Source organism: Rana temporaria, chromosome 10 (genome assembly GCF_905171775.1).
Source record: "Rana temporaria chromosome 10, aRanTem1.1, whole genome shotgun sequence".
Taxonomy (NCBI): domain Eukaryota; kingdom Metazoa; phylum Chordata; class Amphibia; order Anura; family Ranidae; genus Rana; species Rana temporaria.
The window spans coordinates 12,729,063-12,835,784 of NC_053498.1; the positions used below are offsets into that span (position 1 = coordinate 12,729,063).

At 42.9% G+C, this 106,722-nt stretch overlaps 3 protein-coding genes across 3 annotated transcripts; all 3 read right to left on the reverse strand.

Annotated features, from left to right (window-relative positions):
* Positions 1-2,507: 2,507 nt before the first annotated feature.
* LOC120916337 (B-cell receptor CD22-like) lies at positions 2,508-32,979 on the reverse strand. Its single transcript, XM_040327247.1, has 10 exons — positions 32,628-32,979; positions 27,243-27,533; positions 21,385-21,648; positions 17,750-18,013; positions 17,421-17,666; positions 12,646-12,769; positions 12,162-12,225; positions 7,392-7,486; positions 3,909-3,963; positions 2,508-2,657 (listed from the first exon to the last, which is right to left on the reverse strand). The coding sequence occupies exons 2-10, from the start codon at positions 27,493-27,495 to the stop codon at positions 2,532-2,534; spliced, it is 1,491 nt and encodes a 496-aa protein (XP_040183181.1). The 5' UTR covers positions 27,496-27,533; positions 32,628-32,979; the 3' UTR covers positions 2,508-2,531.
* A 19,686-nt stretch (positions 32,980-52,665) lies between these two features.
* LOC120916338 (B-cell receptor CD22-like) lies at positions 52,666-81,483 on the reverse strand. The gene is made up of 10 exons (XM_040327248.1): positions 81,376-81,483; positions 73,569-73,651; positions 69,919-70,275; positions 66,615-66,905; positions 64,670-64,933; positions 60,758-61,021; positions 59,129-59,243; positions 54,757-54,790; positions 54,560-54,634; positions 52,666-52,806 (listed from the first exon to the last, which is right to left on the reverse strand). Exons 2-10 carry the CDS (start codon positions 73,609-73,611, stop codon positions 52,726-52,728), a joined length of 1,524 nt encoding a protein of 507 aa, XP_040183182.1. The 5' UTR covers positions 73,612-73,651; positions 81,376-81,483; the 3' UTR covers positions 52,666-52,725.
* Positions 81,484-84,224: 2,741 nt separating this feature from the next.
* Positions 84,225-104,362, reverse strand: LOC120915994 (sialoadhesin-like). Its single transcript, XM_040326837.1, has 10 exons — positions 104,272-104,362; positions 103,819-104,172; positions 101,157-101,447; positions 98,744-99,007; positions 96,739-96,850; positions 94,742-94,775; positions 92,971-93,081; positions 91,021-91,095; positions 87,140-87,214; positions 84,225-84,378 (listed from the first exon to the last, which is right to left on the reverse strand). The coding sequence occupies exons 1-10, from the start codon at positions 104,312-104,314 to the stop codon at positions 84,331-84,333; spliced, it is 1,407 nt and encodes a 468-aa protein (XP_040182771.1). The 5' UTR covers positions 104,315-104,362; the 3' UTR covers positions 84,225-84,330.
* Positions 104,363-106,722: the final 2,360 nt, after the last annotated feature.

Consider the following 106,722-nt stretch of genomic DNA (forward strand, 5'->3'; position numbering starts at 1 on the left):
ACACAGAGGGGGACTGGGACAAGGGCACAGAGGGGGACCCAGAGAAGGACACAGAGGGGGACCGGAGGAGGACACGGAGGGGGACTGGAGAAGGACACAGAGGGGGACCCAGAGGAAGACACAGAGAGGGACCCGGAGGAGGACACAGAGGGGGGGCCTGGAGGAGGACACAGAGGGGAACTGGGAGGAGGACACAGAGGGGGACCCAGAGAAGGACACAGAGGGGGACCCGGAGGAGGACACGTAGGGGGACCGGAGGAGGACACGGAGGGTGACCCAGAGGAGGACATGTATGGGGACCAGAGGAAGACACAGAGGACCCAGGGAGCCAGAGGAGGATACAAGTACTCATGCAAATGCTCGGTATCGGTGAAACCCATAGGCAAAGCGGTGTCACAAAACAGCATTGGGGAAAGTGGGCACTGCCCTGTGAAACATGTATCAATGCAAAAAAATGCATACAGCAGTGATTTTTTTTAGCACTGACACTTACAGAGGAAAAAAGTTAAAAAATTACCACCAAATTACTTTGACAACTGTCATTGCCGGCTTTGTTTTTGTTTTTTGTTTTTTCTATAAAGCACTCAGGACCCCTAAGGGTCTGCTATGTATTTAGGGGGGCATTTAGATGGGGTCTGTGTGCTGTTTAAAAAGAAAGGGCAATAAATGTCATCTGCAAAAAAAAGCACCCCATAAAAATCTATAACAGACCCTTAATCTCTGAACTAGACATGTGCACTGCCGAAAAATGCGTTGGTTTCATTTGTTTTTTTTGTTTTTTTGGGGGGTTATTCGTTATGATCGAAATGTGTACATTTGTAAATTCGTCAATTCAAAAATGTGTAAATTCGTAAAGTTGCAAAATTCGTAAATTCGTAAATTTAAAAGTCCGAAAATAAGAAAGAAAATCCAAAAATTCGAAAGAATAACTAACTAATAATAACTAAATATTAAAATAGGTTTTGGAATTTCTTTTCAAATTTGGCTGTAATGAATACTAATTTATCCGTAGTTATGAATTATCCGAAATAATGAATGCCACATGTAAACGAAAGGAACGGAATTAATTAATATCAAATATAATAAATTGTTTTTATTATTAATATTGTTATTGATTATTATTCATTCGTTATGTTCCATTTGTTTTGATACAGCATTCGTTATTACAGATAATATGGAAATTTGGGGGTTGGGGGTTAGAATTAGGGTTAGGGGGTTTGGGTTCAAATTCGTAACATTCACTAACAGCCAAATTTGAAAGGAAATTCCAATAAATATAATTTAATAGTTAGTAATAACGGGCAGGCACCCACAAAGTAAGGGGCCATTCAGCCACTTTGTTTTTATACATTTTTTAATAAACAATAATGCACTATTAGCTCTCCTTTGTCTTTTGGTTGTTGGATTCCTGAGATACGATTGAGCCAATCACAGCAGTCTGAATAGATGGTGTCCAAGTGTGCAGGCACTTTAACCTGTTCAGCTCAGCAGACCATTCTTTTTAATTAAAGGGGTCCACACCCTCCGGTAAGAGCATTACTAGATCAGAACACATCGGGTGAAGCTGTAATAGATGGTGATGGCTGCATGAATATTCACCTCGTATAGTATGATCACTTACCCTATCGGGAAAACTACACTTAATGGACTGCAATAATTAGAGTGCTAAAGAGAGACACTTATTTTCTTTTCACAGCATTTTTTGTGCATGTTCACGGGATCGTGAAATATAAAAAAAAAATTCAGCTCAAAATTCACAGTATCTAGTTTATCATATTGTCTTTATATAGATATTTACATTATTGTGTTATTTTTGTTTCTTTTTTGTTAATTGTCACAGGAGTGTTTATTATATCTAATTCATTAGACCTACTGAGAGGTCCCTTCCGTGTGAGGGTACCCTTACCAGTGAGTCCTTATTCCCCTAGCGCCCTCTTTCACACCTTCAATAGTTAGTAATAGTTAAGTTATTAATAGTTAGTTATTATCTCAGATTTCGACATTTTCCGGTTTTCGGATATTCGAATTTTCGAATTTCCAAAATTACGAATTTTCGAATTCATGAATTTTCAAATATTTGAATTTACGAATATTCAGAAAAATTCATTAAGCGGGTTTTCGTTATCTCGGATATTTCCAAATTAACGAATTTGTCGAAATTTTGAGCTAAACAAATTGCACATATCTAATCTGAACATGCAGCCTGGATGGCCAGGAAAGTGAGAACATTCACAAAAAAATAGTTGTAACCATAAAAATAAAGACACCCAGTTTGACAAGTCCTTTATTAAAAAAAATAAAATAAATCTGCAGCAACTGTGTGATGTTATCATGTCACTATGGAGAAAAAAATTTGAGGAATGCTTCCAACACCTTGTTGAATCTATTCCACCAAGAACATAGCATAGAATGCAGTACTAGCAAGGTGGACCTAATAAAGTGGCTGGTGAGTTACGGTGAGTGTATATATATATATATATATATATATATATATATATATATATATATATATATATATATATATTTGTTTTTTAATGTTTTATAGTAGCGTAACTGACATTGTCTCCGTAGCCATCACCATCAATTAAATCTTGCCTTCTTCCGTGGTGAGTATGTGCGATGGTGGAATATTCAATATCTGTTTCTGAATGTAAAAACTGTAAGAAAAAAATAAATAAAAATTATCACTTTTGTAATTGACCAGTTATCTACTAAACCCCTCCTGAACCTCATATTGTGTCATTTTAGATCGATATCAAATCCTTATTAGACATGGTCACAGTGAAATATTTTGTTTATGAATCTTGTTTTCGTCTGAAAAATATATTTATTTAGTTACTCCTGAAATTCGTTTTCATTTATTTTGTTTCGTTAAAAAAATGCATTCGCCAGAAAAATCCGAATTTACTTATCAGTTTGGTTGCCCTTCTCTGCACTTTCTCCAGTTCACTGATATCCTTTTTGAGAACTGGTGCCCAAAACTGAACTGCATATTCCAGATGAGGTCTTACTAATGATTTGTACAGATGATATCTCTCTGTCTCTGGAGTCCATACCTCTCTTATACAAGAAAGGACTTTGCTCACTTTGGAAACCGCAGCTTGGCTCCCCCCATTATGTATGATGCATATTCTTAGCCCCCAAGTGTATAACTTTCCATTTATCAACATTAAACCTCATCTGCCACATAGTTGCCCAATCAGACAGAACATTGAGGTCGGCTTGTAAATTGGAGACATCCTGTAAGGACGTTATTCCACTGCATAGTTTGGTGTCATCTGAAAACACTGAAATGGTACTTTTAATCCAGGCAGTACACCTGTAAGGGCCCCGGAGGTCCACAGGGCCCCCGGATGTCAACCCCCCTTCTTTTTTTTTTATAAAAAAATAATTTTTCTTTTTTTTATATATATATTTTTTCTTCTTTTTTCTTTTTATTAAAGGGCCCAGAGGTCCCCATGGCCACCGGATGGCTACCCCCCCTTTTTTTAAAATGTTTTATTTTTATATATATATATATATATATATATATATATATATGTTTTTTTTTTGTAAGGGGCCCAGAGGTCCCCAGGGCAAGGCAACCCCCCCAATTTGTGGCACCCCCCGCTTCTCAATTCACAGCCCCCCCCCACTTCTCAATTCTCTCAATTAGCGGCGACATCCCCCCACTTCTCAATTCGCGGCAGCAGCCCCCCTGCTTTTCAATTTGAGGCGGCAGCACCCCCCCCCCCCAGTTCTCTGCTCCAGGGGGCCCATGCCTGAAGCTGTGTAAGGGGCCCCATAATTCCTGATGGCGGCCCTGCCCAGACCCAATATCATGTATAAAGATATTAAACAGTAAGGGTCCCGACACTGAACCTTGGGGTACACCACTTACAAGCCCACCTCAGAACACAAAGCCTTACCTCTTCATTGGTATAGATTGCATGGCTTTGTTCTCCCAACACATGAGATGAATACCTGAAATCAGAACAAGAGATAACAGTGAGCAGTTAGGGCATTAATATTATCATATGCGGAATAAATGAAGAGCATCTGAATTTTCTTTTTTTTTTATTTCCATTTAAAATATAACTAAAGGCAAACTTTTTATAGTTTCGGACAGAGTGGAGAGGGATTAGAAGACCTATCAGTTATTATTGATATATGCCCCCCCCCCCCCCGCAATATTAAGGAGATTCCCCCTTCTGTCTGTCCTGTTAACCATTATCATTGAAAGTGAAAGAAGTTCTGGTGATCTGGGGGTCCCCAAGGAATTCCCTTAATTTGCAGGGATTTCCTCTCACTTGCTTTTCGGCATGGGACAGAAAGTGAAGGAAAATCTACGCAATGGGACACAGATTGGCAGAAAAAAATCTGACAGGGGTTATAACTTGCCCATGCTCTATCCAAAATGAAAAAAAAAGGTTTGCCTATAGTTCTACTTTAAAGCCTACCTCCAAATAACATTATTTTTTTTTGTCTTGTATATAGCAGAGAAGGGTTAGAACCTCTTCTCAGGTTTCTATTTCTGTTTGTGCCTGTATTGTCTCCTTAAAGGGGTAGTAAAGGTTTGTTTTTATTTCCTAAATAGGTTCCTTTAAACTAGTGCATTGTTGGTTTACTTACATTTTCCTTAGATTTCCCTTCTTTTTTTATTTTATTTTTATTTAAACTTTATTTTATTTAAGGATATTTCCGCATACCATACAAAATACATATAGGGCCAGATCCACAAATGAATTACGGCAGAGTATCTATTGATACGCCGCGTAATTTCAAAGTTCCCCCGTCATATCTTTGTTTTGTATACACAAAACAAGATACGACTGAATGAGGGATCGATCCAACAGGCATACGTCTTAGTACGCCGTTGGATCTAAGGTGCATAATTACGCTGGCCGCTAGGTGGCGTTTTCTGTCGATTTCCGCGTTGAGTATGCAAATTAGCTAGATACGGCGATCCACGAATGTACGTCGGGCCGGCGCATTTTTTGACGTTGTTTGCGTAAGGCTTTTTTCGGCGTATAGTTACCCCTGCTATATGAGGCGTACTCAATGTTAAGTATGGCCGTCGTTCCCGCGTCGAATTTTGAAAATGTTACGTTGTTTGCGTAAGTCGTTCGCGAATAGGGCTTTGCATAGAATGACGTCACTGTCGTAAGCATTGGCTTGTTCCGGTTTAATTTCGAGCATGCACACTGGGATACCCCCATGGACGGCGAATGCGCCGTAAAAAAAAACGTCATTTACGTTGGGTCACGACGTATTAACATAAAACACGCCCCCATCACATCGATTTGAATTGGGCGCCCTTACGCCGCCTAAGTTACACTGCGCCGCCGTAAGAAATTCTTTCAGGATACCAAAAAAAACTGTAAGTTACGGCGGCGTAGCGTATCATAGATACGCTACGCCGGATGGAAGAATGCGCCGATCTACCTGGATCTGCCCCATACATTTTAAAACATTTCAAACATCCTATATTTATTTAACCATTTTTCCTGGATAGGAGCCCACTACTTACTCTAGTTTTTTTATTCTGCCAAATATATTTCAAAATGATTGTTTTTATAATTAAAAAAATAAAATATGAGGTATCTCTATCAGGAGCATTTGAAATTTATATAGAATTTCCCTTCTAAATGTTTTTTTTTCTTTGTCTGAATTTCTCACTTCCTGCTCCTCCTCTGTAAGCTTTCCACCATCATCCGAGCCGTTCTGGCTTGGGGTTAGTCAGCCAGAACAGCTTACTGAGGAGGAACAGGAAGTGAGAAATTCAGAAATTCAGACAAAGAAAACAAATAAAAAATAAAAAAAAAACATTCAGAAGGGAAATTGAAGGAAAAGCTAAGTGAAGCAACAATGCACTAGCTTAAAGGAACCCATTTAGAAAAAAAAAAAAAAAAAAAAACCTTTACAACCCCTTTAAAAATACTGTAGTTACAGAAAAATACCAGTTGATCCTGCCAGAAACCCAGTGAGCTCCCAACTTCCTGCACTGAGCTAACAACTCCGTACCACTAATTTACTAAATTCCCAAGCAGTGTTGTCAGCCCTGTCCAGTTCTCTTGCATGACTCCTTCCTCTTTCCTCATCTCTCTATATCATAAGTGAAAAGGTGTTCTGTAGTTCAGCAAAGGACATTTTTTGCAAGGCCTATAATACTGCTTGAAGTTTTAGTGCAGCAGAGGCAGCATTGTCCACTCATTTAGGAGCTAAGGCCTCATACACACGACCGAGGAACTCGTCGTAAATTAAACATCGTTTTCCTCGACGAGTTCCTTGCAAGGCTTGTCGAGAATCTTGACAAGCTTTCTTTGCGTACACACTGTCAAGACAAAATCTCGTTGTTCTCAAACGCGTTGAAGTACAACACGTACGACGGCACTATAAAGGGGAAGTTTGATTCCACTAGCGCCACCCTTGGGGCTGCTTTTGCTAATCTCATGTTACTGCGTGTTAAGTAAAAGTTTGGTGAGAAACGATTTGCGCTTTTCAGTCCGTTACAGCGTGACCAATGTGTTATCTCCATTACGAACGCTACTTTTACCGAAGGCACGCTCCTATATCATACTTTATTCTGAGCATGCACGGGTTTCTAAGCATACACACGGCCATTTTCCTCGGCAAAAAAGCTCTGCCACCAAGTTTCTTGATGGATTCTGTCGAGGAAAATGGTATCTAGCTGATTTACATATTTCTAAGCATAAATCAGCGTACACGCCCCTAGCGGCCAGCATAAATATGCAGTTAAGATCCGACGGCGTAAGAGACTTACGCCGGTCGGATCTAACACAAATCTATGCGTAACTGATTCTAAGAATCAGGCGCATAGATATGACGGCACAACACAGAGATACGACGGAGTATCTGGAGATACGCCGTCGTATCTCCTTTGTGAATCTGGGCCTTAGTGTTCTAATGAGAAAAGCTGCAGGGTCTGCATCCCTTTAGACATATTCAGCCCTTGGAAAGTATCTCCTGAAATTCCTATTGCAGCAGCTACCGCAAATCTGTGTAGACTTTTGGGAAAATCAGTAAACCAATCACACAAGCAGGAAATGACATTTTGGGGGCATTCTGTACACCATCTGTGTAGAGAACATCTCCAGGTCGCCATGTTGCATTCAATTTCACAGAAAAGTGCAGTGGCTGCAGATTGAATAGGAAAGGTAATTTTTAGTAACATGAAATTACAATATGGCTTGTTGAGCAATTGTGTATGCTAAAAAATTAGGCTAATAAAGAGGTCGTGGTGGGAAAATGAGCCATGGTTACATATTGCTTACTTGCTCAAATGTGCTTTTTTATAGCATTTTTTATATATCTATTGCAGGAGGCTGGGTTCCTGGTTGGGCTTCCTAAGAATCTCCGATAAAATGAAAAGTATGGTAAGAGAAACTCACAGTGATCGCTGGGACCTAGGATGGACCTTTGGATTAACTTGGATGTTTCCATACTGGTGTTCTTGCACTAATGCTTCATCTTGATCTCTTATGCTCTGAATTAATTAAAAAGTAAATAAAATAAACAAAGTTTTGGATAATGTGCACACAAATTATCATGTTACTCATTAGAACACTCGTTACACAAACATGGGTCGAATTTCGAAAGAATTTTCTTTTGAAAATCGTATCTTTGAATTTTCGTTCGTATTTCGCACCATTAGCCGATTTTCGTGTGGCCATTGAATTTTAATAATCGGACATGTTGGAATTTTTTAAAAAAAAATCAATGATGGGAGAATCAGGCAAGAAATGTAATCGAAAAAAAAAATGTGCAAGAAAAGAAAATTCCCAGAAAGAAAAGAAGATTCCCAGCTACGAAAATTATTTTCTGTAGCATCATGAGATGAAATTGAAGGCTTGGTTGGTCGAATTTTAAAATCAATGGTGGCACCATCGGATCACAAAACACACACATTTTCTGATTTTTAAATGAAAATTCTTTCGAAATTCGACCATGTATGGCCAGCCTAAGAGGTTGATTTACTAAAACTGAGAATCTCACTCAGAATTCGGTGCAGCTCTGCATGGTAGCCAATCAGCGTCTAACTTTAGCTTGTTCAATTAGGCTTTGACAATAAAACCTGGAAGCTGATTGGTTTCTATGCAGAGCTACACCAGACGTATCTGCTCCAGTTTTAGTATATCTCCCCTATATGCAGGGCCGCCATCAGGAATTGTGGGGCCCCTTACACAGCTTCAGGCATGGGCCCCCTGGAGCAGAGAACCAGGGGGGGGTGCTGCCGCTTGAAATTGAGAAGTGGGGGGGGGGGGGGGGCTGCCGCGAATTGAGGAGCAGGGGGGGCTCTTCACAAAAAAAAGAAGAAATAAAGAAAAATATATATAAAAAAAGGGGTGCAGCCATCTTGGGCCCTGGGGACCTCTGGGCCCTTTAATAAAAAGAAAAAAATAAATAATAAAGATATATAAAAAAAAAAATATATATTTTTTTTAAAAGGGGGGTTGCCATCTGGGGCCCTGGGGACCTCTGGGCCCTTTAATATTTTTTTTATTTTTATAAAAAGAAATTACAAAAAAAAGGGGGGTTGCCATCTGGGGGCCTCCGGACCCCTAAAAAAAAATTGTCCCTTTAATAAAAAATAAAATAAAAATATATTAAAAAAATATATATTTTTTTATTTAAAAATAAATAAAAAAAAGGGGGTTGCCATCTGGGGCCCTGGGGACCTGCATGTGTACTGCATGTACCCCCCTGATGGCGGCCCTGCCTATATGACCAAAGATTGTGTGGACATCTGTTCAACACACCTACCTATGTGGCAAAAATCAGGTTGGCATCCCACCAAATTAAGGAGCTCAAGTGTTTCAAGTGAAGGTTACTGTTAAAGCTACAAAATACAAAGACATTTTACACAATTGTTCTCCTCCATCCTTGTAACACGTTGGGGAAGGCTTTTTTTTTCTTTTCCAGCATGACTGTGCCCCAGTGTAGAAAGACAGCTCCATAAAGACACGGTTTGATGACTTTGGTGTTAAGGAACTTGAGTGTCCTGCACAGATCCCCGGCTTCACCCTACTGAACACCTTTGGTATTAATTAGAACACTGATGGAGAGCCAGGTCTTCTCATTCAACATCAGTACCTGACCTCGAAAAGGCTCTTTTCGCTGAATGGGTACAAATTCCCCCAGACACACTACAAAAGAGTGGAGAATGTTGTAGGAGGAGGAGGAGGAAGATAACTCCATATTAAAGCCTATGGTTTTGGAATAGGATGTCCAACAAGCTTGTCTGAAGTCTCGTACACACGACCGAGAAACTCGACGGGCGAAACACATCGTTTTCCTCGTCGAGTTCCTTGTTAGGCTGTCGAGGAACTCAACAAGCCAATTTTTTCCATTCCCATCAAGGAAATAGAGAACTTGCTCTCTTTTTGGCTCGTCGAGTTTCTCGACAGTTTCCTCGACGAAAAGGTACACACGACCGCTTTCCTCGGCAAAAAAATATCTCCCAGCAAGTTTCTTGCTGGTTTTTGCCGAGAAACTCGGTCGTGTGTACGAGGCCTAAGTCATAGTCACGGGTTCTCAAACTTCCAGCCATATTGAGTATCTACAATGCCAATGCTAATGGTGCCTATACAGATTATCTACAGGAGAAGGCTTGTCTCTTTTGACCTCTCACCTTAGGCTGTTTTGTTATCCTTTTTCTTTGTTTATTCCATTACCTCAACAAATCAAAGCACTTTACTGCATCTTGGATTTAAATAGGCACACGTTAAAAAAAAAAAAAAAATTGCAAATTAAAAAAGTTGGTGACTGTAGAAGTAGGAAGAGATAGCCCAACCACCACAAACCTTGCCTAGGTCGACTGGTTAGTAGTTAAAGAGGAAGTGAACCCTCTCATTAACCACTTCCATACAGGGCTTTTATGCCGGGTACACACGAGAGGATTTATCCGCGGATACGGTCCTCCGGACCGTTTTCCGCGGATAAATCCTCTGAGGATTTCGATCCGCTGGAGTGTACTCACCATCGGATCGAAATCCGCGCCGAATTCACACCGCGGTGACGTGTCGCGCCGTCGCCGCGATGATGACGCGGCGACGTGCGCGACGCTGTCATATAAGGATATCCACGCATGCGTCGAATCATTACAACGCATGCGAGGGATGGGTTCGGACGGATCGATCCGGTGAGTCTGTACAGACCATAGGATCGATCCGCTGGAGCCGATTCCAGCGGATAGATTTCTTAGCATGCTAAGAAATTTTTATCCGCTGGAAATCGGTCGGCCCGAAATATATCCACGGATAAATATCCGCTGGATCGTACACACCAGCGGATCTATCCGCTGAAACCGATCCGCGGATCAATTTCAGCGGATCGATCCTCTCGTGTGTACGGGGCCTTATACACACATCCATACCGGGCCTATTCTGGCACTTCTCTCCTACATGTACAAATCATCATTTTTTTGCTAGAAAATTACGCAGAACCCCCAAACATTATATATGTTTTTTAGCAGACACCCTAGGGAATAAAACGATGGTCATTGAAACATTTTTACTTGCACGGTTTTTGCGCAATAATTTTTCAAACGCCTTTTTTTTGGAAAAAAATAGTTTCATGTATTAAAAAAATAACAAAACAGTAAAGTTAGCCCAATTCTTTTGTAAAATATGAAAGATGATGTTACACCGAGTAAATAGATACCTAACATGTCACGCTTTAAAATTTCGCACACTCATGGAATGGCGCCAAACTTCGGTACTTAAAAATCTTCATAGGCAACGCTTTGAATTTTTTTTACAGGTTACCAGTTTAGATTTACAGAGGAGATCTAGTGCTAGAATTGTTGCTGGCACTCTAGCGATACCTCACATATGTAGTTTAAACGGCGTTTACATATGTCGGCGGGACTTGCGTGTGCGTTCGCTTCTGCGCGCGAGCTACCAGGGACAGGGGCGTTAAAAAAAAATGTTTTCTTTTTTTTACATATTTATTTATTTTTTTACACTTTGTTTTTTATTTTATTTTTTTATTATCACTTTTATTCCTATTACAAGGAATGTAAAAATCCCTTGTAATAGGAATGTGTGTGACAGGTCCTCTTTATGGAGAGATGCGGGGTCAATAAGACCCCGCATCTCTCCTCCAGGCATGAAATCATGAAATCGGTGAAAAAAAATTCACCGATCTCATGATTACTGTTGCTTAGCAGCCGCAATTGTGGCTTTGTTTACTTACGGGGGCCCGGGCGTGACATCATCACATCGCGCCCGGGTCCTCCGACGGTCATAGAGATGACTGGTGACCATCTGGTCACCAGTCATCTCTATGCTTCCTGCCAGCGCCGGACGATTCATTCTCCGGGCCCCCGATGGCACGAGAGAGCCCGGAGAAGTACCGGATGGCGGCGGGAGGGGGTCGCCGCTATGATCGTTCTTATGTTGCACAGAATCGCTGGCAGAAGAGAAGGATATCTGAATGATGCCTCTAGCTGCAGGCATCATTCAGATATCCCCCCACAAAGCCCAGGACATCATATGACGTCCACCCGGGATGGTAGGGGTCCTTTGTGGACGTCATATGACAATGGGCCGGTATTGAAGTGGTTAAAAAAAAATACACCCTGCAAAGCAAAGGCATAATGAGCTAGTATGCTATGCATACTAGCTCATTATGAATGACTTACCTGAGATCGTTCACCTCCTCCGATGCCGCCATCTTTCCTGGAGTGCAGTGCATGCGCCGTAGATATCGGTGCCGCTATTTCTGCAAATATCTCCTAAACCTTTTAGGTTTGGGAGATATTTCTTGCACCTACAGGTAAGCCTTAATCTAGGCTTACCTGTAGGTTAAAGTGGTTGTAATGGGTTTACAACCACTTTAAAAGCAGCCTCATCTCGATTCATTCAAGCCATTCCACCCCCAACATGTTTCGCCTTGCCCTCTGGGCTTAAAGTGTTACCAAACCCAGTAATATGAAAATAGTTCCAAGCTAACCCCCTTGGGAGATTGCTTCCCAAGAAGGGGGTTAGCTCTTGCGGGGAGGAGCCGAAAAAGCCCCTGAGGGACCCCAGAAGACCAGGATCGGGGCCACGCTGTGCAAAACGAGCTGTACAGTGGAGGTAAGTATGACATGTTTGTAATTAAAAAAACAAAATCAACCTTTACAACCCCTTTAAGACAAGCAATGAATAAATACTCACCGGAAAATGAGAAGGAATTTCGCCACGGATTGGAGATAACGGAGCAGTTGGCTTTCTTTTTCGTCTACCGAAAGGAGAAGATATTACGTTATTAAATCATAGACATCAAGTTGGCCAAGTCAGCTTGCACTTCTCTTATTTTAGGAACGTGCATTATTCTTGGACACCAAATGCTTACTATCTTGACTTGACTCATCAGTGAATGGGGGTAAGATTCACAATTGTTTTGTTGCTGAACTCTTTTGATTACTCACTCCTCTGCCAGGGTGACACCACTTTCTCTGTCTGGGTTATGGAATAGACCTGTCATCATCCCAACTTCAACGACATGATAACTGGAAAATGACCTCCCTTTTGGAAATATGAGATCAGCTGGACCTATTGATCTTGGTTGGCACTCTCAAATCATTGATTGTCATTATGGCTAAAACTATCTGGGACCAAAAACAGTTTATAGTTTGCTTGGGTAATTTTTCTGCCTTACCTTGTATAAAAGAAGACAATCACCACAAGGAAGAGCAGAAGGATGACTCCAGCCAAAACCCCCAGGATCAGAAGTAAATTAGGACTGTCTTCATTATCACCCAAGTTTTGATTGACGGTGCTGTCTGGGATGAAACAAAATTTAAGAGCTTTAGTAGATACAACAAATGCCCATACAAGTCCAGAGCAATGCCACATAGAAAAAAGGACAACCAAGAAGCCAACAAATTAGGGTAGACATCTGGGGGGTATTCAGAAATTGGTGTGTCCTCTATTATGAGATCAAGGTAAAGCAACCTACAGTTGTGAAGTAGTATTAGTAGCCTGTGTAGAAGAGAAGGGGCCTAAATGGGAAAAAAAGATCCGGTGTCCCTGCAAAAGTATAAATGAATCAGCAGTTGCAGCGACTGGTCCATTCATGCTGTGCCCATTCATAAGTACGGTGAAATGGAGGGATCAACACTATAAATAGTACCAAGTAATTTCTGTGATGACCAATCACAGTGATCACATGGTACCCAGCTCCTTGAATCAACTGGGTCCAGTGAGGTAAGTTTAATAAGGCTGGAGCAGTTTTGCAGGGCAACCAATCAGCTTCTATCTTTCATTTATCAAAGCTTAACTGAACAAGCTGAGGCTAGAAGCCAATAGATTACTTTGCACGACTGTTCCAAATTCTGACTCCAGTCTAAGTAAGTTCCCCCAGTGTCTCTGTGTACCCAGCCATCTAATGATGACTGGGTATATGGTGATCACTCAGTGAATCGGCCGCCTCATGTCTATTTATCCAATACTATTCATAAACAGAACTTGGTAAATAAAGGGCCACAATCTGCCATTGAAAAACATACATTGGTACGTAAATGGTTAAGGACACCCATCTTCATTCAACCTGGAAGGCTAAAGACATACTGTGAGTGCAGGATTTCATGGGTTTTCCCTCTGAGGAAGTCTGACATTGGCACACTGCACTCAGTGTAAATATGCAGAGAGCAATGATGGCATCAGGAGTCACTGCCACTCTTTGTATCATGGAGGACCACCAACTGCCAGAAAATAAGGCCAAGGACCCCCATGTGCATTATATGACCAGCCTAAATACATCTGGACCATTATTTGTACGCAAAAAAACAATGTTTTTCCTCTCAAGCCGGCCTTGCATACAGACGTTTGTGAAAAAAAATGCTCGAGCAAAGGGCGGTGACGTACAACACGTACGACGGCACTATAAAGGGGAAGTTCCATTCGAATGGCGCCACCCTTTGGGCTGCTTTTGCTAATTTAAAATCTTGATTTTGTTGGTGGACTACTGATCCCAGGAGAAATTAGTATTTTTAGATCTTGAATTGTACCATACAAACGGTAAAATTGAATCAAAAACCCATTTTAAACCTACTGCAGGAAACTCGCTCCTCCATTACCAAAGCTGCCATTACAAAAAATGGATTGACAATATCCCTAAGGGTCAATTTTGCCGTCTCAGGCGAAATTGCACACAACAAAAAGATTATTTAGAACAGAGTGCTATCATGAAGACAAAACTATTTGATAAAAAATACCCAGCTTCCCTTATAAATCAAGCTTGTGACCTATATCGAGATCCTAAACCATCAAAAATTTCTCCAAACAAAGGATCTGCCCAACCCACCCGGTTCATAACCAAATTCCACACAAGGTATAAAGATATGGAAGCAATTTTCAAGAGGCATTGGCCGATTTTATTGGAGGATGTGCACTTGAAAACTGTACTATCAGATGCCCCCATCACCACTTATCGACGGGCAACAAACATAAAAAACAAAATTGCTCCAAGCAAATTAAAGAAATTATCCGTGCAAGAATTTATCCCTATGATTTCTTTAATAGGGATGTATCAATGTAAAAAGCCCACCTGCAAAACATGCAAGTTTGCCAATCATGGCCAAAAATAGTTTTCAAGTAAAGGTAAAACTTATATGAGTAAAGAATTTTACAACTGTGGGTCAGAATTTGTGGTCTATGCATTGACCTGCCCTTGCAAGCTCCTGTATGTTGGTCGAACTATACGGCCACTACGCCAACGGTTTGGCGAACACAGAAGGAAAATAGAGGCAGGAAAAGACAAGCACAGTGTTCCACGCCATTTCTTAGAATGTCACAACAAATCAACCGAGTGCCTAAAAGTATGGGTAATAGAGCAAATATCCAATAGGTTAACGGAGGCTGAAAGATTCCATCGCCTATGTGAACGAGAAACATTCTGGATATATTCCCTTGATGCCCTTAGGCCTGGTGGCTTGAATGAAGAATTAGAAATTTCCACAATTTTATAAGACACAGTGTATAGTTTTATTCCAGATCATCGTCATTTTATCATTGATGTTATTTATTTATTCAAAATTTCTCAGATTTTTGGTTAACCATGTTGATTTTAATTATCCTCTTTTTAGATAAGCTCAGTATACATGTTAGGCCCCGTACACACGAGAGGATCCATCCGCTGGAATTGATCCGCGGACCGGCTCCAGCGGATAGATCCCCTGGTGTGTACAATCCAGCGGATCTGTTTCCGCGGATTTTTATCCCCTGGGATGGATTTCAAGCGGATAAAAATTTGAAGACATGCTTTAAAATCTATCCGCTTGAATCCATCCCAACGGATTGATCCGCTGGTCTGTACAGACTCACCGGATCAATCCGGCCGAATGGATCCCCCGCATGCGTCGTAATGATTCGACGCATGCGTGGAATTCCTTATATGACAGTGTTGCGCACGTCGCCGCGTCATCATCGCGGCGACGGCGCAACACGTCATCGCGTGTTGATGTGGACGTGGACGTGACGGTGGACCGTATCCGCGGATAAATCCTCTCGTGTGTACTAGGCCTCAGTGTTCATGCCCTACAACGCACATATGAGTGAGTGTGTACATGTTTTAGTTACATGTATATATGTATGTATACACAAGTGTGTGTGCATATGTATATATATTTTTAAATTTTATTGCAGAACTATCCATTCCTGGTTCCATTCATCTTTTTATTCCGCAGATTGAGAGAATTTTTTAATTTCCCCTTCTCATCCCATTCTATTGATTTTATTTTACTATCATCATGTTTTAAGTACTATAGTATCGAGTGTGTATATATATATATATATAGATGAATTTTTTGGCAATGTATCCATGTATGTACTGGAAAAATTATCCCCGAGATCTGTACACTTATTTCACCTTTTCAATTTCGTTTAGCAAAAAATAACAACCATTTATAGTAATGATTCCTCATTACAGAGGACTTTTTACTATTTGGCCACAAGATGGCAACCATTGAGAGGCATATAAATACAGGCTGCAGTGACCCCTACAGCCAGCTTGAAAAAGGTGCGAGCTATGAATTTGTTTTCCTCCGAATCACAGCATATGCACGGAAGCGCGTCGCACAATTGCTGTCCCCGGCGATGACGTCACTTCCTTTCATTCAGCCATAGCGTCCCAAGCGTGCTTCTCGGCGTGCGCTCCAGCAGCCCTGTTTGCACATCCGTGCACATCCATCCATATACAAGACTGTATTGAGCAGCGCTGCATTCGTTACACAGCACAAGCGCTGTGCAAGTGTTTCCAAGGGACCCTCACATCTATTGGCTGAACATGACGACCCGCAGGACAGCATCTATATGCCTGAACCTTTACACTTAAATGTGAGTGCTTTTATTATTTGTCATATTAAAAGTTTTACAGTTTACTGAGTGGCGCCTGCCTCTTGTTGTTTTTCTCGTTATACTGATCCCGGCTAGCCTGACTTGGAAATCCTGTGCCTGCAGGCCACATCGTTTTGACACATTATCCCACAGTCTGTCCCCTGGCCTCACACCCATCTGCCCTGGCATGCCTCCTCCAGATATCCACTGTGTCTCACCCACCAACCTTCTCCTGCCCTGAGTCCATGGTGAAGAACTTAACCGGACATGCGTACCAATCGCTTCTCCAGCCCCTCTGTTACAGGACATCTCTTCCATGACCGTGGAAGGATGAGGCTCCCTTCCAGCTCCCGGGCTTCTCTGCCGAGGCGTGCACCCCCCTCCCCCAGATAAGGATGGGCCTCCTGCTGCGATCTAACACTCCATTCTCCACGGCTCCCAGCTGACAACTCCCTCCAGTTGGCTGGACCTGAGTTTGAGAAGGAGGCCTGCCCCCTGCCAATTTCAGTTGGGGATTGGTCAGGGCTCCTCACATGAGCTCCCTGTCACTCCAATTCCAAGCCCTGCCCCTCTTCCAGAACATTCTCCCTGGAAGCAGGGGAAGCACCCAAGAACTGAAGCACAGGTGGTCACACCCACTGCTACACTAACCACTCCCTGCCCCCAGATCAAAACAAGCAGGCCTAGCATGCAGCATTGGCCTGCCTAAATGTACCTGCCTGGCAGCTACCACACACAAATCCTCACCTCCAGCACCTATCTATTGTAGAGAGTGCTACATAAATATTTACCTGTTTATACAATAATGTCTGATGTTTCCTCTCTGGTTCTAGTAAAGTCCAATATAATCCGTTTTTTCTTAAGTATTCACGTACAGTATGTGCTTTGCTTAGTGATCTTATCATTGACTAGTATGCAAGGTCCCTAAGCCTAGGGCTTAATACATAGGTGATTTTTTAGTACAGGATTGCTAGTGTGCCTCAGGGAGAAAGTTGTATTTTTTTATTTTTGCAGGTAGAGACAAAAGGCAACGACAGGAAAAAACTACAAGGATTTCCTTAAAAGTATAAAGAAAAGAAAATGTATTTTATTTCTGACCTTTAAGTTCCAGCTCTGCGGAGGTGGAGCTTCCAGCTGTGTTGTGAGCAATGCAGGAGTACATCCCTGATTTATCTTCATTGCTGTCTAATACCAGGATCTGTTCAGTTTTATTCAATAGGATATTTCCATCCTTGATCCAGGTGTAATGAGTCACACTGGGGTTGCTACTCATAAAATTGCACTTTAGCTCAGTAGCGCCCTCTCTTGGGGGAATCACAACCACATGAACTCCAGTAGCAGCATCTACAAAACACATAAAATGTGCTGTAAAATAAAATATTACAATCTAAAGGTTTGTCTCGATTACTGTTGAGTTATATACATACATTGCACAGGTATCTCTATTGGTGGTGATTCTTCTCTCCCAAGATAATTTATTGCAACACAAGAATAAGGTTCAGTGTCTTTGCTGATATTCAGTACTCTGAAATACTGCTCTTCAGAGTTTAACCTAATTTTGCTTTTGCCACGGTACCATTCATATCTTTGTGGAGGAGGGTTAGATCTGCTGGAGCATGTTAAAATCACATCACTACCCTCCAAAAGCTCTTTATTTTTGGATAAGCTGACCGTCACATCTATTGGTGCATCTGGTGAAGAAGAGAATATTGTATGCTTAAAGGGCAATTCCACTTATAACGGTTATTTCTGTTTTTTTTTATTATTATTATTTTTTTTATAGTCGACAAGCTGCATGACATGTTGACTTCCTATATCTCACAGAGCCCTAAATTGTTATGAGGGAAATATGAAGCACTGCTGGTCTAATCTTAAAAATGCTAGTTGCCTGGCTGTGTCTCACTTAAAGTGGATGTAAACCCTCACATATACCACAGCCTCAGATGATACACAGAGGTGAAACAAATCTACATAAGATTTGCATGTATATCTGCTGTCTTCAACTTCCTAGACTGTTTAGAAAGTACATAGTGTTAGAATTTTCTCTTCCTGTTCCACCTGTTGGTGTGGATTCTTGGCATACACTGTGTGACAGCTGTGCAGAGCTGTGCTGTAAATAGACCATCTCTCTGCTAATCTATTATTATGCACCCACAAATTTCAAGCAGGTTTTATCTCAGTTGTCAGAGAACATGTCAGAAGTTTTTATACTGATAAAAGAAGAATGAAGCAGCAGAAAGACACAAGCCTCAGGGCTTTGGAGAGAGAGTAAACACTACAGATAGATGTGCCCAGCTCAAATTTCATGAATGGTGTTTACATCCACTATATGTACTTCTGAATCACAGACTCAGAACAAGCATGATTTAAATCAGGTTCAAAAAAGTGTCAGACCTCATTGTTTTTGTGCTTGTTCCGGGTTAGCTGCTCAGACAGCATTGAAGCCATTGCTTTAATTTGACAGAAACTAGCGTTTCCAAATGAGAGTTCATCATTGGCAACCTGCATGATCCTTTCATGACAGTGTCCATTTAAATAATAAAATATTCACTACACAGTTTGCAGAGGTACCTGACTACAGCTGTCATTAACCATTTCAGCCCGGGAAGAATTTACCTTCTTCCTGACCAGAGCACTGATTCGGCACTTAACTGACAATTGCGCGGTCGTGCGACGTGGCACCCAAACAAAATTGGCGTCCTTTTTTCCCCACAAATAGAGCTTTCTTTCGGTGGTATTTGATCACCTCTGTGGTTTTTATTTTTTTAAACAAAAAATTGTGAAAATTTTGAAAAAAAGCTCTATTTTTTACATTTTGCTATAATAAACATCCCCCAAAAAATATATAAAAAAATAAATTTGTTCCTCAGTTTAGGCCGATACGTATTCTTCTACATATTTTTGTTAAAACAAATTGCAATAAGCGTATATTGATTGGTTTGCGCAAAAGTTATAGGGCCAGATTCACAGCAGAAATACGCCGGCGTATCTACTGATACGCCGGCGTATTTTCAAATTTGCCGCGTTGTATCTTGATTTGGAATCCTCAAACCAAGATACGACGGCTTTTGGCATCGATCCGACAGGCGTACGGCTTCGGATCGTAGGTGTAATACTCCGGCGGCCGCTGGGTGGAGTTTGCGTCGTTTTCCTGCGTTGGGTATGCAAATTAGCTGTTTACGGCGATCCACGAAGGTACGCGCGTTCGTCGCATTCTCTTACGTCGTCACTAGTCGGCTTTTCCCGTCCTAAAGTTACGAGTGCTATTTAGGTGGTGTAATATTAGACCATCCATGTTAAAGTATGGTCGTCGTTCCCACGTCAAATTAAATTTTTTATTTTTTTTTGCGTAAGACGTCAGGGGATACGAAAGGACGTAACGCACGTCGCTATTCAAAAAACACGTTGGGGCGCCGTAATTTCGCGCAAAGCACGGCGGGAAATTTTCAAACGGAGCATGCGCAGAACGTTCGGCGCGGGAGCGCGCCTAATTTAAATGACACACGCCCCATTTGAATTAGGCGGGCTTGCGCCGGATGGATTTACGTTACGCCGCCACAAGTTTACAGGCAAGTGCTTTGTGAATCAAGCACTTGCGCTGAAAACTTGCGGCGGTGAAACTTAAATAATAAAATACGTTACGCCGCAGCGCAGGTACATGAATCTGGCCCATAGTGTCTACAAAACGGGATAGTTTTATGGCATTTTTATTATTAATTGCTTTTTACTAGTAATGGTGGCAATCTGCGATTTTTATCGTGACTGCGACATTATGGCGGACACATCGGACACTTTTGACACATTTGTCATTTATACAGCGATCAGTGTAAATGTGACTGGCAGGGAAGGGGTTAACCACTAGGTGACGATGAAGGGGTTAAGTGTGTCCTAGGGATGTGTTTTAACTGTGGGGGGATGGGCTACAAGTGACACAACAGTGATCACTGCTCCCGATGACAGGGAGATGTGATCAGTGTCTTGTCACTGGGCAGAACAGGGAAATGCCTTGTTTACATAGGAATCTCCCCATTCTGTCGCTCCTGACCACAATCGCAGGACACCGGCGAATATTGAGTTCCCGGGACAAGCAAGCAAACTCCCGAATTCCAAGGGACATACAGGTACGCCCATTTGCCTGCCCGTGCCATTCTGCCAACGTATATCGGCGTGCGGCGGTCGGGAAGCGGTTAAAAGACCAAACAATGGGAGCTGCGGTGGCTCAACGCGATTGGCACTGCGCTGACAAGCCATTCACCTCTGCAGCTAGGGGTTCGGATCCCGGTCTCAGCTACATGTGATTTGAGTTTGGTGGTCTCAGCCCGGCTCCCGGTGGGTGTGCTATGCGAGGTAAGCCTGCGCTTAGTACGCCCACCCCCCTCCCACAAAAATCACCACACTTACACGCACTCGAAATTGGGTTAACATCACGCACTTTGACCACGCGGTCTCTAAAAAGAGAGGCGAAGGACTAACGGGGCTGGTTGAGCGGGCTAGATCCTCTCACTCCCTTACAGGGAGTCCCTCTGCCCCGTTGGGCTTCAAAGCGGAGCAGGTAGGGCGGGCTGTGTGGGAGGACCCCCTCACACACCCGCCATTGCCACCCTGGGCATAGAGAAAGGTGGCAGATTGCCTCTGGGGGAGGCCTGCCTACTCCCAACTCCTGCAGTCCGGCTCCTCTCTCGAGTACACACACAAAATACACTTTAAAAAAACAAAAAAACAAAAAACAACGCCCTCTAAAAGTAAAAAGAAGTGAAAAAAATTGATAACATTTACCATTTACTGAGGAGAACATGTCACTTTAAAACAATAGAATAACAATAGAATAAGAAGTCAGGGAGTCACTATCGCTCACTCAAAGATGAGATATACATTTTGCTTTTCTTTAGATTCTTAAAAAAGTTACCTTATGTTTCAGAGCTGAGAACTCGGCTCCAGGAGGTTCTTGGTGAAGGGGTTTTGGAGACAAAAACATATCAAAAAGGGGACTTCATGCATTATCTGACCCTTTATTTACCAAACCCTTAGGTCACCTGTTACCGCTGAGTTATGATATACATACATTGCACAGGTATCAGTGTCGGTGGCGATTCTCCTCTCCCAACATCATTTATTGCAGTACAAGAAAAGGGTTCCGTGTCTTTGCTGATATTCAGTACTCTTAAATCCTTCTCTTCAGAGTTTAACTTAATTTTGCTATTCCCACGGTACCATTCATATCTGCGTGGAGGAGGGTTAGATCTGCTGGAACATGTTAAAGTCACATCACTACCCTCCAAAAGAATGTTGTTTGTGCGTAAGATGACCGTCACGTCTTTTGGTGCATCTGGTGAAGAAAATAATTTTTTGCTTAAAAGACAATTCCACTGTAGACTTAAATTTTTTCCTGCTTGTTGGTGAGATGCATGACCTGCTGACCTCCTAAATCTCTCAAGACTTTAGTAAGGAGCAAATTTTATTACTGGAGTTTTAGGAACAATGGAATAGGAAGCCAGGGAGTCACCACTGTCGGTCCAAAGGTGTGCTATCCCTTTTACTTTTCTTTAGATCCTTAACAAAGTTAACCATATTTTTCAGAGCTGAAAACCCAACACTGGGTGGGTCACAGTGCAGGTATTTTGGAGTCAAAAACAAGCCTAAAAATAAAAGGACCTCACACACCCTTTGACCTTTTTAGCGCCTTAACCACTTCATTACCCGCCCATAGTAATATGACGTCTACAGATGGGATCTCCCATCCTGGGTGGACGTCATATGACGTCCTGGGCTTCCCGGCCATCTAGGGGGCGCACGCCCGCGGCATTGCTCGGGACCCGGTGCACAGGCCCGGTGGCCGTGATGTCCTCCGGGCACGTGCGATTGCCCGCAATAACGTCAGGACCTTGGATCTGTGTGTGTAAACACACAGATCCACCTCCTGTCAGAGGTGAGGAGACCGATGTGTGTTCCCAGTACAGAGGAACACCGATCGGTCTCCTCCCCTTGTGAGTCCCCTCCCACTATAGTTAGAATCACTCACTAGGGAACATATTTAACCCCTTCAGCGACCCCTAGTGTTAACCCCTTCCCTGCAAGTCACATTTACACAGTAATCAGGGCAGCTTTATAGCAAGGGTAAATGGTCCCAAAAATTTGTCAGAAGTGTGCGATGTGTCCGTCGCAATGTCACGGTCACAAAAAAAATTGCAGATCGCCGCCATTACTAGTGAAAAAATAAAAAAATATATAAAAGCAATAAATCGATCCCCTATTTTGTAGACGCTATAACTTTTGCGCAAACCAATCAATATATGTATATTGCGATTTTTTTGACCAACAATATGTAGAAGAATACGTATCGACCTAAACTGTGGAAAAATTTTGTTTTTTTTTATAGATTTTTGGGGAGGGGAGGAGAAACAGCAGTACACAGGTCTTGTTTTTGCAGCCAAAATAAATCTAAAATTAAAATAACCTCACACTCTCTTTGACCTCTAACCTTACCTGAACCATTAGGCCACCCCTCAGACAAAAACGTTCTTTTACAAAACCTAAAGTCGTAGCTCTATCCCTAAATTAGCCCCTAGCACTTACTCTTTTAACCTAATATTGAACTCTTAAACTAGCCATTAAATATAACCCTTAAATTGACCTTAACACGTACCCCAGTATAACCGTATCCATTAATCTAACTGCAAAATGTAACCTTTAATCTGACCTTAATGATTAGCTATTAACCTCACACTTACCTTTTAGCTTAACACAACTCTAAAACTTAACTAGTGAAAGTTTTCCATTCTCTCAGTTGATTACTACCTCAGCAGACCAAGTGTACAGGGGCTCATCCTCACCCCGAACTATTGAAAGATCCAAAGAAAAGTGCCTGACACGCTCTGTAATTTTCCTACGTCTTGTAATTTTTTGCAAGAAGGCCACTCTGGGACCTCCTAAAAACCTCCTAAAATTAATGCCTTAACTTGATCCTAACACTACCTTAGCCTCCTCCTAGCCTTATCCTTTAATCCAGTGGTCTCCAAGCTGTGGCCCGAGGGACAGATGTGGCCCCTTGCCAGCTTTTATATGGCCCTTGGGGCACTATTCCTCTCACTGATTTGAGGCGCTATTCCTAACACTGACACCAGCAGTGATGCAAAACTTCCCCAACTGACACCAATGAATGGGCACTATTCCTCCCAATAATATAAATTATGAGGCATTATTCCAACCACTTAAACCAATTGTGGGGCACTATTCCTCCCACTGATGCCAATGATGGGGCACTATTCCTCCTCCTATGTGACCACAGGTACTGTGCAATTAAACAGTACACTGGCTCTTTGTTTGGAAAGTTTGGAGATTCCTGATTTAATCTAACCCTAAAGTGTAACTATTAACAACCCTAGTGAACCTTTGTCTAGACTATTGTAGGGACTATTCGGGTTAAAAGAACATATGAGGCCTTTATATTATATATTTTTCATATATATTATTATAATAAGGGTTAAAAATATGAGATCCTATGAAAAGCTTGAATGTATTAGAAGTTGTATTTGTGAAATAATACACAGGGTTAAATTCCAATGATCTGAGTTTCTAGGAATTTAACAATACAAGCTAATTGTGTGGGGAGATTTTTTTCAACCCATATATTTCAAGAAGTCTCCACAAAATCTGGAGGGAATTGGCACATGATTGTCAACCTTAGACAATTAATGGTTTTATGCTAAGTCTAAGTCAAGGGTCTTTCATAAATTGACTTAGACATAAACAAAAATAATATTTAAGGTCAATTCTTATACAACACTGCCCCTAGAGGGGAAAATATTAAAGAGTCCAAGATGGCTGCACAGACGTGGTTGTCATGGTAACATGAAAACAAACATTTTACATCATCAATTACGTAGTAGTGACACACACACACACACACTTTTTGGGTGGGATGAAAGTGGTTAAACATAGCAGGGAGGTGAGGACTGCTCCAGATCAGGACATCTGGAGCGAGACTGGGAGATCTTGAAAGGCACAAAGATGTAGGAGGTTGGAAGAAGTCTGTTGGGACTTATAACCTGATACTTCTCAAAACCAACATTTCATAGACCATGGGTAAAGTATTCATTTTCTATATTAACCACTTCCCGCCCAAGGACGTCATATGACGTCCTGGACTTTCAGTGGGGATATCTGAAAGATGCCTGCAGCCACAGGCATCATTCAGATATCCATCTCTTCAGTCGACGAATCCCTGCACCATAAGAACGATCATAGCGGCGGTGCTTCTCCGGGCTCTCCTTTGCCATCGGAGACCCGGAGAAACGATCCGCCGGCGTCCGATGGAAACCATAGAGCAGACTGGTGACCAGATGGTCACCAGTCATCTCTATGATCGTCGAAGGCTCGGGCGCAATGTTATGACGTCACGCCCGGGTCCTGGAATGTAAACACAGCCGCAATCGCGGCTGAAAGCATTAGATCGTGAACTTTTTTTCACGATCTAATGCTTTCCAGCCTGGAGGAGAGATGTGGGGTCTTATTGACCCCGCATCTCTCCATAAAGAGGACCTGTCACACACTATTCCTATTACAAGGGATGTTTACATTCCTTGTAATAGGAATAAAAGTGATAAAAAAAAATGACAAAAAAAGTGTAAAAATAAAAGAAATTGAGTAAAATAAAAAATAAAATAATAATAAAAAAAAATTAAACGCCCCGTTTAGAAGCGAACACACACGTAAGTCCCGCCCACATATGTAAACGCGGTTCAAACCACACATGTGAGGTATCGCCGCGTGCGTTAGAGTGCCAGCAACAATTCTAACACTAGACCTACTCTGTAACTCTAAATTTGTAACTTGTAAAAAAAAAATAAGCGACGCCTATGGAGATTTTTAAGTACTGACGTTTGGTGCCATTCCATGAGTGTGCGCAATTTTAAAGCGTGACATGTTAGGTATCTATTTACTCGGCTTAACTTAATCTTTCACATTATACAAAAAAATTGGGCTAACTTTACTGTTTTGTTATTTTTAATTCACAAAACCGTTTTTTTCCCAAAAAAAAGGTTGTTTGAAAAAATATTGCGCAAATACTGTGCGAGATAAAAAGTTGCAATGGACGGCATTTTATTCCCTAGGGTGTCTGCTAAAAAACATATATAGTGTTTGGGGGTTCTGAGTAATTTTCTAACAAAAAAATTATCATTTATGCATGTAGGAGAGAAGTGCCAAAATAGGCCCGGTATGGAAGTGGTTAATCTTTTCATGTGTACAATTTTGTAAATTTTTGTTGCATGTAAATTACTAAAACCATTTAAATATATGGCAGAGCAAATTGGAGTTGTATTATTTTAACTGCAGTATGAAATAATTATATTCCAAATATTAAGAGACATACACATTTTTTTTTGTCTCTAAAAAGCCAAGGCCAACGTCTGTACAATGGTTTTGTCATCATATGTGTTTAAAAATACAATCGTTCTAAATTTTAAAAATAAGTCTTGATCAAATTATCAAGCCTTGTGCACAATATAACATTTTGTCTGTGCATTTTAAAGTGTAAGTTTGAAGGTCTGTTTTGAGAAGTAGTCACAAGTGTCATAGTAAACACCTAGGGCCAGATCCACATAGAAATGGATCGGCGCAGCGTATCAGCGAAAGTTACGGCGGCGTAGTGTATTTCTGGCGACGGAATTCAAATCGGCGATTAGGGGGCGTGATTCATTTAAATGAAGCGCGTCCCCGCGCTGATTGAACTGCGCATGCTCCGTTTCGAAATTTCCCGTCGTGCTTTGCGTGAAATGACAACTACATGCAGTAATGGCAGGCTTTCTCCCTTGAGGGGGGGAGGGGCGAGCAGGAGAGTCAGGATACCCACTAACACACAGCTCCTTTCTCTATCTGCAATGTAGAGAGCGTCCTGACCCTCCTCTCGCCCCCTCAAGAGGCATTCTCCACACCACAGAGAAAGCCTTGCATTACTGTGTGGAGTTACAGACAGAAGAACAGGAAGTGAGGATTTCTCAGAAGAAATAAGGACATTTAAAAGCAAAATGGAAGGATGAGGTAAGTGAAGGAGGACTGCACTAAGGTAAAGGAAGCTATTTAGGGAATTTTTACCTTTACAACCCCTTTAATACTTAACCCTTACCTCAAACACAACAAGTCACTTAACTCAAACTTAAAGAGGAAGTAAACTTCCTCTGCTGACATTCACCAATAGGTAAGCCTATAATAAGGCTTACCTATAGGTAGCGTAAATATCTCTTAACTTTAGAAGATATTTACATTAAATGCAGCCGGTGAAATCACTGGTGCATGCGGTCTGAGGGAACGGCCACGGGTGCCATTCCTTCCAAGCCCTGTGCTGTGAAGGGTCGGCTCCCACACGCATGCTTGGGAGTGAGATCATTGTGGCTCCAGCCAGTCACAGAGCCGGAGCCCACAAACCCAGAAGCAAGACGGGTGCAAATGGAAGCGGCTGCAGCGCTGACATTGCGGTGCTGGAACAGCTTCGTTTTAAGGTACGTTTCATATAATGTGCTAGCATGCAATACATTCTAGCACATTAAGATTTTAACTTGAAGGAAGAAAAAAATAAACGTTTGACGGTATACAACTGCTTTAAATCTTAATTTTTTATCTGATCCTAACATTAACCTTTTTTTTCTAACCCCTTATTTTATCCAAATTATAACCTAACCCTGAATCCATAACATTAAGTGCCGTATTTATAAAGGAGTGAATCCGACATTCACTCAACATTCTCTGCTGTCAAATCTTCTAGATGCGTGTGTTATAAATGACAGAGATTACTTGACTAGTGCCGCTAGGTAACCCTTTTAAATCCACTTTTATGTTTTTCTTGCTGAATGTATTGGATTCAAAGGCATTGGGGTTCAATAACTGGGAAATTTCTGCTAAATGTTTATTGACTGTAATACATACATCTGATTCTCAGCAGTGCTGCATTTTGTGATGTTCTCCCGTTATGATAAGTTGCTGTGCACTGAATTTCCGTATTGTCATCTTCATATGAAGGAATATATGTGATTGTTAATATTTCTCTCCATTTTCCTCCAGATAGATCTACAGATTGTCTCTCCGTTTCTCCGGCTTTGTTCAACCTCAGAGAAGGTGGACTGGAGCCACATGTGTGCACTACAGAGCATGAAACTATTTCAGGACGTCCTTCAACCATATTTCCATTTCCAGAAAGTTCTGGTCTGTTTGGAGTATCTGAAAAAAAAATGGTTAAGTTAATGAAATGAGGTTCTTGCTTTTAGTTCAGATTCTTCAAAGTAAAAGAAAGTAACCTGAAAAACAGTTGGAACTCCTGACTTCCTCACTTACTTTCAGAGTCCCGATTATACTGACTCTCCAATTTTTAATTGGTTTTCCATATTATAATTTTAATTGCTTTTGCTTACATTAGGCATAATTCACAAAGCTAACACACTGAGATAAGTATCCTTATTTTCAAAAAATGGAAAGTTATTTTTAGTTGAAATAAGAAAATTATAGTCACATGGCTAAAAATAGAGAATCTCAGACTAGTGTTAGAGCTTTGTCACATGTGCACACTGAAATAGTTTGTTTCGTAATTTCGTTTTCGTCCGAAAAATAAATTGATTTAGTTACTCCCAAAATTCGTTTTTATTTATTTAGTTTTTCGTTAAAAAAATGCATTCGTCCGAAAATCCAAATTATGGTCGAATCTGTCATTGAAGGCTTATGGTGTCTGTCGAATGTTCTAAGAAGAAAAAAAAAAAATTTTGTTGACTCTTCATGTCTCTATAATGTCGAATCTTCATGTCTCTCTATGTCGAATCTTTTCTCTCTATGTTGAATCCTTTCTCTTTATGTAGAATAATATTGGACTAATAGAGTTAAGGTTAGGCACAATTAAGGTTGAATCTGTCATTGAAGGCTTATGGTGCCAGATTCAGGTACAAATGCGGCGGTGTAACGTATCGTCTTTACGTTACACCGCCACAAGTTTTCCTCGTAAGTGCTTTTTACAAAGCACTTGAGTATAAACTTGCGGCGGAGTAACGTAAAGACGTCCGGCGCAAGCCCGCCTAATTCAAATGGGGCGTGTACCATTTAAATTAGGCGCGCTCCCGCGCCAAACGTTCTGCGCATGCTCCGTTAGGAAATTTCCCGACGTGCTTTGCGCGAAATTACGGCGCCCCGACGTGTTTGTGAATGGCGACGTGCGTAACGTACTTATGCAAAAAAAAAAAGAAAAAATTAAAATTCGACGCGGGAACGACGGCCATACTTTAACATGGCTCGTCTAAAGTTAAGCCATGAAAAAGCAGGCTTAACTTTGCGACGGGAAAAAACGACGAGCGACGACGTAACGCACGCGAATACCTTCGTGGATCGCCGTAAAAGCTAATTTGCATACCCGATGCTGGAACACGACGCAAACTCCACCCAGCGGCGGCCGAAGTATTGCAGCCTAAGATCCGAAGGCGTACAAAGCCGTAAGCCTGTCGGATCTTAGCCAAATGCCGTTGTATCTTGTTTGTGAATCACAAATTAAGATACAACGCGGCAAATTTGAAAATACGTATTTGTTCTGTGAATCTGGCCCTAGGTGTCTGTCGAATGTTCTAAGAAGAAGAAAAAAAAAGAAGATTCGACAGAATCTTTAAAAAAAATAAAAAAAAACAATTTGACTCTTCATGTCTCTATAATGTTGAATCTTCATGTCTCTCTTTGTCGAATATACATGTCTCTATGTCGACTCTTCTTCATGTCTCTATAATGTCTAATCTTTTCTCTCTATGTCGAATCTTTTCTCTTTATGTAGAATAATATTGGACTAATAGAGTTAAGGTTAGACACATTCAACCGCAACAAAAACGAAAATAAAGCATTTGTTTATGTCGGATCTTTCGATGTTCGTTTTCTGTGCTTTCGTTATCGTTTGTTAAAACGATAACGAAAATACCTAAAATTCGGACGAAAATGCATTCGGACGAAAATGAATGCACATGTCTATTACATATTTGTATTACATTTCCTTCCTTGACAGCACATGTAACACATAAACATTTGGAAATGTATTGAGATAGAAAAACTGTGCAGGCATTTTATATGGAGAATTCATTAAAGTATAATTACTACTTGATCTATTGCGATCTACTCATCTATGTGTTTTGTAAAAACTACTTGAAGACCAGGCTTTTTTCTGAGAGCCGGTTCACACTAGGGCGACACGACTTCCAGCACGACTTTCAGAGGCTACTCCGACACAACTTGAGCATGAACCACAGGGCGATCTGGGGCGATTTACAACACAACTTGAAGTCGTCTCCAGGACAGGAGACTTTCCAATGGCCAATAAAACAACAATCAGCTCTGGGAGAGGGAGGGGCAGGAGAGATTTGCCTGAGAAATGTATGTTATCTTCCTGGAAAGTAGCTTCAGATAAGACACTGATCCGACTTCTGAGGCGACTTCCATTGAAATCAATGGGTACAAATCGCCTACAAGTCGGATTGAAGTAGTACAGGAACCTTTTCTGAAGTCGGATCGCCTTGAGTCGTGTGTATTAACACCGCTCCCATTCACTTCCATTGTTTTTCTCTACAGCGCGACTTGGGACGACTTGAGGCGACATGAAGTCGGATCGCAAGTCGCCCCAGTGTGCTCCGGCTCTTTTGTTTACATGTAACAATGAATTTTTATTGCTCAAAAATTACTTAGAATCCCAAAACATTATATATTTGTTAGAGCAGAGAACCTAGATAATAAATTGGTGGAATTTGCAATTTTTTATGTCACACAGTATTTGCGCAGCAGTTTTTCGAATGCAATTTTTTTGGGGGGGGATACACTTTTTTGATTTTTTTTTTTTTTTTTTTAAACACAACACACAACCCACTTTTTATAATTTATTTAATTTTATTTTAACACTGTTGCTTTAAATTTTTGTATCACTTTTATTGCTGTGACATGTAAACATTCTTGTGACAGCAATAGGAATGTGACAGGTACTCTTCATCTGGGGTCAATATAATCCCAAATTTCTCCTCTGCACTTGATCACTCTGCAACAAGATCAGTGTTTTCACTTTTTTGAAAATGGCGCCAATGACATCCGGGTAAACAGGATGTGATTTCAGGTCATCACTTCCAAGTTACCATAACAGTGACCGGATCAAAGACGATCACAGCTTTGTTTGGGTGTCCAACTAGCCGGCGGATGCTCCAGGAGGTAGCTCGGGTCTCCTGGTGTGACGGGAGAGCCTAAGCAGGTGGCAGAAGGGGGGACGTCCCCTCCTGCTGCTTGTAATAGCAGTCAAATTGCTAGTTAGCTGCTCCGATTGCTATTACAAGAGAGCCAACCGCCGGCTCTAAAAAACATACTGAGATGATGCCTGCAGCAGAAGTCATGAACCCAGTACAACCACTTGAAGACCAATGACATACCATATACAGTTTTTAGCAAATAAGTAGTTGTCTTTTAAGTTCCAACAGTATTTTGGAAGGGTGATGTTAAGCCTTCTTTGTACAGTTTAGAACATCAAATATCCACTCTAACTAAGCCAACCTCTAAAACATTACACCTACTTTGCATAGGGTCACGGTAAAGCTGTTATGATGTGTAAGAATTTGACACCATTTATGGTGATATTCTAAGATGTTGAATAACAACTAGGGATGAGCAAAACACCACCCCCCCCGGTTCGCAGCAGAACATTGCTAAATTTAAAGGTTAATATGCAAGTTATTGTCATAAAAAGTGTTTGGGGACCCGGGTCCTGCCCCAGGGGACATGTATCAATGCAAACAAGTTTAAAAACTGAAGTTTTTTCGGGAGCAGTGATTTTAATAATGCTTAAAGTGAAATATTCCTTTAAATTTTGTACCTGGGGTGTGTCTATAGTATGGCTGTAAAGTGGCACATTTTCCCCGTGTTTAGAACTGTCCCTGCACAAAATGACATTTCTAAAGGAAAAAAAGTAATTTAAAACTACTCACGGCTATAATGTATTGTCGGGTCCTGAAAAAAAACGGCATGGGTTCCCGCCCCAGTCCATTATAAGGCCCTTCAGGTCTGGTATGGATTTTAAGGAGGAGGCCGCACCAAAATGTTAAAAAAAATCCATACCAGACCCTTATCTGAGCAGGCAACCTGGCAGGCCACAGGAAAAGGGCGGGGGGGGGGGGGGGGTGAGAGAGCCTTTCCTTTTTCGAGCCGGGATACAGAAAAACACGCCCCCCCGATCCAATTCCGACTCCATGGGAGGCGCCCGCCGAGTGACCCTAGACCCATGTTTCCTGGGGCAGGACCCAGGTCCCTAAACACGTTTTATGACAATAACTTGCATATTAACCTTTAAAATTAGCACTTTTGATTTCTCCCATAGACTTTTAAAGGGTGTTCCGCGGCTTTCGAATTTGCCGCAAACACCCCAAATTGTTCGCTATTCAGCGAACAGGCGAACACCCGATGTTCGAGTCGAACTTACGTTCGATTTGAAAATTGGGCTCATCCATAATAACAACTAAGCCTGTTCCAGAAATGCATTGCATTGGCAGGTCCGCAGAACCATACCAGGAACCGATGCCACCCAAAGTGGCCATTTTGATAATCCTACCCCCACTCTTCCCCGTGGCAAAGATGGCCACTTTGTGGGCATTAGCATACACACAGACATTCAGTTTAGTGACACAGCATTTTAAAAGTGGAAGCTCAGTGTCCCGAGTAAAATTATCAGCCCCCGGATAAAAGAAAAACAGCACTGTGCTTATTGATGCTGGCCCTGGACTTTTAACAGGCTTTACTTTGCTGAAGAATATCAGGCTCTGCTCCTGCCTATGTGACAGGTGTAGTGCCTGGACAGAAAGCTCAGTAATTTTGAGCCTGCGATTTTATCATTTTCAGTATTACTGAGGTGCACTGAGTACAGAGTATATTGACATTGAGTCTCGTTGTCAACCCCACCATGACACCATGCTGTCCAGGTTGGCCATCTCAATTGGCGGCACCGCCCGTACTGTTACAGCTCTCTTCTCAATTGCTTGGGGGGGGTCCAAAATTTCAGTACACCTGCATTATTTGCTGTTTGTGCCCCTATTAGAGTGATTTGATCACTTCCTCTGTGTATGACCACTTCAGTGGCTACAGAAACTGCAATAAAGTTCCAACAAAGGTTCTAACACATCTAACATTAGAACTGAAAGAATGTCATGCTCAAATCCAAGGAGTTTACATATATAAAAACCAATATAACATATGGCAGCCTACAATCCCATACCTTCAACTGTGCTGCCATAGGCAGCCTGCCCACTTCCTCCATAAATAAATGTTTACCTGTGACATGAAGTTGTAGAGTTCTCCGACTTTGTTTTGTCCAGGCATTGGTGTCCTCATCTTCTCCTGGGAAATAGGATTTGCCATCATCACCTTTTATCACAGGGTTTATCCTCAGTGAACAGCTGTTACTCCCAGGTACTAGCGAGGTTCTGCCTCTGTAATCCGATAATACTGAAGAGCTTGTTGGACTAGTAAAAATCCGAGGATAGCCTGATAGACTATATAAATACCAAACAGTACTGGATGGCCCAGAATTTCTCTTAGGATAGAATGTACAGGGAATCTCCACACAGGATCCAATCAATCCAACAATTTTGGTAGGGAACTCCCACCTCTGACACACAAGTCCTGGCCAAAAACATGAAAATATGTGTTCATTTCTTTTTTTTTTTATAGTTTATAATTATTAAGTTTTCTCAAAATATGAATCCAGTTTACCTTGAAAAAGGTTAAGAAGCAGAATCTTCTTTGTGATATCCATTCTGTGTCAGTCAGTGACCACGTTCAATCATGGGTGCAACTGTAAAATAGTATATATGGTACACTTTATTTTGGAAAAAAAATAATCACACTGAAAAATTGTAGTTTACGGCAGGTTTTCTGGGTAGCAAGCACACTAATGGCTCAGGTGTGTGCTGGGTTTAGGTCAGAGACAGGGTTAGAGGTCAGAGCCCTGCCCACCCTAGGAGGTCAGTGTGTGAAGGGAGCCGTGAGAGGTGCTGCTATGCACCATGCTGTTCAGGTTGGGAAAGGCCAAAGCCTGAGTCTGAGAGTCCACGAGGGACAGAGTAGCTAGGGAATGGAGAGGAAAAGACGCAGAGCTAAAAGTACATCATTTGTGCACGTACACTAGGATGTGTTTGACAGTCAGGAGGACCACTGTGGTACTAAACAGAACAGTAAAGCTATCACAAGAGAGCCAGGAGGCAGAATGTTATGTTTATTGCATTGGTGGTGAGAATCCCCTATGTGGGAAGACATACCCAGGGCCGCCATCAGGGGGGTACAGGCAGTACATCTGTAAGGGGCCCGGATGGCAACCCCCCTTTTATTTTTAAATTGTTTATACATTTTTATTTTATATATATATATATATATATATATATATATATATATATATATTTTTTTTTTTTTGTTTTGTTTTTATTAAAGGGCCCAGAGGTCCCCAGGGGCCCAGAGCTCCCCAGGGCCCCGGATGGCAACCCCCCTGCTGTGTAAGGGGCCCCATAATTCCTGATGGCGGCCCTGGACATACCTGTATGAACTTTGACGTTCTTTTAAATAAAAGTGGGCAGGAAAGCCCTGGAAACTATGTCTGGCATTGTGTAAACTCACGGTTTTGTCACTACCATTGAGCTCAGAAACCGTGACGCGTCACAGTCTGCAAAGATTATGTTAAAGCAGAAGTGAAGGCAGCAAATACTTACCTTCCCTCCAACAGTTCCTCTCCAGTGCCAGCATCTTCTTCAGTGTGCCAATTTTCAGCCATCTTCATTGGCTGGCGCAGGATGACGTCACTCTGGTGTATGTGCATGAGGCGTCATTCAGGCACACAGGTATAAGCACAGCTGCCCATGCGGGGGATCACTGAGAACAAGCAGTAAGGCATTTTTAACCACTTACCCCCCGGACCATATTGCTGCCCAAAGACCAGAGTACTTTTTGCGATTCGGGACTGCGTCGCTTTAACAGACAATTGCGCGGTCGTGCGACGTGGCTCCCAAACAAAATTGGCGTCCTTTTTTTCCCACAAATAGAGCTTTCTTTTGGTGGTATTTGATCACCTCTGCGTTTTTTATTTTTTGCGCTATAAACAAAAATAGAACGACAATTTTGAAAAAAATGAATATTTTTTACTTTTTGCTGTAATAAATATCCCCCAAAAATATATAAAAAAAACATTTTTTTTCCTCAGTTTAGGCCGATACGTATTCTTCTACATATTTTTCGTAAAAAAAAATCGCAATAAGCGTTTATTGATTGGTTTGCGCAAAAGTTATAGCATTTACAAAATAGGGTGTATTTTTATGGCATTTTTATTAATATTTTTTTTACTAGTAATGGCGGCGATCAGCGATTTTTTTTTCGGTATTGCGACATTATGGCGGACACTTCGGACATTTTTGACACATTTTTGGGACCATTGGCATTTTTATAGCGATCAGTGCTATAAAAATGCATTAGATTACTATAAAAATGCCACTGGCAGTGAAGGGGTTAACACTAGGGGGCGGGGAAGGGGTTAAGTATGCCTGGGTGTGTTCTTACTGTGGGGGGGGGGGGGTGGCCTCACTAGGGGAAACACTGATCCTCGGTTCATACATTGTATGAACCGAAGAAAAGCATTTCCCCTGCTGACAGGAACGAGAGCTGTGTGTTTACACACACAGCTCCCGTTCCCTGCTCTGTACCGAGCGATCGCGTGTGCCCGGCGGCGATCGCGCCCGCCGGGCACACGCACGGGAGTCGGGGGCGAGCGGGGGGCGCGCGCGCGCGCCTCCGGCGGCGCGTGTGCGCCCCTAGTGGCGGCTACAAGGTAGGACGTCATAATACGTGATCTCGCCTAGGAGAGCCACCTTGTGGACGTATTATGACGGTGCGGCGACGGCAAGTGGTTAACTGCAGAAGAGACATTGCATGTTTCGTTTACAATAAAAAAAAAACTGCCTGATCTCAGTGAACAACAGCAGAATTTTAGTTCCATTTAAAAACATTTACCTAGGTTCCTATTCAAGAGTTTGTTTTTATTGCCAGACCTTTAAAGTGGTACCACGTATACCTACAGGTAAGCCTATAATAGACATGTGCGTTTCCGTTCGTAACAAATGGATTTTCGTACGAATTTGTTAGTCTTTGTACATTTGGATCAATTCGAACATCCGAATAGCTGAAAGTACTAAAATACGAAAATTACGGCATTACGAATAAGCAAAATAACGAACAAGCGACAATACGAACGTACGATTGGACAAACTTACTAAGATACGAAACACCGAAAAAGCAAAAGAACGAACATGACATCTATAACGAACGATTTGCATTCCGTATTTTAAATCCTTTGTCTGTTCGTATTTTCATTCATATGTTCGTATTTTCATTTGTGTGTTTTGTAAATCCGTTTCTTTGTCTGTTCGTAAATTTGTGTACTTGTATCGTTCTTTCCAGTGGGCACTGAGCAGTGTAGTTAGTGAGTGATTACTTAATATCTTAGCAAATCAGCTTATCTCTTTTGTGCTGAGTCACATTGGACAGTGTAAAGCCTCGTACACACGATCGGACTTCATACAACATTTTCTGTGGATTTTTGTCCGATGAAAACCGAAAAAGTTTGTCCGAAAACATGCTCATTTTGAAGTTTGTTGGCAAAAAGTCAGACCGTGTGTATGAGGCTTTAATATGGATTAGCCGCGTGTTGAAAATGAAACTAAAATACGAGATTGCGAATGACCGTGTCGCAATGTATTTACGAAAAAGTACAAAATTACGAATCCATTAAACGAAAATTATTATCTAACAAAATTACACATTTTGAATCAACGAAAATAAATTAGACAGACTTATGAATCATTTCGTATAAACGAAAATAAAACTGTTACGAAAATACGAACGGGTCCAAATAGGAAAACTTGCGTCTTACAAAATTACGAATCTTTACGAATCTACGGAACGAGACGAAACAAAACAAAAAAAAAAAAGTTTTTTTTTTTGTTGTGCACATGTCTAGCCTATAATAAGGCTTACCTGTAGGTACTGTAAATATCTCCTAAACTTGCTCTGTTTAAGAGATATTTAGCGTGCATGCAGCCCGTGCCATAAATGGCGGCTCCCGCGTGCATGCATGGCAGTGACGCTATCAAGCCCCCAACCACTCATGTAGCGGGGGGGACATGGACCCAGAAGAAAGACCAAGTGAAGATGGAAGCCCTATCAGCGGTGACATTGCAGCGCTGGAGGGCTTCATTCTTAGGTAAGTTTCTCATGATGTGCTAGTATAACTAACTAAATTTTAAAAGTGTATGTAGGAGCAAAATTAAATAAAAAATTTAAATATCTCCCAACATTTCCCATGTACTACTCATCCTGATTATTAGGGACCGTTCACACAAAGATGAGGAAGCCTAAGAGAGGAATAAAGTAAGTACTGTATTTATTGGGGTATAACACTCACTTTTTCACCCTGCAAATTGGTTGCAAATAGTATGTGCGTGTTATACTCCGATACTGCAATTTGGGCTGCCACGGAGAGAACGGGAACGGTGGCGGGACGAGCGTCGTCAGATTACATACAGCAAGAATCTCCTGTTTACTCAGCAGCCTCTGTAATAGGAAGTCCTGTCTCCTGGGCTGGCATTGGACCAGTGTTCTGTCGATCATAGAAGCCGGTCCAGGAGGTGGGACTTTGTATTAAAGAGGCCTCTGAGTAAACAGGAGATTTTCACTGTATGTAATCTGACAGCTCATCCCGCCCCCCCTTCCTGAGATGGGCATTGATCAGGCTGCCTTGATGGGCAATTGTTTGGCTACAAATAGGCATTGATTAAGCTGCGTTGATGGGCAATGGTGAAGCTGCAGATGGGCATTGATCAGGCTGCATTGATGGGCAATTGTGAGGCTACAAATGGACATTGATCAAGCTGCGTTGATGGGCAATTGTGAAGCTGCAGATGGGCATTGATCAAGCTGCGTTGATGGGCCATTGTAAGGCTATAAATGGGCATTGATCAAGCTGCGTTGATGGGCAATTGTGAAGCTGCAGATGGGCATTGATCAAGGTGCGTTGATGGGCCATTGTAAGGCTATAAATGGTCATTGATCAAGCTGCGTTGATGGGCAATGGTGAAGCTGCAGATGGGCATTGATCAAGCTGCATTGATGGGCAATTGTGAGGCTACAAATGGGCATTGATCAGGCTGCATTGATGGGCAATTGTGAAGCTGCAGATGGGCATTGATGGGCACTGACCCTCATTTTGCTTCAAAAATTTCCCTCTTAAAATGAAGGTGCTCTGCGGCCGCAAAGCAGGTGACTTCACCAGCAAGCCCTCTGTGTCCTCCTCACGCGTATCGCGACAGCCCTACGTCGCTTAATCATAGGATCTATGATTAAGCGACGTAGGGCTGTCGCGATACGCGTGAGGAGGACACAGAGGGCTTGCTGGTGAAGTCACCTGCTTTGCGGCCGCAGAGCGGTGACACTCGATTGTACACACGCTGTTTAACACAGCAATGTTTGTGAGTGTATTCGTTTTTCTTTATTAAACTGATATCCTGTGGTTTTATGCTATGGAGGCATTCCTGTGTTTCTTTTTGAGAGCCTGAATGGGGAGGAGTGTGAGCTGTCTTTGGATCCTGGATTTTATTTATGTGACTGCAGAGCAGCTCCTGTTACAGGCTCGGTAAAAGCCTCAGGAAGGTAAGAGGCTGGTAAAAATAATCCCCACACTGAGGAAAATCGGGCTGGTTTGATTCACAGACATATGAGCACAATGTAACAAGTCTTCACTGAATGAGCACAATGTAACAAGTCTTCACTGAATTAACCACTGATCATCTGAATTGTTGAATGGAGCACAGATGCACTTTTCACTTTGGACTTTATTTTTAATATTATCATTATCACTTGATTGTGCACTGGATATAGTTTTATTCACTATCACTAATCCTGCAGTGATATTGTACTATCTGTTTTTGGACTATTATTTATGATTTTTTTTATTTTTTTATTTTTTATATATTATTATATTATTATATTTTTTTCATCGCACAGAAAAACAACAGTTTTATGATTGAACCGTTTAGGTTTTTAGGACACTTGCATTTTTGGACTTCTTTTCAGTTGTTGCTTTTTCCTGCATGTGTTTGCTAATTAGTAATTAACCACTTTCCAGGAGAGCTGGAGCTTTCATTCACTGCTATTATTGTTCTATTTATCAGCATTTTGCACATGTTTTTTATTAAGCACTTTAAGGATTTATGACACATATTTTTTAAAAAAGGATTATTATCCCATGTACACTGTGCGGCCAGTTAGGCACTTTTATCCATTGGATTTCATTATATATTCACTCGCAGTTCCTTCCACATCTAATTATTGATGTTGGATGGTATTCTTTGGGCATAGACATTTTTACCCCAGTAGAGGACGGACTCACTCTCATACTTTAGGAATCATTGTTTAGAATATTTTATTGTTTTAAATTATTGTCGGTTTTTAGTATTTGCAAGCGCCACTACATCCCCCTGTCTATCAAAACCTGGTATATACCTCCATCTCCAATGATTTGAAAAAAGGAAGACTAATTGTTGGGACTTTAAAATGAAGTAAATGAAAAATGTTGGGTGGGAAAATATTTGGGACTTTGAATGAGGCTGCAGACATGGTGCGGGTAGTAAAAGAAAGTACAAATTTATTGGTCACACAATTGCAAAACATGTATCAACATCCAGAGAGCATGTAAATGAAACACATACACTGTACATTTCAAATAAATGACATTACCACATATTGGAACACATAATATGTGCATATACGGTGGGGGTAGCAAAAATATAACAGTTCTTGGCCAGATGTCACATGATCATCCGCATGGATTGATGAATGCATGGAGTGAATATACAAATGTACAGATGTCAAGATAACAGTATTAGCGAATATGTAAAGGTGAGAAAAACTGGTAAAAACATGTATAAATATAATCAGATCAATTTAAGTATTGTCATAAAATATATGTGGCATCCATATTGTCCCGACGCGTTTCGTGTATTTAACACTCTTCAGGGGCGGATGCTTGACCTATCTAAAAAATATACAAAAATTAAGATAGAATATAGAAAGTAAGTAAAATGTATTATAATTAGCCAGTATAGGATGGAAAAGATCTCCACCTAGAGTACTCACATGGAATCTGGAGTAAATGAATGCAGTGTGTATGGAGCCACGGCCAAGAGGATATGTCCGTCACAGGAGCTGAGACGGCAGTGGAGCGCACACAAGAAGTGGTCTTTCTCCTGCTATATACCATATATGTCAGCACACTTAATCCTTTGCTATGGGAGGATTCCTTGCTGCCCCCTTCTTGTGTGTGCTCCACTGCCGTCTCAGCTCCTGTGACGGACATATCCTCTTGGCCGTGGCTCCTTACACACTGCATTCATTTACTCCAGATTCCATGTGAGTACTCTAGGTGGAGATCTTTTCCATCCTATACTGGCTAATTTTACTTACTTTCTATATTCTATCTTAATTTTTGTATATTTTTTAGATAGGTCAAGCATCCGCCCCTGAAGAGTGTTAAATACACGAAACGCGTCGGGCTAATATGGATGCCACATATATTTTATGACAATACTTAAATTGATCTGATTATATTTATACATGTTTTTACCAGTTTTCTCACCTTTACATATTCGCTAATACTGTTATCTTGACATCTGTACATTTGTATATTCACTCCATGCATTCATCAATCCATGTGGATGATCATGTGACATCTGGCCAAGCACTGTTATATCTTTGCTACCCCCACCGTATATGCACATATTATGTGTTCCAATATGTGGTAATGTCATTTATTCGAAATGTACATGCTCTCTGGATGTTGATACATGTTTTGCAATTCTGTGACCAATAAATTTGTACTTTCTTTTACTACCCGCACCATGTCTGCAGCCTCATTCAAAGTCCCAAATATTTTCCCACCCAACATTTTTCATTTACGTCACTAGGGATGGAGGTGCTATACTTATAGACCTCATTTAAAGTCCCAATTTCCCCTTCCTATTTACTTTAAAATGAAGCACACTGCTAAACTCAATGAATCAACTGAAGTAAACAAATGTATTAATTACAGAAAAGGCATGACAACCGCCAATAATATATATATATTAGTAATATAGTATATAGCTGTTTGGCAGGCGTTCAGCTTCAATGCATCAATGCCAAGCCATTAAGGAAATAACGCTACTTATGAGGGTTGTGCTTTTATGAATTACCCATATACAGTAATAATAATAAATAAAGCAAACTATTTTCTATATTTCTGATCTTTGTACAGTTGTGACTGATCAGAAAATTTTAAAAATCAGCAGCTTGTACTCAATAAAAAAACAAAAACGCAATATTACTGAACATATGGCAAACACAAAATGGAAAATAGGACAATATACATGTAGTAACGACATTAAATTTGTGTTGTAAATTTTGTCAGTTTACCATTTTATATGAGTTACTTACTTTCTCGGCTTGTCTACTCCTGCGGATGGTAGATTTCAGAAATGAGAAGTACGGACTGGAATTACATAGAACACATCGTACGATTTGCAGAAGTTACAGCTTTCTGTTATTTCCTGAAGTGAGAAACTTCCTGTTGTAAATCAAGATTGATATTAAAAGCGAACTATAATAGTTTGAGGTCAGTATTATTTTATTTATTTTGAAATTAGAAGGTTTTCGTTCTGTTATTGTATATCTTTTTCATGTACTATCCAAATATTCAATTTTATTAAAAAAAATATATATATATTTTAGTTGCTGCCATATAGAGCATGGGGGGAAGGCTGAATACACATGTGTCTGAGGAAAGGGAACGGGGGGTGGGGAAGGAAAAGGAAAAGGGGAGAGAGAGAGGAGAGAAGAAGGAAAAGCAAGAAGAGGAGAAAGAAAAGGGAAAAGGAGAGGAAAAAGGAGGGAAAGGAAAATGGAGAGGAAGGGAAAGGGAAGGAAAAGGTCAAGAGAAAAAAAGAAAAGGAAAGTAAAGAAAGGGAAAGGTAAAGGGAAAGGATAGAAAAGGGAAAGGAAAAGTAAAGGAGAGGGAATGGAGAGGAAAGGGAGAGGAAAGGAAAATAAAAAGGAAAGGAAAGGGAGAGGGAAAGGAATAGGAAAGTAAAAGGGGAGAGAGAGGCGAGAACAAGGAAAAGCGAGCAGAGGAGAAGGAAAAGGGAAGGGGAGAGGAAAGGAGAGGGAAAGATGAGGGAAAGGAAAATGGAGAGGAAGGGAAAGGGAAGGAAAATGGAAAGGGTAAGAGAAAGAAAAGGAAAGGGAAAGGGAAAGGAAAGGGAAAGAAGGGGGAAGATAAAGGAAAGGAAAGGAAGGAGAGGAAAGGAAAGGAAAGGAAAGGAAAGGAAAGGAAAGGGAAGGAAAGGAAAGGAGAAGGAAGGAGATTAAAGAAAAGGAGAGGGAATAAAAGGAAAGGAAAGAAAAGAAAAGGAAAGGAAAGGGAGAGGGAAAGGGAAAGAAAGGGTAATAGGAAAGAGAAAGGAAAGAAAAGGTAAGGCAAGGGAAAAAGGGAAATAAAGGGGAAAGGGAAAGCGAAAGGAAAGAAAAGGAAAGGGAAAAAAGGGAAAGGAAAGGGAGAGGGAAAATAAAAGGGATAGGGAATAAAAAGGGAAAGGGGAGGAGATAGGAAAGGAAAGGGAAAGGAAAGAAAATGAAAGGAAAGGGACAGGTAAAGGAAAGGGAGAGGGAAAGGGAAAGGAAAGGGAAATTAAAAGGGAGAGGAAGGGAAGAGGAAGGAACATGGAAAGGGAAAGAGAAAGGAAAGAGCAGAAAAGGAAAGGGAAAGAAAAGGAAAAAGGAAAGTAAGAGAAAGCTAAAAGAAAAGGGAAAGTCAAAGGGAAAGGGAAGATGTACAAGCAGATTTTCAGTTGCTACATGCATGATTGGATGATCAAAGTGAACAAAGTTCTTTTTTCTAAGTTACAAAATGTACTTTGTTAGTGCTATTTACATTTTTACTTTAAAAAAACATTTTGTTATACATGTTAACTATATGAAAAAAGTAAGTGTTGATCCCACAAATAATCTAATGCAGTTCAAACACACTTTCTGGAGTGCTGGAGTGACAATGCTGCTCTTCCATAGACTGGCAGGATCACCAGGTCACTTACCTTTGAAGCTTCTTTATGCGGGATACACATACTCACAAGTCCAACAAATCCTGTGTTGTCCTTTTCTCACCCGCCATCCTTTGTTGCACCTCAGCCCGTTAATCCTCTTTGTTCATTTTGCTGCCACTTCCTGTCTACATGCAGCAATGGCTGCAAAGCAAATCTCAGGGTGCTGACAGCAGTGAAGCAGGCCTGCACAATGTTTGCTGAGAGGCTACTTTTTTCATTGGAAGCCTGTGTTAAAGGGTAATGCCCCGTACACACGAGCGGTTTTCCCGTCTCAAGCCTGCCTTGCATACACATGGTCACACAAAGGTTTGGTGAACTTTTGACTGACAGGAACGCAGTGACGTAAAAGACTATGATGAGCCGAGAAAATTAAGTTCTATGCTTCTGAGCATGCGTCGATTTGTTTCTGAGCATGAATGTTTTTTTGCGCGTCGGTAAAGCATATAGATGTAGGATTTTTTCCTGACGGGGAAAAAAGTGATCCTGCTCTCTCTTTTTTCCCGGCAGTTTTCCTGTAGTAAAAGTCAGATGGAGTATACACACGGTCGGGATTCCCAGTCAAAAGCTCTCATCTGACTTTTACCGATGGGAAAACCGGTCGTGTGTACGGGGCATGAGAATTGGAGGAGAGGAACAAAGTGTTGTCACCCAGTAACAAGAAGTGCCTGAACAATGATCTTCATTGCAATATCTTCAGATAAAGCTTCTATCCAGGGTACCTCTAAAAAAAATTGCTGCCATAAGGAAAAAAAAAATACCCATTTTATTCAGGTGATCGGGGTTCTGTGCCACCTAGATGGCTGTCTGGGTGGACGTGTGATGTGCTTTACCGGGCTGCTAGACCGGAAGCCTGAGGCCTATCCCAGGGACATCTGGCTGTTAGGCTGCCTATCCAGAAGCAGGAGAGCAGCGTAGGGTTGATACTGTGGGCTTTCAGTCCAACCAAAAGTAATGGCTCTGCCGGCCGGAGAACTTGACGTAGTTGGAGGTAGAGGTGAAGCTGTCGCCACTAAGGGACCATCCACCTTGTTACCAGAGATCACAGTGAGTAGCTGAAGCAAGTACCAGAGCAGTCTTCTCACCATCTGGGGACGGTGAAGAATTGGGAATCTTCAGCAAGTGCCAAGCCAGGGACCCAGCCAGTGGAGGTGACACTTGCAGAGCAATATTGTGTGCCAAGCCAGGGACCAATCAGGACAATGGGATGACGCTTGAAGAGTATCTGTGAGTGCCAAGCTAGGGACCCAACAGGGACACAGGGGTGATGCTTGAGGAAGATAATGAGTGAGAAGAACTCAGGGGATCCCGTGGCAAGTGGATCAGGAAATCTAGTAAAAGACTGGGAGCTCAGTTGAATGAAGTTCTACAATAGGAGATTGTAGATAAAGTGAAGGAGTTCGTTGCAACCCTTGTTAGAAACTGTTAAAAGATTGTTGCCGTATGAGACAGCAGTCCTACTCATGCAGAGGTGGTGTCTAGCTGGATGCCTTTCCCTCCATGGCAGTCTGCCTATAGAAGTCTCGGAGTCTGCCAATTAACATTGTATCTACTTAAGGGTGTCCTGGCCCCAACCCTCTCTCCCACAGTTCTGTTTAAGAGACAACAATACTCTTTGAATTCAAGAAGTGTCTGGCTCCCATCAATCCACCTTGCATTACACCCACCATGCCTTGTAACCCACACTACATAGAAGGATGTCAGCTGTCCCTGGCTCACTATTAGGCGTCTGGGGGTCCGGGAAATCGCTACAATGTGTTTTTTGCATAAATACTTGTTTGCCTTGGAAGGGCAGTCACCTTCAACATATTGGATGAGGTTACTGAAGCACTATATGAGTAATATGTCAATCGCATAGATAGATCCACGCAAATTGCACATAGGTTCTCTATGAGAAGAATTTTAGCACATTACGTTTATTGAAATAGAGGTGTTGTGTGTTGACGATTAATAACTTAATCAGCACCTAGTGACAGGTGGTGATAAATAAAGGATAAAAGTAGGGGAGCGCAATTAACACACCACACATAATTCCTTAAAGGACCAGACACCAACAGGTGCTCTGATCCTTTTATTTCCTGATTGCAGCAAACCCACCACAGTAATATAATATACATTTTCACTTGCGCCAGCAACACTTATTATTCTAATGTGAAAGGAAAACATAATTGGATGATGGCAGTCAGCAGAGCTTCACCTCATTCACTAAGCCAATGGAAAATTGTCTTGCAAAAAGAACTAGCTAGATTCACAGAGAGTTACGGCGGCGTATCAGTAGATATGCCGTCGTAACTCTGAATCTACGCCGTCGTAAATTTAAGCGTATTTTGGAAACCAGATACGCTTAAATGAGGCTAAGATATGAGCGGCGTAAGTCTCCTACGCCGTCGTATATTAGGGTGCATATTTACGCTGGCCGCTAGGTGGCGCTTCCGTTAAGTTCGGCGTAGAATATGCAAATCAGCTAGATACGCCGATTCAGAAACGTACGTGCGCCCGGCGCATTTTTTTACGTCGTTTACGTATGGCTTTTTCCGGCGTAAAGTTAGTCGAACAAATAGCTGGCCTAGTCAATGTTAAGTATGGCCGTCAATCCCGCGTCTAAATTTTAAAATTTTACGTTGTTTGCGTAAGTGGTCCGTGAATGGGGCTGGACGTAATTTACGTTCACGTCGAAACCAATACGTCCTTGCGGCGTACTTTGGAGCAATGCACACTGGGATATGTCCACGGACGGCGCATGCGCCGTTTGTGAAAAACGTCAATCACGTCGGGTCACGAGTCATTTACATAAAACACGCCCCCCTGTTCCACATTTGAATTAGGCGCGCTTAGGGCAGCCCATTTACGCTACGTCGCCGTAACTTAGGAGGCAAGTGCTTTGTCAATACAGCACTTGCCTCTCTGACTTACAGCATAGCGTATATGCGATACGCTACGCCGCCTCAAAGTTATGCCTGTCTCTCTGAATCCAGCTATATTTGTCTTTATTGAATCAGCCCCTTCATCTTGATTTGGGACTATTTCATTTGTTTTGTTGTTGGTGAACATATTCAATGATAACAATCATTTCCTTTCCTTAGACAGTTTCAGTGTTACTTCATATGTACTGTACAGTTATTTTTTATTGCAACTAATTTTTACTGTAACATCCTGGAAATGAGAGTTCCTCTTTTGGATGGGTTTGTTTCACACTATACTATATTTTCTCTGTTGGTAAATAGGGGAACTATTACGCTGGAAGAAGGCCCTTTTTTTCTTATTTTTTTTTTTGCACACAAACACAAGAAAATGTTCACGTTTAAAAAAAATATATATATATATATAATGCTGCATACACACAATCGGACATTTCGACAACAAAACCGTGGATTTTTTTTTCCGACGGAATGTTGGCTAAAACTTGTGTTGGATACACACGGCCACACAAATGTTGTCGGAAATTGTGAACGTCAAGAATGCAGTGACGTACAACACTAGGACGAGCCAAGAAAAATGAAGTTCAATGATTTCGAGCATGCGTCGAATTTGTGTGCGTTGACACACGGTCGGAACATTTGTTATCGGAAAATTTGAGAACCAGCTCTCAAATTGGGCTCGGAAATTCGGGCTTAAGGCCTGTGGACCATAAACCTGGACCATAAACCAAAGTAACTGTTTTATCTGAGGTTGCAAACCAGGCGGGTGTAAAAGGAGGAGTCATCTTCTTGTTGGTGATTCAATTGTAAGAGGCGTTACTTTAGTAAATTATGTGGAAGTGTCAAAGGAAGTTAGGTGTTTGCCTGGGGCTGCTGTTAAAAGGCGCATTTTAAAAATTGTCAAAAAACCTACCGAAGAGTGCAATGTTGATGTTGTTGTGCACCTTGGCACAAATCATTTGTCCCAGAATGATGTGCATTCTGTACAGAAGGATTTTCAGAATTTGGGCCAGGATCTGCAACAGGTAAGGTGTACTGTTTTTTTTTTTTTTTTGCAAAAGTCACGTGACCTGTGACGCAACACGTCAGGAGGAGACAGTGACGTCACGCCGGTGTTCTGTCACACGGGAAGTGCAGTGAGGAGGAGTAAGCTTGCATCGAGGGTACACAATATACAGGAATGACTGAGTAGGGAAGAGGGGGGTAAAGTTGCCACTTTTTTGTCAAAAATATCATAACCCTAACATTAACCTGTTGCCATCCGCACTACAGCTGAATGACGGCTACAGCGTGGACCTACATTACCAAGAGGTTGTCAATAGATGTCCTCCCCTTTGCACGCTCCCCGCGTGCCCCCTGCAGGGGTTGGGATTGGCCCCTTATTCCAATCTGTGATCACCCAAGCTGTTGACTTTTAATTTTTTTCCACAAGGCGGAACTCTGCTTTAAATGTGAATGTAAAACCCATTTGTGGTGTATACACCGCTCCTAAAGCGCCTCAAAGAAGCTGCTTGCAGGACTTTTTTTAGCGTCCTGCGCCCCAGTGTGAAAGCACTCTGGCTTTCGCACTGGGATTGCAGATGAGGCATTTTTTAGGCACTTTACAGGTGCTATTTGTAATGCTAAAGCGCCTGAAAAATACCTTCAGTGTGAAAGGGGTCTTAATATAAGGATTTGCACACTTATGCCGCGTACACACGACCGTTTTTCGGGTTCTAAAAAATGAAGTTTTTCAGGCTCTAGAAAAAACGATTTTTTTTCAACCCGATCAATAAAACGGCCTTGCCTACACAAGATCGTGAAAAAAAAATGCTCTAGCAAAACGCGGTGACAACACGTCCGACGGCACTATAAAGGGGAAGTTCCATTCGGATGGCGCCACCCTTGGGGCTGCTTTTGCTGATTTCGTGTTAGTAAAAGACGATTCACGCTTTTCTGTCTGTTACAGCGTGATGAATGTGCTTACTTCATTACGAACGGTAGTTTTACCAGAACGAGCGCCCCCGTCTTATTGCTTCTGAGCATGCGCAGATTTTTCACATCATTAAAGCCCACACACGACCATTTTTTACAACCTTAAAAATGAGAACGTTAAAAACTTTGTGAAAAAATAGAGCATCTTCGAAAAAAATTGGCCATTTTTTAGAACCCGAAAAATGCTCTGAAGCCCACACACGATCGTTTTTAATGACATTAAAAAAAAAAAACATAATTTTTTAAAACCAGAAAAACGGTTGTGTGTATGCGGCATCATATGTCCAGGGATCCAGTGATGTCCTCACCTAAGTCAATTCTTCAATATGGTCCAGACACTGGCATCTTCAGTAAAGGAAACCAGCAGTTAAGCCTTGTGGTATCACAACTAGTTTCCTATTGCGAATGCGTGAGCCATGCTTTGTGACCGGTCCCGCAGTCTTCTGGGACCTGTGATGTGCCCTGGCAGGCAGCGAGGGGGACAAAAAAGAGAGCGGGTATCTTGTCAAAACCAGATACCTGTTCTCCCCCTGTTTTGCTTTCATCTACTAAGGTTACTTTGCATTACAAGCAAGGAAGCTCAGACCTCTGCAGTGTTTAAATGTTCTTTTACTAAATAAAAAATTCTGTACATACAAAACTATTACAATCATAAGAATACAATACAAGACTGACAGATATACTTATAACAATTAAAATGCTACCTGCTTCATAGCAAATAAGCAGCCTATGGCCTGTAAACAGTAGAAATACACTTAAAATTTACTAAACTCTGGTTACAGTGTGTTCACAATCTCCGTAGGCAACGAGGAACCAGGCTTACTCTATAAGCAGTTGCTGGAGATCAGACAAAACCGTCTTCTGACACAGACCTTCCTTGGTGTTAACATTATAGAGTCATCTTGTCAGCTTATGTCTGACAAACTTGTTTTTGGAATATATACCATTCCCACATGGGTGTGGCCCCTTTTTGCAATACTGAGTTTTAATGGAAGAAACCTTTTCTAATTCACCCTCTAGATGGCACTGTGGTATCATACGTGTTATAGGTTATCTATTATGTCAAAAAAGCCATGCTATAGTTTGCCCAGGTTACAGACTTGTTTACCATAGTTACAGACACAATAAAAACATCTGTCAAATGAAATACAACAATAGTTCATTGATTAATTGTATCCAATGGCATTTGTTAGAGACGTATCCCCTCAAACAAACTTGATGTCAGACATTTTTTTTAAGCAAGTCTGAGAAAAAAAAACACTATGGGCCAGATTCTCAGAGGAGATACGACGGCGTATCTCCAGATACGCCATCGTATCTCTGAGTCCGACCGGTCGTATCTATGCGCCTGATTCTTAGAATCAGTTGCTATATGGTGGCGTAAGTGCGGCGTACCAATGTTAAGTATGTCCGTCGTTCCCGCGTCGAAATTTGAAAAAGTTACGTTGTTTGCGTAAGTTGTCCGTGAATGGGGCTGGACGTCATTTACGTTCACGTCGAAACCAATGACGTCCTTGCGGCGTACTTTGGAGAAATGCACACTGAGAAATTCCACGGACGGCGCATGCGCCGTTCGGGAAAAACGTCAATCACGTCGGGTCAAGCCTGATTTACATAACACACGCCCACCTCTTCACAATTTGAATTAGGCGGGCTTGCGCCGGCCTATTTACGCTACGCCGCCGCAACTTTTTTTTGATAATACGGCACTTGCCCGTAAAAGTTGCGGAGGCGTAACGTAAATAGGATACGTTACGCCCGCACAAAGTTATGCCATTCTATGTGAATCTACCCCATATATATATATGTATATATATATATATATATATATATATATATATATATATATATATATGTAAACAAGCAGAATTTGTCCTTTTGGGTGAAGTTCCGCTTTAATTATTGTTTATAATACAATTATTAAAAAATAAAAGTATATAATAAAAGAAAAAAAAAACACTGATCTCTCATAGGAAGCATTTTTTTTTTCCTTTCTGCTATTTAACAAAATAGTTACTTTTGATATAGATATATAGGAGTTTCTTTCATTCTTGTTTCTGAAGGTTTTCATAATGATTATCTGAAGGTACATCTCTTCCGCCATCTGCAGGTTGAGCAGGGAATGATGGCTGTAAGAAAAATGTCTTCTATACATAATTTTTTTGATTAAAACTGAAATATTCTATAGAAGGGCAACCAACAAAGTGCATCGTATGACTTCCTAGTACTTAGAAATACCATGCATATTAGAAGTCTATGTGACCATGGTTTTGTAATAAAACACACTCACCACTAAAACTGCCAGATCTCCAATAGTCACTGCCCTAGTCAAAGTCAATCTAGAAGATCCTAAAACCAAACTTTGAAGCCCATAAATGTTCCAGGAATACTTAAGACTGTAAGTATAAACTAAGCCCATGCGCACCTAGTAGCACAGATAATACTATTGATTAACAATATTCTAATTCTTCGGCTGCTCTTACGAAGACTCATATACACACAGGCACAATCCAAGCACTTGAACCCCCCAGGCCAGGAGATGTGTAGCTGAACAGATCAACAGATGAACCATTCTTGTAACTGACCCTGGGAAGAAAAAAGAAAAACCCGGTATGGTAAAAGAAAAAAATATATCCAAACCAGTGGTGGCTGGTGGTCAAAATCCCCTGGGGGGGTGCAAACAAACTGAAAAAAAAAACCATCAATTGCAGCCACTGCGCCCATCAAATGCCGTCACTGTGCCCATCAAATGCCGCCACTGTGCCCATTAAATGCCGCCAATGTGCCCATCAAATGCTGCCACTGTGCCCATCAAATGCTGCCACAGTGCCCATCAAATGCAGCCACTGTGCCAAACGCTGCCACTGTGCCATCAAATGCTGCCACTGTTCCCATTAAACGCTGTGCCAAGCGCTGCCATTGTGCCCATCAAACGCTACCACTGTGCCATCAAATGCTGCCAGTGTGCCCATCAAATGCTGCCAGTGTGCCCATTAAATGCTGCCAGTGTGACCCCCCCTCCAATCGCTGTCTGCCCGGTACTTACCCTGTCTCTGTGGGGCAGCAGGTGACGGTGAAGAGCAGGGTCCTTCCTGCATCTCCTGCCATCCTCATCTCCCATCCTCTCCTCCTGCCCTCCCTTCCTCCTTCACTATGGATGAACTTTTCCATAGCTAACTAGCTGCACAAGGATGAATCTCTCCAGACTGACCTTAGACATTTCAAGCCTGCTTCAGTCAGTCATTGTCTAATGCTTTCAGTCAACACGTCCTCCGAGCATAGCCCCTTGATTTCAGGAATAAACAGGTTCACCCACCCAAATACTGGAAGGTTACCACTACGCATACCGTGTTTGCCTGAAAATAAGCCCAGATCTTATATTAATTTTGGCAACAAAAGACACAGTAGGGCTTATTTTCGGGGTAGGTCTTACCATGTAATGTGATGTCTTCTCTCCCCCTCTCTCTCCCTGCCTGTCAGGAATCCCCAGTGTGAGTTAAAATGCTTGTAAAATCCTATAATCCACACTATTACAGTAGAATATAATGTACAATGTGTGTGTTTCCGTAATATAATTGTGCCAAATACCTTTTGTTATAGTGCCGCTCTTCCCGCAATTATATTACAGAAACACACACATTGGGCCAGATTCACGTAGCTCAGCGGATCTATAGATCTGCTCGATTTACGTAAATTAAGATCCGCTCCCGCAAGTTTAGGAGGCAAGTGGCTAATTCACAAACCACTTACCTCCAAACTTGCGACGGCGGATCCTTTATTTCCCCCGGCGGAATTCAAATTCCGCGGCTAGGGGAGTGTACTATTTAAATCAGGCGCGTTCCCACGCCAATTTAAAAGCGCATGCGCCGTCCGGGGAATTTCCCGGCGTGCATTGCTCCCACTGACGTCACTAGGACGTCAGTGGTTTCGACGTGAGCGGGACTTGCGACGCGCGTGTTCGTGAATCGGCGTACGCAAACGACGTTGGAAAATTCAAATTCGACGTGGGAACGCCAGCTATACTTAACATTGGCTGCGCCTGATGAAAGCAGGGGTAAGTATACAACGGGAAAACCGCTACGGAAACGACGTAAGAACACTGCGACGGGTCCGCGTACGTTCGTGAATTTGCGTATCTCGCTGATTTACATATTATTTATCGTAAATCAGCGGGAACGCCCCCGGCGCCATTTTTAAATTAAAAAAAAAGATCCGACAGTGTAACACAGTTACACCTGTCAGATCTTAGCCCTATCTATGCGTATCTGATTCTATGAATCAGGCGCATAGATAGGACCAGTTTGCGTCAGAGATACGACGGTGTATCTGTAGATACACCGTCGTATCTCTTTGTGAATCTGGCCCATTGTATATTATATAATACTGTAATAGAGTGGATTATAGGATTTTACAAGCATTTTAAACAAGGGCTTATTTTCGGGGTAGGGCTTATATTGTAACCCTCCTAGAAAATAACGCTAGGTATTATTTTCGGGGTAGGTCTTAGTTTCGGGGAAACACGGTAGTATCACAGACCTAGTTATGGCACGGTGTGTGTGAAATAACAAAAACAGAGCAGAGATAGTCTGTTTGTCACAATAATATAAATATACACTGAGCAGCTGCAATTAAGCTATTAGACCATAGGAACACTTGCAAAATAGTCTCCTCTGGTCCAGGATCTAGCAACATGGACAGGACACGTGGCTGAGATGTTCTCTCTCACCACGTCCTCCTTCTGGGGGTTTCAAAGCCAAAAAACTAGGGGCAGGAGGTACATAAATAATATATTTATGGGCATTTACAAATTCAGACAGTAGAGGGCAGCAGATCCCTAGAAACTCAAGAGTTTTTTTTGTTAAGGCTCATACACACAGTCACACATCCAACAAACTTTCCCTTGGATTTTTTTCCTAATTGATTTGTCCTGCCACACCCATAGCATACACACGCTCAGACTTTTCTGCAAACTTTTCTAAAAATTACCCAACATCACGTGGTTTTTCTGCTCTTTTCTGCTCTTTACCGCCACCCTTTGGTTAACTTCTGCTATTGTTGGTTGATTTTAACATTGGTTCTGAGCATGCGTATTTGCATTTTGTCCAAAAGTTGGTTGGCTTGCTGTACACTTAGTCATACAAGGCACCATCGGACTTTTCATGCCGAAAAGTTGGTCCGTTTGCAGATCCAACTTTTTGTTGGATGAAACCCCGAAAAAGTTGGTCCGATGGAGCGTACACACGGTCACACAAATTAGAAAAGTTGGCGATTTTGAAGTTGGTTGGCAACAAGTGTGACCGTGTGTATGGGGCTTTAGTCTTTTCGAAAATTTTCATAATGATTATCTGAAGGCACGACTCTTCTTTCAGTGGCAGGTTGAGGGGGGAATGATGTCTGTAGAGAAAAATAAATAAATGCATTATTTATTTGATTAAAGTTGGAGTCTTCTCTAGAAGGGCAACCAACAAAGCAGATTGTATGACTCTCTAGCAATTAGCATAACCATGCATATTAGAAGTCTAGGTTTAACCACTAGCCGACCAGCCGCCGTCATTCTACGGCGGCAGGTCGGCTCTCCTGGGCGAGACCACGTCATTCTACGTCGGCTCTTTGAGCCGCCACTAGGGGCGCGCGTGCGCCCCCCGCTCGCTCCCGACTCCCGTGCGTGTGCCCGGCGGGCACGATCGCCGCCGGGCACACGCGATCGCTCGTTACAGAGCGGTGACCGGGAGCTGTGTGTGTAAACACACAGCTCCCGGTCCTGTCAGTGGGGGAAACGCTGATCTTCTGTTCATACAATGTATGAACAGAGGATCAGTGTTTCCCCTAGTGAGGCCACCCCCCCCCCCACAGTAAGAACACACAAGGGACATACTTAACCCCTTCCCCGCCCCCTAGTGTTAACCCCTTCACTGCCAGTGGCATTTTTATAGCAATCCAATGCATTTTTATAGCACTGATCGCTATAAAAATGCCAATGGTCCCAAAAATGTGTCAAAAGTGTCCGAAGTGTCCGCCATAATGTCGCAGTACCGAAAAAAAATCGCTGATCGCCGCCATTACTAGTAAAAAAAAGATATTAATAAAAATGACATAAAAATACCCCCTATTTTGTAAACGCTATAACTTTTGCGCAAACCAATCAATAAACGCTTATTGCGATTTTTTTTAACGAAAAATAGGTAGAAGAATACGTATCGGCCTAAACTGAGGAAAAAAAATTTTTTTTATATATTTTTGGGGGATATTTATTATAGCAAAATGTAAAAAATATTCATTTTTTTCAAAATTTTCGCTCTATTTTTTGTTTATAGCGCAAAAAATAAAAACCGCAGAGGTGATCAAATACCACCAAAAGAAAGCTCTATTTGTGGGAAAAAAAGGACGCCAATTTTGTTTGGGAGCCACGTCGCACGACCGCGCAATTGTCTGTTAAAGCGACGCAGTCCCGAATCGCAAAAAGTACTCTGGTCTTTGGGCAGCAATATGGTCCGGGGGTTAAGTAGTTAATACATTTAACCTAAGCTGTTTCTTTGGAATGGCATACTTTTTTTATATATTTTTTGAGGATATTTATTATAGCAAAAGTAAAAAACATTGAATTTTGTTCAAAATTGTTGCTCTATTTTTGTTTATAGCACAAAAAAAATAAAAACCACAGAGGTGATCAAATACCACTAAAAAAAAGCTCTATATGTGGGAAAAAAAGGACGGCAATTTTGTTTGGGAGCCACGTCGCACGACCGCGCAATTGTCAGTTAAAGCGAAGCAGTGCCGAATCGCAAAAGGGGCAAGGTCCTTTACCTGCATAATGGTCCGGGGCTTAACCAGTTAACCACTTCACCCCCCCCGGAAGATTTGGCTGCCCAATGAACGGGACATTTTTTGCAATGCGGACTGCTCGCTCTTGAAGAGGATACCGTGGGTTATGGTAGTTAGCTGCTACCATAACAACGGTATTCCTCTTCAAAGTAGCGATGCATTCCTGCAGCGGGAGGTCCGTAAGTGGTTAACAACCGATGACTCCTCAGCTGTCAGCGGGTTTCCTCACAGTCAGCTGAATGTAAAAGGGGGAGTATGATTTCTGCTGTTTGGTGCACCTGTATATTTCTTTGGATGAAATGAAATACATTGGTTATTTCATTACCTTTAGAGTATCATAATCACTTGAAATCTCTGTTTTCACAAGATCCATATATGTGGCATCTGGTTGTTGTGAATTCTGGGAATGGGGAGAAAGAGAGAAAGAAAAACAGTCCCTTAAGATTTGGGTTGATTAAAAATAAATTAAGGAAAAAAAAATCAAAATGTGCAAAAACCCTACATTAACTTTAAAAGACATACCTCTTGCCTTGATGATGTCTGACGTGCTTTAGTTCTATAGAAAAATAATAATAATAATAATAATAATAATAATAATAATAATAATAATAACATTACTGTTTAGCAGTAATATTTATTTCTTATCTTAAAGGGAAAGTAAAAATATAAATTTAATAGCCAGATTCAGGTAGCTTTACACCGGCGTAGCAGTAGATACGCCGACGTAACTCTGAATCTACGCCGTCCTAAATTTAAGCGTATTCTGGAAACCAGATACGCTTAAATTAGGCTAAGATACGAGCGGCGTAAGTCTCCTACGCCGTCGTATCTTAGGGTGCAATTTTTCCGCTGGCAGCTAGGTGGCGCTTCCGTTGAGTTCGGCGTAGAATATGTAAATGACTAGATACGCCGATTCACGAACGTACGTGCGCCCGGTGCATTTTTTTTACGTCGTTTTCGTATGGCTTTTTCCGGCGTAAAGTTAGTCGAACAAATAGCTGGCCTAGTCAATGTTAAGTATGGCCGTCGTTCCCGCGTCTAAATTTTACATTTTTACGTTGTTTGCGTAAGTCGTCCGTGAATGGGGCTGGATGTAATTTACGTTCACGTCGAAACCAATACGTCCTTGCGGCGTACTTTGGAGCAATGCACACTGGGATATGTACACGGACGGCGCATGCGCCGTTCGTAAAAAACATCAATCACGTCGGGTCACCACCCATTTACATAAAACACGCCCCCTCATCCTCATTTGAATTAGGCGCGCTTACGCCGGCCCCATTTACGCTACGCCGCCGTAACTTAGGAGGCAAGTGCTTTGTGAATACAGCACTTGCCTCTCTGACTTACGGCGGCGTAGCGTAAATACGGTACGCTACGCCGCCGCAAAGATACACACATGTACCTGAATCTGGCTATAAGTTCATACCTAAACCAAAAATTCATAAAAGATCAATGTAAACTGCAACGTGTATGATACAGGATTAAAACTTTCGATTTAAAATTCTTTTTTTTAAAGAGGTTGTAAACTTTAAAGAAAAAGAAAAATCCCCTGTAAGACAAAGGCACAATGAGCCAGTATGCATGGCATTCTAGCTCATTAGAAAATACTTACCTTAGAACAAAGCTGTTCCGGCAGCGGCCGCACACCGCTGAGACAGCTGACATTTTCACCAGAGTTTCTTTCGGGTTCGCGGGCTCCATCGATGTGATTGGCCGGAGCTGCGATGACCTCACTCCCGCGTATGCACGCAGGAGCCGCCGTTCCCGGCACGGGTGGCCGTTCCTTTAGCGCGCATGTGCCAGTGATGCCACTGGCTGAATATAATGTAAATATCTCCTAAACGGCGCACGTTTTGGAGATATTTTCACTACTTATTAACGATGGGCCGAACATCCACCCGGTTCGGTTTGCACCAGAACTTGCCAAACAGGCAAAAAACTCGAACACGCAAACACCGTTAAAGTCTATGCGACATGAACATGAAAAATCAAAAGTGCTAATTTTAAAGACTTATATGCATGGTAGTGACACTTCTTTTGTGTGAAATGGTAGGGGTATAATGTACCCCGTTACCAATTCATATAGGGAGGGGCTGGGATCTGGGGGTCCCCTTGTTAAAGGGGGCTTCCAGATTCCGATAAGCCCCCTGCCCGCAGACCCCCACAAGCACCGGGCAAGGGTTGTGGAGATGAGCCCTGGTAATGGACTGGGGGGGACCCATGCTGTTTTTTTTTCAATGACTTTTATCTGTATTGCGGAACCCGACAATTAGTTATAGCCGAGAGTAGTTTTAAATTATTTTTTCCTTTAGAAATGTCATTTTGCTGCAGAGACTGTTCTAAACATGGTAAAATGCGCTACTTTACAGGGATACTATAGACATCCCCTAGGTACGAAATTTAAAGGAATATTTCACTTTTATTGTTTCACTTTAAGCATTATTAAAATCACTGCTCCCGAAAAAAAACTTTAGTTTTTTTAAACTTTTTTTTGCAATGATACATGTCCCCTGGGGCAGGACCCGGGTCCCCAAACACTTTTTATGACAATAACTTGCATATTAGCCTTTAAAATTAGCACTTTTGATTTTTCATGTTAATGTCCCATAGACTTAAACAGTGTTCTGCAACTTTCGAATTTTCCCCCAACTCAGCATATTGTTCGGTGTTCACCAGAACACCCAAACAACCAAAGTTCAGACTGAACTTATGCTCGGGCCGAACCGTTCGCCCATCCCTACTACTTATAGGTAAGCCTTATTTTAGGCTTACCTACTGTAGGTGACCGTGATATTGTGTCAATATCGCTCCCTTTCTCGGTGAGATTGACTACCTATGAGCCCCGTTGCGGGAGCCAGCGCCGAGCCAGCTCGCCGCGATGGGGAAAAAGCTGTCATAGAAGCGACGGGGATCCGACTTAGATTCCCGCCAATTCTAGCCGCGGCGTTTGCTATAAATCATGAGGGGGAACTCCACGCCAAATTTTAAATAAAAAAACTGGCATGGGTTCCCCCCCAGGGGCATACCAGGCCCTTAGGTCTGGTATGGATTGCAAGGAGAACCCCCTACGCCAAAAAAACGTTGTGGGGGTCCCCCCACAATCCATACCAGACCCGTATCTAAGCACGCCACCTGGCCGGTCAGGAAAGGAGTGGGGACGAGCAAGCGCCCCCCCCCCTCCTGAGCTGTACCAGGCCACATGCCCTCAACATGGGGGGGTTGGGTGCTCCGGGGCAGGGGGGGCGCCATGTTAATAAGGACAGGGCCTCTTCCCGACAACCCTGGCCGTTGGTTGTCGGGGTCTGCGTGCAGGGGGCTTATCGGAATCTGGGAGCCCCCTTTAATAAGGGGGCCCCAGATACCGGCCCCCCACCCTAGGTGAATGAATATTGGGTACATCGTACCCCTACCCATTCACCTGCAGGAAAAGTGTAAAAGAAAATAAACACACAACACAGGGTTTTAAAATAATTTATTAGTCAGCTCCGGGGGTCTTCTCCGCTCTCCGGGGGGTCTTCTTCCATCTTCTCCACTCTCCGCTGTCGTCTCGGCGCTCCCCGGTTCTTCTCCCGCTCGCTCTCCGGTGCCTTCTTCGGGACTGGCCGCCGCTATCTTCTTTTTAGCTCTATTACTAGCGGCGGCGCAGCCCGCTCTTCTTTGCCGTCTTCTGCCTTCTTCTTTTCTTCTTATGTTGACGCGTCGCTTCCTCCCGCTGTAATGCCGGGTGTCCGGTGCGTGATGATTTATATAGGCCTCTTATGACGTCACAGTCCCATCATGCTCCGGGACCAGGACCTCCACCAAACAATAACACTGCCGCTTACCAGATGGATGTGATCTCTAAATTATAGGAGATCAATATGCGCATATGGCTAATATCCCAGCCTAGAATCTCTAATGGTAGGATATATCCCTCAGTGTAGTCTCAATATTAAATAGAGGATGTCTCATACGATGTAACAATTCAGGATACACCACATAGAAAAAAGAAGGGACTGGCATAACATAAAACCCTTAAAAAAAAATAATAGGTGACATAAAAATGCACACTTACATCAAAGAAGTAAAATATAGGCATATAAAAAACACAATCAAGCTGGCCGGCTCTTCGATTCAGCAGCCCGTATCTCCCAGTTCTGGCGCACTACGCGGTGACGTCAGAACGTTGTTCCTCCCAACGGATGAATGAATAAATGCCTTCAAACATGCTTGGGGCATTGACGAAAAAAAAAGAAAAACCAAAGAAGAAAAAAAAAACAGGCAGACTTGATGGACTAATCTTTTTTCTGCCATCACTTTTTTAGGTTTTTATGTTATATGATATGAGAGGGACGAAAAAATATGAGAAGGTAAGATAGAAAAGCTTTTGATTGGCTACTAGGGGCCAACAGGCCATTGTGCTTCTTTTCATACATGAGGACCTATGGTCACAAATGTGTCTTATGCCTCGTACACACGATCGGTTTTCCTGGCAGGAAAACTGCCAGGACAGCTTTTGGCCGGGAAAACTGGCCGTGTGTATGCTCCATGGCAGTTTTCCCAACAGGAAAACCGCCGGGAATCCCGGCAGGAAAAATTAGAGCATGTCTTCTATTTTCCTGCCGGGTTTTCTGCAGTTTTTTCTCTGCAGTTTCCCTATGGGGAAATCCTGCGATGGTGCATACACCCGGCTGGGATTCCTGACCAAAGCTCTCATTGGAGTTTTTCCTGCCAGGAAAACCGGCCATGTGTAGGGGGAAAAGCTGCCGAGCAGGTTCTCGGCTTTCCCCTCGGTTTTCCCGGCGGTAAAAAGTCCGCCGGGAAAACCAATCGTGTGTACGAGGCATTAGGACAAAAAGTAGCTTGGACTGAAAACTGGCTGTAGTTTCCTTGGGTGACTTGGCTGACTTACCTTGAAACAAAGTAGACAATTACAATCAGAAGGATGACTCCAGCCAAAATCCCCAGAATCAGAAATAAAATAAAAAAGGTTTGCGGGTTTCCCGTTGAGTCATCAGCGTTGTTGTCTATGCAGAAGAAAGTTATTAGGCACAATGAATGATCAAGTACAAATGTTGAGCAACGTTACATAAAAAACAAGACACCACAGGCCACGGAGTCCATTATAGGTTTAAGGTAAAGGAACCCGCAGACATAAGATGATGGACACCCAGTGGTCACAGATTAGGCTGGATTGGGTGAAAATCTGATATCTCGACAGACAGCAGGAAACATCCCCAGTTTATCCTTCACAAGGAAAAAGTTGTAGATGTTTTGTTTTCCTAGGCAACTGAATTATACGTGTTCATACATCAGTCACTTCAAATAACAATTGTCTGACACGTGAATTGTATCCATACATTTAACCTCCATCGCACACCTTTGGCCAGCTTAAAGGGGTTGTAAAGGTACAATTTTTTTCCCTAAATAGCTTCCTTTACCTTAGTGCAGTCCTCCTTCACTTACCTCATCCTTCCATTTTGCTTTTGAATGTCCTTATTTTTTCTGAGAAATCCTCACTTCCTGTTCTTCTGTCTCTAACTCCACACAGTAATGCAAGGCTTTCTCCCTGGTGTGGAGTGTCGTGCTCACCCCCTACCTTGGACTATGGGAGAGTCAGGACGCCCACTAACACACAGCTCCTTTCTCTATCTGCAACGTAGAGAGCGTCCTGACTCTCCTGTAGCCCAAGGGAGGGGGCGAGCACGACACTCCACACCAGGGAGAAAGCCTCACATTACTGTGTGGAGTTACAGACAGAAGAACAGGAAGTGAGGATTTCTCAGAAGAAATAAGGACATTTAAAAGCAAAATGGAAGGATGAGGTAAGTGAAGGAGGACTGCACTAATGTAAAGGAAGCTATTTAGGAAAAAAATTCTAAAATTGTCCCTTTACAACCCCTTTAAGCCTAGTACACACTGGTTGTTTTTATTCTTCAACCCAGCATGGCTGAATGAAAAAAAAAAACTGACAGCTCCGGAGGAGCCGCTATTCAACATTAGTACAACGATTTCCCCTGCTGTGTTATTGTATTCTGACAGGGAAACACTCCGGTCAGCGTTCTCAACTATTGGCTGAGGGTGCTGATCAGGAGCCGATTGGCAGACCCTTTTCAGTCATGCCCCATTGACAGAAGCCTCCCGAACGGCCAGCTTCTGTCTGACCAGCTGCAGTACACAAAGGCCGAAAATCGGCTGGTTTCTATTGAACCAGCCGATGGCGCCCGACAATCGGCCCGAAGTGTACTAGGCTTTATGGGCAATGCAGAAGTACATGCCAGATTTATCTTGATTGCTGAATATACTGTCTAATACCAGGATTTGTTCAGTTTTATTTAATAGTATATTTCCATCCTTGATTCAGGTGTAAGGAGTCACATTGGGGCTGCTTCTCCTAAAAGTGCACTTTAGCTCAGTGGCTCCCTCTGTTGGGTGAAGCACAAGAACTCCAGTAGCAGCATCTACAAAATACCTAAAATGTGTAAAATAATATATTATGAGCTTGTGGTTTGCTTCTTACTGCTGAGTGAGATATACATACATTGCACAGGTATCTGTGTCGGTAGTGATTCTCCTCTCCCAATATAATTTATTGCAACACAAGTATAGGGTTCCGTGTCTTTGCTGACATTCAGTACTTTGATCTTCTGATCTTGCGATCCTAATTTAGTTTTGTTGTTCCCACGGTACCATTCATATCTGTATGGAGGAGGGTTAGATCTGCTGGAACATGTTACAGTCACATCACTACCTTCCAAAAGCTCTTCATTTTCAGGTAAGCTGACCGTCACGTCTATTGGTGCATCTGGTGAAGAAGAGAATATGTTTTCCTTAAAGCGGAGGTTCACCCTAAAATACAACTTTCCCTGAATCAAACCACTACCCATCAACTGGGAGTGGGAGTGAGTGATGAGAATCCCAGGAGACGCGCTGTGCTGTAATCCCGAAATATCTTGTGGGTCACGTGACTCGGCGGTGTATGTCTTCACAACGGAGCGTGACCTACTCAGTACGCCAGCCGTTGTGATGGCAACAGTGCAGTGTTGACGGCGACGCTCGCCTTCAACACTGCACATGCGCGGGATAGAGCGGTGAATGCTGGGAATGGTGGGTTGGCAAGCCCAGATCGCAGGTTGCCCAACCCGCCATACCACAGCATCAGTGTTGTGAATGAAGCTGGTGGTAGAGGAAGAAAGCGGCTGCGGAGCAGAGCCCCATAAGCCGATGCTTCCTCTACAGCGCCGGCTTTGGCCACAGGCGGAGTCTATGGCAAAGTTCAGCTAACCCACAGGACAGACACAGGTTCCCTACACTGCACCCATTGTGTGGGTAAACCGCAGCACATCAGTGTGAAAGCAGTCTTGGGCACTTTTCACACGATCAGCCCGACCAGATGGGACCCTCAATTCACCTCTATAGAGTGACAGGTGTCAGTTTACACCCGCCTACCTCCAATCAGAAAAACAGAAGTGAATTCATCCCCTTCTATCTGAGCAGATCGGAGGGCCTATAGAGTTGTCGTGACCTGTCATCCGTCCTCTCCGCTCATTGTGGCCCGCGACTGGTTACCAAGTTGCTTAAGTGGCCCTCGCTCTTCAAAAGGTTGGGCACCCCTGCCCTACAGGATCGGGTGAGACCCCAGAGTTCCCTAGCTAGCTACTCACACCACATGGATTCTTATACTGTTTTTAAAACCAAGCTAAGCATATTTACATTTAGACTAGCTCCAAGAAAGGTGGTGAGCTCCTGTCACAAACGTAACACCCACTTGAGTATATTTAAGTAACATATCTCCACCCACTGTCTTGACGTAGATCTCCAAAAATACATGTAATGTGCTGCAACTGACCTTGTCTGTGCTCGACACTACCATGTTTAAATATTGATTCTCAGAAACTTTTATCACATAAAATATTAATAAATTCAAAATCTAGTCTCCTCCCCTTGTGAGTTCCCTCCCCCTACAGATAAAATCACTCCCTACGAAACAATTAACCCCTTGATCGCCCCCTAATGTTAACCCCCTTCCCTGCCAGTCACATTTATATAGTAATCAGCGCATTTTTATAGCTCTGATCGCTGTATAAATGTGAATGGTCCCAAAATAGTGTCAAAAGTGTCCAATGTGTCCGCCACAATGTGGCAGTCCCAATTAAAATTGCAGATCGCCGCCATTACTAGTAAAAAAATAAAATAAAAATGCCATAAATCAATAACCTACTTTGTAGACGTTATAACTTTGGCGCAATCCAACCAATATACGCTTATTGCAATTTTTTTACCAAAAATATGTAGAATACATATCGGCCTAAACTAAGGAAAACATTTTTTTTATTGAAAATTTATTATAGCAAAAAGTAATAAATATAGAGTTTTTTTCAAAATTTACCCTCTTTTTTTGTTTATAGCGCAAAGAATAAAAACCGCAGAGGTGATCAAATACCACCAAAAGAAAGCTCTATTTGTGGGAAAAAAAATTATCAAAATGTTGGAGAGGCAAGTGCTGTATTCACAAAGCACTTGCGTCCTAAGTTACGGTGGCGTAGCGTAAATGTGCCGGCCTAAGCGTGCCTAATTCAAATTGTGAGTGGGTGGGCGTTTTTTATGCAAATGATTCGTGACCCGACGTGATTGACGGTTTTTACGAACGGCGCATGCGCCGTCCGTGGACATATCCCAGTGCGCATGCTCTAAATTACGCTGCAAAGACTTATTGGTTTCGACATGAACGTAAATTACGCCCAACCCCATTCACGGACGACTTACGCAAACGACGTAAAAATTTAAAAATTCGACGCGGGATACGCCGGCGTAACTCTCTCTGAATCTAGCTATAACTTTACTAGAATTGCATTAGAATTGCATTAAGCTTGTGTATTATAGGGGTATTTTTATTTAAAAAGTATAATTTCGGCCGGAACACCGCTTTAAATTTATGACAAAATTTGATTTTATTGGATTTCCTTTAAAATAAAAATAAGAAAACATTGTTGTTGTATTTTTCCAATTTTCTACTCTTTTTTCGCTTATATCGCAAAAAAAATTAAAACCGAGTCGTGAATAAATACCACCAAAGGAAAGGTCTATTTGTGTGAACAAAATGATAAAAACTTAATTTGGGACAGCGTAGCATGACCGCGCAATTGTCATTGAAAGTGAGAGAGCTGAAAGCTGAAAATTGGCATGGGAAGGAAGGGGGTGAAAGTGCCCGGTTATTGAAGTGGTTAAAAAAGTTATTTTGTTTTTAACAGCTGATAACTCGGCTCCAGGGGGTTCTTGGTGAAGGGGTTTTAGAGCCAAAAACACACCAAAATATAAGTAGGTAGATTCAGTAAGAGTTAGGCCGGCTTATCAGTAGATAAGCCGACCTAACTCAGAATCTACGCCGCCTTATGTTTAAGTGTATTCTCAAACAGAGATACGCTTAAACATATCTAAGATACGACGGCTTGCGCCGTCCTATCTTAGGTTGCAATATTTCGGATGGCCGCTAGGTGGCGCTTCCATTGCGGTCGGCGTAGAATATGTAAATGAGTAGATACGCCGATTCACGAAACGTACGCCCGGCCGCCGCAGTACATTTACGCCGTTTCCGTCAGGCATTATCAGGCCTAAAGTTATTCCATCTATGAGGTGGAATAGTAATGTTAAAGTTTGGCCGCCGTTCCCGCTTCGAGATTCGAAATTTTTACGTCGTTTGCGTAAGTCGTCCGCGAATAGCGATTTACGTCGTTTACGTCCACGTCGAAATCAATAGGCCCGTACGGCGTACTTAGCCGCAATGCACACTGGGAAATGTAGGTGCGCAGTAAAAAAGAAACGTGAAAAACGTAAGGTCAAGCACAATTAACATACAACACGCCCCCTTACACACATTTGAATTCGGCGCCCTTACGCCCGCCATAACATAGCAGGCAAGTACATTGTGAATCATGTACTTGCCTTGCTAACTTACGGCGGCGTAGCCTAAACACGCTTAGCTACGCCGACGCAAGTTTAGGCTATTGTACCTGAATCTACCTAAAGGGGACTTCACACACTATCTGAGCCTTTATTTATCAAACTCTTAGCCCCCATTCACATCTAGGCGTTTTTACGCCTGTAGTGCTACGCCGCTGCCGCCAGAGGGATGAGAACACATGTCCCTCTATGGAGATGGTTCACATCTCCACGCCGAACGCGGACGCCTGACGCCTGCCGCCTGAAAAAAGGTCCCAGACCTTTTTTTCAGGCGGATTTCGGCGTTCGGCTAGGAGATGGGAAGTATCTCCATAGAGGGGGTCAATCTGGGGCACATCTAGGCGGACAATACCAGCGTTTTGTCGCCGCAAATCGCGGTACAAAACGCCGCTATTTGTACCGCGATTTGCGGCGACAAAACGCCGCGAATTTGTCTGCCTAGGTGTGAATGGAGCCTTAGGTCACCTGTTACTGCGGAGTGTGACATACATACATTGAACAGAAATCTCTGTTGGTGGCGATTCTCCTCTTCCAACATTATTTATTGCAGTACAAGAATAGGGATCCGTGTCTTTGGTGACATTCCGTACTGTGATTGTCAGACCTTCAGCTCTTAATCTCTTTTTGCTTTTCCCACGGTACCATTCATATTTGTGTGGAGGAGGGTTAGATCTGCTGGTGCATGTTAAAGTCACATCACTACCCTCCAATAATACTTTGATTTTGGGTAAACTGACCTTCACGTCTTTTGGTGCATCTGGTGAAAAAGAAAATATGTTTTGCTTAACTTGTTCGGCTTTAGAGCAATTTTTTTTTTAATTTTTTCACACATGCGACAATTTTCATTCTGTAGCCATAAAATTAACCTCCCTGGCGGTATGATTCTGTCTGGAATTACGTACCAAAAGCGGTACAATTATTTTGCAAGGAAATTTGGCGTTTTATACTGTAGGCCTGTAATTTTTAGCAATAACTCACTTAAATCTGACCAAACAAGAGTCTAGTAGTATGATTTTTTTTTTAAAACAAAATTATAAATTATAATATAATAAATAATTATAAATAATTATAACAAATAATAATATAATTATAATAAAAATTATTCAATAATGTAATCAACTCAAAATCACTGAAATTTGCTCAGTTGCAGAATTGTCGCTGTCATTATTTATTTATTTTTATGACGAATTTCCCCGCAAATAGCTATCGCACAATTCTGCAAGTGATTATAATTTATTATCGCTGTTTTCTAGCTGATCTAAAACCATTTTTGACATAAAGGGACACTTTTGGAGAATCTACAGTTTTTAGGCAGAAAGAACATTTTTTATTATATAAAAGTACATGTAGGACACTGGGCAGACCACTAGGGACAAGGGGGGTGTGTATTTTTTACATACAGTACTGTAATCTATAAGATTACAGTATACTGTATGTAATGTGTTTGTTTACTTTTTTGAATTTGGCGCCGTTCTCCGCCCCCGTGCGTCGTAACGTCGCAGGGAACGGAGATCGGCAGCACACGGGGACACTGTGAATCGAGCGAGGAGGTCCCGCTCGCTCACACAGCGGGGTGGCATCGCTGGATCCAGGGACAAGGTAAGTAACTTGCCTGTGGATCCAGCGAGAAGGTAAGCCGCGCCACTGCACACTCTGCACGTCCACCCCGAGCGTGACTCGGGGATACCGATCCTAGCATTGAAAACCAACCCCGAGTCACGCTCGGGTTTACCGCCAAGGGGGTTAAGTTACACCGCCGCAAATTACACTAGGTAGTGCCCGATCCACAAAGCACTTACCTTGAAATTTGCAGCGGTGTAACTTAAAATCGTCCGGCGCAAGGCGTTCCTAATTTAATGGGGCGAGTCCCATTTAAATTAGGCGCGCTCCCGCGCCGGACGTACTGCGCATGCTCCCGATGTCATTTTCCCGACGTGCTTTGCGCGGTTTTACGTTGCGCCGGGTTTTGAGAATCGCGACGGGCGTAAAAAAAAAAATACGAGTTGCGGCGGGAAAAATTAAAAAAAAAAAAAAAAAAGACACCGTCGCGGGAAAGAAGGGTCTACTTTTACATGGTGTACTAACTTTACACCTTGTAAAAGCAGCCCTAATTTTGCGATAGCAAACTAATACTTACGGAGAAAAAACGAAGCTGAAAAGCTTTGTGGATCTCCGTAAGTGCTAATTTGCATACCCGAGGCGGCATTTCGACTCAAAATGCCCCCAGCGGCGGCCGAGGTACTGCATCCTAAGATCCGACAGTGTAAGTCCCTTACACATGTCGGATCTTCTGTCTATCTATGAGAAACTGATTCTGTGGATCAGTTCCATAGATAGAAACAGGGATACGACGGCGTATCAGTAGATACGCCGGCGTATCCCTTTTGTGGATTACCCCCTATCTGCTTAAAACTACATTTTAATTGACTAATACATACATCTGATGCTCAGTGTTGCTGCATTCTGTGATGTTCTCCCGTTATGATAAGTTGCTGTGCACTGAATTCCCATATTGTCATCTTCATATGAAGGAATATATCTAAATGTTAATATTTCTCTCCAGTATCCTTCAGATAGATCTTCAGATCGTCTCTCGGTTTGGCCGGCTTTGTTGAACCTCAGAGAAGGTGGACTGGAGCCACATGTGTGCTGTACAAAGCATGAAACATTCTCAGGACGTCCTTCAACCATTTCTCCTATTCTAGTAAGTTCCGGTATGGTTGGAGTATCTGAAAAATATTATGGTTAAGTTCCTAAAGTGAGGTTTAGTATTTTCAGTTCAGATTCTTCAAAGTAAAACGTAATAATCTGCAAAAATGTTGGAACTCCTGACTTACCTACTTACTGAGCCGTGGTCAGGGCCGGCCTTAGGTGTTCAGGCGCCCTGTGTGAGCTAATCCTGTGGCGCCCCCCCCCCCCATCTTCACCCCTCGCCCCCTGGTCACCTAAACATACACAAAGAGGTCCCTTATATCCTCCTCCCCTTCTGTGTGTAGGCTGGCTATAAAAAGTTTATACTTTTTATTTTATTTTTTTATCTGAAAAAGTAGATGCATGCAGGGCCAGGGGCTCAATGTGACTTACCTTTCGGTGGACGGTGCGGCTTTGCATTTAAAAATGCAAAGCCGCATGCGCCGTCTGCCCGAGAATAACCAAGCGTTTTTGGGCTTTCCCGAGCAGCGGCGGCACATGCGCAGTGTGCCTGTCGGGGCCGGCAGCAGCCATTTTTTTTCAGGTGCCGCAGCCGATGCGTTGCTCATCACCCAGTCCCAGGGCAGGGGGACCTGGTAGCGCTCAGGGGGACCTGGCAGCACCTGCTGCTGTGACTCGTAGGAGTCAGACTCCTGTGATGATCATGTGAGTACTTGACTGCGACTCACATTCTGCGAGCTGTGATGGCCGCACGGCGCCCCTGTTGCCCATGGCCGCACAGCTCGCACACCCCAAAGGCCGGCCCTGGCCGTGGTTATACTCTTCCTCCAAGTCTTCATTGACCTTCTACAATATCATTTGAATTCCTATTGCTTACATTAGGATCCCTCCATTGGCTGCCCGTAGAAGACCGAGTCACATTCAAGGCCCTATGCCTAACGCACAAATGTGTACACGGAAGCGCTCCCCAATATTTAACTGAGAAAATAAATCACCAAAACCCCAATCGAGTTCTTCGATAAACTGATCAAAAATGACTACTAATCCTCAAAGCCCGCTACAAGACCAAAGGAGAACGTCAATTTGCAGTCCAAGGACCTCCACTGTGGAACGCATTACCAACTAATATCCGAACGGAAATTGATCACCTGGCCTTCGAAAAAAAACTCAAGACCCACCTATTCTGAGGGATAAACAGAAGGAAAAGAGATACCAAGCGCCCTGAGGCGATTCAGTTCGCAATTGCAGCGCTATACAAGTTATTCACTCACTCAGTATCCTAAAGCCTCATACACACGATCGGACTTCCAACTGACTTTTCTGTGGATTTTGCTCCAAAGTGCATTGCCCGTGAAACTTGGTATGCATACACATGGCAGGACTTTTTCAGTCAACTTTCACCAAAACATGTGTTTTTTATTGCTCTTTACCGACACCCTTTGGGCAACTTCTGCTATTGTTGTCTGATATTTAGCATTGGTCCTGAGCATGCGTGTTTGTACTTTTCTCCATCGGACATTTGTTGCTGGAAAGTTTGTCTGTTCTCACATCGAACATTTGTCCGATGAAAAAGCAAAAAAGTTTGTCCGATGGAGCGCACACACGGTCGGATTGACGGCAAAAACAGCTCTGTCTGAGGCCCCGTACACACGTCCGAGGAACTCGACGTGCCAAACACATCGAGTTCCTCGTCGAGTTCTGTGTTGAAGCCGCCGAGGATCTCCGCGGGCCGACTTTCCTCATTGAACAACGAGGAAATAGAGAACATGTTCTTTATTTGGCCCGACGAGTTCCTCGTCGGCTTCCTCGCTGAAAAGTGTACACACGACCGAGTTTCTGGCTGAATTCTGCCGAGAAACTCGGTCGTGTGTACGGGGAATGAGGTTTGTTGTCAAAAAGTCTGATCGTGTGTATGGGCCTTTATTTTCAAAAGTGACAGTGATTTACAGTTGAATTAAGAGAATGATAGTCACACAGCTGAAAATAGAGAACCTTAAGGCCCGTACACACGATCTGACTTTTTGACAACAAATCTCCTACAACGGATCTGTTTTTACATACAATCCGACCATGTATACGCTCAATCGGACAAACTTTTTTGCTTTTTCATCGGACAAATGTTCGCTGAGTGAACAGACAAACTTTCGGGCAACAAATGTCCTACGTCAGCTAATCCTATCGTGTGTACACAAGTCCATCGAACTAAAGTCCAAAGTACAAACACGCATGCTCAGAACCAATGCTAAAGATCAGACAACAATAGCAGAAGTTGCCCAAAGGGTGAGTGAGTGAGAAACTTATATAGCGCAACACATGCGAACCGAATCGCCTCTGGGCGCTTGGTATCCATTCCCTGGGCCCTCAGAAGAGATGGGTCTTGATCTTTCTCCTGAAGGCCAGGTGGTTTACTTCCAATCGGATGGTGGTTGGTAGAGCGTTCCATAGTCTGGGTCCTTGGACCGCAAATCTTCGTTCTCCTTTGGACTTGTATCTGGCTTTGGGTATCTGGAGTAGATTTAGGTTGGCGGGAGCAGAAAAACCACGTAGTGTGTCTATTACGTCGCTACGTTCGTGTTTGTTGGCTGAAAAAATCCTATGGTGTGTATGCATACCAAGTTCACGGACAACGCCCTTCGGAGCAAAATCCACAAAAAAGTCAGTTGGAAGTCCGATCGTGTGTATGAGGCTATAAGAGAGCTTTGTAAACTGAGTCTATTACATATTTGTATTACCTTTGCTTGTTTGACAGCACTCCCCATGTAACACATAAATAGTGGGAAATATCTAGGGCAGGGGTCTGAAACTGGTGGCCCTCCAGCTTTTGCGAAATTACAAGTCCCATCATGCCTCTGCCTGTAGGAGTCATGCTTGTAACTGTCAGCCTTGCAAAACCTAATGGGACTTGTAGTTTCGCAACAGCTGGAGGGCCGCCAGTTGGAGGGCGCTCAACTAATTTGCCTAACAGTGTAGCGCAAGCTGCTGGGGACACTGTCCGTGCTGCCCCCCTGCAAAGTGCTGCCCTAGGCCTTGGCCTTGTTGGCCTAGGCCAGGATACAGCATTGACCTCCATAAAGAAATGTTTACCATTACCTGTGACATATAGGTATACAGTTTTCCTACTTTGTATTAGCCAGTCATTAGTGTCCTCGTCTTCTGATATTCCTGGGAAATATTGTTTATTATTATCCTCTCTTCTCACAGGGTCTATCCTCAGTGAACAGTTGCAAATTCCAGGAACTAGAGAGGTTCTGTCTCTGTAATCTCTTAAGACTGAAGAGTTTCTTTGACTGTTAAAAATCTGAGGAAATTCGAGTCGATTATCTAAAAACCAAACAGTACTGGATGTTGAAGATCTTTCACTAGGATAGAATGTACAGGGAATCTCCACACAGGATCCAACTAAACCAACAATTCTGTCAGGGAACTTCCATCTCTGACACACAAGTCCTGTTGGAAGAAGAAAAATAGAAGATGAAAATATACAGTATCTACCGTATTTATCGGTGTATACCGCGCACTTTTTTGCCCTTAAAATCAGGGCAAAATCGTGGGTGCGCGATATACGCCGATAACCGCTTCCCGCGCTGTGTTTGAACCACTCCGCCGACATCTACCGAGCGTAGTACACTCGGGTATAGTCGGGCAGGCTCGGCTCCACTCGCGGTCACGTCCTGTGCGTCCTGTACGTCCTTTAACGCGAGAGGAGCCGAGCCTGCCGAGTATACCCGAGTGTACTGCGCTCGGTATATGTCGGCGGAGTGGTTCAAACACAGCGCGGGAAGCGGGGATCGGCTGAAAAACACAGCAGGGAGGACACCATGATGGCCGCAGAAGGACGCCGGACCGGACAAGGCCGCCGATGGACGGGGGTGCGCGCTATACGCCAGGGCGCGTTATAGGAAGATAAATACGGTATATATATATATATATATATATATATATATATATATATATATATATATTATATATAGATATATATATCTATATATACAGTGGAACTTTGGATTACGAGGATAATCCGTTTCAGGAGAATGCTCGTAATCCAAAGTACTCGCATATCAAAGCGAGTTTCCAAATTGAAGTCAATGGAAACTAAAATAATTAGTTCCGCATTGACTTCAATGTAATGCAATACCGCATGCGGCCAGAGGTGATGGGGGGCGCCAGAGAGCCTCAGAAACGGCCGAAAAGGCCCAAGGACACCTCGGCTGACCTCGGCAAACCTCGAAAAAAAAGACTTTGTTCATGAGATTTGCCAAGGTCAGCTGTGCTGTTCTCTGGCCTTTCCGAACAGCGATCGGCGATGTTCGGCTCCGGCGCCCCCCCACCTGTTGTGGAAATTTAATGAAGATGTATTTAATATGTATTGTCATAGTGTCACCCATTGTTGGTTTTCCCGCAGCCCGCTTTAAAGAGCTGACGGGGGCAGACTGAGACTGGTTGAGATACACTTCCTGATTTGGAGAAGGGTGTTTGTGGAGTGGGGGTGTCGGCCGGCGAAAAGGGCCCCTGTGTCATGCACAGATATTCTCCTGTCGGGTGCGTCCACTCTGCAAACGCATTGTCAGTTTGGCTGGTGTGCGCTCTTGTCATCTCTCGGTGCCTGATCAACACTGTTTTGTGATGTGAGCGTACACCTGCAGATAAGCTCCCCTCATCGGGAACTGGGTTCATTGGGTATTGAATTATTACTGTATCCTATTGTTGTTATTACTTTATTGTTATTGTATCATGCTGTTGTTGTATTATGTTGTAGTATTCTCCAATCCATATATCGGCATTTGTTGTGTCGAGCCCACATGCTGTGACATCACTTCCTATGGTCACATGCTGTGACATCACTTCCTATGGTCACATGCTGTGACATCACTTCCTATGGTCACATGCTGTGACATCACTTCCTATGGTCACATGCTGTGACATCACTTCCTATGGTCACATGCTGTGACATAACTTACAATCAGCTGTGGTCTGTGAAGTCTTTTGTGCTAATAAACTCCGTGTGGGCGTCGCCGGGCAGTCTGATGAGGATGCCGAACTGAGAACAAGCTGGGGTCAATGGTCTGATTGTATGAATAGAAGGGGATAAATGGTGAGTGAAACTTTTAGCTTAAAGTGGAGTCTCCATCTAAAAAACATTTTTGCTTTATAGTTGACATGAGACCGAAAAAAAGAAAATGTTTTTACTCACCTCGAAATGCCTGTTGCTATGCGGTCCCACGTAATCTGCCCTCAGATTCACCGTGGATCCTGACGTCAGCTCCCTCGGGTCCTCTGCACGCTGATGCATATCCCAGGATGCCGTGCGCTTCCCCTAGGGCAAGAATCGCGTTACTTCGATACCGGAAGTGACGCGATTCATTGAATGCATGTTTTTTTGTTTATGGGTTGCCATCACAACGACGTTCACTTCCGCCGCCACCGCTCGTTGTGATGGCAACCCAAGTGGTTGACGGCGTGGCGCTGCTGCTATCTTGCGCATGCGCGAGAATGGGGCGGGACGGGACGGGCGACCCATTCAGGCTCGTCACCAGGGGAATCCCGGAAGTAATTGCTTGTGGGCTTCACAATACCCACAAGCAAAATGACAACCGTCTGGAGACTGGAATAAAAAGTGTTCGTTTGCTAGAAGTCTGCGGGACGGGGGCGCGTTTTTACCCAGTAAGTGACCATATGTGTGCAACTCTACAGACAGATGAAAGGACATCCAAAGTCGGGGGTCGTCCTCGGATGAGATGAGAAGTCATCCGTGATTGGCGGAACACAGAACAGAGGCGCTACTGGGAAAATTTGTGTTCCGCCAATCACAGGACACGCTGAGAAGACGGGGCGGCTTTGAAATCATGGACGCTCGCAGCAGACGGAGACTGTCACCGGCCTGCAAAACGTGAGGGATGGCACAGTGGGGTGGAAAGTGGGGGCAAATGATGGCACTGTGGGGGCAAGAGATGGCACTGTGGGGTCAAGTAATGTGATGGCACTGTGGGGGCAAGTAATGTGATGGCACTGTGGGGGCAAGTAATGTGATGGCACTGTGGGGGCAAGTAATGTGATGGCACTGTGGGGGCAAGTAATGTGATGGCACTGTGGGGGCATGTAATGTGATGGCACTGTGGGGGCATGTAATGTGATGGCACTGTGGGGGCAAGTAATGGCACAGTGGGGGCATGTAATGGCACAGTGGGGGCATGTAATGGCATAGTGAGGCTTGAAAAAAGCCTGTTTCTGTCAGCGGTTGTTCTGGCTACCCCTCAGCTTCCAGAAAGACTAGTAGGAAGGGGGTAGACTTATACGGCGAGTATATCCCAAAACCAACATTTTTCCTGGAAAATTAGGGGGTCGTCTTATACGCCGAGTCGTCTTATACACCGGAAAATACGGTACTTTAAAAAAATGATAAATGTGGTTGGAACCCTGCTTTAAAGATGGATTATTTCACTGAGACGAAATGTGTTACTTTTAGAGACATGATATCTGTCTGTGTGCTCTGCATACAGCCAGATTTCTATGACACACCTCAGGCCAAAAGCGGTACTGCACAGCGCTTTGGCCTGAATCATGCTCATTTTGCGAGACGACACTCGCAAACCGAGTTCCTTTTTTATAAAATACAGTGCTCGTATTGCAAAACGCTTGTTAACTGCAATCCGAGGTTCCACTGTGTATATATATATATTTATATATAGATATTGTTTTATAGTTCTTAGGTTTCCTCAAAATATGAATCTACTTTACAGTACCTTGAAAAAGGTTAAGGAGCAGAATCTTCTTTGTGATATCCATTCTGCGCTGGTCAGCGACGACAGTCAATCATGGATGGCAACTGTAACAATATATGAATGTATATATGGTACACTTTAATTTGGAACAAACAAAAATAGCCCATGAGGGTCTGCAAAGAATGTGTTATAGTGGAATTGAAGGCTGCAAATACTTTTCCTCCAAAAGTCATCCTGTCTTTTGCCGGTTTTCTTCAGTGTGCTGGTTTTCGGCCATTTTCATTGGTTGATGCGGGTTAAAGCGGTGGTTCACCCTGAAAAACAAGTTTATAGCATGCCATTCAGCATAGTAGCGCGAGCTACAGTATGCCTTTATATTTTTTTTTTGGGCGCCATACTCACTGTTTAATCGCGTACTAAAGTTTCAGACTCCCCGCGGGGAATGGGCGTTCCTATGCAGAGGGAACGTGATTGACGGCCGGCTATGGTGCGTCACGCTTCCCGAGAAGAGCCGGAGTAGGACTCGGCTGTTCACGGCGCTATACGGCGCCTGCGCACAGACATCGGAGCTGACTGCGCAGGCGCCGTGAAGAGCAAAGTCCTATTTCGGCTCTTCTCGGGAAGCGTGACGCGCCATAGCCGGCCGTCAATCACGTTCCCTCTGCATAGGAACGCCCATTCTCCTAAAACTTTACTACGCGATTAAACAGTGAGTACGGCACCAAAAAAAATATAAAGGCATACTGTAGCTCGCATTTTCTATGCTAGAAAAATTTTTTTTTTAGGGTGAACCCCCGCTTTAACGTTACTCCTGTGCATCACATGCACAGGGATCCACCATTTAGGCACACAGGGATCGGGCCGACCACTGTAAGCTGAGCATGCACAGCTCAGTTTATATGTGTGGGATCATTGAGGGAGGCAGGTAGGCAAATTGTATTGCAAAAGAGACATTGCAAAAACCTGCCTGACCCCAGTGAGTAACAGCAGAATTTTAGTTCCGCTTTAATTCGTTCACTTAACCTGGAGTTAGTTTTAAACATCTTAATCAGGTCTTTGTGGTGGGGAAGGGGACTTACTACATCTGTATATCTTTACCTGAGATCAGCTTTAACTGTAGCAATCTGGTTTTCTATCCTGTCAGAGAGTGCTGTGCTGTATGAGATTTATGTATTTCAATTTATCTATTCAAACTGGAGGGTGCAAAACCTGCAGAGAAACCAATTTATTTCCAGGTATGGTTGCTAAAGCAGAACTGAACAAGATGAAGATAAAAGCTGATTGGCTACCAGACTCGGAGTGCACTAGTTTTAGTAAATCTACCCCACAGTGTATATAGCTGTTTTCCTGGATCCATTAAAGTCAAGCCATTTATGAAAAAACACCTTTGACCACCTCCCACCCGGTCACTACACATATACGGCAGGGTGGGCGCTTCCTCCTTCTGAGTGGACGTTTAGGAACAGAGGGGGATCGCGCCAGCACGTGCCCACGCAGGGGCACGATCCCGATACTCTCATGTCACCCGGACATGGTGCATCTCCGATCGGCAGGAGGGCTCTGTGATTGGCCCTCCTGATCACATGATGGCTGTGTCCAATCACAGCCATCATGTGATGTAATTAGAGAGCCAGTTCTTAGGCGATCAGCTCTCCTCTTCTCACACGGAAGTTGTCAGTGAGGAGAGAGAGAGCAGATCACTGCAGCCGGACGGTGATCAGTGAGTATGAGCTGTTTTACAGCTTTTTTACACACTGATCACCGGCTCAGTGTCCCCACACAATGTCCCCAAAATAGTGTCCCCAAAACACTGTCCCCCACATAACAGTAAAATCATATGTCCCATTGATCATCTGCACACATATCTCCGTACATCCAGGGACGATCCTAGGGTCACAGATGCCTGGGTGCAGAAATATTTCTGGCGCCCCCACATGGGCGTAGTCATCTTACTAACTCCTCCCCTTTACAAATGTTTCTATGGTTACGACTCAAACACAGAGATGCTCCCCTAAGAAGTCTTCATTAGTGTCCCCCATCAGAGTCCCCCCCAGCAGGTGTCACCCATCAAAGCCCCCCACAGCAGGTGTCCCCCATCAGAGCCCCTACACAGCAGGTTTCCCCTATCAGAGCCCCCCCCAGCAGGTGTCCCCCATCAGGGCTCCCCCCAGCAGGTGTCCCCCATCAAAGCCCCCCACAGCAGGTGTCCCCCATCAGAGCCCCCCACAGCAGGTGTCCCCCATCAGAGCCCCCCCCCACAGCATGTGTCCCCCATCAGAGCCCCCCCACAGCAGGTGTCACCATCAGAACCCCCCACATCAGGTGTCCCCCATAGATCAGTACTTGTCCAATAGATCCCTGTAGCTCAGGCGCGCTGGGAGCAGAAACACATTACAGGGGGAGGGGCATACGTGGCATCTTTGGTCACTTGGAGGGTGGCACTCGTAGAGCATTTCTTGGAGAGCACGGGATGATTGGCAGCAGCTCTGGCCAACCCAGAAGCCTCTCATCACACTGTCTATGGGAGAAGAGCCGACACACGCAGAGGGGGCGGAGCAGACAGGAGACTGCTCCATGCACACCGGACAAAATTAATTGCCGGAACGTGTTTCAGTACTAGGGTCCACTGTGGTACCCAGCCCGGATTCCGGGGACATCGGGAGGTATACGCTCTTGTCAGTTGCCAGCAGAGAGAGCAATCGGGATGGGGAACCGCAGCACCCGCTACATGCGCTCCGCCTCTGGACACAGACAAGGAGGAGGGAGGGGAACACTTTGGAGCTTCGGCGCCCCCACCTCTGAGGCGCCTGGGTGCTGAGCACCCGGTGCACCCTGCCTAGGATCGGCCCTGCGTACATCTGTCCATGATGATCTGCGCACATCTGTACATGATCATCTATTTTTTTTTAAATAAATGCTATCACTTGCTGATTAGCGTTTCTGATTACTGTTGCTGTCCCCTGATGACCACTAATTCTGCTAATAATTGCTGTCGATAATCTTAATTTACCGATAACGGCCACTACATGCTGATAATTACTGCTGCTATTGGATAATTGAGGCTGCTTATCGATAATCGCTGCAGATAACTATCGCTACCTCTTGACAACGATACTATTTGTTGATGATTGCTGAAGACAATTAACGCCTCCTGACAATATTCATTGCTATTTGCTCATAAACGGTTGATGCCTCCAGGTGATTCTCCCGCCTGTGGATAACTGTCGCTGTACCCTGATACAGGACTTAGAACAAATGACGAGACCCCAAGGTATTCCGGAGAGACACTAATTAGTTGTAAAAAGGGCAGAACTAGCGGACCTTTTAGAACAGGAGAAAAACGGTAAACAAGGAGAGGTTTCAATGGGGAAATAAATCCGGGAAGTGGTTGGCTAGAGCAATAAGGGAAAAACAAAAATGTTCCTTTATCCCTAAAATTAAGAACGTTCAGGGAGAGATGGTTCACTAGTCCCCAGAAATAGCGGAGGTCTTCCATGAATACTATAGCTCATTATACAATGTGAATCAGAGAGAGGTATGTAGGGAGGGAAAAATTCATGAGTACCTGAGAGGCTTTGACCTTCCTATGGTGCCTAAGGAGGAACTGGAGCAACTTTAAAAAATAGTATGGCTCTGGGAAAGTCTCCGGGCCCTGATAGCTCTATATTATCTCTATCTTATATTATAAGAGATTTAAAAAGTTTCTGATCCCTAAACTATGTGAATATCTTAACGCCCTGGGCAAAGGAGAGACCCTCCGGGAGGAATCATTACTGGCCTATAGAACCCTCATCCTAAAAGAAGGGAAGGACCCAACAGTCCCAGTGAGCTATCACCCAATATCCCTGTTAAATACAGATATAAGGATTTTTGCTAAAGTAGTTGTACTTGTAATGTAACTACTGTAATGCCAACGGCCACCACAAGATGGCGCCAGATCACAGAAGAAAGCTAAGGCCTGCAGAAGGCCGGTAATTGAGGCGGCAGCTTTGCGGCCTTCTGCAGGCCTAAGCTTCCTTCTGTGATCTGGCGCCATCTTGTGGTGGCCGTTGGCATTACAAGTAGTTACATTACAAGTAGCAAAACAACAGTTCTAATGTGTTTTTCACTGTTTTCACTGCCATTTCCTTCCCTCTAATTAGAACCCCCAAACATTATATATATTTTTTATTCTAACACCCTAGAGAATAAAATGGCCGTCATTGCAATACTTTTTGTCACACCGTATTTGCGCAGCGGTCTTACAAGCGCACTTTTTTGGGAAAAAAATACACTTTTTTAAATAAAAAAATAAGACAACAGTAAAGTTAGCCCAATTTGCGTCCGCTCGTGGAATGGCGACAAACTTTTACCCTTTAAAATCTCCATAGGCGACGTTTAAAAAATTCTACAGGTTGCATGTTTTGAGTTACAGAAAAGGTCTAGGGCTAGAATTATTGCTCTTGCTCTACCAATCCCGGCGATACCTCACATGTGTGGTTTGAATACCTTTTACATATGCGGGCGCTGCTCACGTATGCGTTCGAGCTTGGCGGGACGGGGTGCGTTTTTTGGCTCCTCACTTTTTTAGCTGGCTCCTAGAATCCAAAAAAATTTGTGCAATACTGGCGAAAGCTAAAAGGTCCGGAGGATTAGCAGCCCCAGACTTCGAAAAAAACTACCAGGCGATTTGTATTTCTCGGATGGTAGAGTGGATTCATAATAAAGAGGGGAGAAGCTGGGTAAATATGGAGATTTCGCAAAGCAAGGTAGATTTAGGGAAGATGGTTTGGATACCACGGGAGCACCGAGAATTAGCTAATGCCACGTACACACGATCGGAAATTCCGACACCATTGCCGTGGATTTTTTCCCGACGGAATGTCGGCTCAAACTTGCTTACACACGGTCACACAAATGCTGTCGGAAATTCTGAACGTCAACAATGCGGTGACGTACAACACTACGACGAGCCGAGAAAAATTAAGTTCAATGATTCCAAGAATGCGCTGAATTGATTTAGACCATGCATGTATTTTAGTGCGTCGGAAAAAATGAGAACCAGCTCTCAAATTTGTGTAGTCGGAAATTCCGAATAGAAAAAGTCAGATGGAGCCTACACACAGTCGGAATTTCCGACCAAACGCTCACATCGAACTTTTCTTCTCGGAATTTCCGATCGTGTGTACGCGGCATTACAGTACAAATCCATTAACCAGAAACACCTTTAAAATTTGGGATGGCTTAGGAAGAATGCACCATTGGGACCATAATTCACCACTATTATCGACATTGGGCACAAACTATTTCAAGCCAGGGAAAGAGGAACACATATATTTCACTAGAAAAAAAAAGAAGAAATATTATTACAAGATGTAATGGAAGGACATAGGATGTGCACGTATGAGGAAATCACACAAAAATTTTGAAATATGCTACAAGATAAATGGAGGTACACACAATTACAGCATTTAACACAATCACTGCCACAACAGCTACGTGGAAAAATTCACGAGGACAATAGAGACATATTTTTCACTTTCCCCTTAGTTTAAATCAAAGTATATCCAAAATCTATAGGATACTAATTAAAGAAACAGAACCAGAATTCCCTCCACATTTGGGGAAATGGGAAGAGGAGATAGGCCCGCTCAGAGATGAGGAACATAGAAGGGAAATTCGGGGAATGGCGTGCTATTCCTCAGGAGATACAAAGACAATTGAAATGTGTTACAAACTCCTGGCGAGATGGTATGTGACCCCCCCCCCGAGGGCGCACAGGATCGGGGCAGAGGGACCCCCAACTTGTTGGAGGGGGTGTGATGCCCCAGGGACCTTTGCGCACTTCTGGTGGGAATGCACCAAGATCCAACCCTATTGGGAGGGTATCTTGGCAACAACCTACCAATTCACAGGAGAACAGATTCAGAAGAATCCTTGGGATTGTCTATTTCATGATTCAAGGAAAAAAATGGCCCTCAATACAAGAATACTTTTGTTCCATTTCTTTTAAATGCAGCCAAAAGCCTGATCCCGAGTCTCTGGAGGTCCCAGGAAGTTCTGAGTATAAAGGACTGGGTTTTAATGGTTGAAACGATAATGCCCTGTACACACGATCGGTTCGTCTGATGAAAACGAACCGATGGGTTTTTTCATCAGATATCCGATGAAGCTGACTTTCATCAGTCTTGCCTACACACAATCCGTTAAAAATCCGATCGTGTCCAACGTGGGTGACGTAAAACACTACGACGTGCTGAGAAAAATAAAGTTCAATGCTTTGGGGCATGCGTCGTCTTGATTCTGAGCATACGTGGATTTTTGACCGATGGGTTTCCCCACAGACGATGTTTTTTTTCTATCGTTTTTTTAACCATAAGAAAAATTTAAAACAGGTTCTATTTTTTTTCACCGATGGGAAAAAAAAACGATGGGGCCCACACACGATCGGTTCGTCCGATTAAAACAGTCCATCGGTCCGTTTTCATCAGACGAACCGATCGTGTGTACAGGGCATAAGAGTTTTAGAGGAAACTTTCCATATAGAGGAGGACTCTCTGGCCCGGATTCAGATACATTGGTGTATCTTCTCGGCGGGCGCAACGTATCTCAGATACGTTACGCCGCCGTAAATTAGGGCGCAAGTTCCTTATTCAGAAAGAACTTGCGCCCTATGTTTACGGCAGCGTAGCGTATGTGGTCCGGCGTAAGCCCGCCTAATTCAAATGTGGATGATGTGGGCGTGTTTTATTAAAATTTTGTGTGACCCCACGTATTTTACGTTTTTTTCAAAATTACGCCGCAAATCGTCAATGCTTTAGACGTGAACGTAACTTATGTACAGCCCTATTCACGAACGACTTACGCAAACGACGTAAAATTTTCAGAATTCGATGCGGGAACGACGTCCATACTTAACATAGGATACCCCTCATATAGCAGGGGTAACTTTACGCCGGAAAAAGCCTAACGTAAACAACGTAAAAAAAAAACGGCGGGCGGACGTACGTTTCAGAATCGGCGTATCTACGTAGTTTGCATATTCCTTGCGTAAATATAAGGAAGCGCCACCTAGCGGCCAGCGTAAATATGCAGCCTAAGATACTTACGCCGGTCGGATCTTAGGGAAATCTATGCATAACCTGATTCTAAGAATCAGTCGCATAGATACGACCCCGCAACTCAGAGTTACGACGGCGTATCCGGAGATACGTCGTCGTAACTGGTATCTGAATCCGGGCCACTGGAGAGATTCCGGAATATATGGGGGAAATGGCGGGAATTCAGGGAGGCGGGAACCTGGAGGAATTGTGTAAGTGTAGGGAACCGAGGAGGGAATGAAATGGGGGGTTGTTTTTTTTTGTTTTTTCTTTGTGGCAGGGTTTAAAGGAGCAGGGGGGGGGGGTGGAGAGAGCATAGATAAAGGATTGGGATGTTTTTAACATGTGATTGTATCTATTTATGTCTATACAATAAAATAAAAAGTGAATATTCAAAAAAGAAAGTGCGAGAACGCTGAAAGCTGAAAATTGGCCTGGGCAGGATGGGGGTGAAAGTGCCCGGTATTAAGGTGATTAAGTGGGGTTGTACTTTTATGAATTACCCGAGTACAGTAATAATGATGTATAACAAACTCTCCATTTTATTTCTGGTTTTTGTACAGCTGTGGATAATCAGAAAATGCTAAAAATCAGCAGCTTCTATTAAATAATCTAAAAAAGCAAGAGCAAATGAAAATATGACAAAGACAAAATGGAAAAAAAAGACAATATAGTAAATATAAATAACTCTCTGATTGTGCTGTCAATCTAAACGTCTGTCAGTTTACCATTTTATATGAATTACTTACTTGCTCGGCTCGTCTACTCCTGTGGATGATAGATTTTAGAAATGAGAAGTACGGACTGGAATAACATAAAACAGATCGTAGGATTTGCAGAAGTTCCGGCTTTTTGTTATTTCCTGAAGTGAGCTACTTTCCTGTTGTCGATCAAGATCAATATTAAAAGTGACTTGTAATAGGGTGGGGTTATTTTATTTAATAATTTGAAAGTTTTTAATGTGTGATTGTATACCTTTTTTTCATGTACTATTTATCTATTTATTTAACCCCCCTGGCGGTAAACCCGAGCGTGACTCGGGGTTGGTTTTTCATGTTAAGATCGGTATCCCCGAGTCACGCTCGGGGTGGACGTGCAGAGTGTGCAGCGGCGCGGCTTACCTTCTCGCTGGATCCACAGGCAAGTTACTTACCTTGTCCCTGGATCCAGCGATGCCACCCCGCTGTGTGAGCAAGCGGGACCTCCTCGCTCGATTCACAGTGTCCCCGTGTGCCACCGATCTCCGTTCCCTGCGACGTTACGACGCACGGGAGCGGAGAACGGCGCCAAATTCAAAAAAGTAAACAAACACATTACATACAGTATACTGTAATCTTATAGATTACAGTACTGTATGTAAAAAATACACACCCCCCTTGTCCCTAGTGGTCTGCCCAGTGTCCTGCATGTACTTTTATATAATAAAAACTGTTCTTTCTGCCTAAAAACTGTAGATTGTCCAAAAGTGTCCCTTTATGTCAAAAATGGTTTTAGATCAGCTAGAAAACAGCGATAATAAATTATAATCACTTGCAGAATTGTGCGATAGCGATTTGTGGGGAAATTCGTCATAAAAAAAAAAAAAATGACAGCGACAATTCTGCAACTGAGCAAATTTCAGTGATTTTGAGTTGATTACATTATTGAATAATTTTTATTATAATTATATTATTATTTGTTACAATTATTTATAATTATTTATTATATTATAATTTATAATTTTGTTTTAAAAAAAAAATCATACCCGGGATGCCTACAAGACTCTTGTTTGGTCAGATTTAAGTGAGTTATTTCTAAAAATTACAGGCCTACAGTATAAAACACCAAATTTCCTTGCAAAATAATTGTACCGCTTTTGGTACGTAATTCCAGACAGAATCATACCGCCAGGGAGGTTAAAGTAGAACTATAGGCAAAACTTTTATTTTCATTTTGAATAGAGCAAGGGAGGGTTATAACCCCTGTCAGATTTATTTTCTATTTTTTTGCCATCTGTGTCCCATTGCCGAGATTTCTCTTCACTTCCTGTCCCATAGCCAAACAGGAAGTCAGAGGAAATCCCTGCAAATTAGGGGAATTCCTTTGGCACCCACCACGTCACCAGAACTAGCATCCGCATGGGAAGATTTTCCCTCTATTACTTTTCTGGGGACAACCTGAAATTGGATATTTTCTTTTACTTTCAGTGATAATAGTAAACAGGACAAATAGAGAGGGGAGGAATCTCCTTGATGGGGACAGACAGCAATAAAAACTGACAGGTGTTCTAATCCCTCTCCACCCTACCCAAAACGAAAATGTTGCCTTTAGTTATACTTTACTTATTTCATTTTGTAAAAATATTTTTTCTTTCAGTGGCAACCATAGAGAGCAGGGTGAGAGGATGATAGGGGAAATGGAAAATGGGAAGGAAAGAAAAAGGAAAAGGGAAGATAAGGGAAAGGACAAATGGGAAGAAAGTGAAAAGGAAAAATGAAGATAAGGCAAAGGGAAAAAGGGAAGGAAAGAAAAAGAAAAGGAAAGATTAAGATAAGGGAAAGGGAAAAAAAGAAAGAAAGAAAAAGGCAAAGGGAAGATAAGGGAAAGGGAGAATAGGAAGGAAAGGAAAAGTGAAGATAAGGTAAAGGAAAAAAGGGAAGGAAAGGAAAATGAAGATAAGGGAAAGGGAAAAAGGGAAGGAAAGGAAAATGAAGATAAGGGAAAGGGAAAAAGGGAAGAAAAGGAAATGTGAAGATAAGGGAAAGGGAAAAGGGGAAGAAAAGAAAGAGGAAAAGTCAAGATAAGGGAATGGGAAAATAGTAGGAAATAGTAGGAAAAGTAAAGATAAGGGAAAGGGGAAATGGAAAGAAAAGAAAAAGTGAAGATAAGGGGAATGGAATAAGGGAAGAAAAGGAAAAGTGAAGATTGGGGAAAGGGAAAAAGGAAAGAAAAAGTGAACATATTTAAAAGGGAAGGAAAGAAAAGGGAAAAGTGAAGATAAGGGAAAGGAAAAAAAAGGAAGAAAAGGAAAAGGAAAAGTGAAGATAAGGGAAAGGAAAAATGGGAAGAAAGGGAAAAGGAAAAGTGAATATAAGGGAAAGGGAAAAAGGGAAGAAAAGAAAAGGAAAAATTAAGATACGGGAAAGGGAAAAAGGGAAAGAAAGAAAGAGGAAAAGTCAAGATAAGGGAATGGAAAAATAGTAGGAAAAGTAAAGATAAGGGAAAGGGGAAATGGAAAGAAAAGAAAAAGTGAAGATAAGGGAAATGGAATAAGGGAAGAAAGGGAAAAGTGAAGATAGGCCTAGGGTGTCAAAAAATCCTTGCACCAGCCCTGCTGGTGGGTTTGTAGTATTGTCTCTATCCTTGCTGGGAAGATTCATCCTCACTAGTGACCATAATCACTGGTACAAAAAAATAAATAAATAGAATATCACAATTGTTTTTACGTTGTCAACACAAACATGTTTCCTGTTCCCATTCCTTTGGCAATACAGACCAAAAAATATAGGGTTGGTGGCACTAAAGGCATAATGTTCACTATTAGGTGTTTATAATAAAATTATTAAAAAAATAAAATGTATATATTAAAATAAAGAAAACTCCTAGTTTCTCACAGGAAATTTTATTTTTCATTTTTGCTGTTCAAGGAATACATTTATTTTTGCTAGTAACTCATAAATGTGTTTCTTTCATTCTTGTCTCTGAAGGTTATCATATTGTTTATCTTAATGTAAATCTCTTCCTCCATCTGCAGGGTGAGCTGGGAATGATGACTGTAAGAAAAACAAAATGATATTGATTCATTTTTTATTTTATTTTATAATCGACCGAGAACGTTGTACGACTCCTTATTACTTAGCAATGTCAAGCATATTAGAAGTCTCAATGTAAGACATTTAACCACTTAAGTCCCGGACCATTTGACTGGTCAAAGTCCAGGCCACTTTTTGCAACGCTTTAACTGACAATTGCGCGGTCGTGCGACGTGGCTCCCAAACAAAAAATCCTTTTTTTCCCCACAAATATAGCTTTCTTTTGTTGGTATTTTATCACCTCTGCGGTTTTAAATTTGTGCGCTATAAACAAAAATAGAGCGTCAATTTTGAAAAAAAATGTGTTTTTAAACTTTTTGCTATAATAAATATCCCCCAAAAATATATAAATAAACCAATTTTTTTCCTCAGTTTTGGCCGATACGTATTCTTCTACATATTTTTGGTAAAAAAAAAAAAAAAAAACGCAATAAGCGTTTATTGATTGGTTTGCGCAAAAGTTATAGGGGCAGATCCTCAAAGATCTGCACCCGCGCAGCGTATCTGAGATACGCTATGCCGCCGTAACTTACCTGGCTTTGGTTTGAATCCTGAAAGAATTTGCGCCGTAAGTTACGGCGGCGTAGTGTATCTCTCGCGGCGTAAGGGCGCAGAATTCAAATGCGGCGAGTAGGGGGCGTGTTTCATTTAAATGAAGCGCATCCCCGCGCCGAACGAACTGCGCATGCCCCGTCCGTCAAAACTCCCAGGGTGCATTGCTCCAAATGACGTCGCAAGGAACGTAAATGGCGTCCAGCCCCATTCACGGACGACTTACGCAAACTAAATAAAAAAAATTAAATTAGACGCGGGAACGACGGCCGTACGCCACCAGATAGCAGCTTTAACTATACGCCGAAAAAAGCAGAACGGAAGCGATGTAAAAGAATGCAACGGCCGCTCGTACGTTCGTGGATCGTCGGAAATAGCTAATTTGCATACTCGATGCGGAATACGACGGGAACGCCACCCAGCGGACGCCGAAGAATTGCATCTAAGATCCGAAGGCGTACGAAGACGTACGCCTGTCGGATCTAACCCAGATGCCGTCGTATCTTGTTTTGAGGATTCAAAGAACAAAGATACGACGCGGGAATTTTGAAAGTACGCCGGCGTATCGGCGTACTTTCTTTGTGGATCTGCCCCATAGCATCTACAAAATAGGGGATAGTTTTATGGCATTTTTATTAATAATTTTTTTTTTTACTAGTAATGGCGGCGATCAGCGATTTTTTATCGTGACTGCAACATTATAGCGGACACTTTTGACACCATTTTGGGACCATTGTAATTTTTACAGCGATCAGTGCTATAAAAATGCACTGAATACTGTAAAAAGGACACTGGCAGTGAAGAGGTTAACCTGTTGGGGGCGCTGAAGGGGGTTAAGTGTGACCTAGGGAACTATAACTGTTAGGGGTCGTGGCTGGACGTGTGACGTCACTGATCGTCGTTCCCTATGACAAGGAACAGACAATCAGTGACATGTCACTAGGAAGCACGGGGAGAGGTTTGTTTACACACACCTCTCCCGTTCTTCAGCTCTGTGACCCGATCGCGGGTCCGCAGGTGCGGTCACGGAGCTCACGACCGGGTCACGAGCGTGCACGCAACCCACGGCTCGCATCTTAAAGGGGACGTACCTGTACAATGCATGAATCTATCTATTGGTGATAGAGCGGTGCAGGAGAGAGGAGGCGGCGCTCCTGCGCCCCCTATGGACGCACCGCCGCTGCTAGGTAGAAAAAGAAACCCTATCTGGTGAAAGAAAATCAGCATCCAGACAGGGATAGGAGGGAAAAAAAAAACCTGTTCCTCTAAATAAAGATGTTAACTAGGTTGGTGTTGAAGGGCCAGCTCCACGTACCTCGGCGCTTCTCTCCGCCGGGCGCAGCGTATCTAAGATGCACTACGCCGTCGTAACTTTTTTTTTTTTTTTCAAATCCACAAAGAATGCGCGCTGTAAGTTACGGCGGCGTAGTCTATCTTTGGCGGCGTAATGGCGCGGCATTCAAATCTTTGTGATGGGGGCGTGTTTTGTGTAAATACGTCGTGACCCAACGTAAACAACTTTTTTTTAACTGTGCATGCGCCGTCCGTGGGGGTATCCCAGTGCGCATGCTTGAAATGAAACCGGAACAAGCCAATGGTTAAGACGGTGACGACATTCTACGCAAATCCCTATTCGCAAACAACGTAAAAATTTCAAAATGCGAGGCGGGAACGACGGCCATACTTAACATTGAGTACGCCTCATAATAGCAGGTTTAACTATACGCCGGAAAAAGCCGAGCGAAAACAACGTAAAAAAATGCGCCGGCCGGACGTACATTCGTGGATCGCCGTAAATAGCTAATTTGCATACTCAACGTGGAAATCGACGGAAACGCCACCTAGCGGCCGCCGAAAAATTGCATCTAAGATCCGACGGCGTACTAAGACATACGCCTGTCGGATCGATCCGAGATGCCGTCGTATCTTGTTTTGTAGATACAAAACAAAGATACGACGCGCAAAATTTGAAACTACGCGGCGTATCAATAGATACGCCGGCGTAATTCTTCTGTGGATCCGGCCCGAAGTGTTTTGTTTGTGCCAGTGTGCTCAGGGGCCCTAGTAACTGCAATTGGAGCATTGTATTAAATAAATGGTGCAATCTGCTTTATTTGGTGATTCTGTGATTTGCTTTGCGTGAATTAAAATACACCGGTAATTTAATTACCTTTAGAGTATCATAATCACTTGACACCTCTGTTTTCACAAGATCTGCGTACGTGCCATCTGGTTGTTGTGGACTCTGGGGACGAGAAGGAAGAGAGAAAGAAAAACGCCCCCTGAAGATTAGATTTTCTTAAAGGGTCACTAAAGGAAAAACATTTTTTTGCTGAAATGACTGTTTACAGGGCATAGAGACATAATAGTTAACTGATTCCTTTTAAAAATGATTAAAAATAGATAAAAAAACAATCATATAATGTGCCTGCAGTGTAGTTTCGTTTTTGCTGTTGTTTGCTGGTTCTCTGATGTACAGAGAGCCACTAGAGGGCAGTCAGCCAATAGAGAGCAGTGATACTTTGTCTAAAACTCCTCAGCACCAATCCAGTTTCGTTTTACTCACACCTCCTTGATTAGTGACCACCGTGAGAAATCTCCCAGTACTGTGGTGATCAGGAAACAGGCAACCAGGATGTGTCCAGAACAGAGAGGATTTACAGCAACATGAAAGCAAAAACGAACAATGAGGACATGAAACCAGGACTGCAGCAAGGTAAAGGAAGCTATTTAGCTAAAAAAAAAAATTCCTTTAGTGACCCTTTAAACAAAAATGGACAATTTTACTATGGCAACATATGAGGTATCCCACAAAAACCCAGTGATATCGAGTAGGTTTGACTGATGGTCACCGTTACATAGTAGGTAAGATTGAATAAAGACAATAGTCCATCCAGTTCAGCCTGTGTAGGTTCAACATCCTTATTGCCCTGACAGTGAAAAAAACCCTGTGCAGCTTTAGGTTAAACCACTTTTCCTCTAATCTCATTGTGTGGCCATGTTGTCGTCTCAGGCCCTGTACACACGAGAGGATATCCGATGGAAACGGTCCGCCGGACCGCTTCCAGCGGACATTTCTGCTCCCGATTTTGATCTGGTGGGCTGTACACACCATCAGATCAAAATCCCCGCGGAAAACATACGCGGTGACGTGGCCGCGCCGTCGCCGCGACGTGCGCGACCCTGGAAGGTAAATACTTCCACGCATCACTTCGAATCACTTCAACGCATGCGAGGGATGGGGATCGCTTGGACTTATCCGGTGAGTCTGTACAGACGACCGGATCAGTCCGACGGACAGGTTTCCAGCGGATAGATTTCTTAGCATGCTAAGAAATTTTTATCCGCTTGAAAACCGGTAGGCTGGAGAAATGTCCGCCGAAAAATGTCCGCTAGGCCGTACACACGACCGGATTTGTCTGCTGGAACTGATCCGTGGATAAATCCCAACGGACAGATCCGGTCGTGTGTACGAGGCCTAAGAATTACAGGCCTACAGTACAAATCACCAAATTTCCTTGCAAATAATGGTACCGCTTTCAGCACCTTTTTTCTAAAAGAATCATACCGCCAGGGAGGTTAAAGGCCATTTTTTTCTCTTTAATAAGACTTTTTACGTTATGATTTAGCCACCCAGGTTTAACCTTCGCTCTATATTTATTGCCCATTGGAATGCACTGTTGTGATACCTTTGTTTCATATGTTCCTAAAGCATTCCCATTTTTCTTCCGTGTTCAATGTTTCTAGGATTTGGTGCCAATTGATGTCTTATAGTATTGAACGCAGTTCAGCAAAGTTTGCCTGTTTGAAGTTTAGAGTTCTTGTGCTACCCTCATGCCTCCTTTTCCTATGATTTATGATAAATGTGATCATCCTGTAATCACTAGATCCCAAGCTGTCCCGCATAGGCACATCTAAGATCAGACTTGGGTCGTTCATAATGAATTAATCTAGCAATGCATTCTTTCTAGTCTAGTCTTTCTAGTCGGGGAATCCACCAATTGGGACATGAAGTTGCCCTGTAAGACATTCATGAAATTACGGCCTTTAAAGGGGTTGTAAAGGTACAATTTGTATTTCCTAAACAGCTTCCTTTACCTTAGTGCAGTCCTCCTTCACTTACCTCATCCTTCCATTTTGCTTTTAAATGTCCTTATTTCTTCTGAGAAATCCTCACTTCCTGTTCTTCTGTCTGTAACTCCACACAGTAATGTGAGGCTTTCTCCCTGGTGTGGAGTGTCGTGCTCGCCCCCTCCCTTGGACTACAGGAGAGTCAGGACGCCCACTAACACACATCTCCTTTCTCTATCTGCAAAGTAGAGAGTGTCCTGACACTCCTGCTCGCCCCCTCCCCCCTCAAGAGGCTTTCTCCACACCAGGGAGAAAGCCTTGCATTACTGTGTGGAGTTACAGACAGAAGAACAGGAAGTGAGGATTTCTCAGAAGAAATAAGGACATTTAAAAGCAAAATGGAAGGATGAGGTAAGTGAAGGAGGACGGCACTAAGGTAAAGGAAGCTATTTAGGAAATAAAAATTGTACCTTTACAACCCCTTTAATGAGTGAGCTGTCCCCTCTGCCCAGTTAATTTTCAGGATAATTGAAGTCCCCCATTATGATGACATTACCCTGCCTCGCCGATATTTCTAACTGTAATAGGAGGTCTAGCTCCTCCTCCTTCAGGCTGGGGGGTGTGTAACATACCCCCACTATTAATTTACCACAGGGGCTTTGTGACACCAAAAGAGATAACACATAAGATATAGATAAAATAGAATGTTTTTATTGAGAAAATTATTAATATTATCTCTCATGGACATAAAGGGCCAGATTCTCAGAGACTTACGTCGGCGTATCAGTAGATACGCCGTCGTAAGTCAGAATCTGCGCCGTCGTATATTTAAGCGTATTCTGGAAATCAGATACGCTAAAATTTGGCTAAGATACGAGCGGCGTAAGTCTCCTACGCCGTCGTATCTTAGGGTGCATATTTACGCTGGCCGCTAGGTGGCGCTTCCGTTGTTTTCCGCGTCGAATATGCAAATGAGCAAGATACGCCGATTCACGAACGTACGTATGCCCGTCGCAATTAGTTACGCAGTTTACGTAAGACATACGCCGGCGTAAAGATAAAGCAGGTCTCTAGGTGGCGTAGCCCATGCAAAGTATGGACGTCGGAACAAGCGTATCTTTTTACGTCGTTTGCGTAAGTCGTACGCGAATAGGGCTGTGCGTAAGTTACGTTCACGTCGTAGGCAGTGTTTGACGTATCTTAGGCATTCTATCCGACGCATGTGCACTGGGATACGTCCACGGACGGCGCAAGTGCTGTACGTTCAAAACGTCATTTACGTGGGGTCATGCTTTATTTGCATAAAACGCGCCCACCTCTTCCCAATTTAAATTAGGCGCACTTACGCCGGCACATTTACGCTACGGCGCCGTAACTTAGGACACAAGTGCTTTGTGAATACAGCACTTGCCTCTCTAAGTTGCGGCGGCGTAGTGTAAATACGATACGCTACGCCCGCCCACACTTACGCCGGGGTACGTGAATCTAGGCCAAAATGTCTGGAAGCGAGTAAAGACACAAAAGATAATGTAAACACACAATTGATAAAAATACCCCATATAGCACTAATTCTGATTGGATACTTCCAAAAGGCTGTGACGCGTTTTGACCTTGATGGTCTTCTTCAGGGGATTGCCTTTGGACAACAGACCAGGACAACTATAGCCAGTGCAGTATTACAAATAAAACAGGTTCTATAATGTTGAGGGTACCCAAGGAAAAGAAGGACTTTAGATGGAAAACAGGTTCCAGATATGGCCTGGTTTAGAGAGGGTGGTCACAAGATAAACCCAATGCATTTAAAAAATTTGATTTTCTCTTCTTCAGGGAGAAAGGAAGGTGTGCTCATCTATAATGTAATTACATAAAATTTTGGATTGTATGTAAGTGCAAATGAAGCATTTGAACCTTGTCAATGAATAAATAGTATGATTTGTGTTATTTGGTGCATGAATTGAAATACATTGGTTATTTCATTACCTTTAGAGTATCATAATCACTTGAAACCTCTGTTTTCACAAGATCTGTATATGTGCCATCTGCTTGTTGTGAATTCTGGGGACAGAGAGAAAGAAACACACTCCATTTATAATATCGGTTTCATAAACCAAAATTAAGAAGAATAGAGAATTTAAAAAAAAAACAATATATTAGGGCTAGTTTACACTTCAAAACATGGCTTCGGAGATGCTTTGTTAACCGCTTGCCGACCGGCTCACGTCGATATAAGTCGGCAGAATGGCATGGCTGGGCAGATCAACGTATTTATAACTATATATAGCTCCGTGAGTGTGTCCGCGGATCCCGCGGACTCGATGTCCGTGGGGATACCCGCGATCGTCTCTCGGAGAGGAAGAACGGGGAAATGCTGATGTAAACAAGCATTTCCCCGTTCTGCCTAGTGACAGGACACTGATCACCGCTCCCTGTAATTGGGAGCAGTGATCAGTGTCGTGTCACACATAAGCCCATCCCCCCACAGTTAGAACACATCCCTAGGTCACAGTTAACCCCTTCAGTGCCCCCTACTGGTTAACCCCTTCACTACCAGTGACATTTACACAGTAATCAGTGCATTGTTATAGCACTGATCGCTGTAAAAATGACAACGGTCCCAAAAATGTGTCAAAAGTGTCCGATGTGTCCGATATAAAGTCGAAGTCATAATAAAAATCGCAGATTGCTGCCATTACTAGTAAATAATAATAATAATAAAAATGCCATAAAACTATCCCCTATTTTGTAGACGCTATAAATGTTGTGCAAACCAATCAATATACGCTTTTTTTTCCAAAAATATGTAGGAGAATATATATCGGCCTAAACTGAGGAAAAAAAAAATATTTTTTTTATATATATTTTTATAAGTTTAAAAAAATGCATTTTTTTTTTAAATTGTTGCTCTTTTTTTGTTTATAGCCCAAAAAATAAAAACCACAGAGGTGATCAAATACCACCAAAAGAAAGCTCTATTTGTGGGAAAAAAAAGATGCCAATTTTGTTTGGGAGCCACGCCACACAACTGCGCAATTGTCAGTTACAGCAACGCAGTGCCGAATCGCAAAAAGTGCTCTGGTCTTTGGGCAGCCAAATCGTCTGGGGCTGAAGTGGTTGAAGCTCTCTGAACACCATTCAAAGCTCCTGTCACGAAAAAAAAAATGGTTAGCTTACAGTCCTGTTTACACCTGCTTTTGCTTGGTGCTTCGATGAGGCTTCAATGAGGCTTTGGTGGGGCTTCGGTGGGGCTTTGGTGAGGCTTTGGTGAGGCTTCGGTGGGGCTTTGGTTAGGCTTTGGTGGGGCTTCGGTGGGGCTTTGGTGGGGCTTCGGCGGAGCTTTGGTTAGGCTTCGTTGGGGCTTTGGTGGGGCTTCTATGAGCCTTCGGTGGGGCTTCAAGTGAACTTTGCCATAGACTTCTTTGGGGACTTTGAAGACGCTTTGAAGCACCACTGAAGCTACATGGGGTATCATTTTGAAAGCAAAGCCGAAGCAAAGCAAAGTGTAAACAGGACTGTAAGCTAACCATTTTATTTAGCAACAGGAGCTTTGACTGGCCTTCAGAGCAGAGGCGTACCAAGTGAAAATGGCGCCTATGGCAAGCTCTGAAACATTTTAAGTGTACAGGGCCGTGTTTTCACTGCATGAGATGCACACAGATATTCAGTACATCCACGGGCAGGCAGACCAATTCAGATCAATTGGGATGCAGCAGCTGCATGAAGACAGGCCCTGCTCTCACCTTAAAAACCGTTTGGGTGCAGCCAGAAACATGCCCCCGGGCACAGACAGTGTGCATTCAAGGACATGCACCCGAACCCAAATGGATGTCAAATTGGGAACAATAACCCTCCCTTACTCCACCCAACAACTCTAGTTCTACTTGAAGTACGAAGGAGACCTGGCCCAAAAAATGTGCCCTCCATGACAGGTACCTGAGCAGGGTTTGTAGATATCAAAGGACACAGTGCCAATCTCCAGGGCCCGAATCTTGAAGCGAGTGAAGTCAATCCTGAACACATTCTCCTCAGGTCTGCACAGATAATCTGATGACAGAAGACAAGTGACAATAATGACACAGGCCAGTGACAGGTCTCCTGACAATAACTCCCTCTCTGTGACCCGGCTCAGGCCTAGGACATGCTTCCGGTCTCAGCTCCTTCAGGCCTAACAACTAGGGTGCCCATGTGTCCCGGATTGCCCAGGATTGTCCCGCAATTCGCATTTATGTCCCGTGTCCCGGGCACCTTCATTCCAGGACAGTACAGTGTCCCGGAATGAAATGAGGAAACACAGCCACCCTAATAGACGATTTCCAAACTGGTTGCTAGGGCCGCCCTGCTTGGCTTCCAGCAACCAGTGACGTCACATTCGTAGAGTCTCAGAGCGAGGCCGAGAGGAGCATGGCCTTTACCCAGTGCTGCCCTGCGCACCGAGTCCACCCACCTTCTCTGGCCATGGCAGCAGCACCCAGAGAGAGGATACTGCTATACTCCACCGCAACAGAAACTTCACGGGCTCACCCGCTAGTAGTAACTTGTTGTTTTTGGGTGGGGTATGGCTCGTGTTTTTTACAATGTTGTATAATTTTATATGTAATAAATATTTTTTACGATACTACATGTGTCAATGTTATCAGTACCAAGAGAGTCCAACCAATCCTTTCTCTAGGTGACCACATATTGATTCAGGCAGCATTAGCAACTGCCACCATGTGTTCCCTTGGTTCAACCTTTTTATAATTAAAATTTGGATGATGGTACTTTTTTACCTATTTTGACCTAAAGGGGCCCAGGAAACTGTAATTGCATCCCCCCCCATAAGCAAGTAGGAACGGGGAGAAGTTTAAAAAGCTCTACTTTTAAATTCAGTGAAGAACTATAGTGCATATGGCGCCCATGGTACTTGCCAACAGGCATGGGCCCCCTGAAGCAGAGAACCGGGGGGGGGGGGGGGTGCTGCCGCCTGAAATTGAGAAGCGGGGGGCCCTTTACAAATAAAAGAAGAAATAAAGAAAAATATATATAAAAAAAAGGGGGTGTAGCCATCCGGGGCCCTGGGGACCTCTGGGCCCTTTAATAAAAAGAAATAAAAAATATATATAAAAAATATATATTTATCTATTTTTAAAAATGGGGGTTGCCTTCTGGGGCCTTTAAAAAATTTTTTTTTTTTTTTATAAAAAGAAATTACAAAAAAGGGGGGTTGCCATCTGGGACCTCTAATAAAAAAAGAAACCTCTGGGCCCTTTAATAAAAAAATAAAAAATAAACATTTATAAAAAAAAAAAGGGGGGGTTGCCATCCGGGGCCCTGGGAACCTCTGGGTATATATATGTATATAAAAATAAAAGAAATAAAAAAAATATATAAAAAAAAGTTTTTTTATAAAAAAAAAGGGGGGTTGTCATCCAGGGGCCCTGGGGATCTCTGGGCCCCTGGGGACCTCCGGACCTCTAAAAAAAAAAAAAAAATTCCCTTTAATAAAATATAAAATAAATATATATTTAAAAAAAAAATATTTTTTTATTTAAAAGGGGGTTGTCACCTGGGCCCCTGGGGACCTTCGGGCCCCTTACAGGTGTACTGCCTGTACCCCCCTGATGGCGGCCCTGGTGCCATACCTTAGATACGCCACTGGTTCAGAGAGCTTTAAAAAAGCGCGGTTGAAGCCGAAGCAAGGGTAAATGAGCTCTAAATGACGTACCTCAGGCCTTGATGATGTCTGACATGCTTTAATTCTATATAAAAAGTAATAATAATAATATTACTGTTTAGCAGCAAAAGATAGATTTAAACTACGATTTGATACAGAATTATAACTCAGTCTTAAAACTCAGTGACCTTTTTAAATAATTTTGTGGGGTTTTTTTTCGCAATTGTTTTTCTATACTTTTATTTTGACTAAAATGCAAGAATATTTTATAATTGATCTCCATTACTTTTTAGCACATAATGGCAAAAGAGATCCATTGTGCTCAACCCAATCTTTGACGCAGGTAATGAGATGCGCCAGTGCTCAGACAACCGCTCCTGATGGCAAGGTTCTAGCGCATAGGTGCTCAACCTGTGGCCCTCCAGCTGTTGCGGAACTACAGTACCTGTGAGGCATTGCAAGGCTGACATTTGCAAGCATGGCTCCCAAAGCCAGAGGCGTGATGGGACTTGTAGTACCGCAACAGCTGGAGGGCCACAGGTTCTAGCGGGTCTGATTTATTTGGATTTTAACCATATGTCTCAGTAAAGCCATCATATTTTTTATTAGATTAGACACGTGTGGTTTGTTTTGCGTTCCAAATTAAAATTTGTACACATTTTTCGTTATTCGGATATTCGGATGTATCAGAATTTCAGAATTACAATAGTAACGAATTTAAATGAATCCGAAATAACTAATCAAAATTTCGGACAAAATTCAGATAGTTTTCGAAGCAAATTTGAATTGTTTTCGAATGGAATATGAATACTTTTCAAATCAAATTTTAATAATTTTCAAATCGTATTCGAATTTCCGAAAGAGAAAAAAATAGAATAGAAAATAAAGAAGTAGAATAGAAAATAATATAATAGTAAATAAAAGAATAGAATATAATAGAGTAAAACAGAACAGAATACAAAATAAAAAAGTGATAGAAAAGGAAATAAATGGAATGGAATATGAATACTTTTCAAATCGAATTTGAATCATTTTCAAATTGTATTCAAATTTATGAAGTTAATACAGTATAATAGAAAATAAAGAAGTAGAATAGAAAAGAATATAATAGAAAATAAAAGAATAGCATAGAATACAGTAAAACAGAACAGAATACAAAATAAAATAAATAAATAAAAAAAGGGATAGAATAGAAAATAAATGGAATGGAATATGAATACTTTTCGAATCAAATTTGTATAATTATCAAATCGTATTTGAATTTTCGAAGACAATAGAATAAAAAATAAAGAAGTAGAATAGAAAAGAATATAATATAAAATAAAAGAATATAATATAATAGAGTGAAACAGAACAGAATAAAAAATAAAAAATAAAATAAATGCATTTTTTGTTTTTAAATTGTCGCTCTATTTTTGTTTATAGCGCAAAAAATAAAAACCGCAGAGATGATCAAATACCACCAAAAGAAAGCTCTATTTGTGGGGAAAAAAAGGACGTCAATTTTGTTTGGGAGCCACGCCGCACGACCGCGCAATTTTCAGTTAAAGCGACGCAGTGCCGAATCGCAAAAAGGGGCCAGATCCTTTACCTGCATAATGGTCCGGGTCTTAAGCGGTTAAATTGGTCATGAAAAACGATTGTGTGTGTGGGCCCCAGAGCATGTTTCTCGACGAGAAAAATGGCCGTTGAAAATTTAGAACCTGCTCTATATTTTTTTTCATTGTTTTTCACGTTGTCATTTTTCACGTTGTGAAAAACGGTCGTGTGTACTCTTTAACGAGGGGGGGGGGGGAAACATGCATTCTCAGAAGCAAGTTATGAGACGGGGTCGTCGTACGTGTTGTACGTCACGCGCTTTGCTCGAGCATTTTTTTTGCCGCTCGTGTGTATGCAAGGCAGGCTTGAGAGGAATCGCGTCAAGAAAAACTTTTTTTTCAATGACATGAGTAACGGCCGTGTGTTCGCGGCATTAGATCTTCATAAAGGTGTCTTATCACTAAAACTAGAATTGGCTGTAGTTCTCTGGGGTGACTTGGCTGCCTTACCTTGTATAGCAGTAGACAATCACAATCAGAAGGACGACTCCAGCCAAAATCCCCAGGATCAGAAATAAAATAGAACTGTATTTATTGCCAGTTGAGCGATCAGCACTGCTATCTACGTAGAAGAAAGTTATTAGGTACAATGATAGATCATGTACAAATGTTGAGCAATTTTACATAAAAAACAAGACAGGATTCCCGGCCAAATACTCTCCTGATTTACGATCCGCCGGCGCAAGTTTTTGAGGCTAGTGCAGTATTCAGAAAGCACTTACCTCAAAACTTGCGGCGGCGTATCGTAAATCCCCCGGCGGAATTAAAATTCCGCGGCTAGGGGGAGTGTAGTATTTAAATCAGCGCCGATTTAACTGCGCATGCGCCGCCGGCTAAATTTCCCAGCGTGCATTGCTCCAAATGACGTCGCTAGGACGTCATTGGTTTCGACTTTAACGTAAATTAAGTCCGGCCGTATTGCAGCCTAAGATCCAACGGTGTAAGTCACTTACACCTGGCGGATCTTAGGGAGATCTATGCGGAACCTGATTCTATGAATCAGCCGCATAGATCCGACAGAGAATCGACGGTGTATCAGGAGATACGCCGTCGTATCTCTATCTGAATCAGGGCCAGTGAGGCATGGACACAGTGAGGCACAGTAAGGCATGGGCACAGTGAGGCATGGGCACAGTGAGGCATGGGTACAGTGAGGCATCGACACAGTGAGGTGTGGACACAGTGAGGCATGGGCACAGTGAGGCATGGGCACAGTGAAGCATGGACACAGTAAGGCATGGGCACAGTGAGGCATGGACACAGTGAGGCATGGACACAGTGAGGCATGGACACAGTGAGGCATGGGCACAGTGAGGCATGGGCACAGTGAGGTATGCAGATGGATACCCTTGGCTTATACTCAAGTCAATATGTTTTCCCATTTTTTTGTGGTAATATTAGGTGCCTCGGCTTATATTCGGGTCGTCTTATACTCGAGTATTAGAGATGAGCTTCGAGTTCGAGTCCAACTCATGTTCAACTCGAACATTGCCTGTTCGCCTGTTCGGAGAACGACGAACAATTTGGGGTGTTTGCGGCAAATTCGAAAAGCCGCGGAACACCCTGTTAAAGTCTATAGGAGAAATCTAAAGTGCTAATTTTAAAGGCTAATATGCAAGTTATTGTCCTAAAAAGTGTTTGGGGACCTGGGTCCTGCACCAGGGGACATGTATCAATGCAAAAAAAAGTTTTAAAAACACTCTCCGTCCCCCCCTCTTTTCTGCGGCCGGCCAGGTTACGTGGTCTGGGGGTCTGGGGTGGATTTTTGGGGGAACTCCACGCCATTTTTTTTTATTTGGGGTGGAGTTCCCCTTAAAATCCACACCAGACCTGAAGGGTCTGGAATGGATATTTGGGGGGAACCCCACGTCATTTTTTTTTTAATTGACGGCGGGGTTCCCCTTAATATCCATACCAGACCTGAAGGGCCTGGTAATTGAATTAATTTTTTTTTATGAATGAATTCTCTCTGAATTGCCGGGAGCCGACAATTTATTATAGCCGGTTTTAAATTACTTTTTTTCTTTCAGAAATGATACTTTGTGCAGAGACAGTTCTAAGTACGGGAAACATGCGTTATTTCACATGCTTACTTTACACCCCCCCAGGTACAAAATTTAAAGGAAATTTAAAGGAATTGTTTCACTTTAAGCATTATTAAATTCACTGCTCCCGAAATAACGGTCATTTTTGCATTGATACATGTCCCCTGGTGCAGGACCCAGGTCCCCAAACACTTTTTAGGACAATAACTTGCATATTAGCCTTTAAAATGAGCACTTTAGATTTCAAATGTTCGAGTCCCATAGACTTTAACGGGGTTCTAAAGTTCACACGAAGGTTTGGTGTGTTCGCAGGTTCTGGTGCGAACTGAACAGGGGGGGGTTCGGCTCATCCCCATCGAGTATATACGATAATATCTTTTCTCTATTACCAATGAGTAAGATATACATACATTCATCAGTTATCTCTGTCGGCAGTGAGTCTCCGCTCCCAATAATATTTATTGCAACACAAGTATAGGGTTCCGTGCCTTTGCTGACGTTCTGTACTTTGATCTTCTGATCTTGAGATCCTAATTTAATTTTGTTGTTCCCACGGTACCATTCATATGTGTGTGGAGTAGGGTTAGATCTGCTGGAACATGTTACCGTCACATCACTACCCTCCAAAACCGCTTTATTTTTGAGTGAGCTGACCGTCACGTCTCTTGGTGCATCTGGTGAAGAAGAGAATATATTTATTTTATTTTTACAATTCCACTTGACAATGTTGTCTGTTTTCTTTCTTTTTGAAAAGTCGCATCACATGTCTCCAACATCCAAAATCTCTCAGGGACTCAAAGTAACATTAACCACTTCAGCCCCGGAAGAATTTACCCCCCTTCCTGACCAGAGCACTTTTTGCGATTCGGCACTGCGTCGCTTTAACTGACAATTGCGCGGTCGTGCAACGTGGCTCCCAAACAAAATTGACGTCCTTTTTTTTCCCCACAAATAGAGCTTTCTTTTGGTGGTATTTGATCACCTCTGCGGTTTTTCTTTTTTGCGCTAAAAAACAAAAAAAGAGCGACAATTTTTAAAAATAAACAAAAATGTTACTTTTTGCTATAATAAATATCCACCAAAAATGTATAAAAAAATAATTATTTTTCAGCTTAGGCCGATACGTATTCTTCTGCATATTTTTGGTAAAAAAACACGCAATAAGCGTATATTGTTTGGTTTGCGCAAAAGTTATAGCGCTTACAAAATAGGGGAATGCAAACACAGCGACTCCCCGCAGGGATGTGGTCCCAAGGGAGGGGGCGAGCACGCTGACTAACCCCCAGCCAGAACGGCTCGGATGATGGGGGCAAGCTTACTGAGGAGAAACAGGAAGTGAGAAATTCAGGAAAAGAAAAAAAAACATTTAGAAGGGAAATGGAAGGAAAAGGTAAGTGAACCAACAATGCACTAGCTTATAGGAACCTTTTTAGAAAATAAAATCAATGTCCTTTTTTCTCACAAATTGAGCTTTCCTTTGGTGGTATTTGATCACCTCTGCGTCAATTTGGAAAAAAACGTAATACTTTTTTACTTTCTGCTATAAAACATATCCAATAATAAAAAACAAAAATTCAAATCAAATTTCTTCATCAATTTAGGTCAATATGTATTCTGCTACATATTTTTGGTAAAAAAAACTCCCAATAAGCGCATATTGATTGGTTTGCGCAAAAGTTATAGCGACTACAAACTATGGTACAGTGGAACCTCGGATTACGAGCATAATCCATTCCAGGAGAATGCTCGTAATCCAAAGTACTCACATATCAAAGCGAGTTTCCCCATTGAAGTCAATGGAAAAAAAAATAATAAGTTTCCGCATTGACTTCAATGGCATGCAATACCGTATGCGGCCAGAGGCGGGCGAGGCGCCAAAGAGACTCGGAAACGTCTGAAAAGCCCCCAAGGACAGCTCGGCTGACCTTGGCAAACCTCAGAAAGACTTCATAGATAAATACATAGAGCAAGCACTCGTATAGAGTTTTTGTTCAATAGCACCTACATCCCTATATACTGTATATATATATATATATATATATATATGTAGATTGACCCCAATGCGGGTGCACCAGCCTTTCCGAGGTCAGCCGAACTGTCCTTGGGCCTTTCCGGCTATTTCCAAACGCAGCCGACAGGCGCCATTCAGCTCTGGCGCCCCCCCACCTCAGGCCATACACGGTACTGCACCCGCTTTGGCCTGAATCCTGCATGTTTTGCGAGACACAGGATTTTAGCAAATACAGTGCTCATATTTCGAAACGCTCGTTACTCGCAATCCAAGGTTCCACTGTATATTTTTATGGAATTGTTTTTTGTTTGTTTTTTTACTACCAATGGCGGCAATCAGCAATTTCTAGCGGGACTGCGACATTGCAGAGGCCAGTACTACTGTACTAGTGGAGGGAAATCTAAAAGTCTAGTAGGGGGGTGCAAATTTCTTGCCTTGTCCTAGGCACTGACAACCCACGCTACACCACTGACTGCATAGAGAATTGGAGGATAATATGCGTAAAAAACAGTTTACCGTTTGCCAATAAAAAAAAAAAAATATCTCCCTGGATTTAATTTTAAAAATATGGTCACCTTATTCTAGGTAACCCTATAAAATCAACTCCTATCATATTTTTATTTTTTATAAAAGGGATGGTGTCACCCCTCTAGCGGGTGTCACCCGGGTGCGGACCGCACCCCCCGCACCCCCCTAGCAACGCCTCTGCTCCTATGTTTTTCTTGCTGAATGTATAGAGCAGAAAAGGTGTGGGGATCAATAACTGGGAAATTTCGACTTAAATCTAAATTTTTATTGCCTGTAATACATACATCTGATGTTCAGTGTTACTGCATTCTGTGATGTTCTCCCATTATGATAAGTTGCTGTGCACTGAAATTGTGTTTTATCATCTTCATATGAAGGAATATATGTGATTGTTAATATTTCTTTCCATTTTCCTTCAGATAGATCTTTAGATCGTCTCGCGGTTTGGCCGGCTTTGTTGAACCTCAGAGAAGGTGGACTGGAGCCACATGTGTGCTCTACAGAGCATGAAACATTCTCAGGACGTCCTTCAACCATTTCTCCATTTCCAATAAGGTCCGGTATGTTTGGAGTATCTGAAAAGTGTTATAGATACGTTATTAGATGATGTTATGGTTAAAGGTTATTACATTTTTACTTTAGGTTCAGATTCTCCAATGTAAAAAAAAAAAAGGAACCTTCAAAAATGCTAGAAACCCTTTTCCAGAGAAGCCCAGAGTAAAATACAGAGTATAGGCATGACTAAGTAGCAGGGAACCGAAGAAGGGGTTAAAAAGTAGGGAGGGACATTTTCAGCTTGGAGGGGGTGGCCGGAGTTAATATTTCTGGGGTAGGAGGGGCTTGGGAGAAGGTCTGCAGTTCAGTTGTGGGCAGCACAGGAAGAGGAAGCTCCCACCCTCCCGCCCTATAATGTTGGGATTGTATGTAATGTGTTGTGTTGGGTTGGTTTTGGCGGTTGGGGATGTTTGGAGGCAGTAGACATTTTGACCAATTTGGCATAAGTGGGGAACCATCAAGGTATGGGATCCTCGGTTGATGCCAGCCAGATGGGTATCAGCGTGGGGAAGGTTCAGAGTGCTATGGTCCTTGAGTCGGCGCATTGCGACTGGGATCTTGGATGTAGGGTGACCACATTTCCAAACTACCACTCAGGGGCACCCCCCTTCCCAAAAATCAGCATGTGCTGTAACGAATCACAGCACAGTGATTGGACACAAGAGGCGGGATTTATGATTTCTCCAATCACAAGCAGGGGGCGGAGACTGTGCTCCTCCTCCTCCTATTATGTTGCGATTGTATGTAATGTGTTGTGTTGGTTTTGGCGGTTGGGGATGTTTGGAGCCAGTAGACATTTTGACCAATTTGGCATAAGTGGGAAACCATCAAGGTACTGTATGGGATCCTCGGTTGATGCCAGCTAACCGTGGTTTAGCTGGCATCGGTTGATGGGTATCAGCGTGGGGAAGGTTCAGAGTGCTATGGTCCTTGAGTCGGCACATTGCGACTGGGATCTTAGATGTAGGGTGACCACATTTCCAAACTACCTATCGGGGACACCCCCCTTCCCAAAAATCAGCATGTGCTGTAACGAATCACAGCACAGTGATTGGACACAAGAGGTGGGATTTATGATTTCTCCAATCACAAGCAGGGGGCGGAGACTGTGCTCCTCCTCCTCCTCCTATTATGTTGAGATTGTATGTAATGTGTTGTGTTGGTTTTGGCGGTTAGGGATGTTTGGAGGCAGTAGACATTTTGACCAATTTGGCATAAGTGGGAAACCATCAAGGTACTGTATGGGATCCTCGGTTGATGCCAGCTAACCGTGGTTTAGCTGGCATCGGTTGATGGGTATCAGCGTGGGGAAGGTTCAGAGTGCTATGGTCCTTGAGTCGGCGCATTGCGACTGGGATCTTAGATGTAGGGTGACCACATTTCCAAACTACCTATCGGGGACACCCCCCTTCCCAAAAATCAGCATGTGCTGTAACGAATCACAGCACAGTGAGGTGGGATTTATGATTTCTCCAATCACAAGCAGGGGGCGGGGACTGTGCTCCTCCACGCATTTCCGGACAGGACAAGTACTGTAAGTGAGTAAAGCGTTGATGTGGCGGCCTTTTTTTGGGGCATTCGTTTCATTCCGGGACACTGTATTGTCCTGGAATGAAGGTGCCCGGGACAGACCTGCAAAATGTGGGACTGTCCCGGTCAATTCTGGGACACGTGGTCACCCTACTTGGATGGCCAAGCTGGTACAAGGGAAATTTGGTCAATGCCTTCAATCATCTCCTAACAGGGTGGAAATAAAGATGTTGGATTAATTTGTTATGGTTAATTGTTAATAAAATGGCCAAGCAGACAATTTTACTCCAAAATTGATGTCGCCTGGTTATTTGTAAGTTAAAGGAGTTCTCCAAGCTAAAAACTTTTAACCCCCGCTGTGCCCGGGCTGTAAAACTATACAAAATAAACTTTCACTTACCTGCCTACGATCCCCCGTTGTTCCGATATCGCTGTCCCGTTCTCCGGTCCCGGTCTCTTCCACTTCCTGCGGGTCGGTGACTCACAGTGCGCTCAGCCTATCAGCGGCCGCGACGGGACATTGCTGCGGCCGCTGATAGGCTGAGCGCACTGTGAGTCACCGACCCGCAGGAAGTGGAAGAGACCGGGACCGGAGAACGGGACGGCGATATCGGAACAACGGGGGATCGTAGGCAGGTAAGTGAAAGTTTATTTTGTATAGTTTTACAGCCCGGGCACAGCGGGGGTTAAACGTTTTAGCTTGGAGAACTCCTTTAAGGTAGAATTTTGGGTAATATGGTAATGGTAGGTTTATCAGACTTACTATAGTCATGACTTACTGAGCCCTGGTTATACTGCTACTCCAAGTCTTCATTGGCCTTCCATAATATATGCCCACTCTCACTATGAAGAAATGTTTACCTCTAGCATAAAGCTTTAGAGTCTTGTGACGTTGTTGTGTCCAGGCATTAGTGTCCTGATCTTCTGCTATTCCTGGGTAATAGTGATCACCATCATTTCTTATCACAGGGTCTATCCTCAGTGAACAGGTATTCTTCCCAGGTACTAGCGAGGTTCTGCTTCTGTAATTCATTAATACTGAAGAATTTCTTAGACTGTTAAAAATCTGAGGATAGTCTCTTCGATTAAATAAATACCAAACAGTATTGGATGTCCCAGAATTCTCACGAGGGTAGAACGTACAAGGAATCTCCACACAGGTTCCAACCAAACCATCAATTCTGGTCGGGAACTCCCACCTCTGACACACAAGTCCTAGATGAGGACGTGAATAAAAATTGTATATATGGTAATTGTTTTATATGTAAATAATTTTTAGTTATCAATCTCTCTAAAAATATGAATCTACTTTACCTTGAAAAAGGGTAAGGAGCAGAATCTTCCGTGTGATATCCATTCTGTGATGATTGGTGACAACGTTAAGTCACGGGTGCAACTGTAAAAAAAAAAAAAAAAAATGTTTTTTACTCATCTGGAAATGCCTGTTGCAATGCGGTCCCACGAAATCTGCCTTTAGAATCACTTAGGATTCTGACATCATCTCCCTCTAATGCTCCTGGGAAATGTGTGTCATCATTTCCCAGGATGCAGTGCGCTGTCCAATTATCACTCTCCATCCAAGACTTCCAGGAAGTAAGTGCTTGTAGGCTTCACAATGCCCACAAGCAAAATGACAACGGTGTAGACATAGTTTTATAAACTATCGTTTTGAATATCTATGCGGATCAGAGGCGGATTGTAAAATAGTAAGTGACCAGATTTATATTATAAAAACGCAGGATGAAAGGACATACCGTATTTATCGGCGTATACCGCGCACTTTTTTGCCCTGAAAATCAGGGCAAAATCGTGGGTGCGCGATATACGCCGATACCCGCTTTCCCGCGCCGAGTTTGAATACTGCGCCGGCATATACCGAGCGCAGTACACTCGTGTATAGTCGGGCAGTCTCGGCTCCTCCCGCGCTCGAGTCCTGGACGTGAGCGCGACAGTAGCCGAGCCTGCCCGAGTGTACTGCGCTCGGTATATGCCGGCGCAGTATTCAAACTCGGCGCGGGAAAGCGGGAAACGAGCGAGGAGGACGCCGCAGAAGGACGTCGGACCCGACGAAGAGGACACCTGAAGCCGCAGACGGACGCCGGACCCGACGAGGCCGCCGATGGACGCCGCGCAAGACACCAAAACTGTAAGTACAAAATCCTTTTTTCCACAGGAATTTCTGGCCAACTTTAGGGGTGCGCGCTATACGCGGGAGCGCGCTATACCCCAATAAATACGGCACATTTAAAAAATGCTAATTGTGGTTGGAACTCCGCTTTAAGGACCGGAAGGATTTATCCACTTCCTGACCAGGCCATTTTTTGCGATACGCCACTGCGTCGCTTTAACTGACAATTGCGTTGTCGTGCAGCACTGTACCAAAACAAAATTTACGTCCTTGTTTTCCCACAAATAGAGCTTTCTTTTGGTGGTATTTGATCACCTCTGCGGTTTTTATTTTTTGCGCTATAAAAAAAAGAGCAACAATTTAGAAAAAAAACAATATTTTTAACTTTTTGCTATAATAAATAAATAAAATCAGTTTAGGCCAATATGTATTCTTCTACATTTTTCTGGTAAAAAACAAAAATCGGAATAGTCATATATATTGATTTTTATATCTATATTTATATATGATTGTTTGTGCAAAAGTTATAGGCCCGGATTCACAAAGCACTTGCGCCGACGTATCTCGAGATACGCTGCGTAAGTGCAAATATGCGCCGTCGTATCTGTGCGCCGTGCCCACAAAACTAGGATACGCCTAAAAACAGGCTTCATTCCACCGACGTAATTTGCCTACGCCGGCGTAGAGTGGGCGCATATTTACGCTGGACGCATGTGGCGCTCCCATTGATTTTCTATTTAAATATGCAAATTAGGGAGATACGCCGATTCACGATCGTACTTGCGCCCGACGCAGGCTACGACTGGTGCGCGTAAGTTGTACGTATGGCGTAAAGTTATGCCCCATAAAGGAGGTGTAACTCAGCAGCATCCATGCAAAGGGCTGCACCAGGGAACACAAGTCGACGTATTTTACGTAAATACGCTACTGACTGGGAGTAGAGAGAGATCACTGTTCCTAATCAGTAGGAACAGCAGATCTCTGTCTACTTCCCTGACAGAACAGGGATCTGTCTGTTTACATTGATAGAGCCTCGTTCTGTCTCTCTGAGGAGCGATCAAAGGGTTGCCGGAGGACATCACAGCAGCCGGCCATGTAGTTTGGCTCTGGCGTCACGCCGCGGGTGCGTGCGCACGCCTCCTTTAGGTCTTGAAGTGGCCAACGGACAGCTACGGCAATTTGCGCAGGGGAGCCAACCTGCCGCCCTATTACGACGGTGGCTGGTAAGCAAGGTGTTAATTTAGAACAAAAAAAGGACCACATGGGTCTGTAAAGATTATGTTATTTAATTTAAAGGGGTGGTTCACCCTAAAAACTACTTTTTTTTTATTGCACTGGCCCCCCACATTACAATACGATTAAGGCTATTATTTTTTTTTTATGCTGTACATACCTTAGTACAGCATATTCACCCGTGGCTTCGGGGTTGCGAGTCCCGCGGGAGTGGGTGTTCCTAACATGTCTGTGATTGACGTTTTGACCAAAAACGAGCTCCCCCCGTCGCGTAAGCCGCGTCACGGTTGGCGAAAGGAGCCGAACGGCGAGTCGGCGCTATACTGCGCATGCGCATCGCCGTTCGGCTCCTTTTGCCAATCGTGACGCGGCTTACGCGACGGGGGAGCTCGTTTTTGGTCAAA

Bases quoted from the DNA above. Each gene is read 5' to 3' on its own strand.
- LOC120916338 (XM_040327248.1), bottom strand. From the start codon at position 73,611: ATGGATATCACAAAGAAGATTCTGCTCCTTAACCTTTTTCAAG. The intron at 70,276-73,568 runs GTACTGTAAAGT...TTCTTCCAACAG, and splicing joins GCTCCTTAACCTTTTTCAAG to GACTTGTGTGTCAGAGATGG. The intron at 61,022-64,669 runs GTATGTATGTCA...CTTCTTCACCAG, and splicing joins AACAGAGATTTCTGTTCAAT to ATGCACCAATAGACGTGACG.
- LOC120915994 (XM_040326837.1), bottom strand. From the start codon at position 104,314: ATGGATATCACACGGAAGATTCTGCTCCTTACCCTTTTTCAAG. The intron at 93,082-94,741 runs GTACGTCATTTA...TTCTGTCATCAG, and splicing joins AGACATCATCAAGGCCTGAG to ATTATCTGTGCAGACCTGAG. The intron at 87,215-91,020 runs GTAATGAAATAA...TCTCGTCCCCAG, and splicing joins GTGATTATGATACTCTAAAG to AGTCCACAACAACCAGATGG.
- LOC120916337 (XM_040327247.1), bottom strand. From the start codon at position 27,495: ATGGTTGAAGGACGTCCTGAAATAGTTTCATGCTCTGTAGTGCACACA. The intron at 18,014-21,384 runs GTATGTATATCA...CTTCTTCACCAG, and splicing joins GACACTGATACCTGTGCAAT to ATGCACCAATAGATGTGACG. The intron at 3,964-7,391 runs GTGAGTTTCTCT...TTCTGATTTCAG, and splicing joins CCTAGGTCCCAGCGATCACT to GTATTCATCTCATGTGTTGG.